Genomic DNA, 144,179 nt, shown 5'->3' with positions numbered 1-144,179 from the left:
TGGATGGACGGACAGATCACCCCTTTCAGATACAGCAGACAGAGCACCCCCTTTTCAGATACAGCAGGCAGAGCACCCCTGGACTGATATAGCAGACTTGGCACCACTGGACTGATACAGCAGACAGAGAACCCCACCTGAACTAATACAGCAGACTTAGCACCCTTATCAGATACAGCAGACAGAGCACCCCATTTTCAGATACTGCAGGTAGAGCTCCCCTGGACTGATACAGCAGGCAGGGCACCCCTGGACTGATACAGCAGACAGGGCAACCCTGGACTGATACAGCAGACAGGGCACCCCACCTGGACTGATACAGCAGACAGAGCACCCCTTTCAGATACAGCAGACAGAGCATCCCTTTTTGATACAGCAGACATAGCACTACTGGACTGATACAGCAGACAGAGCACCCCTTTCAGATACAGCAGACAGAGCACCCGCCCCATGCCAGACAACACAGTACTGAGACGGAGTGAATATTGTGCCGATGCACAGGGACGTATATAGGGGGTCATTTCGAGTTGATCACTAGCTGCTGTTCGCAGCACAGCGATCAGGCTAAAAATCAGCATTTCTGCACAAGCGTATGCTCTGCAATGCGCACGCGTGATGTACGGGTACAAAGTTCTTTGTGGTTTTCACAGGTTCTAGCGACATTTATATTCGCACTGGCGGTCGCAAGAAGATTGACAGGAAGGGGGTGTTTCTGGGTAGCAACTGACCGTTTTCAGGGAGTGTTTGGAAAAATGCAGGCGTGTCTCAAAAAATGCAGGCGTGGCTGGGCATTCACTGGGCGGGTGTCTGACATCAAATCCGGACACAAATAGGCTGAAGTGATCGCAAGCGCTGAGTAAGTCTAGAGCTACTCAGAAACTGCACAAACTGTTTTTGCAGAGCTCGGCTGAACATGCGTTTGCACTACTGCTAAGCTAAAATACACTCCCCAGTGGGTGGCGGCATAGCGTTTGCACGGCTGCTAAAACTAGCCAGCAAGCGATCAACTCAGAATGATCCCCATAGAGTCCAAAACCTGCAACAATCCGACAGCGGGAAGATGGAGATCAGCCTCGCTTTGGGATCTGAGTAAGGCAGGAAGTCCTGAGCCAAACTCGGATCTCATTGTTCGGGTGGGATCAGTTCTTTGAGAACCAAGCCCGCTCATCACTAGTGTTTATCTAAAGAAAGATTACTAACAACAATTCTTACCCTAACAGCTCACTGGCAGCAACATGTTATGGATGAGTGCACACCAGAATAGATAAGAAGCTGTGTGTGATCATGTGCTGCAGTCTCTCTCTCCAGTCAGGGTTTCCTACAAGGGAGGAAAATGAGAGTCATCATCAGTGACTCCTGAGCATCTACATTAAATCCCTTGCAAATAAACTCTTTAGTGTCACCCCTAGCAGAATCTGAATTATCCGGGAGATTTGACCTACAAAGCAGGGCAGCAGGAGATTTATGGCTGAAATGGGAGCCTCCCAGAGGATGCCGGAGGGTAGGCAACTATGAGCACCAGAGTATGTACAAGAGTATGCAGATTCATCCTTATAATATAATGTTGATCCATAGGGTTTTACTTTAATGCCTATGTTACTAGATTTGTAACTTCCCACTAAGGGATGGCTAAGACATTAGACTGGGGAGCAAGCACATAGCATTGGACCATAAACAGTGGCGCATCATTAAAAAAATGCTCTTTTTAGTATACAACACAGGCTGATTTGTGAAAGGTTGAAAAGTCGATTTACTAAACAAAATGGTTGCTTGGTTTTGCTACATCCGATATATTAATAGGGCTACAGACATCAATAAAGTTTGGACAGCCTATTTATCCATCGCTGAGATGGTACTCCCTGTTTTGTTAACCATATTAGAAGATATTGTTCTTGTAATAAATAAGTTCCACTAGTACTGTTTACATTATTTTTATTGCTTTAGTAAAAAAATATTAAATAAGGTTGGTATGTAAGTTTGACAGTTTTCATGTCAACATCCATCAGGTAAAGATGGAGTTTTGACTAGGTAATCATGTTGACATGCCGACATTTTAACATGTTGAAATGTCGGCATGCAGCATGTCAACATGCTTTCCTTGTCAATACTCCTCATGTGTACATGGATACCATGTCAATGTGATAGAGAACCGAGTAAAACCGAACCCGCTCATCATTAATAGAATGTCGACCTCATGTTCCTGGTGGCTCAGCGATCACTAACCTGGTTCTGATGGCGCAGTATGGCTTCCGTTTTTTGATGGTTATGTGACCGCCGCTTTCAGTGCAGACCTTGGATGGAGTGGCAGTTTCGGGTAGTATTTTGGGCATATCCCTAACCCCTAACCCTCCCTTTAGTGGCAAACCCTAACCTTCCACCCTTGCAGCCTAACCATAACCCTCCCGGCTGCGCCCTAATCTAACATTTCAGATGTCGACATTGTGAACATTTCGACAGTCTGAGGATTTTGACATAGTGGAATGATTCAGACATCTTTTATTGCCATCTCTGGGAGAAGTTAATATATGCAGGAGGGAAGGAGCATGGCAAGGATGGATCATGTCACACGGTATAAGCCACATCAATCACGGTATTGGTCATACAGAGCTCTTGTAGAAGGATACCAGAGTTCTGCCAAATCATTGCTCATTCAGTTACTGGCTCAGTTGTACAGGCCATGCATAGGCGGCTCTAGCAGCTGCATTATGTACAACCTGACCAGCTATATAATGTATATGGTCAACAGAGTATTGGTCCAGGGCCATACCTGTATGCCCAGCCTGCCTTAAGTTCACACAGAGAACACTCTCTACACTTTGCTAGTTCTAAATGGTCTTCTGAAATGTGTGCAAAAATTTCCAGTTATGCTGGAATGCAACATGCTCCCTCCGGAGCTGTACTGTGCCGGTTGTCAGAGAAAGACAGAGGTGATTGGTGAATGCCCTTAAGCTTATACAAAAATATCTCACGCGAGGATCTTAATTACAGATGCCAAAAATAATTGTATAATATCTTAGCAGTTTACACAATTCATTTGTAATTATTTTTGGCAATTGGAATTAAGAATTCTTCGATACTGAAATATTTATTACGTTAAAACTTTAATAACTGTTTATTGAAAGAATACAGTATAAGATGCTTGGACCAAAGTTCCAGCACTTGTCATTAAAAGATGACAACATTAAAATGTAGAAATATTAGACTGTGTAAAGTCTGAGCATGGGACCATCTACAGTAGGGGTGGGCAACATGCGGCCCGCGAACCGATCCTGCCTGGCCCGCTGTCCCCCACCAGTGCGCAATGACAAGCGGCCCGACTGGCTGAGCCGCTTCTCATTGCGCTACAGCAGCTCCGAGAGATGCGGCGCCACTGAGGAAATCCCGGTCACGTCACAGGGGCTGCTGACCGGGATTTCCTTTTCGACGTCTCAGGCGCTGGGCGGTGCGGGGGGCGGATCCACATCAAGAAGAGTGTGGATCTGTAGGTGGCCAACGGATCTCTCATGCGGGCAGCGTGCAGCGGGAGCTGAGCTCTCCAGCAGGCAGCGGATCATCTGGGCAGCGGGAGCTGATCTGTCCTTAAAAAAACCCCTCAAAGGTTGGTAAATTCATAGCTGGCGCTGCCTGTTGAAGGGGGCTGGGGTCCCGAGTAGGGGGAGGAAACAGCAACCTGTGTCCAGGGAGGGAGGGAGGGAGGGAGGGAGGGAGTCTGTTGTTTAAAAGCTGCTATATGGGTCCAGGGGAGGGGGGTGGGCGGCATAGAGACTGCCATATGAGTTCAGGGGAGGGGGGGATAGAGAATGCCCGATCCCACCCACTCTGCCGCCAGAGCCCAGACACCACCCCCTCAGGTAACACTGAGCGTCCTAACAACAGGCGCGCAGTTTACAGTGCAGCCTGACCAGTGACCACCCCCTACCCCTGATGGAGAGTGAGCCGCGGGCAATACTGCCCGATCCCCCTGCTGCCGCCGGAGTTAATGGTGAGCCGCGGGCTGTAATGCCCGAACCCCCTTCCCATCTCCATGTCGCTGCTGCAATTTAAAGCCGTCCTCCTGATCTTGAGCATGTGACCCACAGACTGTAACGCCCGATCCCCCCGTAGCCGCAGGAGTTTACTGTGAGGTTGAGCCGTTATGCCCGAGCCCACTCCCCCTCTCACTGCCAGCGCAGCATCTTAAAATCCAACCCACCCCAAAAGCTTATAGTGATCTGTGGGCTGTAATGCCCCACACCCGCCCCCACTCCTCCCTGCCACAACTTAAAGTCCACCCCCACCAAAGCTGACAGAGAGTCATGTCTGTAACGCCCTATTACCACCCTCCTCTCAAAGTTGTGTGTAAAAGGGGGCTCTGTCTGCCGTAATATGTAAAAGGAGGGACTCTGCCTGCCGTAATGTGTAAAAGGGGGCTCTGTCTACCATAATGTGTAAAAGGGGGCTCTACCTGCCGTAATGTGTGAAAGGGACCTCTACCTACTGTGCAGAGTAATTTGAATAATAGAGGCTGTTGTGCAGCCTAATATGAATCTGTATTGTTTTGTGGCCACGCCCCTTCCCCATGAAGCCACACCCCTATATTTTTGGCACATGCCTATGGCGGCCCTCGAATACTCATTGGAAAGTGTTAAGTGGCCCTTCAGCTGAAATAATTACCCACCCCTGATCTACAGTATATCAGTGATCAGAAACAAGATATACTTCCAAGCTTAAAAGTTACTACACATTGGGGGTCATTCCGAGTTGTTCGCTCGCTAGCAGTTTTTAGCAGCCGTACAAACGCATTGTCGCCGCCGACCGGGGAGTGTATTTTCACTTTGCAGAAGTGCGAACGCCTGTGCAGCAGAGCGCCTGCAAAAACATTTTGTGCAAAACAAGACCAGACCTGAACTTACTCTTCGTGTGCGGTGATTCTAACGTTGGAGGATTGGCTTTTGACGTCACACACCCATCCAGCATTCGCCCAGCCACGCCTGCGTTTTCCCTGGCACGCCTGCATTTTTCTAATCACTCCCTGAAAACGGTCAGTTGACACCCAGTAACGCCCCTTTCCAGTCAATATTCTTGCGGCCGCCAGTGTGAATGAAAACGTCGCTAGAACCTGTGCAAAACCACAAAAGCCTATGTACCTGTACGTCGTGCGTGCGCATTGCGGTGCATACGCATGCACAGAAATGCCATTTTTTAGCCTGATCGCTGTGCTGCGAACAACGGCAGGTAGCGATCAACTCGGAATGACCCCCATTATCCTTAATTTAAAAAATTATAAAATATCACCAGAATTACCTTGTTTTCTTCACATCATTCATCTCAAACTACCACCACATCAGTACTCAAAACTCCTGACATGCCACCAGATCTCCTGATATAACTCGACATGCCACTCAAACCTCCACATGCCTTCACATGCCATGCAGAACTCCCCTACAAGCATTTATATTCCATTTACACTTGCCCATGTTCACCAACATGTAATTTATATTTGCCCAAATTCAACTCAGACCTTCCCACACATACCTGTCTGATCAGGATAATATTTAACGCCCAAGAGGACCTGAGTGCAGGTCCCCCACAGCCCTGTATTTTATCTTGTGCCAGCAATCAGGTCCCTCCACTGCAGTGCCATATTTGGAAGATGGCACATGCGCACCAGAAAGTAAAGGCTTTGGCACAGTGGCAGAGTCTTTGTTTTCACTGCGAAGTGCAATCTTCCCAAATATGTCACTGGGAAAATTGCACAGTTAGCTGTTGCTGGCGACAATCATCATCATTACCATCAAGAACTGAATCTGCTCCTGCCCTTGGGTACCTGCAATAAAAACCTCTTTAATGCATCTGTGTATGGGTCTGAATGTAAATGTTGTTACTCTATTTGCCCTGCATTAAAACACCCCTTGCCTTATCAGTCCCACCTCTCCAGTCTCATATCTGCATAATCACATATGCAGATGGGCAGGCACCACCCAGCTAACTAAACCTCCGAGGTAGGAGAGCACCTCTGGTTCTGTATTCAACAACAGGTTCTGTATTCAACAAGAGTCATCCTTCATTTACATGAAGTTGGTGTAAGCGGCTGTGAATTTCACCATCCACAGCCACTGCTAGTCCTGCACTTTGCCCCTGCTTCTTGGTCCAGGCAGGCTGACAGCGGCACTGATAGTCATGAGTGACATGTCATGGGCTGTAATAAGGCTAGAAGGCACCTGTACCCTGCTCCTCCCGTTTAGAATTTTACCAGACCCATGTTATTATCCATAATGATTGACTGCAGGGGCATCTGAGCAGGCGCTAGGCATATGCACTATAGGCAAGTGCTTAGGGGCTTCAGGAAAAGCCTTGGGGCATCTGTGCAGGCTGGACATCTAAGCTCCGCTGCACTGGCTCCAGATTTCAGAAGACCCAGCTGACAGTGGATCTCCTCTGATTGATTGTACAGGCTTTCTGGCACTGCTGTGCCATTGCCTATCATATTATATGACAGACAGCAGAGCAGCAGAAAGCCTGTACAGCCCAGAGCCAGTCATACAGCTTCTGCAGCTTCCATCAATGTGAGAGTGCACAGCTAAGGAAAGAAGCTGAGAGAAGACAGCAAAGGTAAATAAAGTATGAGAGCTTGTTAAAAGAGATAGGTTGGGCCATAGGCATATTTATAATGGGTGCAGTGTGTACAATGCACATGAGCACCAGGGTCTACGGGGGCTCACACCACACACTCTGCCTCAGTGTTTAATTACCTATCTGGAGTCCCATGTCGGCAATGCTGCTGCAACAGAAATCACGTGCAGTGGGCATTTCCCCGGTGAGTTGCGCATGCACATAATGCATGCGCAAATCCACCATGTTCTCACCATGTTCCCATGATTTGTCGCTGGGAACATGGTGGTCGCCATGGGTCTTGAGATCTGCACATGCATAATAGAGATTAGGCGCAGGGAAGATGGCAGGTGCCATGTTTCCAGAGACCAGTACATGTGCAGAGTCTATTGTATCGCAGAGAGGACGGGGCCTGCATGGAGTGTGCAAACTCCTCACTTACACTGTCCCTGGATGGGGACTGGATTCCTGGAGACAGACAAGGGGGAGAGATTTGATGGCTGGAGACATAGACATTTCTATATGGGTGCAAGGTGTGCGGAGCACATGGGCCCCTAGGTCCAGGAAACCGCACACCCTGCACCCATATATTTAGCCCTTCAGAGTCCTGCCATGGACATCTCTGAGTGATTTGCGCATGCACACTGGAGATGTCCCCGGGAACAAGATGTGGGCACCATCTACTCGGAGACCTGCGCATGAGCAGTAGACTCTGGCATAATGTCAGAGTCTACACGCTGCTAGAGATGAGGGGGCCCGAAACGAAGGCTGCACGTGGGCCCTCTCCTCTCTTAAAAAGCTCCTGGCTGGAGACACTGACACCTCTGCCTCCCCACTCATCCACTGTCACAAGGCTACGTTCATTCTGTGAGGCCACTGATATGTTCTTGATATGACAGTTGCCAATGAACTACAGTACTGGCCAAGATAGTAAAATTCTAAGGCTAGTCTTCACAGAATTGATTGTGCACTCTAACTGTAAACAGGGTCGGACTGCTCATCTGGCACTTCTGGCAAATGCCTGAAGGACCAATGTCCTGATGGGCAGATGTCCTGTCTTACTATGTAGTGACCGGTGCTGGCTGAGCACTCTGCTTGGCTGCCTGGCTCATTTAGACAGGGGTTGGCTGAGCAGCTCCACCTCCTTACTCTTAGCTACCCAGCATACAGAGACATGGGGAAATGCTGCAAGGCAAGGTCCCCATGACTTGCAGCATGCCCTTGTAAGCCATGACCATGCCCCCTTTTCATGCATGAGCACAGTACAATGCCAGAGCTATTAGACAGCCTCAGTCCATCCCTGACTGTAAACCTTAAAATACATTAAGTACAAATAATGCATGCTCTTAAGTGTGGTTTGCTGTTCAATCAGTGACCACCAAGATGGGCTCTACACCTCCCCCTCCAGCACACAGGAAAATAAACACATACTGTATACTGTAGTCACCTGTAACCATTTGCCTTGCTGCCTGCCCCAAGCAATCACAGATTTGTATTGGGTCCAAAGGGAACTGGGCCAAAAGGGGAATCCCTCTTACCATCAGTGAACACCTGTTACTGACTCCACCCACTGTGCAGTGGGTGGGTATTTTGCTGCCACTACTAGTTCCTACCACTGGACCGGGAACCACTTGCTGCTGTGTATGAATAGACATGCTGCTGACACACCTCCTAATTGGAGTTGGCTGATTCCCAATTGTCACTCACCATGGACTAGGCCCTGCATTGTAGCTGTCAGAGGGCAGAGCTTGGAGATGCTGAACTCAAGCCAGAACAGAAGGAGAACACATTACACCAGGTAGAGCCCCTTTTATACACATTGTGCGAGGCAGAGCCCCTTACACACGTTGTGCCAGGCAGAGCCCCTTATACACATTGCACCTGGTAGAGCCCCTTATACACATTACGCCAGGTAGCCCATTAGACACACTGTGCCAGGTTACACTTTATACACACTGCACAAGGTAGCCCTTATACACAGTGCGCCAGGTAGCCAATTATACACACTGCATCATGTAGCCCCTTATACACATTGCCCCAGGTAGCCCCTTATACACACTGCATGAGGTAGCCCCTTATACACACTGCACCAGGTAGCCGTCGCGCACCATCCAGTTGCTATCCAGCAGGTCCCCTGGCTCCATGCTATTATCATACTTCCGCTTAGTGTGAAGTTGAGTGTGAGAAGTACGGGGGTGAGGGCAGCAGGAAGCGGCCAGAAGGGGGGTGGCCAATGCGGTGTGGGCTGTAGATGGGTGCTTATGGCGCTGGCGGGGTGGCTGTGGATGCACCTTCGGACCGCAGTGCCCTGGGTGCCCCCCCATGCTAGCCTGCACCTAAAACCACCACTGTTTATATGTATACATACATTATATGCATATAGGGCCTGATTAGAATGTTGATGTTTACGCAGTGAATGTGCAGCGATTGAATTGCAATCAAACAAGGCTACATTCGCAGTGAGGATTTATAAATTGGGCCAGTTGAGGAAGGTAATAGAGTCACGGATAAAATGCGGGCATGTTGTGATTTTTTCATGGTATATACAGTATCTGCAGACATCTGCGATTCTACATGCATAAACATGACGGCAGCATTGCAGCTCCAGCGCCCATTCTATGATACCATAGACTAACTAGGGGAGTCAATGTTCTTTGCTTCTGTGTAATTGTAGCGAAGGTGTATGCAGATGCTTAGATGTTGACATGGGTTTGACAGGCATCTCTGTTAATTTCTAGGCTCTACTACACTTGCGTTGTTTTGCATGTCTGTAGGCAGAAAAATCACAGCTGCGTTGGCAAATCTGAATAGGCCCCTATGTATGAGTCACTAAGTGCCATATACACACACACATATATATATATACACATATATACACATATATACACACAATGCAAAATTACCCAACACTTCCTATATTAGCAATGGTTTCGGGTGCCCTCCGCAGTAAGTAGTAGTACAGGTAGGTAAAAGAAGCAGCGGCACTCCGGATTAAATTAAGAAAATAACTTTTGTATTGGTGCAAAAGATGATCAAATGCGGCCAACGTTTCGGGGCCCATAGCCCCTTTGTCAAGGCGTGAACAGTGTGAAACAGAACCCACTTACCTTAAAAAGCCAGTGAAGACCCACGTGTGAGGAGGAACTGAGCCGGAAGGTGACCGCCGAATCACTTCCGGAGTCTCCAGGAAGTGACGTTGCGCAGGGTCCGTGTCACGGTTGCCTTGTGTATAGTGCACTAGACTATCCCTGTGCAGCAAGGGAACATACACAATAATGGTGTGTGGCAGCTAAATGTACTGTGTGCATGCCGTGGGGAAAAACAGAGTAGTAGAAACAGCATGTAATAAAGGAGTACTGATCACTCCCATCATAGCTGTCTAGTGTTTTAAGTGCACAATGCTAATCAATGTGTTGCTGCAGATCCTAGAGGAACCTATAAAATAGCAAATGAAAGATGTGGAAAAATTGCTTAATGAGGGGCTGTGGAAAGAACACTGTAACGTGTCAGAATTTGCAGAGGAATAGTTGCAGAGTTTCAGAGGCTATCTCTTACGTATATAAAGTACACGTAATTAATCCAGTTCACAATAGGTCCCTAAGCCTAAGAATTTCTAAAGCCACATTGGATGACTACTAAAGTGTAGGCTGGGATTGGTAAAGCATCTCTGAATAATATAAAGTATGGCCCCTCATGAAGTAATCATAACTGGGGCTGGACCTATTATAAGCAAATGTTTTGTGAATCAAAGTCATGTGTGTGAGACTAAATCTGTAGGGTATGTAGAGAATAATGTAATCATAAAGAGAGCTGGGTGTCTTGATGGAGGGGCAAAAATGAATGAACGCTTGGCTAAATGTAGAAACTTGTGGTATGACTGTGTACTGTACCTAATCAGAGAGCACACCACCCAAAAAGTGAGCTAAACAGTAATATACTATTAGGTAAAGATCTACGGGTAAAGTGATAGCCAAGGGGAGAAGAAAAGCACAAAGGTTGTTTCCTAGACACCAGTAGGGTGAGGCCTGTATGTTGTCGGTGCACACTGTAGACAATGTAGGAGAAAGATCAATGTCCATCTTATGAAGGATCAGAAGCTATTCCACTGTATTTTTTCATTGAGTCCATTCGGGTGAAAGGTCTCCAATTTAAATATCCAATGTGCTTCCAGCTTTAGTAATCTGCTGCCTCTGTCCTAACCTCTTAGACTAGGTGAGACATGGTCAATCACCATGTGCTTCAATGAGTCAACGGTATGTCCCATAATCGCAAAGTGGTGTGCCACTGGTTGATCTGATCTGCCTTTCTTGATGGCTGCATTAATGGCAGATCTATGCAATGTCATTTTTTGTCTCAGGGTGGCAATGGTTTTTCCTACGTAGTCAAGGTTGCATGGACAAGGGATGAAGTATACCACGTGAGTGGTCATACAGGACATGACGTGATGCAGTTTGTACAAGAAATCCATTCTCGGGTGCTTAAAGGATGCGCCGCTGACCATATTCTTACAGGTGGTGCACCCCAGGCACTTGTAGCAGCCTGGGGGCTTGGTAAGGAAATGAGTAGATATGGAGTGTGAAAAACCAGTGATGTCAGAGTGTACTATGGTGTCTTTGATGCTCCTTGCCCAGGTGAAGCAATTCATAGGCTTCTTGTTTTTAAAGCATACCAATTTAGTGTCCGTGGCCACTATGGGCCAAAAGGCTGTAGTGGCCTGTTGTATTACTGGACTGGAAGTACTGAATTTGGTTTTCCAGGGAATTCTTTCTTCTCTTTTCCTGACTGTTGGTTGTAGTAAAGATCCTCTGTCCATCAAGGATACCTCCTGTTTCTGTTGCAGAAGCTCAGACATGTTGTATCCCCTTTGGTAGAATTTAGTTACCACCTTATCCAGCTGTTCACTCAACGTCTCTTTTGTGCTGTGTATCCAGGTGGTTCTTATCATCTGTGATCGAGGTAGTCCCCTAATAAGGGGTTGAGTTTGGCTGGTTGCCAAAAGTAATGTGTTTTGTCCATAGGTTTGTTATACACTATTGTGCTTATGGTGTTATTGTTCAATGATACTTGTACATCCAGAAAGTTGATAGTATATGGGTTGCTTTGATAAGTGAACTTGATGCAGGATGTTGTCTAGTTGATGTCTTCCATCATAGAGGTGAACAACTCTTTGCCCCCTGTCCACAACATAAAGACATCAATATATCTGCAATAAGCAAGCATATGTTGCGACAGACCATGGTTTGTAAAGAAGATGTCATGCTCCTCCCGAAACAGGTAAGTGTTGGCATACGAGGGTGCCACATTACTACCCATGGCACATCCAGTTTGTTGGAGATAGAATTTTCCATCGAATAAGAAATAGTTTATTTTTAAAGCTAATTAGGGGAGCTGCAAGAATAGATTTGGGTCCAGGTCCTACATGTCGTTCAAACTAAGGAATTCTCTCATGGCTGATAGGCCTTCCCCATGCAGGAAATTTGTGTACAAGCTGCAGACATCCATAACGCACAACAAAGAGCCCGTGGGAATAAAGGAGATGTTGTTCAGAAGTGATAGAAAGTCTGTGGTATCCTTGATGAATGAAGGTTGTTTTGTAACAAGTGGTTGGAGAATGCAGTCCAGAAATTGGGTTACTGGTTGGTATAACAAGGCTCTGGCCAAAATTATGGGCCTCCCAGGTGGCCTGCACTTATCTTTTTTGTATTTTGGGGACTGTGAAGAAGACTGGAACCACTGGATGATCTTGTATTAGTGCCTTGTGCATTTTTTGTGTGATGTGTTTTTTGTTCAGTGCTTCATCCAGAATTCCCTTTTATAGGTTAAAGTAGGATCTGTGGCCAATTCTGAATATGTTTGAACATCAGCCAGCTGTCTCAATATTTCAGTGTGGTAATCTCCCAAATTCTGGATGACCAGAGCATACTGTCTAAATTTTTGATAAATTCATGGTTCAGCAGTCTACATCAAAAATTGATCCCCAATCTTCAAATTCCTCTTTAAAATCATTTACCCGTCTACTGGACGATTCTGTTTAACGCTACAATGCAACACTCACTGTTCAGTGAAACAATATGTCCAAAGTGGAAAGAACAGCATTAAGAAATCTGCTAAATTACATAGACGTAATCTTCCATCCAGCAGACAACAGTGGTGGACTGGTCATCCAGAATTTGGGAGATTACCACACTGAAATATTGAGACAGCTGGCATTGCATAGATCTGCCATTAATGCAGCCATCAAGAAAGGCAGATCAGATCAACCAGTGACACACCACTTTGCGATTATGGGACATACCGTCGACGCATTGAAGCACATGGTGATTGACCATGTCCCACCTAGTCTAAGAGGTGGGGACAGAGGCAGCAGATTACTAAAGCTGGAAGCACATTGGATATTTAAATTGGAGACCTTTCACCCGAATGGACTTAGTGAAAAAATACAGTGGAACAGCTTCTGATCCTTCATAAGATGGACATTGATCTTTCTCCTACATTCTTTCTACAGTGTGCACCGACAACATACAGGCCTCACCCTACTGGTGTCTAGTAACCAACCTTTGTGCTTTCCTTCTCCCCTTGGCTATCACTTTACCCGTAGATCTTTACCTAATAGTACATTACTGTTTAGCTCACTTTTTGGGTTGTGTGCTCTCTGATTAGGTACAGTACAAAGTCATACCACAAGTCTCTACATTTAGCCAAGCATTCATTCATTTTTGCCCCTCCATCAAGACACCCAGCTCTCTTTATGATTACATTATTCTCTACATACCCTACAGATTTAGTCTCACACACATGACTTTGATCCACAAAACATTTGCTTATAATAGGTCCAGCCCCAGTTATGATTACTTCATGAGGGGCCATACTTTATATTATTCAGAGATGCTTTACCAATCCCAGCCTACACTTTAGTAGTCATCCAATGTGGCTTTAGAATTACTTAGGCTTAGGGACCTGTTGTGAACTGGATTAATTATGAGTGCTTCATACATGTATGAGATAGCCTCTGAAACTCTGCAACTATTCCTCTGCAAATTTTGACACGTTACAGTGTTCTTTCCACAGCCCCCTCATTAAGCACTTTTTCCACATCTTTCATTTGCTATTTTATTAGTGATGTGCACCGGAAATTTTTCGGGTTTTGTGTTTTGGTTTTGGATTTGGTTCCACGGCCGTGTTTTGGATTCGGACGCATTTTGGCAAAACCTCCCTGAAATTTTTTTGTCGGATTCGAGTGTGTTTTGGATTCGGGTGTTTTTTTACAAAAACCCCTCAAAAACAGCTTAAATCATAGAATATGGGGGTCATTTTGATCCCATAGTATTATTAACCTCAATAACCATAATTTACACTCATTTTCAGTCTATTCTGAACACCTCACAATATTATTTTTAGTCCTAAAATTTGCACCGAGGTCGCTGGATGACTAAGCTAAGCGACCCAAGTGGCCGACACAAACACCTGGCCCATCTAGGAGTGGCACTGCAGTGTCAGGCAGGATGGCACTTCAAAAAAATAGTCCCCAAATAGCACATGATGCAAAGAAAAAAAGAGGCGCAATGAGGTAGCTGTGTGACTAAGCTAAGCGACCCAAGTGGCCGACACAAACATCTGGCCCATCTAGGAGTGGCACTGCAGTGTCAGACAGGATGGCAGATTTAAAAAATAGTCCCCAAACAGCACATGATGCAAAGAAAAAAAGAGGCGCAATGAGGTAGCTGTGTGACTAAGCTAAGCGACCCAAGTGGCCGACACAAACACCTGGCCCATCTAGGAGTGGCACTGCAGTTTTCTAGCGAGAGGATGAGTGCTTCCATCCTCATGTGAATCTGAACCACTAGCCATGAACATAGGCCAGGGCCTCAGCCGTTCCTTGCCACTCAGTGTCGTAAATGGCATATTGGCAAGTTTACGCTTCTCCTCAGATGCTTTTAATTTTGATTTTTGGGTCATTTTACTGAACTTTTGTTTTTTTGATTTTACATGCTCTCTACTATGACATTGGGCATCGGCCTTGGCAGACGACGTTGATGGCATTTCATCGTATCGGCCATGACTAGTGGCAGCAGCTTCAGCACGAGGTGGAAGTGGATCTTGATCTTTCCCTATTTCACCCTCCACATTTTTGTTCTCCATTTTTTAATGTGTGGAATTATATGCCAGTATCAATAGCAATGGCCTACTACTATATGTACTGCGCACAACTGAAATGCACCACAGGTATGGATGGATAGTATACTTGACGACACAGAGGTAGGTAGAGCAGTGGCCTACTGTACCGTACTGCTATATACTAGATACTGGTGGTCAGCAAACTGTGCAAAACTGAAATGCACCACAGGTATGGATGGATAGTATACTTGACGACACAGAGGTAGGTAGAGCAGTGGCCTTCTGTACCGTACTGCTATATATTATATACTGGTGGTCAGCAAACTGTGCAAAACTGAAATGCACCACAGGCATGGATGGATAGTATACTTGACGACACAGAGGTAGGTAGAGCAGTGGCCTACTGTACCGTACTGCTATATATTATATACTGGTGGTCAGGAAACTGTGCAAAACTGAAATGCACCACAGGTATGGATGGATAGTATACTTGACGACACAGAGGTAGGTAGAGCAGTGGCCTTCTGTACCTTACTGCTATATATTATATACTGGTGGTCAGCAAAATTATGCACTGTACTCCTACTATATACTACAATGCAGCACAGATATGGAGCGTTTTTCAGGCAGAGAACGTATAATACTGGTGGTCACTGGTCAGCAAAACTCTGCACTGTACTCCTCCTATATAATACTGGTGGTCCCCAGTCCCCACAATAAAGCAGTGTGAGCACAGATATATGCAGCACACTGAGCACAGATATGGAGCGTTTTTCAGGCAGAGAACGTATAATACTGGTGGTCACTGGTCTGCAAAACTCTGCACTGTACTCCTCCTATATAATACTGCTGGTCCCCAGTCCCCACAATAAAGCAGTTTGCACAGATATTTGCAGCCACCTGAATAAAACTGAGAGGACGCCAGTCACGTCCTCTCACTATCATTTCCAATGCACGAGTGAAAAATGGCGGCGACGCGCGGCTCCTTATATAGAATACGAATCTCGCGAGAATCCGACCGCGGGATGATGACGTTCGGGGGTTAACCGAGCAAGGCGGGAAGGTTCGAATCTGCCTCGGACCTGTGTAAAAAGGGTGAAGTTCGGGGGGGTTCGGATACCGAGGATCCGAACCCGCTCATCACTATATTTTATAGGTTCCTCTAGCATCTGCAGCAACACATTGATTAGCATTGTGCACTTAAAACACTAGACAGCTACTGTAGGATGGGAATGATCAGTACTCCTTTATTACATGCTGTTTTTTTCTTTCATATCAGGGTCATGTGGACAAGGGGTGTTTGAATTAGGTTAATAATCTTTCTTCAGTTAAACACATTCGTATAATTAGAAAAAGAGAATCTGGTGTCTGTAATGAACATATTGTTACTAATGTTGTATAGAAATATCTCGTAACAACAAACATTTTTGGATAGACGTGCCCATATGTGGCACTGCACACGCCCTTTGGGCAGAGTATGACACGCCCCCTCAACAGTGCTTTGTGAGGCACAACCTACTTTAATCTCCCTGATTCTAGTTTTCAAAAGTAGCAAGTACTGTATGTGCCACTTGCACTTAATATTTATCATTGTTTTTAAATGTACAGTCATTCATTGTCGTTTCTATAATGGGTGCAATGTGTGCGGTACACACGGGCCCAGGGATCCTGGGGGGACCCACACCGTACACATTAGATAAGATAAGAATAATTTATTGTCACTGTACATGGACATGTATAGCGAAATTACATACAGTTCTCATGTCATATACACCAGATAAAATACATCACATAAGTTTAGCAAAGTTGAGAATTCAAACCAACAATCACAGAAGGAAAGAAACTATTCCTTATCCTGGTGGTACGACATCTTAAAAACCTATAACGTCTCCCCGATGGTAAAAGGGAAAAAACATATTACAGGGGTGACCCCTATCTTCAATCATCTTGATTGCCTTCGACAGACTCCTCGTGGTGAGTACATCCGCCAACCTAGGCAAGGGTTGGCCAATGATCCTCTCCGCAGATTTAATCACTCTTTTCAAGGCAACAAGATCCAAACACTTGGCATTACCATACCACACCGTGATCGTGTAGGTCAGCAAGCTCTCAATCACGCAGCGATAAAAGTTAACAAGAGTAGATTGCTGCAGACCTGCTGCTCGGAGCTTCCGTAAGAAAAAAAGACGCTGCTGAGCCTTCCCAACCACTGACGTGATATGCAAGGACCATGATAAATCCTCCGTGAATTTGATCCCCAAAAATTTCACATCGGTGACCCTTTCCACCTCCTCACCATTCAAAATCAACAGGCAGATGCTAGTTTTTTTTAGATTTCCGAAAATCTATCACAACCTCCTTAGTTTTCTTACCATTTAATAACAGGTTGTTTTTTACCCTCCACTCAGCGAGCCTTCTCACTTCCTCTCTGTAACCACTCTCATCTCCACCGGTTATCAAACCTACCAGAGTGGTATCATCCGCAAACTTAATCACAGATATTACACCCATATTTTAATACCTCTCCGGAGTCCAGTGTCAGGCACTGCATCTGCGGACTAAAATCGCAGCCACAATGGCCGCTGCGCATGTGCAGTAGTGATTTTGGTCTCCAGAATATGGCGGGTGCCATGTTTCCAGAGACCTGCGCATGCACAGTAGACTCCAGCACAATGCCGGAGACAACTGCGCCATACAGAGAAAGGGACCTACCCGGAGTCTGCACAGGGACCCCCTCCTCTATTAAAACACCCCTGTGTACAGTACATCTTCTGAGAGTGAGAATAGAGCACGCATACCTTTCATTATAAAAACTATTCATGATAATTTGAATTATTGGTAGAATACATGTACAGTACTTGTTTTGCAAGTGGGATGCTGCAGTGCTTCAGTTCATGTAGTTATGTTGAGATGAGTGGGAGCTGTGACACAGCAAGGTCACTAAAAATGTAAGTAAACTGAATTGAGTAATTAATTTGTTATCTATGGAGTGTTGTTTACCTTATGTTTAATAACCAATGACTGTGAAATCATATTCTGTGGAACAGCTACTTAAGAAACTATGTACTACACTATGCAAAGCAAGAAAATAAAGTACTCCAGTCACCTACAGTAAAGGTGGGTACACACTAATAGATATATCTGTAGATCAATTGATCTGCAGATATATCTATGGACGGATCGGGCAGTGTGTTGTGCATACACACTGCCCGATCCGTCGGGGACTGACGTCATGAACTGGGCGGGCGTGTACACACGCCCGCCCAGTTCAGCTGTCAATCACCGCCGGCCGCCGCAGCATGTGTACGGGCGGTCGGCCGACCGCCCCGTACACACACAGCGACGGGCCAATATATCGGTAGATATATTGGCCGTCGGCTGTGCTGCGCGGCCGACGCGATACGTCTGTGAACGACGGAGTTCACAGACGTATCGGCCGTACACACTGGCCGACGGACCCGCGATATATCGGCCATTCAAGAGAACGGCCGATATATCGACCAGTGTGTACGGGCCTTAAGGGCCTTATTCAGGTTTTTTAGCAGACCAACAAAAAGTTAGCAATTGGGCAAAACCATGTTGCACTGCAGGTGGGGCTGATGTAACGTGCACAAAGAGTTAGATTTGGGTGGGGTGTGTTCAAATGGAAATCTAAATTGCAGTGTAAAAATAAAGCAGCCAAAATGTACCATTTACTAGAGATGAGCGGGTTCGGTTTCTCTGAATCCGAACCCGCCAGAACTTCATGTTTTTTTTCACGGGTCCGAGCGACTCGGATCTTCCCGCCTTGCTCGGTTAACCCGAGCGCGCCCGAACGTCATCATGACGCTGTCGGATTCTCGCGAGGCTCGGATTCTATCGCGAGACTCGGATTCTATATAAGGAGCCGCGCGTCGCCGCCATTTTCACACGTGCATTGAGATTGATAGGGAGAGGACGTGGCTGGCGTCCTCTCCGTTTAGAATTAGAATAGATTAGAGAGACACTTGATTTACTAATTTTGGGGAGCATTAGGAGTACTCAGTAGTGTACAGTGCAGAGTTTTGCTGATAGTGACCAGTGACCACCACTTTTATTTATAATCCGTTCTCTGCCTGAAAAAAGCGATACACAGCACACAGTGACTCAGTCACATACCATATCTGTGTGCACTGCTCAGGCTCAGGCCAGTGTGCTGCATCATCTATATATATTATATATCTGTCTGACTGCTCAGCTCACACAGCTTATAATTGTGGGGGAGACTGGGGAGCACTACTGCAGTGCCAGTTATAGGTTATAGCAGGAGCCAGGAGTACATAATATTATATTAAAATTAAACAGTGCACACTTTTGCTGCAGGAGTGCCACTGCCAGTGTGACTAGTGACCAGTGACCTGACCACCAGTATATAATATTAGTAGTATACTATCTCTTTATCAACCAGTCTATATTAGCAGCAGACACAGTACAGTGCGGTAGTTCACGGCTGTGGCTACCTCTGTGTCGGCACTCGGCAGCCCGTCCATAATTGTATATACCAGTGACCTAACCGTGGTTTTTTTTTCTTTCTTTATACATACATACTAGTTACGAGTATACTATCTCTTTATCAACCAGTCTATATATTAGCAGCAGACACAGTACAGTGCGGTAGTTCACGGCTGTGGCTACCTCTGTGTCGGCACTCGGCAGCCCGTCCATAATTGTATATACCACCTAACCGTGGTTTTTTTTTCTTTCTTTATACATACATACTAGTTACGAGTATACTATCTCTTTATCAACCAGTCTATATATTAGCAGCAGACACAGTACAGTGCGGTAGTTCACGGCTGTGGCTACCTCTGTGTCGGCACTCGGCAGCCCGTCCATAATTGTATATACCACCTAACCGTGTTTTTTTTTTTCTTTCTTTATACATACATACTAGTTACGAGTATACTATCTCTTTATCAACCAGTCTATATATTAGCAGCAGACACAGTACAGTGCGGTAGTTCACGGCTGTGGCTACCTCTGTGTCGGCACTCGGCAGCCCGTCCATAATTGTATACTAGTATCCAATCCATCCATCTCCATTGTTTACCTGAGGTGCCTTTTAGTTGTGCCTATTAAAATATGGAGAACAAAAATGTTGAGGTTCCAAAATTAGGGAAAGATCAAGATCCACTTCCACCTCGTGCTGAAGCTGCTGCCACTAGTCATGGCCGAGACGATGAAATGCCAGCAACGTCGTCTGCCAAGGCCGATGCCCAATGTCATAGTACAGAGCATGTCAAATCCAAAACACCAAATATCAGTAAAAAGCCTCTTTTTTTCTTTGCGTCATGTGCTGTTTGGGGAGGGTTTTTTGGAAGGGCCATCCTGCGTGACACTGCAGTGCCACTCCTAGATGGGCCCGGTGTTTGTGTCGGCCACTAGGGTCGCTAATCTTACTCACACAGCTACCTCATTGCGCCTCTTTTTTTCTTTGCGTCATGTGCTGTTTGGGGAGGGTTTTTTGGAAGGGCCATCCTGCGTGACACTGCAGTGCCACTCCTAGATGGGCCCGGTGTTTGTGTCGGCCACTAGGGTCGCTAATCTTACTCACACAGCTACCTCATTGCGCCTCTTTTTTTCTTTGCGTCATGTGCTGTTTGGGGAGGGTTTTTTGGAAGGGACATCCTGCGTGACACTGCAGTGCCACTCCTAGATGGGCCCGGTGTTTGTGTCGGCCACTAGGGTCGCTTATCTTACTCACACAGCGACCTCGGTGCAAATTTTAGGACTAAAAATAATATTGTGAGGTGTGAGGTATTCAGAATAGACTGAAAATGAGTGTAAATTATGGTTTTTGAGGTTAATAATACTTTGGGATCAAAATGACCCCCAAATTCTATGATTTAAGCTGTTTTTTAGTGTTTTTGGAAAAAAACACCCGAATCCAAAACACACCCGAATCCGACAAAAAAAATTCGGTGAGGTTTTGCCAAAACGCGTTCGAACCCAAAACACGGCCGCGGAACCGAACCCAAAACCAAAACACAAAACCCGAAAAATTTCAGGCGCTCATCTCTACCATTTACAGAAACAATATATCCCACCCAAATCTAAATCTCTGTACATTTGCCCCACCTGCAGTGCAACATGGTTTGCTAACTTTTTTGGTTTGCCGACAAACCTGAATAAGCCATTTCTTTTTAATCAGAAGGTAACGTATACATTCACTAGCAACCCCTATGAGTTTCATGCCTGATATATATGAACCATGATTTATAGTTATATGGTTTGGTTGCCTGTGACTTCATACACTGTTTATTGAGAAGAAACCAGAAGTAGGTGCCAGGGTAAGAAGACAGGATGGACTACTTGACCTTTTTCTGCTAAAAGCATCTCTCACAGGGCTACCAAGCCTGGGAGCTGTTTAATATTATTATTAAGGGCCAAATATTAGATATTTTCCTCCAATAATGCTAATAATTAAAGGCTGCATCACAGAGTTTGATTGTTGGGAAAAAAACGAAAAAAATCAAAGTTCTGTAGTTAACATTGTCTGCTGATCATACTGTTTTACAGAACTAGCCAGTCAGCATCTTCATCTTAAAAAGGGAAAATATTCTATAGTTATGGTATGTCACTTTATGTTAAAATAAATATTTAGTATATTAAATTAAACTTAAATGTTATCCATAGACTTCAGTAAAGCAGTGCCCTTAAATTCAAGGTACCATTGTCAATTCAGCACCTGGGGGTATATTTTCTAAACTGCGGTTTATAATAGTGGAGATGTTGCCCATAGCAACCAATCAGATTTTACTTATCATTTCTCTAACACTTTCTGTAAGATAATAGCGAGACTCTGATTGGTAGCTACTGTATGGCAACATTTCCACTTCTATAAACCTGCACTTTAGTAAATATACCCCTTGGTATCCCATACAAAATATGCAATTCTCTTGGAGTTGCTAGAATACTTGCTTTCTGGGTTTTTTTTTTTACCACGTAGTTATCTCTCTCATATGAGTGTACCTCTTTTTTTTTTTTTTTTTTTACAATAATAGGCTCTATAAAGCACCTGCATTTTTAAAATGTCAGATTTAAGTTTAATGCCCTATTAATATATGCAAATAAGCTGAGGAATAATGGATGGCTGGGAGCTATAGGTCAATAACAATGAGTGATGTACACAAGAGAATTCCTTAGCCTTTTAGCTTATCTCTATGCAATCTGTTGGAGAATCTTCTGGCAGTGAAATTGTTACAAATTCAGAATACTGTCAATGTGTTATGGATTTTAGCACCCTGATGCTGAGTAATTCCAACTGAGATTGCCAACAATATGTAATCTGTTCCTCTGTATGTTGTTCTATTCAGCAGCCTATCCCTGCTTTGTTTGTAATGAATAGCCCTCTCCGATTTTGTTTCTTGTTAAATCAGTAAACAATTCAACCGATTTGGCAAAAAGGGATGAAGAGCTACATCTAAGCCGACTGCACCAAGGAGATAATGAAAAAAGAAGCCATTCCTCACTGGTGGGAACACAGTCTTTGTGTCTCTCCTAGCACTGGATAGGGGATAAAGAAATCAATTTATTCTTCAAAACTACAGCAGATTTCTTTCTTTCTTTCTTTTAATTATAATGGTGGTTTTTTTTGCAGCCTAATTTTACATTCTAACTTGGAAATATACTGAAAGCAAAGAAATTGATCTGCAAGAGAAACAGTCACTTAGAATTAGCATATTCAAGCTAATAGCAAAACAAAACTACTCCCACACCATGTGAATAACGGATCATTGATGTACTGTACTTTAGATCTCCCAACCCATTCCTATTAGCATTCAGACATCCGCTAAATCCCTTATCAGGGTTAGAGAAGTACAGTATACAAATGTGTTATATGCCTAGTATGTACTAGGGATGAGCGGGTTCGGTTCCTCGGAATCCGAACCCGCCCGAACTTCATGTTTTTTTAACACGGGGCCGAGCGACTCGGATCTTCCCGCCTTGCTCGGTTAACCCGAGCGCGCCCGAACGTCATCATCCTGCTGTCGGATTCTCGCGAGGCTCGGATTCTATCGCGAGACTCGGATTCTATATAAGGAGCCGCGCGTCGCCGCCATTTTCACACGTGCATTGAGATTCATAGGGAGAGGACGTGGCTGGCGTCCTCTCCGTTTATAGAGAAGAGAGTGAGACAGTAGAGAGAGACACAGTAGTAATTTTGGGGAGCATTAGGAGGAGTACTAGTTACTTGCTGAAGTGATAGATAGTGTGACTGTATATTATCTGACTTGTGGGGGAGACACTGACAGTGGGGAGCAGTTAGAGTCTGAGAGCAGGACTCAGGAGTACATATAACGTACAGTGCACACTTTTGCTGCCAGAGTGCCACACTGCCATTGTGACCACACTGACCACCAGTATAATATATATTGTGATTGTCTGCTTAGGAGTACTACTTGCAAGTTGCTGATAGCGTGACCAGTGACCTGACCACCAGTCACCACCAGTTTAATATATATATAATATATATAATTGTATATAATATATATATAATATTGTATACCACCTACCCGTGGTTTTTTTTTTTCTTTCTTCTTTATACATACTACTATAGTAGCTTACTGTAGCAGTCTGCGGTGCTGCTGAGCTGACAGTGTCCAGCAGGTCCGTCATCAGTCATTACATAATAAATATATATACCTGTCCGGCTGCAGTACTAGTGATATTATATATATATATATTGATTTCATCTCATTATCATCCAGTCTATATTAGCAGCAGACACAGTACGGTAGTCCACGGCTGTAGCTACCTCTGTGTCGGCAGTCGCTCGTCCATCCATAATTGTATACCACCTACCCGTGGTTTTTTTTTTTCTTTCTTCTTTATACATACTACTATAGTAGCTTACTGTAGCAGTCTGCGGTGCTGCTGAGCTGACAGTGTCCAGCAGGTCCGTCATCAGTCATTACATAATAAATATATCTACCTGTCCGGCTGCAGTACTAGTGTGATATAATATATATTGATTTCATCTCATTATCATCCAGTCTATATTAGCAGCAGACACAGTACGGTAGTCCACGGCTGTAGCTACCTCTGTGTCGGCAGTCGCTCGTCCATCCATAATTGTATACCACCTACCCGTGTTTTTTTTTTTCTTTCTTCTTTATACATACTACTATAGTAGCTTACTGTAGCAGTCTGCGGTGCTGCTGAGCTGACAGTGTCAAGCAGGTCCGTCATCAGTCATTACATAATAAATATATATACCTGTCTGGCTGCAGTACTAGTGATATTATATATATATATATATATATTGATTTCATCTCCTTATCATCCAGTCTATATTAGCAGCAGACACAGTACGGTAGTCCACGGCTGTAGCTACCTCTGTGTCGGCAGTCGCTCGTCCATCCATAAGTATACTAGTATCCATCCATCTCCATTGTTTACCTGAGGTGCCTTTTAGTTGTGCCTATTAAAATATGGAGAACAAAAATGTTGAGGTTCCAAAATTAGGGAAAGATCAAGATCCACTTCCACCTCGTGCTGAAGCTGCTGCCACTAGTCATGGCCGAGACGATGAAATGCCAGCAACGTCGTCTGCCAAGGCCGATGCCCAATGTCATAGTACAGAGCATGTAAAATCCAAAACACCAAATATCAGTAAAAAAAGGACTCCAAAATCTAAAATAAAATTGTCGGAGGAGAAGCGTAAACTTGCCAATATGCCATTTACCACACGGAGTGGCAAGGAACGGCTGAGGCCCTGGCCTATGTTCATGGCTAGTGGTTCAGCTTCACATGAGGATGGAAGCACTCAGCCTCTCGCTAGAAAACTGAAAAGACTCAAGCTGGCAAAAGTACCGCAAAGAACTGTGCGTTCTTCGAAATCCCAAATCCACAAGGAGAGTCCAATTGTGTCGGTTGCGATGCCTGACCTTCTCAACACTGGACGTGAAGAGCATGCACCTTCCACCATTTGCACGCCCCCTGCAAGTGCTGGAAGGAGCACCCGCAGTCCAGTTCCTGATAGTCAGATTGAAGATGTCAGTGTTGAAGTACACCAGGATGAGGAGGATATGGGTGTTGCTGGCGCTGGGGAGGAAATTGACAAGGAGGATTCTGATGGTGAGGTGGTTTGTTTAAGTCAGGCACCCGGGGAGACACCTGTTGTCCGTGGGAGGAATAGGGCCGTTGACATGCCTGGTGAAAATGCCAAAAAAATCAGCTCTTCGGTGTGGAAGTATTTCACCAGAAATGCGGACAACATTTGTCAAGCCGTGTGTTGCCTTTGTCAAGCTGTAATAAGTAGGGGTAAGGACGTTAACCACCTCGGAACATCCTCCCTTATACATCACCTGCAGCGCATTCATAATAAGTCAGTGACAAGTTCAAAAACTTTGGGCGACAGCGGAAGCAGTCCACTGACCAGTAAATCCCTTCCTCTTGTAACCAAGCTCAGCAAACCACCCCACCAACTCCCTCAGTGTCAATTTCCTCCTTCCCCAGGAATGCCAATAGTCCTGCATGCCATGTCACTGGCAATTCTGACGAGTCCTCTCCTGCCTGGGATTCCTCCGATGCATCCTTGCGTGTAACGCCTACTGCTGCTGGCGCTGCTGTTGTTGCTGCTGGGAGTCGATGGTCATCCCAGAGGGGAAGTCGTAAGCCCACTTTTACTACTTCCACCAAGCAATTGACTGTCCAACAGTCCTTTGCGAGGAAGATGAAATATCACAGCAGTCATCCTGTTGCAAAGCGGATAACTGAGGCCTTGACAACTATGTTGGTGTTAGACGTGCGTCCGGTATCCGCCGTTAGTTCACAGGGAACTAGACAATTTCTTGAGGCAGTGTGCCCCCGTTACCAAATACCATCTAGGTTCCACTTCTCTAGGCAGGCGATACCGAGAATGTACACGGATGTCAGAAAAAGACTCCCAGTGTCCTAAAAAATGCAGTTGTACCCAATGTCCACTTAACCACGGACATGTGGACAAGTGGAGCAGGGCAGGGTCAGGACTATATGACTGTGACAGCCCACTGGGTAGATGTATGGACTCCCGCCGCAAGAACAGCAGCGGCGGCACCAGTAGCAGCATCTCGCAAACGCCAACTCTTTCCTAGGCAGGCTACGCTTTGTATCACCGGTTTCCAGAATACGCACACAGCTGAAAACCTCTTACGGCAACTGAGGAAGATCATCGCGGAATGGCTTACCCCAATTGGACTCTCCTGTGGATTTGTGGCATCGGACAACGCCAGCAATATTGTGTGTGCATTAAATATGGGCAAATTCCAGCACGTCCCATGTTTTGCACATACCTTGAATTTGGTGGTGCAGAATTTTTAAAAAAACGACAGGGGCGTGCAAGAGATGCTGTCGGTGGCCAGAAGAATTGCGGGACACTTTCGGCGTACAGGCACCACGTACAGAAGACTGGAGCACCACCAAAAACGCCTGAACCTGCCCTGCCATCATCTGAAGCAAGAAGTGGTAACGAGGTGGAATTCAACCCTCTATATGCTTCAGAGGTTGGAGGAGCAGCAAAAGGCCATTCAAGCCTATACAATTGAGCACGATATAGGAGGGGGAATGTACCTGTCTCAAGCGCAGTGAAGAATGATTTCAACGTTGTGCAAGGTTCTGCAACCTTTTGAACTTGCCACACGTGAAGTCAGTTCAGACACTGCCAGCCTGAGTCAGGTCATTCCCCTCATCAGGCTTTTGCAGAAGAAGCTGGAGGCATTGAAGGAGGAGCTAAAAGGGAGCGATTCCGCTAGGCATGTGGGACTTGTGGATGGAGCCCTTAATTCGCTTAACAAGGATTCACGGGTGGTCAATCTTTTGAAATCAGAGCACTACATTTTGGCCACCGTGCTCGATCCTAGATTTAAAACCTACCTTGGATCTCTCTTTCCGGCAGACACAAGTCTGCTGGGGTTCAAAGACCTGCTGGTGAGAAAATTGTCAAGTCAAGCGGAACGCGACCTGTCAACATCTCCTCCTTCACATTCTCCCGCAACTGGGGGTGCGAGGAAAAGGCTCAGAATTCCGAGCCCACCCGCTGGCGGTGATGCAGGGCAGTCTGGAGCGACTGCTGATGCTGACATCTGGTCCGGACTGAAGGACCTGACAACGATTACGGACATGTCGTCTACTGTCACTGCATATGATTCTCTCACCATTGAAAGAATGGTGGAGGATTATATGAGTGACCGCATCCAAGTAGGCACGTCAGACAGTCCGTACTTATACTGGCAGGAAAAAGAGGCAATTTGGAGGCCCTTGCACAAACTGGCTTTATTCTACCTAAGTTGCCCTCCCACAAGTGTGTACTCCGAAAGAGTGTTTAGTGCCGCCGCTCACCTTGTCAGCAATCTGCGTACGAGGTTACTTCCAGAAAATGTGGAGAAGATGATGTTCATTAAAATGAATTATAATCAATTCCTCCGTGGAGACATTGACCAGCAGCAATTGCCTCCACAAAGTACACAGGGAGCTGAGATGGTGGATTCCAGTGGGGACGAATTGATAATCTGTGAGGAGCGGGATGTACACGGTGATATATCGGAGGATGATGATGAGGTGGACATCTTGCCTCTGTAGAGCCAGTTTGTGCAAGGAGAGATTAATTGCTTCTTTTTCGGTGGGGGTCCAAACCAACCCGTCATTTCAGTCACAGTCGTGTGGCAGACCCTGTCACTGAAATGATGGGTTGGTTAAAGTGTGCATGTCCTGTTTATACAACATAAGGGTGGGTGGGAGGGCCCAAGGACAATTCCATCTTGCACCTCTTTTTTCTTTCATTTTTATTTGCGTCATGTGCTGTTTGGGGAGTGTTTTTTGGAAGGGCCATCCTGCGTGACACTGCAGTGCCACTCCTAGATGGGCCAGGTGTTTGTGTCGGCCACTAGGGTCGCTTATCTTACTCACACAGCTACCTCATTGCGCCTCTTTATTTCTTCTTTGCGTCATGTGCTGTTTGGGGAGTGTTTTTTGGAAGGGCCATCCTGCGTGACACTGCAGTGCCACTCCTAGATGGGCCAGGTGTTTGTGTCGGCCACTAGGGTCGCTTATCTTACTCACACAGCTACCTCATTGCGCCTCTTTTTTTCTTCTTTGCGTCATGTGCTGTTTGGGGAGTGTTTTTTGGAAGGGCCATCCTGCGTGACACTGCAGTGCCACTCCTAGATGGGCCAGGTGTTTGTGTCGGCCACTAGGGTCGCTTATCTTACTCACACAGCTACCTCATTGCGCCTCTTTTTTTCTTCTTTGCGTCATGTGCTGTTTGGGGAGTGTTTTTTGGAAGGGCCATCCTGCGTGACACTGCAGTGCCACTCCTAGATGGGCCAGGTGTTTGTGTCGGCCACTAGGGTCGCTTAGCTTACTCACACAGCTACCTCATTGCGCCTCTTTTTTTCTTCTTTGCGTCATGTGCTGTTTGGGGAGTGTTTTTTGGAAGGGCCATCCTGCGTGACACTGCAGTGCCACTCCTAGATGGGCCAGGTGTTTGTGTCGGCCACTAGGGTCGCTTATCTTACTCACACAGCTACCTCATTGCGCCTCTTTTTTTCTTCTTTGCGTCATGTGCTGTTTGGGGAGTGTTTTTTGGAAGGGCCATCCTGCGTGACACTGCAGTGCCACTCCTAGATGGGCCAGGTGTTTGTGTCGGCCACTAGGGTCGCTTAGCTTACTTACACAGCTACCTCATTGCGCCTCTTTTTTTCTTCTTTGCGTCATGTGCTGTTTGGGGAGTGTTTTTTGGAAGGGCCATCCTGCGTGACACTGCAGTGCCACTCCTAGATGGGCCAGGTGTTTGTGTCGGCCACTAGGGTCGCTTATCTTACTCACACAGCTACCTCATTGCGCCTCTTTTTTTCTTCTTTGCGTCATGTGCTGTTTGGGGAGTGTTTTTTGGAAGGGCCATCCTGCGTGACACTGCAGTGCCACTCCTAGATGGGCCAGGTGTTTGTGTCGGCCACTAGGGTCGCTTAGCTTACTCACACAGCTACCTCATTGCGCCTCTTTTTTTCTTCTTTGCGTCATGTGCTGTTTGGGGAGTGTTTTTTGGAAGGGCCATCCTGCGTGACACTGCAGTGCCACTCCTAGATGGGCCAGGTGTTTGTGTCGGCCACTAGGGTCGCTTAGCTTACTCACACAGCTACCTCATTGCGCCTCTTTTTTTCTTCTTTGCGTCATGTGCTGTTTGGGGAGTGTTTTTTGGAAGGGCCATCCTGCGTGACACTGCAGTGCCACTCCTAGATGGGCCAGGTGTTTGTGTCGGCCACTAGGGTCGCTTAGCTTACTCACACAGCTACCTCATTGCGCCTCTTTTTTTCTTCTTTGCGTCATGTGCTGTTTGGGGAGTGTTTTTTGGAAGGGCCATCCTGCGTGACACTGCAGTGCCACTCCTAGATGGGCCAGGTGTTTGTGTCGGCCACTAGGGTCGCTTAGCTTAGTCATCCAGCGACCTTGGTGCAAATTTTAGGACTAAAAATAATATTGTGAGGTGTGAGGTATTCAGAATAGACTGAAAATGAGTGGAAATTATGGTTTTTGAGGTTAATAATACTTTGGGATCAAAATGACCCCCAAATTCTATGATTTAAGCTGTTTTTTAGGGTTTTTTGAAAAAAACACCCGAATCCAAAACACACCCGAATCCGACAAAAAAAATTCGGTGAGGTTTTGCCAAAACGCGGTCGAACCCAAAACACGGCCGCGGAACCGAACCCAAAACCAAAACACAAAACCCGAAAAATTTCAAGTGCACATCCCTAGTATGTACGTGCATAAAATATTCTGTCCAAATACACAACCATCTGCAGCACATTAACACTTACGTTGCCAACATACAATATAATGCTTTACTTTCTGCATGGTCTCTCTGATTGCACTAATACTCAAAGGGCCTAATTCAGCATAGGTTGTAGATGTGCCAAAAATCACACACCTACAACCCATTACTCTAACATGCGGGGTCATGCCGCCCTTCCCCACACAAATATTCAAGCAAGACAGCGATGCTCTTGCATGTTTAGGGTTGCCCGCGGCCTACGCAGCCTAGCTGTGAAGGAAGACGGCTACCCGCCATGTTTAGGCTCACAGCGGCTGTGTATGACATCACACAGGTGGCGCGGACTGCCACAGAAATGGTCCGGACAATGCGAGCGCCATTAAAAAGCCGCCACTACTCCCCCTCCCACCCCATGAACACCTCTGTCAGTCAGGCAGAGGCATTTGAACATGTGTGATACCGTTGCATCTCACTGTGCGCGCATGCGCAGTGCGGCTTCTGCACATGCGCACACTCCAGAAAGATTCAGAATGCGAACAAAATCGTAGCTGCGTTGCATGCTGAATCAGGCCCAATATCTGATCCTTTTTAATTTGGCCAGGTAAACTGGTAAATAATGTGGGGATACTAGTGTAATGTTTAGCTCTTTTTGCCCTGAAAGCTGACTGGTTAGATTGTAAGTCAGCCTTTTGCATGGCCAATGGCCAATGGCCCTCCTGGTATCTCATTATGACTTTAATAATTCACCCAGGAAAATAGTGGATGAAAGATGCAACCTTTTGTTATATGTAAATACAGACAACATACGTTAATAGCAAAAATATGACAAGAACAGATGATTCACCACACTGTAATTACACACTCCTAGGGGTAAATTTAATGAAGTGTGGGTTTTTAGAAGTGGAGATTTTGCCCATAGGCCCAATTAGATTATAGTTATTATCTGTATAAAAGTACAGTGGAAACTGGTTTCTATGTGCCACATGTCCACTTCTAAACACCTACACTTTAGCAAATATACCCCCTAACCCAGTGGTTCTCTAACTGTGCGCCTAGGCACCCTGGGCGCACTTACAGGGGTGCTCTGAGTTGGTGGTCCAGGACCAGTTTAAACTATTTGTGGTCAATGTAGTAGACAAAACCAGTGCTTGTGGCTTCCAATCATACAGTATGTGGACAAACAGAAGTGAATCCTGTCCCTCCCCACATAACTGTACCCGACAAATAACAAGGATGACAAATAAGCACAATATACTTAATTAAAAAATTTTTTTTTTGAATTTAGCAATAAGAAACTTTTGGCCGAGGGGTGCTGCAAAAAAAATTCTGATATTCTTGCGCCCCGTGATACAAAAATGTTTGGGAACCACTGCTCTTACAGTGTCTTTGTTCATGTCACTTTGCTATATTGTCCTACATGCTCTTCTCACGTCTATCCACACGGCAGGGAGGCATGGACTCATTTCAATGTACACCTGTATTTAACAGATCCACACAGAAATAAAAGTCCTTAGATTTTGATATACAGTACTAGTTAAAGGATGAGTTACATTATTGTATGGTTAGGATAACAAAGGCAACCCTTAGTGTTAGGCTCTGTCTTTCAGAACTATCTTGTTTTTGAGATTAGCGTCTGAAAACAGAGAGCAGCTGAAGATTTTTGTAAAAATGGCCAGAACATGTCAGAAGCTATGGGCAAGCTTGAGACACATGTTGTCCCCAAGTATCACTCTACATTTCACTTGCATAACTACCTTTTCTTTAGTACGTACAGAAACACTAATTAATCTATTATCTGAAATCAATGGCAGAATTATAGTGGATGTGCAGGGAAATACTTAACTATTGGGTTCCAAGAGTTGAGCTAGCAGTCAATGCCATGTCACCCCCCCACCCCCTCTTCCTCTATAAGAAACCTCCACAAGGTTGAGACCTCAAAAAATGAAAAGCACACAGCGCTATCGTAAACAGAGACCACCTGGTCATTACCAGCCTGCTGCAGGGTCCAGCTCCTCTGCCACATCCACCTTACTGCACTGTGCATTGCTGGAGCACAGGCTGCAGGCAGGGACGAGAAGTACACGAACACTGAGAGACCTGTTCCCGCCAAGGCTGTCCGGTGGCTCTCTCCGATGTTGGGGTGATGTCTCCAGATGTCTTTTGAGCAGCAGTTCCTAGATATGGTTGCTCTTTCTGTAACAACTGCAACAAGCAATGAATAGTAATGTGCTTTGAGATCTGTGATGCCTTGAACGTAAAAGTGAAGCTGTGGGAACAAACTTTGCACCCCCAGGACGAATCCACAATAAATGGCTGTTTTAGTCATCCAGAGAATGATCTTGAAGTAAGAAATAGCAACCTGTGTGGATGATATGCACTATACTCATAGTTATGTGAGTGGAACCAATAAATGGATTTAGAAGGCTAAATATCATCTTGTGTTGCACTATTTTCTTCTGTTCTTATTTTATAGATTATGTGGATCTCTCTCAAAAAAGAAAGGATATATTTTTATTGATTATGTGTGAATATTGCACTTTTTAACAAAGAGGTGATCTCTGTTTATGGTAGCGCCGTGTGCTTTTCAGTTTGTTTGGTCTAAATATATGTATATTGAATCTTGGCGAAGGATTCTTCTGAAAAACACAGGCAGCTATTGTAATTTGATAAGCGCGGTTTGGAGTATTTCTTTTCAGGTTGAGTCCTCAGCTGTTCTCTTAAAAACTTTTTTGAAAAATCCTACATTTGGAGGCATCTCCCCAGCAACACATACACTTTGATGTGGCTGTGCATGATTGGATGATGCCCCCACTCAGTATTGGACTGAGGCATAAAGGCCCACAGGGAAATGCAATGGTAGAGGCCTACTGAAGGACAATGGCAAACCACTGAAAGAACATGACCAGCTGGCTGAGGGGTGTGGCCAGAAACCAGAGGTGCAGTAGGAAAGAATAATAGCTGCCCGGACAACTCATCTGAGGGATTCTTTATCATTTTAGCCAGTGTGAGCTCTCCAACCCATTCCTTTCCACTTCACAGGCAAGGCTGTGTGTACTACTGCTTACAGTAGGTGCCAGGAGCTCAGCATTCACAAGCAGAGTAGTGTAAATTGGAACATACCTCACGCTTGTCTTTGCAACAACTTCTGACTGTGCAGGACAATTAATCAATTTGGGACTGCACCATCATAATCAGTACACTTGATAAATTGCACTGTTCTCTTATATCTGTTTTTGCAGATTTCATTACTTGCTGCAGCTTGTCAGGATATATGAATGTTGTGTGTCTGTTTGGAAAAAGGAATAGATACACAAAATAAGGAAAGGCAAACAAGGAGTGAATCCTATAGAGAGTACTTAAAGTGGTCATGGAGACTTGGTGGAACTCATTTCTCCCACTACCTTTTCCTCCTCCCATTAGGTTGAGACAAGGCCGGTGATTGGGTGTTCGGCGCTCCCCTGCAAACTATAAATGTGTGCCCTACCTCCCATACTTTCTAAAGGAACAGTGCGCGCCATAGGTGTTCAGCTCAAAAAAGGTTTCACAAGTAAGGTGTATGGCCACACAATAGTTCTCACAATTTAAAGTTTCACCACACAGTAGCACAATCTTATTCTCATTACACCCCATGTAGTGCCTTAGATTCATATTACATCACATAGTAGTGCTGCTTATTCATGTTATGACACACAGTAGTGCCCCTTAGCCACATTACATCACACAGTATTGCCCCTTAGTCATGTTACACTACATAGTAGTACCTCTATACACAATGCCCACAGTAGTAGTGCCGCTTTTATACTTAATGGCAGCAGTAGTAGTGTGCCTTACACAAAATGCCTACAGTAGTAGTGCAGCTTTTACACATATTGCCCCTTACATATAATGCCCACAGTAGTAGTGCACTTTTACACATAATGCCCACAGTAGTAGTGTCTTTTTTACACATATTACCCACAGTAGTAGTGCCCATTACACATAATGCCCACCATAGTTCCACTTAGACACATAATACCCACAGTACTGCCCATTATACACATAATGCCACAGTAGTAGTGCCCCTTACACATAATGCCCATAGTAGTAGTGCCCCTTACACATAATGCCAACAGTAGTCATATACAGTGGGGAAGGCAGGCACTAGCATATGGAGATCACACACACTGAGGGGACAGTGGGAGCAAGGTGATCACATACAGTGTAAGCAGGGAAATGATGTAAAGTGGAAGCCCGGTAATCATACACAGTGGTTGAGAATGAGGTGAAATAGGATCTTTTCCTCACTTAAAACTAGAGATGTGTGGGGGGCCCATTTTTTGTGTTTTGTGTTTTTGGTTTTTGTTCTGGTTCCATCCTCATGTTTTGGATCTCGATTGGTTTTGCCAAAATCACCCTTTCGGGTTTTGGTTTTGGATCTGGATGATTTTTGGGGGAAAAAACATAAAAACAGCTAAAATCACAGAATTTGGGGGTAATTTTGATCCTACAGTATTATTAACCTCAATAACATTCATTTCCACTCATTTCCAGTTTATTCTGAACACCTTACACCTCACAATATTGTTTTTAGGCTTAAAAGTTGCACAGAGGTAGCTGGATGACTAAGCTAATCGACACAAGTGTGCGGCACAAACACCTGGCCCATCTAGGAGTGGCACTACAGTTGGAGACAGGATGGCAATTAAAAAACTAGGCTCCTAAACAACATATCATGCAAAGAAGAAAAAGAGGAGCAATGAGGTAGCTGTATGACTAAGTGTGCGGCACAAACAACATGGGACGTGACGGAATTTGGCCAGATGTAATACATGCACAATATTGGTGGCACAGGAGAGCATACCCCTAAACCAAACACAAACAGGGCAAAGCCTGTAAAATTAATTTGGATAATAATAGCCCTTTTATTTGGAGCTATCATAATAATATGCAGCACAGGCGAGCGTACCCCTACACCACACAGGGCAAACTCTGTAAATATTATTTGGATAATAATATAAGAAATGTATATAACCCTTTTATTTGGAGTAAATAATATACAGCACAGGACATCACCACTGGACTTATGGTAGCACAAGACACCACCACTGGACTGATGCAGCACAAGACAGCACCACTGGACTGGACTTATATGGCAGTACCCCTGGACTTATACGGCAGTACCCCTGAAGTTGTACGGCAGTGTCAGACAGGATGGCACTTTAAAAAACTTGTCCTCAAAGAGCACATGATGCAAAGAAGAAAAAGAGGTGCAAGATGGAATTGTCCTTGGGCCCTCCCACCCACCCTTATGTTGTATGAACAGAACATGCACACTTTAACAAAAAATCATTTCAGCGACAGGGTCTGCCACACGACTGTGGCTGAAATGACTGGTTTGTTTGGGCCCCCACCAAAAAAGAAGCAATCAATCTCTCCTTGCACAAACTGGCTCTACAGAGGCAAGATGTCGACCTCATCCTCCGATTCCTCACCCCTTTCACTGTTTATATCCTCCTCCTCACAGAGTATTAATTTTTCCCAATCACAGGTCTCTGTGTACTTTCTGGAGGCAATTGCTGGTAAACGTCTTCCAGGAGGAATTTATAATTCATTTTGATGAACATCATCTTCTCCACATTTTGTGGAAGTAACCTGCTACACCGATCGCTGACAAGGTTACCGGCTGTACTAAACACTCTTTCAGAGTACACACTGGAGGGGGACAACTTAGGTAAAATAAAGCCAGTTTGTGCAAGGGCCTCCAAATTGCCTCTTTTTCCTGCCAGTATACATACAGACTGTCTGACATGCCTAATTGGATTCTGTCACTCATATAATCCTCCACCATTCTTTCAGTGGTGACAGAATCATATGCAGTGACAGTAGACATGTCAGTAATCATTGGCAGGCCCTTCAGTCCGGACCAGATGTCAGCACTCGATCCTGACTGCCCTGCATCACCGCCAGTGGGTGGGCTAGGAATTGTTATCCTTTTCCTCGCAGCCCCAGTTGCGGGAGAAATGAAGGAGGAGCTGTTGATAGGTCACGTTCCGCTTGAGTTGACAATTTTCTCACCAGCAGGTCTTTGAACCTCTGCAGACTTGTGTCTGCCGCTTCTGCAAAAGCTTGATGAGGGGAATGACCTGATTTAGGCTGGCAGTGTCTGAACTGACTTCACGTGTGGCAAGTTCAAAGGGTTGGAGAACCTTGCACAAGACGGAAATCATTCTCCACTGCGCTTGAGTCAGGTGCATTCCCCCTCCTTTGCCTATATCGTAGGTGGATGTATAGGCTTAAATGGCCTTTTGCTGCTCCTCCATCCTCTGAAGCATATAGAATGTTGAATTCCACCACGTTACCACATCTTGCTTCAGGTGATGGCAGGGCAGGTTCAGGAGAGTTTGCTGGCGCTCCAGTCTTTGGCACGCGGTAGCTGAATGTCGAAAGTGGCCCGCAATTTTTCGGGCCACCGACAGCATTTCATGCAGGCCCCTGTCATTTTTCATAAAATTCTGCACCACCAAATTAATTGTATGTGCAAAACATGGGACGTGCTGGAATTTGCCCAGATGTAATGCATGCACAATATTTGTGGCGTTGTCTGAGATCACAAATCCCCAGGGGAGTCCAATTGGGGTAAGCCATTGTGTGATGATGTCCCTCAGTTTACGTAAAAGGATGTCAGCGGTGTGCCTCTTATGGAAAGAGGTGATACATAGCGTAGCATGCCTAGAAACGAGTTGGCGTTTGCGAGATGCTGCTACTGGTGCCACGGCTGTTGTTACTGCGGGAGGCCATACATCTACCCAGTGAGCTGTCACTGTCATATAGTCCTTAGTCTGCCCTGATTCACTTGTTTACATGTCCGTGGTTAAGTGGACAGTGGGTACAACTTCATTTTTTAGGACACTGAGGACACTTTTTATGACATCTCTGTACATTCTCTGTATCGCCTCCTTGTAAAATGGAACCTAGATGGTATTTGGTACCGGGGAAGACACTACTTCAAACAATTATCTAAGTCCCACTGAACTAATGGCGGATACCGGACGCACGTCTAACACCAACATAGCTGTCAAGGCCTCAGTTATCCGATTTCCAAAAGGATGACTTCTGTCATATTTCATCTTCCTCACAAAGGACTGTTGGACAGTCAATTGCTTAGTTGAAGTAGTACAAGTGGTCTTCCAACTTCCCCTTTGGGATGACGATTGACTCCCAGGAGCAACAACAGCAGCGGCAGCAACAGCAGGCGTACCACTCAAGGATTCTCTGGAGGAATCCTGGTTAGGAGAGGACTCCTCAGTCTTGCCAGTGACATGGCCTGTAGGACTACTGACTATCCTGACTGAGGAGGAAGTTGATGTTGAGGGAGTTGGTGGTGTGGCTTGCAGGAGCTTGGGTGCAAGAAGAAGAAGAAGGGATTTAGGTGTCAGTGGACTGCTTATGCTCTTACCCAAAGTTTCACAACTTGATACTGACTTCTGATGAATGCGCTCCAGGTGACGTTTAAGGGAGGATGTTCCTAGGTGGTTAATGTCCTTATCCCTACTTATTACAGATTGACAGAGGCAACACATGGCTTGACACCTGTTGTCCGGATTTGTGGAGAAACAATTCCACACCGAAGAGATGGCTTTTTTGGAATTTTGCCCAGGCATCACAATGGGCTTATTCATCCCACGGACAACAGGTGTCTCCCCCGGTGCCTGATTTAAACAAAATACATCACCATCAGAATCCTCATCGTCAACTTCCTCCTCAGCACCAGCAACACCCATATCCTCATCCTGGTGTACTTCAGCAGTGACATCTTCAATTTGAATATAAGAAACTGGACTGTGGGTGCTACTTCCAGCACTTGCAGAGGGCGTGCAAATAGTGGAAGGAGCCACCTTTTCCCATCCAGTGTTGGGAAGGTCAGGCATCGCAACCGCCGACACACTTGGACTCTCTTTGGGGATTTGTGATAACATCTTAGAACGCAAAGTTCTTTGCTGTGCATTTTCCAGATAAACTCTTATACTTTTTCTAGTGGGAGTATGAGGGCTTCCATCGTCATGTGAAGCTGAACCACTAGTCATGAACATAGGCCAGGGCCTTAGCCGTTCCTTTCCACTTCGTGTTGTAAATGGCATATTGGCAAGTTTACATTTCACCTCAGACCATTGAAATTTCTTTTTTTGGGTCTTTTTACTGAACTTTGGCTTTTTGGATTTTACATGCCCTCTACTATCACATTGGGCATCGGCCTTGGCAGACGACGTTAATGGGATTTAATCGTCTATGTCATGACTAGTGGCAGCAGCTTCAGCTCTAGGAGGAAGTGGTTCTTGATCTTTCCCAATTTTATCCTCCAAATTTTTGTTCTCCATTATTTTTCTCTAGTTATATAACAATATGTGGTACAGAAGAGTATAACTCTACACGACACAGGGCAAACCCTGTGAAAAGTATTTGGATTAAATATTAATAACCCCTTTATCTGGAGTAAATAATATACAGCACAGGACAGCACCACTGAATTTATATGGCAGCACCACTGGACTGGACTTATACGGCAATACCACTGGACATATACGGCAGTATTACTGGACTGGATTTATATGACAGTATGCTGGAATTATACGGCAGGATCATTGGATTTATACAGCAGTATCACTGGACTGGATTTATATACCAGTACCGCTGGAATTATATGGCAGGATCACTAGAATTATACGGCAGTACCACTGGATTTATATGGCAGTACCACTGGACATATATGGCAGTATCACTGGACTGGATTTATATGCCAGTGCCACTGGAATTATATGGCAGGATCATTGGATTTATACGGCAGGATCACTGGAATTATACGACATTATCACTGGAATTATATGGCAGGATCACTGGATTTATACGCCAGTACCACTGGAATTATACGGCAGGATCACTGGATTTATACGCCAGTACCACTGGAATTATATGGCAGGATCACTGGAATTATACGCCAGTACCACTGGAATTATACGGAAGGATCACTGGAATTATACGCCAGTACCACTGGACTTATATGGCAGTACCACTAGACATATACGGCAGTATCACTGGACTGGATTTATATGCCAGTACCACTGGAATTATATGGCAGGATCACTAGAATTATACGGCAGTACCACTGGATTTATATGGCAGTACCACTGGACATATACGGCAGTATCACTGGACTGGATTTATACGTCAGTACCACTGGAATTATACGGCAGGATCACAGGAATTATATGGCAGGATCACTGGATTTATACGGCAGGATCACTGGAATTATAAGGCAGGATCACTGGAATTATACGGCAGTACCACTGGACTTATACGGCAGTACCATTGGACATATACGGCAGGATCACTGGTATTATACGGCAGGTTCACGTTATTTATTTGGCAGGATCACTGGAATTATACAGCAGGATCACTGGAATGATACGGCAGTACCACTGGATTTATATGGCAGTACCACTGGACATATACGGCAGTATCACTGGACTGGACTTATACGCCAGTACCACTGGAATTATACGGCAGGATCACTGGAATTATATGGCAGGATCACTGGATTTATACGGCAGGATCACTGGAATTATACGGCAGGATCACTAAAATTATACGGCAGGATCACTGGATTTATATGCCAGTACCACTGGAATTATACAGCAGGATCACTGTAATTATACGGCAGTACCACTGGATTTACACGCCAGTACCACTGGAATTATATGGCAGGATCAATGGAATTATACGGCAGGATCACTGGATTTATACGGCAGTACCGCTGGACATATACGGCAGTGTCATTGAACATATATGGCAGTATCACTGGACATTCACGGCAGTACCACTGGACATATACAGCAGCACAGGGACACCACCACTGGACTCATGCAGGACATCACAACACCACTGCAATGGACTGGACTTATACAGCAGCACTGGACATATGGCAGCAGAGAACACCAGCACTGTGACTAGACTGATGCAGTACAATACACCACCACTGAACTGATGCGGCGCAACACAGCACCACTGGACTGGACTTATACAGCAGTACTGGACATATGGCAGCAGAGGACACAACCACTGTGACTGGAATGATGCAGCACAAGACACTAACACTGAACTGATGCAGGACACTGAGGACGGAGACACGTCCTCTCTCTACTGTCACTGACCTAGGTTGGGGGTGTTGTGAACTCGGGGGTTCTCCCGATGGTAGGGGAGAGGAACCACAGTTGGGTTGGAACAGGGATGGCTTGATATAGGTCTTCCTCATACAGGACTCTGACAGTAAAGCTTAGTGAAAATATTAAAGGACTTTATTGCAGGAAGAGGGCAACACAATGTCACATAACAGAGAAGGAGCGTATGGAGAAATGTACAGAAAGTACTTGTGAGTGATGGTAAAAGATACTGGTGACTGAAGAACTTGAGAGCGGTGGTTAAAAGACACTGATGATTTGAAGAACTTGAGAGCGGTGGTTAAGACTCTGATAATTTGAAGAACTTGAGAGCGGTGGTTAAAGACACTGATGATTTAAAGAACTTGAGAGCGGTGGTTAAAGACACTGATGATTTGAAGAACTTGAGAGCGGTGGTTAAAGACACTAATGATTTGAAGAACTTGAGAGCGGTGGTTAAAGACACTGATGATTTAAAGAACTTGAGAGCGGTGGTTAAAGACACTGATGATTTGAAGAACTTGGGAGCGGTGGTTAAAGACTGATGATTTGAAGAACTTGAGAGCGGTGGTTAAAGACCCTGATGATTTGAAGAACTTGAGAGCGATGGCTAAAGACACTGAGGATTTGTTCAACTTGGGAGCGAGGGTCAAAGACACTGAGGACTTGTATAACTTGAGAGCGAGGGTTAAAGACAATGAGGACTTGTATAACTTGAGAGCGAGGGTTAAAGACACTGAGGACTTGTATAATTTGAGAGCGACGTTTAACCTGCAGTTTACGCTGACTCCAAGAAGCACTGGTGACTGGAGCGCAGTGGAACCCAGCAGCGGATGGGAACGCTGGAAGCTGTGCAACAACTGACACCTGGAAATGCCGGAGACACTGGGGTATGCTGCAGAGAGATCCGCCGAGAACAGAAGCACTGGCATCCACTTCAGAGGAAAAGACGATACTCAGGCGCCGAGGCTCTGCCCGGCGTCTGCCTTTGAATCTCCCGCTTCCGCTGGATTGACGGAACAGTCCGATGACGTCACCCGCTCCCCGCCCATGTGATGCCGGGTGTCATGGCGGCGCCCCTGCCCCAGGGAACCGCCGGGAGCTGCGCCAGCCAGACGCCGGAGCCCGTGGACCACCGAAGGCGGAGGCCGCAACACAGACCAGCAGGCACGCAGGGGTAAGCGCGGCGAACGCCGCCCGTGGCGTGTGACATCTACACTCTCCAATGTCAGAGTAAAAATGGCGGCGACACACAGTGATTTATATGGAATCCAAACCCTGCGAGAATCCGACAGCAGGATGATGACGTTTTGCCTTGTTCTGGTTTCAGAGTCAGGCGGGAAAGCCCAAGCCAGACTCGGATACAGGCTCGGGTGGTGACGTTCGGGCGGGTTCGGTTCTCTGAGATCTGAACCCGCTCATTTATACTTAAAACTAAACACAGACATGTATGTCAGTACCTAAGTGGTCACAATAAACCGAAGAGGAATTGAGAATGTTATAAACAGAATACTCTCCTAAAAGTAATTCATTAGCAGTAACTTACAGTAGCACAACTACTGCATAGTATTTAATACCAGTGACCAGTCCAGTTCTGATAAATGTCTAGCCTCGGCATCCATGTGGGTTCTATCCGGGTGGCTCCACTTCACTCTGCAGGAAAGAGTCAGGGACAGATGTAGGATGATTCCCTATTCCTGTTGACACCAGAGGAGGTGGACTCGAAGAGGAAGCCAAGTCAATTAATGCCCATACTGCTGGCCACTTACCACATCTATTGATTTGGGTGGCACACAGCAGGGCAGCCCGCCTGAGCCTCTGCATCCTTCATAATCAGGCAGCAGCTGCTTGTACTTAGCTGGGCAAGGTGGGCAGTGGCGGAGACATAGTAGAGATAGAGAAGGAAGCCAAGCCTCTTTCATAATCAGGCCTGTACATAAATGCTGTGGCTGGGCAAAGTGGGAACGCAGTTCTGCTCTGTTCTGGTCGATTTTAACACATGCCTATAGGTGTCCCTCCAGCAAACCAGCACCAACTGTGAATAAATAGCACCCATGTTTAATAAACAGGTCTCACTACCTGCAACCAGTCATGATATTAAAGTTAGAGATGAGCGGGTTCGGTTTCTCTGAAACCGAACCCGCACGAACTTCATGTTTTTTTCACGGGTCCGAGCAGACTCGGATCCTCCCGCCTTGCTCGGTTAACCCGAGCGCGCCCGAACGTCATCATGACGCTGTCGGATTCTCGCGAGACTCGGATTCTATATAAGGAGCCGCGCGTCGCCGCCATTTTCACACGTGCATTGAGATTGATAGGGAGAGGACGTGGCTGGCGTCCTCTCCATTAGAAATTAGATTAGAAGAGAGAGAGAGATTGTGCAGAGTCAGACAGAGTTTACCACAGTGACCAGTGCAGTTGTTGTTAGTTAACTTTTATTTATTTTAATATATCCGTTCTCTGCTATATCCGTTCTCTGCCTGAAAAAAAACGATACACAGCAGCAGCCAGTCACACAGTGTGACTCAGTCTGTGTGCACTCAGCTCAGCCCAGTGTGCTGCACATCAATGTATAAAAGGCAAAGCTTATAATAATTGTGGGGGAGACTGGGGAGCACTGCAGGTTGTTATAGCAGGAGCCCCCAGGAGTACATAATATTATATTAATTTAAAATTAAACAGTGCACACTTTTGCTGCAGGAGTGCCACTGCCAGTGTGACTAGTGGTGACCAGTGCCTGACCACCAGTATAGTAGTATATTGTTGTATGTATTGTATACTATCTCTTTATCAACCAGTCTATATTAGCAGCAGACACAGTACAGTGCGGTAGTTCACGGCTGTGGCTACCTCTGTGTCGGCAGTCGGAACTCGGCAGGCAGTCCGTCCATCCATAATTGTATTACAATATATACCACCTAACCGTGGTATTTTTTTTTCTTTCTTTATACCGTCGTCATAGTGTCATACTAGTTGTTACGAGTATACTACTATCTCTTTATCAACCAGTGTACAGTGCGGTAGTTCACGGCTGTGGCTACCTCTGTGTCGGCAGTCGGCAGGCAGTCCGTCCATCCATAATTGTATTATTATTATAATATATACCACCTAACCGTGGTTTTTTTTTCATTCTTTATACCGTCATAGTGTCATACTAGTTGTTACGAGTATACTACTATCTCTTTATCAACCAGTGTACAGTGCGGTAGTTCACGGCTGTGGCTACCTCTGTGTCGGCAGTCGGCAGGCAGTCCGTCCATCCATAATTGTATTATTATTATAATATATACCACCTAACCGTGGTTTTTTTTTCATTCTTTATACCGTCGTCATAGTGTCATACTAGTTGTTACGAGTATACTACTATCTCTTTATCAACCAGTGTACAGTGCGGTAGTTCACGGCTGTGGCTACCTCTGTGTCGGCAGTCGGCAGGTATCCAATACTAGTATCCAATCCATCCATCTCCATTGTTTACCTGAGGTGCCTTTTAGTTCTGCCTATAAAATATGGAGAACAAAAAAGTTGAGGTTCCAAAATTAGGGAAAGATCAAGATCCACTTCCACCTCGTGCTGAAGCTGCTGCCACTAGTCATGGCCGAGACGATGAAATGCCAGCAACGTCGTCTGCCAAGGCCGATGCCCAATGTCATAGTACAGAGCATGTCAAATCCAAAACACCAAATATCAGAAAAAAAAGGACTCCAAAACCTAAAATAAAATTGTCGGAGGAGAAGCGTAAACTTGCCAATATGCCATTTACCACACGGAGTGGCAAGGAACGGCTGAGGCCCTGGCCTATGTTCATGGCTAGTGGTTCAGCTTCACATGAGGATGGAAGCACTCAGCCTCTCGCTAGAAAACTGAAAAGACTCAAGCTGGCAAAAGCACCGCAAAGAACTGTGCGTTCTTCGAAATCCCAAATCCACAAGGAGAGTCCAATTGTGTCGGTTGCGATGCCTGACCTTCCCAACACTGGAGGTGAAGAGCATGCGCCTTCCACCATTTGCACGCCCCCTGCAAGTGCTGGAAGGAGCACCCGCAGTCCAGTTCCTGATAGTCAGATTGAAGATGTCAGTGTTGAAGTACACCAGGATGAGGAGGATATGGGTGTTGCTGGCGCTGGGGAGGAAATTGACCAGGAGGATTCTGATGGTGAGGTGGTTTGTTTAAGTCAGGCACCCGGGGAGACACCTGTTGTCCGTGGGAGGAATATGGCCGTTGACATGCCAGGTGAAAATACCAAAAAAATCAGCTCTTCGGTGTGGAGGTATTTCACCAGAAATGCGGACAACAGGTGTCAAGCCGTGTGTTCCCTTTGTCAAGCTGTAATAAGTAGGGGTAAGGACGTTAACCACCTCGGAACATCCTCCCTTATACGTCACCTGCAGCGCATTCATAATAAGTCAGTGACAAGTTCAAAAACTTTGGGTGACAGCGGAAGCAGTCCACTGACCAGTAAATCCCTTCCTCTTGTAACCAAGCTCACGCAAACCACCCCACCAACTCCCTCAGTGTCAATTTCCTCCTTCCCCAGGAATGCCAATAGTCCTGCAGGCCATGTCACTGGCAAGTCTGACGAGTCCTCTCCTGCCTGGGATTCCTCCGATGCATCCTTGCGTGTAACGCCTACTGCTGCTGGCGCTGCTGTTGTTGCCACTGGGAGTCGATGGTCATCCCAGAGGGGAAGTCGTAAGCCCACTTGTACTACTTCCAGTAAGCAATTGACTGTTCAACAGTCCTTTGCGAGGAAGATGAAATATCACAGCAGTCATCCTACTGCAAAGCGGATAACTGAGGCCTTGGCATCCTGGGTGGTGAGAAACGTGGTTCCGGTATCCATCATTACTGCAGTGCCAACTAGAGACTTGTTGGAGGTACTGTGTCCCCGGTACCAAATACCATCTAGGTTCCATTTCTCTAGGCAGGCGATACCGAAAATGTACACAGACCTCAGAAAAAGAGTCACCAGTGTCCTAAAAAATGCAGCTGTACCCAATGTCCACTTAACCACGGACATGTGGACAAGTGGAGCAGGGCAGGGTCAGGACTATATGACTGTGACAGCCCACTGGGTAGATGTATGGACTCCCGCCGCAAGAACAGCAGCGGCGGCACCAGTAGCAGCATCTCGCAAACGCCAACTCTTTCCTAGGCAGGCTACGCTTTGTATCACCGCTTTCCAGAATACGCACACAGCTGAAAACCTCTTACGGCAACTGAGGAAGATCATCGCGGAATGGCTTACCCCAATTGGACTCTCCTGTGGATTTGTGGCATCGGACAACGCCAGCAATATTGTGTGTGCATTAAATCTGGGCCAATTCCAGCACGTCCCATGTTTTGCACATACCTTGAATTTGGTGGTGCAGAATTTTTTAAAAAACGACAGGGGCGTGCAAGAGATGCTGTCGGTGGCCAGAAGAATTGCGGGACACTTTCGGCGTACAGGCACCACGTACAGAAAACTGGAGCACCACCAAAAACTACTGAACCTGCCCTGCCATCATCTGAAGCAAGAAGTGGTAACGAGGTGGAATTCAACCCTCTATATGCTTCAGAGGTTGGAGGAGCAGCAAAAGGCCATTCAAGCCTATACAATTGAGCACGATATAGTAGGTGGAATGCACCTGTCTCAAGTGCAGTGGAGAATGATTTCAACGTTGTGCAAGGTTCTGATGCCCTTTGAACTTGCCACACGTGAAGTCAGTTCAGACACTGCCAGCCTGAGTCAGGTCATTCCCCTCATCAGGCTTTTGCAGAAGAAGCTGGAGGCATTGAAGAAGGAGCTAACACGGAGCGATTCCGCTAGGCATGTGGGACTTGTGGATGCAGCCCTTAATTCGCTTAACAAGGATTCACGGGTGGTCAATCTGTTGAAATCAGAGCACTACATTTTGGCCACCGTGCTCGATCCTAGATTTAAAGCCTACCTTGGATCTCTCTTTCCGGCAGACACAGGTCTGCTGGGGTTGAAAGACCTGCTGGTGACAAAATTGTCAAGTCAAGCGGAACGCGACCTGTCAACATCTCCTCCTTCACATTCTCCCGCAACTGGGGGTGCGAGGAAAAGGCTCAGAATTCCGAGCCCACCCGCTGGCGGTGATGCAGGGCAGTCTGGAGCGACTGCTGATGCTGACATCTGGTCCGGACTGAAGGACCTGACAACGATTACGGACATGTCGTCTACTGTCACTGCATATGATTCTCTCAACATTGATAGAATGGTGGAGGATTATATGAGTGACCGCATCCAAGTAGGCACGTCACACAGTCCGTACTTATACTGGCAGGAAAAAGAGGCAATTTGGAGGCCCTTGCACAAACTGGCTTTATTCTACCTAAGTTGCCCTCCCACAAGTGTGTACTCCGAAAGAGTGTTTAGTGCCGCCGCTCACCTTGTCAGCAATCGGCGTACGAGGTTACATCCAGAAAATGTGGAGAAGATGATGTTCATTAAAATTAATTATAATCAATTCCTCCGCGGAGACATTGACCAGCAGCAATTGCCTCCACAAAGTACACAGGGAGCTGAGATGGTGGATTCCAGTGGGGACGAATTGATAATCTGTGAGGAGGGGGATGTACACGGTGATATATCGGAGGGTGAAGATGAGGTGGACATCTTGCCTCTGTAGAGCCAGTTTGTGCAAGGAGAGATTAATTGCTTCTTTTTTGGGGGGGGTCCAAACCAACCCGTCATATCAGTCACAGTCGTGTGGCAGACCCTGTCACTGAAATGATGGGTTGGTTAAAGTGTGCATGTCCTGTTTTGTTTATACAACATAAGGGTGGGTGGGAGGGCCCAAGGATAATTCCATCTTGCACCTCTTTTTTCTTTTCTTTTTCTTTGCATCATGTGCTGATTGGGGAGGGTTTTTTGGAAGGGACATCCTGCGTGACACTGCAGTGCCACTCCTAGATGGGCCCGGTGTTTGTGTCGGCCACTAGGGTCGCTAATCTTACTCACACAGCTACCTCATTGCGCCTCTTTTTTTCTTTGCGTCATGTGCTGTTTGGGGAGGGTTTTTTGGAAGGGACATCCTGCGTGACACTGCAGTGCCACTCCTAGATGTGCCCGGTGTTTGTGTCGGCCACTAGGGTCGCTAATCTTACTCACACAGTCAGCTACCTCATTGCGCCTCTTTTTTTCTTTGCGTCATGTGCTGTTTGGGGAGGGTTTTTTGGAAGGGCCATCCTGCGTGACACTGCAGTGCCACTCCTAGATGGGCCCGGTGTTTGTGTCGGCCACTAGGGTCGCTTATCTTTCTCACACAGTCAGCTACCTCATTGCGCCTCTTTTTTTCTTTGCGTCATGTGCTGTTTGGGGAGGGTTTTTTGGAAGGGACATCCTGCGTGACACTGCAGTGCCACTCCTAGATGGGCCCGGTGTTTGTGTCGGCCACTAGGGTCGCTAATCTTACTCACACAGCTACCTCATTGCGCCTCTTTTTTTCTTTGCGTCATGTGCTGTTTGGGGAGGGTTTTTTGGAAGGGACATCCTGCGTGACACTGCAGTGCCACTCCTAGATGGGCCCGGTGTTTGTGTCGGCCACTAGGGTCGCTTATCTTACTCACACAGCGACCTCGGTGCAAATTTTAGGACTAAAAATAATATTGTGAGGTGTGATGTGTTCAGAATAGGCTGAAAATGAGTGTAAATTATGTTTTTTGAGGTTAATAATACTTTGGGATCAAAATTACCCCCAAATTCTATGATTTAAGCTGTTTTTTAGGGTTTTTTGAAAAAAACACCCGAATCCAAAACACACCCGAATCCGACAAAAATAATTCGGTGAGGTTTTGCCAAAACGCGTTCGAACCCAAAACACGGCCGCGGAACCGAACCCAAAACCAAAACACAAAACCCGAAAAATTTCAGGCGCTCATCTCTAATTAAAGTAAAAACATTTATACATTTGCAGACCCCTTAACAGGACCCCTGCTTGTTTCCAAATGAGTCAGGATGTTGACATTCAGAATGTTAGCAATCAAAATATCGAGACTGTAATCTTTACATACACTCTGAATGTCAACATGACATCATGACAATGTCAACATGACATTCACAATGTCGACACTGACATAATGTCACGTTCAAAATGCTGCCATAAAGTACACAGAGAAACCAATTGACAGCCATACAATAACATTGCATCCCAATGGCCACTAGACAGTACACAGGGTATACCAGTGATTGACACACAGTACACAGAGCATCCAATTGACTGCAGTAGTGTACACAGAGAATCCAATTCACAGAGTATCCTAGTGTCTACCATACAGTACAAAAAGTATACTAATGATTAGAGATGTGCAGCGGGCATTTTTCGGGTTTTGTGTTTTGGTTTTGGATTCGGTTCCGGGGTCGTGTTTTGGATTCGGACGCGTTTTGGCAAAACCTCCCTTAAGAATTTTTGTCAGAATCGGGTGTGTTTTGGATTTCAAAAAGCCCTCAAAAACAGCTTAAATCATAGAATTTGGGAGGGGGGGGGGGGTAATTTTGATCCTATAGTATTATTAACCTCAGTAACCATAATCTCCACTAATTTCCAGTCTATTCTGAACACCTTACACTTCATAATATTATTTTTAGTCCTAAATTTGCACCAAGGTCGCTGGATGACTAAGCTAAGCGACCCAAGTGGGCAGCACAAACACCTGGCCCATCTAGGAGTGGCACTGCAGTGTCAGACAGGATGGCACTTAAAAAAGAAAATCCCCAAACAGCACATGACGCAAAGATAAAAAAAATTGTCTTTGGGCCCTCCTACCCACCCTTATGTTGTATAAACAGAACATGCACACTTTAACAAACCCATCATTTCAGTGACAGGGTCTGCCACACGACTGTGGCTGAAATGATTGGTTGGTTTGGGCCCCCACCAAAAAAGAAGCAATCAATCTCTCCTTGCACAAACTGGCTCTACAGAGGCAAAATTTTCACCTCCTCCTCATCGTCTGATTCCTAACCCCTTTCACTGTGTACATCCCCCTCCTCACAGAGTATTAATTCGTCCCCACTGGAATCCACCATCACAGGTCCCTGTGTACTTTCTGGAGGCAATTGCTGGTAAATGTCTCCACGGAGGAATTGATTATAATTCATTTTGATGAACATCATCTTCTCCACATTTTCTGGAAGTAACCTCCTACGCCGATCGCTGACAAGGTGACCGGGCTGCACTAAACACTCTTTTGGAGTACACACTGGAGGGGGGGCAACTTAGGTAAAATAAAGCCAGTTTGTGCAAGGGCCTCCAAATTGCCTCTTTTTCCTGCCAGTATACGTACGGACTGTCTGACATGCCTACAGTCAATGGTGACAGAATCATATGCAGTGACAGTAGACGACATGTCAGTAATCGTTGGCAGGTCCTTCAGTCCGGACCAGATGTCAGCACTCGCTCCTGACTGCCCTGCATCACCGCCAGCGGGTGGTTTTGGAAATTTTATCCTTTTCCTGGCAGCTCCAGTGGCGGTAGAAAATGAAGGAGTTGTTGGCGGGTCACGTTCCGCTTGACTTGACAATTGTCTCACCAGCAGGTCTTGGAACATCTGCAGACTTGTGTCTGCCGGACAGAGAAATACAACGTAGGCTTTAAACCTAGGATCGAGCAAGGTGGCCAAAATGTAGTGCTCTGATTTCAACAGATTGACCACCCATGAATCCTGGTTAAGCGAATGAAGGGCTCCATCCACAAGTCCTACATGCCTAGCGGAATAGCTCCGTTTTAGCTCCTCCTTCAATCTCTCGAGCTGCTTCTGCAAAAGCCTGATGAGGGTAATGACCTGACTTAGGCTGGCAGCGTCTGAACTGACTTCACGTGTGGCAAGTTCAAAATGTTGGAGAACCTTGCACAACATAGAAATCATTCTCCACTGCGCTTGAATCAGGTGCATTCACCCTCCTTTGCCTATATCGTAGGCAGATGTATAGGCTTGAATGGATTTTAGCTGCTCCTCCATCCTCTGAAGCATAAAGAGGGTTGAATTCCACCTCTTTACCACCTCTTGCTTCAACTGATGGCAGGGCATGTTCATGAGTGTTTGCTGGCGCTCCAGTCTTCGGCACGCGGTGGCTAAATGCCAAAAGTGTAGTTTTTCAGAAAATTATGCACCACCACATTAATTGTATGTGCAAAACATGAGACGCGCTGGAATTTGCCCACATGTAATGTACGCACAATATTGGTGGCGTTGTCCAATGTCACAAATGCCCAGGAGAGTCCAATTGGGGTAAGCCAATCTGCGATGATGCTCCTCAGTTTCCGTAAGAGGTTGTCAGCTGTGTGCCTCTTATGGAAAGCAGTGATACAAAGCGTAGCCTGCCTAGGAACGAGTTGGCATTTGTGAGATGCTGCTACTGGTGCCGCCACTGTTGTTGCTGGGGGCAATACATCTACTCAGTGGCCTGTCACAGTCATATAGTCCTTAGTCTGCCCTGCTCCACTTGTCCACATGTCCGTGGTTAAATGGACAGTGGGTACAACTGAATTTTTTAGGACACTGGTGACTCTTTTTCTGACGTTTGTGTACATTCTCGGTATCGCCTGCCTAGAGAAGTGGAACCTAGATGGAATTTGGTACCGGGGACACACTACCTCAAGCAATTCTCTAAGTCCCTGTGAACTAATGGCGGATACCGGACGCACGTCTAACACCAACATAGTTGTCAAGGCCTGAGTTATCCGCTTTGCAATAGGATGACTGCTGTGATATTTCATCTTCCTCGCAAAGGACTGTTGGACAGTCAATTGCTTACTGGAAGTAGTACAAGTTGTCTTCCGACTTCCTTTCTGGGATGACAATCGACTCCCAGCAGCAACAACAGCAGCACCAGCAGCAGTAGGTGTTACACTCAAGGATCCATCGGAGGAATCCCAGTTAGGAGAGGACTCGTCAGACTTGCCAGTGACATGGCCTGCAGGACTATTGGCGTTCCTGTCTAAGGAGGAAATTGACATTGAGGGAGTTGGTGGGGTGGTTTGCAGGGGTTTGGGTACAAGAGGAAGAAGGGATTTAGTTGTCAGTGGACTGCTTCCGCTGTCATCCAAAGTTTTTGAACTTGTCAATGACTTCTGATGAATGTGCTCCATGGGACGTATAAGGGAGGATGTTCCTAGGTGGTTAACGTCCTTACCCCTACTTATTACAGCTTGACAAAGGCAACACACGGCTTGACACCAGTTGTCCGCATTTCTGTTGAAATAATTCCACACCGAAGAGGTGATTTTTTTTGTATTTTGACTAGGCATGTCAATGGCCTTATTCATCCCACGGACAACAGGTGTCTCCCCGGGTGCCTGACTTAAACAAGCCACCTCTCCATCAGAATCCTCCTTGTCAATTTCCTCCTCAGCGCCAGCAACACCCATATCATCATCCTGGTGTACTTCAACAGTGACATCTTCAGTTTGACTATCAGGAACTGGACTGTGGGTGCTCCTTCCAGCACTTGCAGGGGGCGTGCACATGGTGGAAGAAGCCACCTCTTCCCGTCCAGTGTTGGAAAGGTCAGTCATCGCAACCGACACAATTGGACTCTCCTTGGGGATTTGTGATTTAGAAGAACGCACAGTTCTTTGCTGTGCTTTTGCCAGCTTAAGTCTTTTCATTTTTCTAATGGGAGGATGAGTGCTTCCATCCTCATGTGAAGCTGAACCACTAGCCATGAACATAGGCCAAGGCCTCAGCCGTTCCTTGCCACTCCGTGTCGTAAATGGCATATTGGCAAGTTTACACTTCTCCTCAGACGCTTTTAATTTAGATTTTTGGGTCATTTTACTGAACTTTTGTTTTTTGGCTTTTACATGCTCTCTACTATGACATTGGGCATCGGCCTTGGCAGATGACGTTGATGGCATTTCATCATCTCTGCCATGACTAGTGGCAGCAGCTTCAGCACTAGGTGGAAGTGGATCTTGATCTTTCCCTATTTTACCCTCCAAATTTTTGTTCTCCATTTTTTAATGTGTGGATTTATATGCCAGTAATATATCTTGAATTAGACGGCAGTAATGTCTGGAATTAGATACCTCTAGATAGATACCAGATACCACTGTGACTGGAATGACGATGATCTATGCACAGTGACAGGACACTACCACAGCACCCTACAGCAGCAAGATGCAGCACAAGACACTGGACTTTTAGTAATGTAAACAAGACATACTGTACAGGTATGCTCACATGCATGTGTAACTGGGAGCTGTGAAAAACAAAAATATGTAATCGGCCACAAAATATGTAAATAAAAATGCAATAAAAAAATGGAAAAAAATAAACCCACGAGATTTTCATAAAATAAGTCTCCAGACTCCGTGGAGGGGAAAATATCCAATTTTAAGCCTGTGGTATACACCAGTTTATTTGCATCCCAGCATTAAATACGAGATTACAGTATTTTAATCTCTGAACATGGAGAAGCAGGTACAAATTTCTAGGCTTTGGCCCCTAGTTTTTTAGTTTTCCATTAATGTGGTAATTATATATTTGCTTGGTTGAAGTCATTTCTGTTCCACACCAATATAGGAGTGTGAATGCCAAATTGTTTCCTTACAAATATTTAAAATGCACGCTCTAATATATATTGTAAACGCCTGCACCTCTTATTACCATGTGCCATGAATGTGCGCTATACATAGCAAAATACTGCATCCCATAAGAGAAAACAATACACCCACACATTATCTGAGTTCCAAAGCTCATTGATGTATATATTTGTTATTAAAAGGATATGGATTCAATATATTACAATGTACAGTATACACATAATTACATGATTACAATTTATACAGTAAGCAGTTAATACATACTGTTACAGTTACAGTAACAGGCCAGCGATACAATACCATTCCCTCAATGCATCTTATATATATCTCTCTCTCTCTCTCTGTAAAATCATGCAGGAACTAGTCTAGAAGCAACTCCATCATCCTCTGGTACAAAACAGCCACTGAGAACTGTGTGTCTCTGCAATGTGTTATCTAGTATTTTGGGGAGGGAACTTTCTCATTCATGATGAGTCACTGGTTTGTTCGTATGCTAAACAGGTGCCTTGAAAACATCCAAAGGGCTGGCCTGAGCTTCCTGTCCACTACCTTTTTGGAATATCTATTGTTCTAATAAAAGTGATTTTAGCTTACATGCATTTAATCATAACCATTTGTTGCAATGTCCTACAACTTAATAACAGGTATCAAATGAATCTACACATTAATCTGGTTGCTTAAATACCAAATATGACAGGTTTATCTTGCTTCATTCAAATAATACACATACATGACATTACTTCATTATATAATTTTAAATCATCATGATGTCTGGCGCTTGATATTATTAAAATTATGTACTGTATAAAATAAGTGTCAAATCCATCTCTGTGGCATGTCCGTGTAAATGCGTGTGTTACCATATATTGCTGTGCTCGCTGCGCGTATTTGCAAGTATACCGACTCATAATGTGTGTAGTTTGTATGTTCTTTTTATGTAATATTTTTGACTTCGACAGAAGTGGAGGTGAAAGCCTGTGTGTTCCTGATTGTGGTGCCTCTCTAACTTTTAATCACCTTTCTGACACTGTCCTCTTCTTCTTGCCTCTTCTCATAATGTGAAAAGTCATCAAATATGGAGGTGGTATGTTTGTAGCTAGCTATGATTCTGAGAACTTGGAAGCTTTTTCCAGGGGGACCACCTGTTGCTGAAATTATGGGTTTATTAAACTGTGCATGTCCTGTTTAAATAACATAAGGGTGGGTGGGAGGGAGGGCCCAAGACAATTCCATCTTGCACATCTTTTTTTTCCTTGCATTATGTGCTCTTTGGGGCCTAGTTTTTAAAACTGCCATCCTGTCTGACACTGCAGTGCCACTCCTAGATGGGCCAGGTGTTTGTGCCGCCCACTTGTGTCGCTTAGCTTAGTCATCCAGCTACCTTAATGCAACCTTTTGACCTAAAAACAAAATTGTGAGATGTGAGGTGTTCAGAAAAGACTGGAAATGAGTGGAAATGAATGTTATGGAGGTTATTCATTCCGTAGGATCAAAATCATCCAGATCCAAAACCAAAACCCGAAAGGGTGGTTTTGGCAAAACTAATACAGATCCAAAACATGAGCGGAGATCCAGATGCAAAACACAAAACCCGAAAGAGTCCACCGCACATCTGTAATATATATATATATATATTAGTGATGTGCACCGGAAATTTTTCGGGTTTTGTGTTTTGGTTTTGGATTCGGTTCCGCAGCCATGTTTTGGATTCGGACGCGTTTTGGCAAAACCTCCCTGAAATTTTTTTGTCGGATTCGGGTGTGTTTTGCATTTGGGTGTTTTTTTTACAAAAAACCCTCAAAAACAGCTTAAATCATAGAATTTGGGGATCATTTTAATCCCATAGTATTATTAACCTCAATAACCATAATTTACACTAATTTTCAGTCTATTCTGAACACCTCACAATATTATTTTTAGTCCTAAAATTTGCACAGAGGTCGCTGGATGGCTAAGCTAAGCGACACAAGTGGCCGACACAAACACCTGGCCCATCTAGGAGTGGCACTGCAGTGTCAGACAGGATGGCACTTCAAAAAAATTGTCCCCAAACAGCACATGATTTAAAGAAAAAAAAAAGGCGCACCAAGGTCGCTGTGTGACTAAGCTAAGTGACACAAGTGGCCGACACAAACACCTGGCCCATCTAGGAGTGGCACTGCAGTGACAGACAGGATGGCACTTCAAAAAAATAGTCCCCAAACAGCACATGATGCAAAGAAAAAAAGAGGCGCAATGAGGTAGCTGTGTGACTAAGCTAAGCGACCCAAGTGGCCGACACAAACACCTGGCCCATCTAGGAGTGGCACTGCAGTGTCAGACAGCATGGCACTTCAAAAAAATAGTCCCCAAACAGCACATGATGCAAAGAAAAAAAGAGGCGCACCAAGGTCGCTGTGTGACTAAGCTAAGCGACACAAGTGGCCGACACAAACACCTGGCCCATCTAGGAGTGGCACTGCAGTCTCAGACAGGATGGCACTTCAAAAAAATAGTCCCCAAACAGCACATGATGCAAAGAAAAAAAGAGGTGCAATGAGGTAGCTGTGTGACTAAGCTAAGCGACACAAGTGGCCGACACAAACACCTGGCCCATCTAGGAGTGGCACTGCAGTGACAGACAGGATGGCACTTCAAAAAAATAGTCCCCAAACAGCACATGATGCAAAGAAAAAAAGAGGCGCAATGAGGTAGCTGTGTGACTAAGCTAAGCGACCCAAGTGGCCGACACAAACACCTGGCCCATCTAGGAGTGGCACTGCAGTGTCAGACAGGATGGCACTTCAAAAAAATAGCCCCCAAACAGCACATGATGCAAAGAAAAAAAGAGGCGCACCAAGGTCGCTGTGTGACTAAGCTAAGCGACACAAGCGGCCAACACAAACACCTGGCCCATCTAGGAGTGGCACTGCAGTGTCAGACAGGATGGCACTTCAAAAAAATAGTCCCCAAACAGCACATGATGCAAAGAGAAAAAGAGGCGCACCAAGGTCGCTGTGTGACTAAGCTAAGCGACACAAGTGGCCGACACAAACACCTGGCCCATCTAGGAGTGGCACTGCAGTGTCAGACAGGATGGCACTTCAAAAAAATTGTCCCCAAACAGCACATGATGCAAAGAAAAATGAGGCGCACCAAGGTCGCTGTGTGACTAAGCTAAGCGACACAAGTGGCTGACACACTTGGCCCATCTAGGAGTGGCACTGCAGTTTTCTAGCGAAAGGATGAGTGCTTCCATCCTCATGTGAATCTGAACCACTAGCCATGAACATAGGCTAGGGCCTCAGCCGTTCCTTGCCACTCCATGTCGTAAATGGCATATTGGCAAGTTTACGCTTCTCATCAGACGCTTTCAATTTTGATTTTTGGGTCATTTTACTGAACTTTTGGTTTTTGGATTTTACATGCTCTCTACTATGACATTGGGCATCGGCCTTGGCAGACGATGTTGATGGCATTTCATCGTCTCGGCCATGACTAGTGGCAGCAGCTTCAGCACGAGGTGGAAGTGGATCTTGATCTTTCCCTATTTTAACCTCCACATTTTTGTTCTCCATTTTTTAATGTGTGGAATTATATGCCAGTATCAATAGCAATGGCCTACTACTATATATACTGCGCACAACTGAAATGCACCACAGGTATGGATGGATAGTATACTTGACGACACAGAGGTAGGTAGAGCAGTGGCCTTCCGTACCGTACTGCTATATATACTGGTGGTCACTGTCAGCAAACTGCAAAACAAAAATGCACCACAGGTATAGAATCTAGATGGATAGTATACTTGACGACACAGAGGTAGGTACAGCAGTGGCCTTCCGTACCGTACTGCTATATATACTGGTGGTCACTGTCAGCAAACTGCAAAACTAAAATGCACCACAGGTAAAGAATCTAGATGGATAGTATACTTGACGACACAGAGGTAGGTAGAGCAGTGGCCTTCCGTACCGTACTGCTATATATACTGGTGGTCACTGTCAGCAAACTGCAAAACTAAAATGCACCACAGGTATAGAATCTAGATGGATAGTATACTTGACGACACAGAGGTAGGTAGAGCAGAGGCATTCCGTCCCGTACTGCTATATATACTGGTGGTCACTGTCAGCAAACTGCAAAATTAAAATGCACCACAGGTATAGAATCTAGATGGATAGTATACTCGACGACACTGAGGTAGGTAGAGCAGAGGCATTCCGTCCCGTACTGCTATATATACTGGTGGTCACTGTCAGCAAACTGCAAAACTAAAATGCACCACAGGTATAGAATCTAGATGGATAGTATACTTGACGACACAGAGGTAGGTAGAGCAGTGGCCTTCCATACCGTACTGCTATATATACTGGTGGTCACTGTCAACAAAACTCTGCACTGTACTCCTCCTATATAATACTGCTGGTCCCCAGTCCCCACAATAAAGCAGTGTGAGCACAGATATATGCAGCACACTGAGCACAGATATGGAGCGTTTTTCAGGCAGATAACGTATAATACTGGTAGTCACTGGTCAGCAAAACTCTGCACTGTACTCCTCCTATATAATACTGCTGGTCCCCAGTCCCCACAATAAAGCAGTGTGAGCACAGATGTTTTTTTAGGTAGAGAACGGATAAAACTGGTGGTCACTGATCAGCAAAACTCTGCACTGTACTCCTCCTATATAATACAGCTGCTCCCCAGTCCCCACAATTAAGCAATAAGCACAAATATTTGCATCAACATTAATAAACGGAGAGGACGCCAGCCACGTCCTCTCCCTAACATTTCCAATGCACGAGTGAAAATGTCGGCGACGCGCGGCTGCTTACATAGAATCCGAATCTCGCGAGAATCAGACAGCGGGATGATGACATTCGGGCGTGCTCGGGTCAACCGAGCCATACGGGAGAATCCGAGTATGCCTCGGACCCGTGTAAAATGGGTGAAGTTCGGGGGGGGGGGTCGGTTTCCGAGGAACCCAACCCGCTCATCACTAATATATATATATATATATAAAAAGAAACAGCAATTTTTTGAGGAAATAATTTACATAAAAATAATAACTGTGGGGGGGCGTGGCCTGGATGTGGAGAGGAGAGGACATCCTGTACCCGGGCTCCTGCTTTTATTCAGCTTTGATACCTCCCCGGCCCCTGTTTTAGACCTTGGACCCTCACTACTGGACCCTTGAGGTCTCCCTGATTGAGGCAGAGTGGGTTGCGGAACCGGCGGGTGCCCCCTGTGCCCGTGCAGGTTGCGGCCTATCTGCCTGGAAGAAGCCAGGGACTGGAGCTGAGCCTTCTCCGGACCAGAAGTGACGCGGCGGGGCCTCGATCGTGATCGGGACGGAGGTACGGACACTATATTATCTCCCCCTCTTGCGGTCCCCCCACCAGCCCTGCTCCACGCGCATTGCCGGGCTCCCCTGCCGCTGATCTCGGCCACCGCTAAGCCGCTTGACGGGGCGGGAGAACGTACCTGCGACCGCGCCGCCCGTTCCGCCCCTGGTGACTGCCGCTGACCGCATTAAGTGCCGACCCCCACCCGCGGATAACGGGAACCCCAGGGCTCCGGCTATATACACCGCTGACACCACCAATGACTCTGGAGAGCGTTCACTCCTGCAGATTCAGGAGCCAGTAATAAGATCCAGGCAGCGCCATCTTGCTTCCTGGCACATAGCCAGCACAGAGGCATATATAGGCATATATACCTGGCTTCTCCGCTTCATCATACCTGCAAGGCTCTCCATCTATATAAGGCCTCTCTCTGTTCCCTCACAGGTGCATGTTATACTGCCTTGCAGTGAGCCCATCCGGCAATACTGTTAGGGAACCTCGGGAGCTCCCCTTAACTTGCCGTATCTCCTTGGCTGCCTTCCCCGACGCAGCACCCGACAGTATGGTGCCGCGTGGGTGGTTTGTTTTTGCCCGAGTCGCACTAATGTAGCCAGTGGTGTGATGTCTGGAACCCTCTCCCACTCCTGATGCAGTGACCCCACCTCGGGCACATATATCAAGCCGACATAGGTGCACTTAACCTTCTACTTCTAATTTCTCTTGTCAACGCCCACCGCGGTGGGGGATACCCTCTGGGATAATGCTGCCTAAATGCCAAAAAGACCCGACCCTGGTCCGCCCGGTCGCTTTTTTCAAACAATCTCCGACCTCCCAGAGCCAGAAGAATCCTGTTAAGTCAGATCCCCTATCCAAGCAATTCAAGGGTAGTGATGATACATCCGTGACTCCCCGTGTGAATCAAACAAAACTCTCTCATCTGGATGATGATGCACCCCTCACACTCGGCTCTATGCGGCAACTTTTGGCATCTTTTAAAGACAATATTACGATGGAAGTTAAGACGGCGCTCCAAAGCTGTCAGCAGACGGTCGACGCTATAGGCCAACGTACGGACCACCTCGAGAATAAGTGTGAAGAAGTGGTGAAGTCTCATAATGAGGTGATCAACCAACTTGAGGAGCTACAAGCCGAGGTCGCGGACCTCAGACGGAAGACCTGTGACCTTGAGGACAGGTCACGCCGTAACAATATAAAACTTCGCGGCATCCCAGAAACGGTCTCCAACCGAGAGCTCACACAATTCGTGACTGACCTCTTCATGGCTTTTCTCCCTACCAACTCTATTGATGATTTTCTCATCGACCGCATCCACCGTCTACCGAAAGCTAGAAACGCCCCGAAAGACGCTCCGAGAGACACTTTGATGAGGATGCATTACTTCCATGTCAAGGAACAAGTCCTACGGGCTGCTATGAGCCCGGATTTGCCGACCAAGACACTGGGGGATATACAAGTTTACGGAGATCTCTCAGCGGCTTCCCTAGCTATGAGACGCTCGTTCCACCCGGTGACTACGGCACTAAAGAGAGCTGATATCCTTTACAGATGGGGATTCCCAACAAAATTACTGGTGAGACGTAATGGTGTCATGCACGCGATAATCACACCGGAGGCTGGTATGAAACTGTTGGATTCCTGGAGGAGGGAGGACTTACCTGAAAAGGCGCCTGCAACCCTTGAATTGGCCCAGGAGTGGTCGATAGCCGGCAAATGACTCTAGAGACTAATTTCCTCACCCAGGTTGTATGTTGTAGTCGGTTCTGATCTCCTTGTTTCTCTTTACGTTAATGTAAGTCTTTACTGTACCTCCCCGGGCAATACATCAGATGGTCACGGAGCATGATTCATATCTATGTATATGTGTGGTATCAGTTTAGCTTGGGATGCTTGCATTGTAATAATTCTGGTATATCCTGGTTGTCCAAAGTTCGCCCTGCATCCCTTCGGCGGGATATCTTTGCTCCCTTTACCGTTATATATGTGGGTTCAGATGTTGCCCGGGTGGAGACGTATAACCTATGTCTGCTTGATGACTTTGCATTTCTTTTTCTATATTGAATGCTCTGGACGTGGGGGAGGGATACCTCCCCACACCTCGCCCGACCCCATGTGTTGCCTAGTTAGGCAACCCTGTTTGGCATCCCTGTGGTGCCCGTTCTGTTTTCCTCTCTTACTGCTTCTTCCACCTCCCCTGTCTTTCCTTCCTTTCCAAGTTGTAGTACACAGATTCCCTCGTGAGTATCGTTACATAGAATATGTATGTAGATTGATTTTCGCATTGTTCATTGTTATGCCTAATGGTTAATGTTCTCTCCTTAAACGTGAAAGGGCTGAATTCTCCAAATAAACGGCGACTAGCATTGCGCCATTTTGTAAAATGTAAGGCGCACATAGTGGCCTTGCAGGAGACCCATTTCATGTCTCCCTCACCCCCCTCCTTAAAAGATAATAAATTCCCCACAGGTTATATGTCCAACGGCCCGAAGAAAAAGGCTGGGGTAGCTATATTATTTTCTAGTGCATGTGACTTCTCTCTATATCATCAAATTGCAGATAAAGAGGGTAGATACCTTATCCTGACAGGTAAACTGGAGGACAGGCCGGTCACTATCGCCACGCTGTATGCTCCCAACACCAAACAAATACGTTTCTTCAGGAAATTCTTTAAACTACTCCAGACGCATTTATCGGGTGCTTTGCTGTTACTGGGAGATTTTAACATGGTCCCTGACCCAGCGGTAGATAAATCCTTACCCCGGCCCTCCCCCAGTGCAAGCTCAAAGCGAGATAGCTCCTACACCTTCAGGAATATATTACATGAGTATGACCTCTACGATGTCTGGAGAGCAAAAAACCCGACCTGTAGGGACTATTCGTTCTTCTCCCCGGTACATGGCACTTTTTCTAGGATTGATTTAGCAATATCGGATAAGTGGAGTCTCCAACAGATCTCAAAGGCTTCTATCCTGCCAGTATCATGGTCCGACCACTCTGCCCTCTCTGTCCATTGGAACCCCCGCCACGTGCGGTCCTCCCCTGCCCTGTGGCGTCTAGGCGACTACCTCCTCTCCACTGCGGAGGCTCACCGGTCTATTACACAGGCCCTCTCCCTGTACATCGAAACCAATGTTCCAGCGGACACATCCAAATTTACGCATTGGTGTGCCCTTATGGCGGTAGTTAGGGGAGCGGCTATTCAAGCGGCTGCCTATATTCGCAGGACCTCCAGGGGAAAACAAGTAGAACTCGAAGCCCGCCTTAAAGATTTAGACGCCCTACTCAAGCTGAACCCCTCTAATAAGAAAATATATCAAAATCTGATTCGGGTTAGGGACAAGATGAATAAACTGGCTCTAACAGAAGTCCATAAAAACCTTTTCCGATTGCGTCAAAAATTTTATTCGCAGGGGGACAAGGCAGGTAGAATGCTTGCACGCAAATTGAGAGGGAAAAATGCTAAAGAGAGAATAAAATCTATTATCAATTTTAAATAATACCAAGATAACCGACCCAGCAGATATTGCTAATTCCTTCGCCTCTTGCTACTCCTCTCTATATAATCTGAAAGATGACGTATCTGTCCCGCAACCCACACCAGCTGATATAGCGGCCTTTTTGAAAGATATTCATCTCCCCTCCATAGCCTCAGATACTCTACAGACTTTAAATCAACCTTGCTCCCTTAGAGAAATTACTCAAGCTATAGACTCACTTCCATTGGACAAAGCTCCAGGCCCTGATGGATTTATAAATAAATTATATAAATGCTTCAAAGACACTCTTACCCCTGTCCTAGACGGAGTCTATAATTATGCTTCCTCCGTCGGGAATTTCCCAGTGGAAATGTTGGAGGATCGTGTAGTCGCCTTCCCTAAGCCAGGGAAGAATCCCGCCATGATGCCTAATTATCGCCCCATAGCTCTTTTAAATACAGACTTGAAAATGTATGCAAAATTAGTGGCCAACAGGCTCAACCCCTTGCTCCCCTCACTCATCCATTGTGATCAGGTGGGCTTTGTTCCTGGCAGGCAATCCCCCGATAACACTAGACGGGTAATAAATGTTCTGGACGCCTTTTCTTCATCCGATTCTCCTTTATTGTTGCTCTCACTAGACGTGGAGAAGGCGTTTGATCGCCTTCACTGGGGGTACCTACGGGCGGTTCTTTGTAAGTTTGGCCTGACGGGTAGGGTTCTCTCCTCCATCTTGGCTCTATATTCCCACCCCTCAGCAAGAGTGTGTGTGAATGAACTCCTCTCCTCTTCTTTTAAGATCACGAATGGTACACGACAAGGGTGACCCTTGTCCCCGCTAGTATTTGCTCTGGCGATAGAGCCTCTGGCTGAGAAAATACGATCTTCATCATTGATTGAAGGAGTGGAATATCTGGGACATTCTTATAAGATATGCCTATTCGCGGACGATGTCCTTTTAACACTCACTACTCCTACTACCTCCCTGCGAGCTTTACACACACTCTTGTCTGAATATTCAGCTGTATCCTATTATAAACTCAATGGTACCAAGACGGAGGCACTCCCTATTAACTTTCCAACCCCCCTTTTATCCGCGTTGAAAGCTTCCTATTCATACTCCTGGCAGGATAGAAGCCTCAAATATCTGGGGATCCATATCACTCAGAAATTGGACGACCTGATTTCCGCTAATTACCCCCCTCTACTGCGCAAATTCACAGCTCTGGTCTCGGACTGGATGATGCATCATGTCTCATGGTTAGGGCGAATAGCTGCACTAAAGATGGCGATCCTCCCCAGACTCCTGTATCTATTTAGAGCCATCCCTTTCCTTCTACCCAACTACCTATTGTCCAAATTGAATGCAATTTTTAACTCTTATGTTTGGAAAGGTAAGAAACCGAGATTAGCTAGGAAAACAATGACCCGACCCAAACGAGAAGGGGGCCTAGCGTACCCATATTTTCACTCCTATCAACTGGCCTGCCGACTAGCGCAGATAGGGGCATGGTACTTACATCCTCTGTACAAACCGTGGGTCCGACTTGAACAAGGGCTGGTTGCCCCGCTACCCCTGACCGATGTTTTGTTACTCCCGAAGTCGGAGGGCAAACTATTAACCAATAGATCTCTCTCTGTCCAATCTGCACGGAAGGCATGGCTGGAGGTAATGCAAAATGGAAGCGTCATATCTCTCCCCACCCCAGCTCTATCTCTGACGGGCTTAGCCTCCTTAATCCCAGACTTGAGATTTGATTCTTGGATATTGAAAGGAATCCTGTCTATACAGGATATAATGGGGAATAATACCCTTCTCTCTTTTGCCCAGATTCAGGAAAAATTCCTGCTGTCACACGGAGACTTCTATAAATATTTGCAACTCAGACATTGGCTCCATGGGGCATCAATGCCCCCCCATACCCTATCCCCCTTACCCAAACTTGTTCAGAAGCTCCTGGATACCGGGGAGGGCAGGGGAGGTATTACAAAGTGGTATAATTACATCATCGATCCCCAACCCCCACAGAAAGCCCCCTTCCAAGTGAAATGGGAGGCGGACCTTAGGTGCCCAGTCTCAGAGGAGGAATGGGAGATGGTTTTCAGGTCCTGTCATACAGTATCTAAATGTATATCACATATAGAATTATCATATAAACTTCTCCACCGATTATATTTCACTCCATCCCGTTTACATGCGATGCACCCATCCACGTCCAATGGAGGTCATTCCGAGTTGTTCGCTCGGTAAAAATCTTCGCATCGCAGCGATTTTCCGCTTAATGCGCATGCGCAATGTCCGCACTGCGACTGCGCCAAGTAAATTTGCTATGCTGTTAGGTTTTTTACTCACGGCTTTTTCATCGTTCTGGCGATCGTAATGTGATTGACAGGAAATGGGTGTTACTGGGCGTAAACAGGCCGTTTTATGGGCGTGTGGGAAAAAACGCTACCGTTTCCGGAAAAAACGCAGGAGTGGCCGGAGAAACGGGGGAGTGTCTGGGCGAACGCTGGGTGTGTTTGTGACGTCAAACCAGGAACGACAAGCACTGAAATGATCGCAGATGCCGAGTAAGTCTGAAGCTACTCAGAAACTGCTACGAGGTGTGTAATCGCAATATTGCGAATACATCGTTCGCAATTTTAAGATGCTAAGATTCACTCCCAGTAGGCGGCGGCTTAGCATGAGCAAATCTGCTAAAATTCACTTGCGTGCGAACAACTCGGAATGAGGGCCAATATGTGCTGGCGTAAATGTGGTAAGGTCGGTACCTTAATGCATATCTTCTGGGACTGCCCGGTACTTACCCCGCTCTGGACCTCTGTCTTCCGCCTCTTAGAATTAGTGCTGGGCCTTTCGACAACCCCCCACCCGCATTTGGCTCTCTTTCATATATATTATGGTGGCCTATCGCCAGGCGATCGTTACATCTTAGGCCATATTCTTATCTCAACCAAAATACTAATTGCTCGCCAATGGCGGTCTACGGGGGTTCCCCATATATCAGCAATAGAGATGGCTGTACAGTCGCACTGCGAATTTGAGACAGCGGGAGTGGCCTATACCACTAACCCATCCTGCCCACTGCTCCGCTGGTATTCGTGGTCTACCTATTGGCATAACCGCTTGCCAGGCCCCACACATCCTTACAACACTTAGGAATATATGTTATTATTTTAATACGTATCTACTGCTAATTGGATTTAGCCTCACGTTGTTTTCCTGTACAATGTTCTTCTTAATATCCTCTATGTAATTTTGTTCTTATTGTTGAACAATCTGTGTATCCCCCTCAACCCTCCCCCACCCCTTCTCTCTTTTCTGTACCCCTCTCCCTATTGCCTTGTTTACCCGCAAAATAATAAAAATTAATATTGAAAAAAAAATAATAACTGTCACCAAAAAATGAAATAAGTTCAGTTCATTATTATTTATTAATAAAAAGACAAAATGTTAATAATATATTGCAATACGCTTTCATAAGTCACAATGATAAAAATATGTATTAAAAACAATCAAGACATGAAGCTTACACTTTTGTCCTGATAGTAATTAATGGGTGTGCATCATTAGTGTACTGTTGCTATAATGACCTCCAAAGGAAAAGAAGTATTTCATGGTATGTAAGGTCCAATGCAATAGATGGTACCAACTCACAATGTACAGGGTCCTTTTAGTATGCAGAAATGCAATCACGCTTGCATAATGAGTCCCTTGGAGTGGTATGCCAAAGCCAGACGATAGATGGTTTCCACCAGATCAATTGTGGCCTTCTTATGAAGCTTAGAGATGGTTCAGATAATCAAAAGTGGGTGATACATCCGGAAAATGTTCTGGGAGAGTTGGGGTGCAGTCACCTGACTCATTTTGCTGGGTCACCTAAGCTTTTTCAAAGGGTATGTCATCAGTGGGCATGTCCAGGTTTAAATGGATATATGTGTGGGTATTTATCAGGATTTTATAGCAGAGTGTCCACTGCAATACCATCCTGATAAATACCAACACATATGTTTATTTAAACCTGGACAATTGTATACATCTTTAAGAGCCGTTTTACAGATTGAGACAAGCCCACTTATAACATCACCCGAAGACACTGTTATAAACTTGACCACATCCAAGATGGAGATTTTTAATCTCCCTGAAGAAGCCCAGGAGGTCAATATACGTTGGAGGACACTCAGCAACACATCATTGTAGGATTGCATGTGTGTGCCAGGGGTATCTGGGAAAAAACACTCCCTCACAACACCATCTATGACTCCTCTCTGGCTGGCAGAGTTGAATGACCGGCAGAGACAAGAGGATACAGCATGATCTCACGAGATCTCTGACCCCGTAAATCGTGCAGCTACCATCGGTCCCCGCTGCTACCATCCAGTGTGCAGGCTTGCAAACTGGCAAGAATCGGTCTACAGCGGGAACAGGAATTAACGAGGGACACACGCAGACCAGCAGCTGCAGCAGCCACTGAAAGGTTACATTTTGTGGACCTGGGGGCTACGGGATGACAACCTCCCAGAACACCAGCCGCCCAACTACTATACCGTACTGACTACACTTTTTACCAAGCATTCAGAACCCTTTTCTTTCAGAGACCTGATTATGGTCTTTTCTGAGACATTTGTTCTTTGCCTCTACAAACTAACGCATAGCCTGAATAAGTGTAACTTACTTGCAGCCTGCAGCACCATCCCCATCACTATTCAGGACAGCTGTGACTAATATTTAATACAATATAGCCTCATAGCTCCCAACATGACCCTTTCCAGGAGGGACAAAATGCTCTCCTTCTGGACTTTTCTCTTAATTTATGATTGCCAGCACCTGTTTAAACAGGTTAATGGATAGGGAAGGTGTTCCAGCCCAGGTGATGGCAATCATAAATTAAGAGGTAAGTCAAGGAGCAGAGCATTCTGTCCCTCCTGGAGAGGGTCATGTTGGGAGGTATGTAGCCTGCATGCATTATTTGTATACTGACTTTGTTGTTATTTAACCCATGTAAAGCATCACATACCTGTTGTTATACACATACATATGTGGAGCACTGTGACTCTGTTATAATAAAAAAATTAGTAATTTCTATTCAAATTAGCATATCCTTCATTTCAAGCACTAACCCACATTCGATTGTATAGTTGATTCACTGGTATTTTATATAACAGATTGTTGTATTTGTAATTGTTGTAAATACTGTATTTCTAAAATATCAAATTCGTTTAAATTATTTTAATCATGTAACGTTATCCCCTGGCATTGAAATGTATGTTTTACTAGTATTTCTAGTGTGTATAAAAGCATGTAAAATGGTGTTTCTTTTTCATCCACTAGGGGTCACTGGAGTACTCTTGGGATATGGACAGGGCGCTAGCAGGGATAGGCACATTTAAATATTTAAATTAGTAACCCTACTCCCCCTCCATGCTCTCAAAATGCCTCAGTGTTTTTGTGCCTCCACAGGGAAGGCACGTTTTGGAGGTCAACTGCAGACTTTCTTTACAAAACTTTTTAATTTATAACCACAGCCCTTCCCAGCATACTAAGAAGCTTGGGTCCAGGACTGTGTGTGCAATTACAGGCAGCAAAGGCTTATCGGCGCTTGGAGAGAAGCCCTGACATAGACCATCATCAGCATAAGCTGATTCCAGCCTTGGCTGAGGGAGCAGGACAGAGCTTGATGAGAAGCCCCGTCAGTGACTCCAGTCTCCAGCAGCAGGTAATGAGTGGGCAGTCAGCCCATGCTGCTGTCGCTCTGTATGCCCATATTCTATTAGGGACAATAGCACTATGTACTGTGTGGATGTACTGCTGCCCTGCACCTCCCACTTCCTCAGCCCCATCGCTATGTGAGCGGATGGTCAGCTCACACTGCCGCCGCTCTGTTTGGGGGGTATTCCACTGTGCTGCTCGCTTCCCAGCTCCCAGCCACTGTCAACTTACACAGCAACCACTGTGCACCCGTCACCACTCCATAGCTCCTGCCGTGTTCAGACACTGCCACCATGTAGGGGACAATATCCACAATCTTCATCTGAGCAGCTAGCAGGAGTTCCTGCAGCACATCACCGCGGCTCTCTGCAAAGGTGGTGGCGGGAGATATATTGGCGGCACCAGCCTGCAATTCCCCTCAACAGGGGAGGCCATGGCAGTGTTTAACATACGTGTATATATAGTTTATATGCATAGTTCATCAAACCAGGCTATTAAGCCTAGGCTATCAAATATATGTTGAAAAAAAAATGCACATTGTAGACACCATTTTAACACTACTTCCTGCTTCTTCCTGCAGGAATTTTGTGTCGGTCCTACAACAAACGGCCACTGGAGGGGGCAGAGGCCTCTGTCAAAAGATGAGGTTTTATTTTCTAAGAGACAAAGGGCATCTCTGTGTTTTCCTTATTCAGATTCTCTTAGTAAGCAGTTGACAGAAGCATGGGAAAATCCAGATAAACATTTTTCTGTGCCAAAGCAATTTCTGTCTGACTACCCTTTCCCACAGTCTATGACAACTAAATGGGAAAATTCACCACCAATGGATTCTTCAGTGTAAAAACTTTCAAGGAAGTTAACCATTCCAGTCCCAGCTGCAACGACGCTTAAAGACCCGTCAGAGCGTAAGCTAGAAGTTATGCTAAAGTAAATGTATACAGCAGCAGGGGTGTTGCTTAGACCTGCATAAGTTGGAGATTTGGTTAACAAGTCTGTAGTTGAATGGGCGAAACAGCTCAGGTTAGGCCTACAACAGGATCCTTCCTCAGACCAGCTTATACATATTACCAATCACATTTGTGAATCGGCTGAGTATTTGGGGACGACATCTATGGATGTCGCACAAGTTAGTTCTCGATTTTCAACTTCTAAAATTGCGGCCTGCCGGGAGCTTTGGTTGCGGTCTTGGCAGGCCAAGGCTGAATCGAAACAAGGAATAGAGGCGTTGCCTTATACTGGCAATATGTTATTTGGCCCTGAATTGGACAAATGGATTTCTCAGGCTACAGGGGGAAAATCTGTGTTCCTACCACTGCCCACACTAGTTCCTAAAAGGAAGTAAGCTGGACCAGCTTTCAAATCTTTCAGATCTCAGTCCTTTCGAGGCCATGCTTGAGGAACAACCGTACAGAGTAGACGTGGTAGAGGACGTGGTATATGAAAAACCACTAACTGTTGTCACGACACAAAGCCAGTTGACAAACCAGTGGCATGACGGGCTTCCAGCCCATCTCGTATCTTCAGTTGTGGGAGCACGCCTTCAAACATTTCACTTGTTGTGGTTTCAGGCATTAACAGATGGGTGGATCTGCAATTTAGTGTGCAAGGGTTACAAAATAGAGTTCGATTGTCTACCACCAATGCGTTTTTTTTGAAGACAGGCCTTCCTGTGTCAGGAGACAAGAAGGCGGTTCTGCAGACCGCTATTCAGTTTCTCATAGATTCAGCAGTTTTGATTCAGGTTCCAGTTCACCAACAGGGTCAAGGTTATCATTCCAATCTTTTTGTAGTACCAAAGCCAGACTGCTCAGTCAGACCGGTATTGAACCTAAAGGGGATCAATCAGTACGTCACTTACTACAGATTCAAGATGGAATCGCTGCGATCAGTGATTGCAGGGTTAGAACCAAAGGAAGTCATGATTTCGCTGGATTTCAAGGATGCGTACTTACACATCTCAATTTTCCCTCCACATCAGGCATACTTAAGGTTTGCAGTACAGCAAAACCATTATCAATTTCAGGCACTACCGTCTGGTCTCTCATCAGCACCTCGGGTATTCACAAAAGTGATGTCTGTTATGATTGCTCATCTCAGATCTCTGGGAGTGCTAATAGTTCTGTACTTAGATGACCTACTCATCAAGAAGTCGTCTCAACAAATACTCCTTCAAAATGCCTTACTAACTAACGTACAATGTCCTAGTTCAGCATGGTTGGATTGTCAACTTCAAAAAATCAAGCCTTGTCCCGTCTCAACAAATTCAATTCCTAGGAATGATTCTGGATACGGTAGATTAACGAATTTTCCTCCCAGAGGTGAAAGCACAAAGTATTCATCATCTGGTACAGTTAGTGCTCAAACCACGGACAGTCTAGATGCACTTGTGCATTCGACTGTTAGGAAAGATGGTGGCGTCTTTCGAAGCATTCCAGTTCGGAAGATTTCACTCACGTCCTTTTCAGCTAGATCACTGTGGTCAGGATCTCATCTACAGATTCATTAAATGCTGCGTTTGTCTCCAAGGGCCAGAGTTTCGCTGTTCTGGTGGCTCCAACTAAAAAAAATAAAAATATAAAAATAAAAAAATCTCACTGCGGGAAAAAGGTTCGGAGTCTGGAATTGGATAATTCTGACAACAGATGCAAGTCTCAGAGGTTGGGAAGCAGTGGTCCTGCATTGTCAGTTTCAGGGTCTATGGTCAGACCGAGAAATACTACTGTCAATAAATGTCCTGGAACTCAGAGCAATTTTCAACGCTCTATGACCAGCAATTTACATGCTCCAGTCTCAGACTGTTCAGGTTCAGTCAAAAAACGTGATGGCAGTCGCATACATCAACAAAGAAGGAGGGACTCGAAGTCGCATGGCCATGCGAGAAGTTGCTGGAATCCTGAATTGGGCCGGGCATCACCAAGTGATATTATCAGCAGTGTTAATTCCAGGAGTGGATAACTGGGAAGCAGAATATCTCAGTCATCAGGATTTTCATCCGGGAGAATGGGCTTTACATCCAGAAGTGTTCCAGATGTTAGTCCAGTGGTTGGGTTACCCACAGGTGGATTTAATGGCATCTCGCCAAAATCATCAGACACCAAAGTATGTACCCAGAACAAGAGATCCAAGGGCAGTGGCCATGGATGCTCTCACGATAGTGTGGCCATACAGCCTCATGTATCTATTTCCACTGCTTCCTCGGTTGCTAAAGCGGATCAAAAGAGAGTCCACAACCGTCATACTAGTGGCTCCTCATTGGCCTCAGAGAGCTTGGTTCTCGGATCTCCGTGGTCTACTCGCAGATGATCCGTAGCCACTTCTGCTACGTCCAGACCTTCTGAAACAGGGTCTGTTTCTTTACCGCAATAAATAGTGGAAAACTGCTCTAATCAAGCTGGTAACAATCCCCAGGTGCTGTGGGAGGGGGTTACTCTAGACAAGAAATACAAAAGGGATTTTTCCCACGCACTCTGCTGGCTGTTAGTAAGAAGAACTGTATACACTATGTAATAATAGAAAATTTAGAGCTCTTCGTTACATATGTTTTGCAAAAGATATGATAAGCCTCCAGGCCACTTCACGGCTGCTCTATTGCTGGAGGTCCCTAACTAAGCATAAGTCCAGGGCTTGGACCCCACAAAGTCGGCTCAGGCCCGACCACCCTAGGGCAGCACACCATTGAAATACTAAAGTGTTAATATGTGTTAAGAAAGAAGCAGAAGCTATGGGTTAGAAAGTGCTACAAAAATAAGGGTGTTAATAAAATACTCAAAAGAGTAATATTAGTGAAAAAATAAGAGTGTTACATAAGTGCTAAATAAATAATATGGCGTGCTACCCCAAGGTGGCCCTGCCCCACCAGACCTGGGGGGTACCACTCCCCAAACCCATGCACAGCATAATAATAATACTAATACTAATAATAATAATAATAATAATAATAATAATAACATCCACTATGGGTCATACAATTGCTTAATGTATGGCCACATGATAATGGCACATACAAAACATATCCAGATTGAGAGCTAGTTTACCTGGAGGCACCCCTGTATCCTCCAAATGGCACCACAGGACCCAGCATGCCCTCCTAATGCTGGCTCCATCTGTGCCTCACTGAACTGCAATAAATAGTGGAAAACTGCTCTAATCAAGCTGGTAACAACCCCCAGGTGCTGCGGGAGGGGGTTACTCTAGACAAGAAATACAAAAGGGATTTTTCCCACGCACTCTGCTGGCTGTTAGTAGGAAAAACTGTATACACTATGTAATAATAGAAAATTTAGAGCTCTTCGTTACATATGTTTTGCAAAAGATATGATAAGCCTCCAGGCCACTTCACGCCTGCTCTATTGCTGGAGGTCCCTAACTAAGCATAAGTCCAGGGCTTGGACCCCACAAAGTCGGCTCAGGCCCGACCACCCTAGGGCAGCACACAATTGAAATACTAAAGTGTTAATATGTGTTAAGAAAGAAGCAGAAGCTATGGGTTGGAAAGTGCTACAAAAATAAGGGTGTTAATAAAATACTCAAAAGAGTAATATTAGTGAAAAAATAAGAGTGTTACATAAGTGCTAAATAAATAATATGGCGTGCTACCCCTGTTTCTTTACCCCAATTTAGTGCGGCTGCGTTTGACAGGGTGGCTGTTGAAACTGCTCTCTTAAGACGAGAGGGAATTCCAGAGTCAGTTATACCAACCATGTTACGTGCTAGGAAGCCAGTTACAACAGCTCATTATCCCAGGATTTGGCAAACTTATATTGGTTGTTGTGAAGCTCGGAAGTTTACGACATCTTTCAAGTTATCCCGTCTTTTACTATTTTTACAGACAGGGTTAGATGGAGGACTACGTTTAGCGACACTGAAAATGCAGGTTTCTGCTTTGTCAATTTTCTTTCAGCGCCGTTTGGCTCTTTTGCCAACAGTGCAAACTTTCCTGCAAGGTGTCCTTAGAATTCAGCCTCCGTTTATACCACCTACAGCTCCATGGGACTTGAAGCTAATTTTAGACTTTTTGCAGTCCTCAATTTTTGAACCCTTACAACAAGTGGATGTTAAGTTTCTAACTTGGAAATTAGTTTTTCTCTTAGCCTTAGCTTCGGCAAGACGTGTTTCTGAATCAGGTGTGTTGTCATGCAAACCACCGTAGCGGGTGTTTCATGATAACAGAGCCGAACTTCGGATGAAATCCTGCTTTTCTACCATAGGTAGTATCCTTTTTTCATATAAATCAACCAATCGTAGTTCCTGTTTTTCAGAAGGTTCAGGAACTCCAACTGCTTTGGATGTGGTTTGTGCGCTTCGCATTTATGTAGCCTGAACATCAACAGTACATAAAACAGATACTTTGTTTGTTCTGTATGATGCAGTCAAGGTAGGTTGGCCAGTTCACAAACAGACCTTGGCTAGATGGATTAAGCTGACCATTCGTCAGGCTTATTTTCATGCTTGTCTACAACCACCTGCATCTTTTCAGCACATTCAACGCGTTCCGTAGGAATGTCATAGGCAGCTGGTTGTGGGGCTTCCACGACGCAACTTTGCCGTGCAGCTACATGGTCATCAGTGCACACTTGCGCTTTTATAAATTTGATACTTTTGCGGCATCAGCATCTAGCTTTGGTCGTCTAGTGTTACAGGTGCCAACCAGCTCTCCCGCCCAAGGGGGAAACTTTGGTATGTCCCCAAGAGTACGCCAGTGACCCCTAGTGGATGAAAAAGGAAATAGGATTACCAGATAAATCCTTTTCCTTGAATCCATAGGGGGCACTGGATGCCCGTCCAGAGCAGTTTCACCTGTCTTGCGGTAAGTTCAGTATATCTTATGGAACACATTATCATCTACTTGCTTGAAGGTCAGGGTAATTGTTCTCTGTTGTCGTTTCAACTTTCTAGTTGTTCGTTATCTTATAATGTTATATGTAATTCTCATTTGTTTATCCTCTCTTTTGCTCCTGTTCAACTCAGCAAAAAATACTGAGGCATCTTGGGAGCATGGAGGGGGAGGAGGGTTACTAATTTAAATATTTAAATGTGCCTATCCCTGCTAACGCCCAGTCCATATCCCAAGAGTACTCCAGTGCCCCATATGGATTCAAAGAAAAGGATTTATGTGGTAATCCTATTTCCTTTTTAATCCACTAGGGGTCACTGGAGTACTCTTGGGGACATACCAAAGTTTCCCCCTTGGGCAGGAGACCTGGTTGGCACCTGTAACACTAGACGGCCAAAGCTAGATGCTGATGCCGCAAAAACCTATTTTTTAATCCACCTGACTGCAATCATAAATTAAGAGGGAAATTCAGGAGTTGAGCATTGTGTACCTAGTGAGATTGGACATGTAGGAATGTATGAGTCAATGGGCAGTAAATAACTTTAGAGCTCTAGGTATGAAGCCTTGGAGAGATATAAATTGGAGATAAAGTAACAACTAACCAGCTCCTGTAATTTTTCAAATACAACCTGTAACATGGCAGTTAGGAGCTGATTGGCTGGTACTTTATTTCTATCCACTTTATCTCTCTCCAAAGCTTTGTACAAAGGGACTCATTCAGAGTTGTACACAGCCGCTGCGTTTGCATGCAGCGGCCGCATGCAGCGGCCGCATCCATAGAGTCAGCGCACACGCGCCAGCTATAAAGCATGTATAGGTGATTGCCAAGCAACGGGCACCCAGGGGTGGCAATGTAGCATTGGTGGGTGGAGATTGGGAAATGCAGACATGTCATGGCAATTTTCATGGCTGGCCTATGACATTGCTGCATTTCTTGCATATGGAAACATGGCGGTGGTGCCCCTGCCTGTGCGCAGAGGTTACTTCTATTTGATGCATTAGCAATTAAATTGTGAACGCATCCTAAGGTAGTGCCACACATGCTGCCCTGTGCTGGGTGGCCCCTCATGTGAGTATATGGACACAGATTTTGCTGCAACAACGTCCATCTGCGTTCATCTCTGAATAACCCCCATAGATTCCATTAGTGGGATCCGATTACACTAGTATACATAACACTAGGGAAAATTCTACTGTTATCACATACTAAGGGGTCTATTTACTAAGCCTTAGATCATAGGTCTGCAAACTCGGTCCTCAGGACCCCACACAGTGCATGTTTTGCAGGTAAACCAGCAGGTGCACAGGTGTATTAATTACTCACAGACACATTTTAAAAGGTCCGCAGGTGGAGTTAATTATTTCACTTGCGATTCTGTGAGGAGAAAGGCAAAACATGCACTGTGTGGGATAATGAGGACCGAGTTTGCAAACCTATGCCTAGATGGAGAAAAAGTGCATGGAGATAAAGTAAAGTAAAGGCAATCAGCTCTTAATTGCCATCTCACAGGCTGGGTTTGAGAAATGACAGTTAGGAGCCGATTGGCTGGTATTTTATCTCCGTCCACTTTATCTACATCCAAGGCTTAGTAAAGAGACCCCTTAAACTTCAAAATCTGCTTTTTGACTTTTTGAATTTGAAGTTGCCAAATGTCATCAAAGAGAAATGAAAGACGCCTTATGTAATGTTTGTGTCCTTATTTGTACTACTTGCCATGTAGCAGAGAATACAATTAAAAAAAATTAATTTTGAAAGCTGAACTGTAGGTAAAATTTCTAAACAGAAGATAATGTAAATTTAGGCAATATTCAATATAAATACAGTATAGCTCAAATGATGGTTACTAAATATGACTTAAATGATGATTACTATGGTACTATTTACTAGAGATGTGCACCGGACATTTTTCGGGTTTTGTGTTTTGGTTTTGGATTCAGTTCCGCGGCCGTGTTTTGGATTCGGACGCGTTTGGCAAAACCTCCCTGAAATTTTTTTGTCGGATTCAGGTGTGTTTTGGATTCGGGTGTTTTTAAAAAAAAAACCCATCAAAAACAGCTTAAATCATAGAATTTGGGGGTCATTTTGAACCCATAGTATTATTAACCTCAATAACCCTAATTTCCACTCATTTCCAGTCTATTCTGAACACCTCACACCTCACAATATTATTTTTAGTCCTAAAATTTGCACCGAGGTCGCAGGGTGACTAAGCTAAGCGACCCAAGTGGCCGGCACAAACACCTGGCCCATCTAAGAGTGGCATTGCAGTGTCAGACAGGATGGCACTTAAAAAAAATTGGCCCCAAACATCACTTGATGCAAAGATAAATTAAAGAAAAAAGAGGTGCAAGATGGAATTGTCCTTGGGCCCTCCCACCCACCCTTTTGTTGTATAAACAGGACATGCACACTTTAACAAACCCATCATTTCAGTGACAGGGTCTGCCACACGACTGTGGCTGAAATGACTGGTTGGTTTGGGCCCCCACCAAAAAAGAAGCAATCAATCTCTCCTTGCACAAACTGGCTCTACAGAGGCAAGATGTCCACCTCTTCCTCATCATCTGATTCCTCACCCCTTTCACTGTGTACATCCCCCTCCTCACAGAGTATTAATTCGTCCCCACTGGAATCCACCATCACAGGTCCCTGTGTACTTTCTGGAGGCAATTGCTGGTGAATGTCTCCACGGAGGAATTGATTATAATTCATTTTGATTAACATCATCTTCTCCACATTTTCTGGAAGTAACCTCGTATGCCAATTGCTGACAAGGTGACCGGCTGCACTAAACACTCTTTCGGAGTACACACTGGAGGGGGGGCAACTTAAGTAAAATAAAGCCAGCTTGTGCAAGGGCCTCCAAATTGCCTCTTTTTCCTGCCAGTATACGTATGGACTGTCTGACGTGCCTACTTGGATGCGGTCACTCATATAATCCTCCACCATTCTTTCAATGGTGACAGAATCATATGCAGTGACAGTAGACAACATGTCAGTAATCGTTGGCAGGTCCTTCAGTCCGGACCAGATGTCAGCACTTGCTCCAGACTGCCCTGCATCACCGCCAGCGGGTGGGCTCGGAATTCTTAGCCTTTTCCTTGCAGCCCCAGTTGCGGGAGAATGTGAAGGAGGAGCTGTTGACAGGTCACGCTCTGCTTGACTTGACAAGTGTCTCACCAGCAGGTCTTTGAACATCTGCAGACTTGTGTCTGCCGGAAAGAGAGATACAACGTAGGCTTTAAACCTAGGGTCGAGCACGGTGGCCAAAATGTAGTGCTCTGATTTAAACAGAATGACCACCCGTGAATCCTGGTTAAGCGAATGAAGGGCTCCATCCACAAGTCCCACATGCCTAGCGGAATCGCTCCGTTTTAGCTCCTCCTTCAATCTCTCCAGCTTCTTCTGCAAAAGCCTGATGAGGGGAATGACCTGACTCATGCTGGTAGTTTCTGAACTGACTTCACGTGTGGAAAGTTCAAAGGGTTGCAGAACCTTGCACAACGTTGAATCATTCTCCACTGCGCTTGAGTCAGGTGCATTCCCCCTCCTTTGCCTATATTGTAGGTAGATGTATAGGCTTGAATTGCCTTTTGCTGCTCCTCCATCCTCTAAAGCATATAGACGGTTGAATTCCACCTCGTTACCACCTCTTGGTTCAGCTGATGGCGAGGGAAGGTTCAGGAGTGTTTGCTGGTGCTCCAATCTTCGGCACGCGGTGGCTGAATGCAGAAAGTGGCCCGCAATTCTTTGGCCCACTGACAGCATCTCTTGCACGCCCCTGTCGTTTTTAAAAAAATTCTGCACCACCAAATTCAATGTATGTGCAAAACATGGGACGTGCTGGAATTTGCCCACATGTAATGCACGCACAATATTGGTGGCGTTGTCCGATGTCACAAATCCCCAGGAGAGTTCAATTGGGGTAAGCCATTCTGCGATGATGTTCCTCAGTTTCCGTAAGAGGTTGTCAGCTGTGTGCCTCTTATGAAAAGCGGTTATACATAGTGTAGCCTGCCTAGGAACGATTTGGCGCTTGCAAGATGCTGCTACTTGTGCCGCCGCTGCTGTTCTTGCTGCGGGAAGCAATACATCTATCCAGTGGGCTGTCACAGTCATATAGTCCTGAGTCTGCCCTGCCCCACTTGTCCACATGTCTGTGGTTAAGTGGACATTGGGTACAACTGCATTTTTTAGGACACTGGTGACTCTTTTTCTGACGTCTGTGTACATTCTCGGTATCGCCTGCCTAGAGAAATGGAACCTAGATGGTATTTGGTACCGGGGACACAGTACCTCAAGCAATTCTCTAATTCCCTGTGAATTAACGGTGGATACCGGACACACGTTTAACACCAACGCAGCTGCAAGACCTGAGTTATCCGCTTTGCAGCAGGATGACTGCTGTGATATTTCATCTTCCTCGCAAAGGACTGTTGGACAGTCAATTGCTTACTGAAAGTAGTACAAGTGGTCTTCCGACTTCCCCTCTGGGATTCCGATCGACTCCCAGCAGCAACAACAACAGCAGCACCAGCAGCAGTAGGCGTTACACTCAAGGATGCATCGGAGGAATCCCAGGCAGGAGAGGACTCGTCAGACTTGCCAGTGACATGGCCTGCAGGACTATTGGTTTTCCTGTCTAATGAGGAAATTGACACTGAGGAAGTTGGTGGTGTGGTTTGCAGGAGCTTGGTTACAAGAGGAAGGGATTTAGTTGTCAGTGGACTGCTTCCGCTATCACCCAAAGTTTTTGAACTTGTCAATGACTTCTGATGAATGCGCTCCAGGTGACATATAAGGGAGGATGTTCCTAGGTGGTTAACGTCCTTACCCCTACTTATTACAGCCTGACAAAGGCAACACACGGCTTGACACCTGTTGTCCGCATTCCTGTTTAAATAATTCCACACCGAAGAGGTGATTTTTTTTGTAATTTGACTAGGCATGTCAATGGCCATATTCGTCCCACGGACAACAGGTGTCTCCCCGGGTGCCTGACTTAAATAAACCACCTCACTATCAGAATCCTCCTTGTCAATTTCCTCCTCAGCGCCAGCAACACCCATATCCTCATCCTGGTGTACTTTAACAGTGACATCTTCAATTTGACTATCAGGAACTGTACTGCGGGTGCTAATTCCAGCACTTGCAGGGGATGTGCAAATGGTGGAAGACACCACCTCTTCCCGTCCAGTGTTGGGAAGGTCAGGCATCGCAACCGACACAATTGGACTCTCCTTGGGGATTTGTGATTTAGAAGAACACACAGTTCTTTGCTGTGCTTTTGCCAGCTTAAGTCTTTTAATTTTTCTAGCGGGAGGATGAGTGCTTCCATCCTCATGTGAAGCTGAACCACTAGCAATGAACATAGGCCAGGGCCTCAGCCGTTCCTTGCCACACCGTGTCGTAAATGGCATATTGGCAAGTTTATGCTTCTCTTCAGATGCTTTTCATTTAGATTTTTGGGTCATTTTACTGAACTTTTGTTTTTTGGATTTTACCTGCTCTCTACTATAACATTGGGCATTGGCCTTGGCAGACGACGTTGATGGCATATCATCATCTCGGCCATGACTAGTGGCAGCAGCTTCAGCACAAGGTGGAAGTGGATCTTGATCTTTCCCTATTTTACCCTCCACATTTTTGTTCTCCATATTTGAATGTGTGGAATTATATGCCAGTAATATATCAATAGCAATGGCCTACTGTACTGTACTATATATGTATACTGTTGGTCACCAAAATGCTGCACTGTAGTACTATATATACTACTCACAAAAATGCTGCACAGATATGTAATGGATATGTGCAGTGACACAGAACTGCAAGATACAGCAATGGCCTACTGTACACAACTATATACTGTTGGGTCACCAAAATTCTGCACTGTAATGCTATATATACTGCTCACAAAAATGCCGCACAGATATGGAATGGACACGTGCAGTGACACAGAGCTGCAAGATACAGCAATGGCCTACTGTACACAACTATATACTGTTGGGTCACCAAAATGCTGCACTGTAATACTATATATACACTGCTCACAAAAATGCTGCACAGATATGTAATGGATATGTGCAGTGACACAGAACTGCAAGATACAGCAATGGCCTACTGTACACAACTATATACTGTTGGGTCACCAAAATTCTGTACTGTAATGCTATATATACAGCTCACAAAAATGCCGCACAGATATGGAATGGACACGTGCAGTGACACAGAGCTGCAAGATACAGCAATGGCCTACTGTACACAACTATATACTGTTGGGTCACCAAAATGCTGCACTGTAATACTATATATACTGCTCACAAAAATGCTGTACAGATATGGAATAGATACGTGGAGTGACACAGAGCTGCAAGATACAGTAATGGCCTACTGTACTGTACTACTATAATTATTATATACTGGTGGTCCCCAGTCCCCACAGTGCAGCACACTGATCAGATATTTAAAGCACACTGAGCACAGATATGGAGCGTTTTCAGGCAGAGAACGTAGATATTTTCAGCACACTGAGCACAGATTATTTGCAGCACACTGAGCACAGATATTTGCAGCACACTGAGCACAGATTACGGAGCTTTTCAGGGAGAGAACGCAGCCACGTCCTCTCCGTTCAATCTCCAAAGCACGAGTGAAAATGGCGCCGACGTGCGGCTCCTTATATAGAATACGAATCTCCCGAGAATCCGACAGCGGGATGATGACGTCTGGGCGCGTTCTGGTTAACCGAGCAAGGCGGGAAGATCCGAGGCTGCCTCGGACCCGTGTAAAATAGGTGAAGTTCGGGGGGGTTCGGATCCCGAGGAACCGAACCCGCTCATCTATACTATTTACCTATGCAACAATGAGTAATAAGCAATAATAAGTAAAACATTTCAGCATGTACTGTACATTTGCATGTTTAATAAAGTTTCAGCATTTTATTGTATCAGTGACAACACTCTCTGTTGCTAGTGAATTTCAGTCTTTAATGCTGGCACTGTACAGAAACTTTTCGTCTGCACTCTTACTAAAAGTGTATTACAAATAAAAGGGCAGAAGAATGGGCATTACTTAGAAACTTCTTTGATTTGATTTGCATAGTTTGAACAGATTATAAATATTAAAAATACAATATGCTAGTGCTGAACTACAGTAATAACAATTTTATTACATAGATTCCATACTGTAGATACAGTATATACAATTCATGAATGTAGAGGTTGTTTACACTCTTTGGAATTTTTCACATTTTTTACAATGCGTTCTCTCCAGTCTTAGGGGCAGATGTATCAAATTTTAGGGAGAGTGGAGTGAGATAAAGTACTAACCAATCAGCTTTTAACTGTCATTTTACCGTGTTGAAAAAATGGCAGACGCTGATTGGTTGGAACTTTATCTCTCTACTTTGTTTCTCTACAAACTTTCATACATCTCCCCCTAAATTCACAAACTGAAAACATTCTCAGTTGTATATTGCAGCTCAGCATAATTTCATGGCAGATTTGCCAGTGTAATAAACATGATCTTTGTTGATGTGGAATTAAATCAACCACTGTTTTAGCTGAAATTGTATGGCTGTGATGAGATTTCTTAATTTACCACACTGTAATGCACTCTGGTTTCTTACTTGCCAGAGGGACAATCACATCACACAATGTAATTTATCAAAAATAATAGGTCAAGAATGGAGTAGCAAATATGAGCTGTCCGCATAAAAATCTGAACCTGTAATGTTTATACTACAACAAACAACTTCAAGGCACAAACTGTTCCACCGAAATGTAGCAATTACACTTTCTGGACAGTTGCCAGGACATTTGCAATGTACTCTACTGTATGTAACAATTGGGACTGCTGAATTGGATGTTATGTTTAGCTCTTCCCAGCACTGTGATGCCACCAAGTGATTGTCATTCCACTGATGTCTACAGTGCCTCTTTGTGAGTGATATTTTCTGAGACAGCAGACCCCAAAGACCTGAACTGATATAAAGTATTGGCCTAGTTCTGCCCTCTGTCACTGGGAATATATAAACTCTACTAGTTACCAGTCACCTGAGGGGATTATTTGGAAGCAATTAGTAGGTCTGATTTAAAATGGCACTAATTATATATCCCAAAGCAGAACTAAATATATCTCTCCATTCATCATCTAGATAAATGAGCTATGGGTCGGGGTGATGTCAGGGGGATCTTCTATATTCAAAATTGTCAGCCCTTCCCTAAAAAGAGACTCATTAATCATGTAACCTCATTTATTTAAGTATAACACAGTATAAGAGGTCTCTGGGGGGCAGGATGCCAAACTGCGCTGTGAAAACACTACATACAATATAATTTGTTATTTGGTTAACTACGTTGTTAAGGTACCATCTATTAACTAACACTAAGTTGCAATGTTTCCTTATTGCACATTTAATTCATCATGGTCCAGACCTAATAGGTGTAGGACCAGAATAACCACATCATGGCAAAATAGCGGTTTTCGCTCATTATGAAAATGTTCTGTAATTGGACAACAGATTACAGATCTAATGGGAGTGAGTCATGGGTAGTTTCTATAAACTATTAACTCAGCATATGAACTGTTTCAAACTGCAAATGACTCTTTTTATATAAAAATCAAAAGGAAAGTGTAGTAGAAAAAATAAATGGTAAGTTTATGTTACATACAGTGGGCAGGAAATCATGAAAATAATGCCCATAAAGTCCATCTTTGTTTAGTAAGATACAGTACCTGGTTTGATCTCCCCCTGGCTTAATAGAACTTTTCTTCTGCTTTTGGCCAACAATGTTGCCTTGAGCTTAATAATTGTATTTTCTAAGCTTTGTTCTCATAGCACTTCAAAGTGAATGTTGGATTCAATGGTGCAGCTCTGTTCCCACACAGCATATATGAGGAAGTACTTTTTTGATCTTCCAAAAAGAATAAAGATTACCAGAATATGCTTTTGTGATCACACTCATAGGCGTGCGCAGGGGGGGTGCCTGGTGCGCACAGGCACCCCCTAATGTCTGTCACCCCCTCACACACACCTGCTGCAGTATTGGCGATCGCCGAGTGTGCTCATTTCTGTCCTCCTGCCCATTGCGCCCGCCACCCCCTCCGCTTAGTCTGGCTGTCATTCATTGTATGGTGTAGCATCACTGACGTAATCCTACTCCCAGTTCCTCTAACCTGTGGGATGTGTCGTGATGATGTCATGCCGCGTGCATGGCCGCTCATGCTCCCACCCACACTCTCTCTCTCCTCATCATGTGCCAACGCCACAGAATACAGCGTTCCTCTTGGAGGAGGACAAGTTCAAATTCAATATCAATATATATTTTGAGATATTAGGCTATAATGTATGGTAATAAAATATACAAATTTAACATATATTAAACAGATTTTATATCTATCTATCTATATATCTATCTATATATCTATCTATCTATATATATATATCTATATATATATACGTATCTGTGCATCAATCCTCTATATTATTCAGTTTGCATTGAGTGCCAATATGTGGTGGTAGACACGCCTGATAGGTGGTGCTAGACACGCCCATTAGGTGGTGTTAGACATGCCCAATAAGTGGTGCTAAACACGCCCTTCTAATCGTGCACCCCCTAATAAAATGTCCTGCGCACGCCTATGATCACACTGCTGCAACAGAATCCTTTATATTACTAGACCTTTTCTCTGTGTCCTGTACTCTGTAATTTAACTTGTTACATGATTGCACTAGTCACAATTACTGCAGTTGGTTAATCTGCCCTTTTGGTGTTTTTTTTTTCCTTTTGGTTTCTTCATGCTATGTTATAAAAATGCATAAGCAAATGCAAGTGATTACTGCTCTTACCCCTTCCCCTTCTATTATTTATTCTCAGTTATTTATAAAGCACACACATATTCCACAGCACTTTACAAAGAATATTTATCCATTCACATCAGTCCCTGCCCCAGTGGAGCTTACAATCTATGGGGGTCATTCCGAGTTGTTTGCTCGCTAGCAGTTTTTAGCAGCCATGCAAATGCTATGCCGCCTCCCACTGGGAGTGTATTTTAGCTTTGCAGAAGTGCGAACGAAGGGATCGCAGAGCGGCGACAACTTTTTTTTGTGCAGTTTTAGAGTAGCTCAAAACCTACTCCTCGTTTGCGATCACTTCAGAATGTTCAGTTCCTGTTTTGATGTCACAAACACGCCCTGCATTCGCCCAGCCACGCCTGCATTTTTCCTGGCACGCCTGCGCTTTTTAGAACACTCCCTGAAAACGGTCAGTTTACACCCAGAAATGCCCACTTCATGTCAATCACTCTGCAGCCAGCAGTGCGACTGAAAAGCTTCGCTAGACCCTGTGTGAAACTACATTGTTCGTTGTAATATTACGACGCGCGTGCGCATTGCACCGCATACGCATGCGCAGAAGTGCCATTTTTCCCCTCATTGCTGCATAGCGAAAGAATGCAGCTAGCGATCAACTCGGAATGACCACCTATATTCCCTACGGTATATACATGCACACACAGTCAGTCAAGGGATAATTTTGTCAGGAGCCAATTAACCTACCAGTATATTTTTGGATTGTGGGAGGAAACTGGAGTACCCAGAGGAAACCCACGCAAGTACGGAGAGAATATACAAACTCCACACAGGGCCACAGTGGGAATCGAACCCATGACCTCAGTGCGGTGACGCAGTAATGCTAACCATTACACCCTCCGTGCTGCCCTAATTAACCATTTGCTCCCAAAAGCCCTATAGATTGTAAGCTTGTGAGCGCTATGTCTGTCTGTTATTACCCAGTTTTGGTCTATTAAGCCATAAATACTGAATGGCATAACTGATACCAGATAGAACTATTTTACAGTGTAATGGATGTTGCACCCAACATTGCCTGTTTTTCTTTTCTCTCTTCCCTACTACTCTGTCCCTCTTTTCCCTAGTTCCCCCCCACCCCTCTTTCCCCTGTTCTGACTCTCTACTCTTTTCCCCCATTATCTGTCTCACCTTTTTCCTACATTCTCACTGTCTGGGCAGGATGTAATGGAGTCCGAGATCGTCCTACATGCAGGATGTCTACCGAACTGGGACATTTTTTAAAGGGGCAGTCATTTACAAGGCATAACCATCTATGCCTTGTAAATGATTGCCCCTTTAAAAATTCTCAGAGTTCGGCCGGCATCCCGCACTTCATGCAAACTCGAACTCCATTACATCCCACCCTCTCTGTTTCTTTTTTACTCACTTTCACTCTTTCTCTTTTTCTCTCTACCCCTTTCCTCTGTTCTTTATCCACCTTTCTCTCTCACATTCTCAAGTGCAGAGATCAGATGGAGGAGGAGTAATTTATAATCAGTTTCTGTCTCCCATGTTCTGTTGGGGTGGTATTCAGTATTCTGTATACAGGCGCCGGTATCCTGACACCCGGCATACCAACAACTATTCTCCCTCTTGGGGGTCCATGACCCCCCTGGAGGGAGAATAAATACCGTGGCACATGTAGTGCACCACCGAGCCCACAAGGGGCTCATTTGCACTCGCCTAGCTGCTGGCATGCTGGCGGTCGGGATCCCAACGCCTGTATGCTGGGCGCCGAGATCCTGACCGCCGGTATAACATACTACACCCATTCTGCTGTGCCACAGAGAGGGTTGATCTTATGGTAAATGGGTGTGGGTAATACTCCACACTGTACAGTCTATCTATCTATCTATCTATCTATCTATCTATCTATCTATCTATCTATCTATCTATCTATCTCAGTGACTTGCGGTGAGGTGAGGCAGAGCCTTTCCTGTCATGATCCTGTATAAGCAAGAGTTTTGATTAAATAAAGTATATGAAAAATACAAAGAATTTATTATAAGTATAAATATCTTCTTTGAATTATTCTAATCATTTTTATAGTCAAAACTCTGGAGTAAAAAGTCTATGAAAGGTAAAGCAGTGCCTCACCTGCCAACCTTTTCCACACATCTCTGATCAAAACTCACCAAATTTCCAGCAGTATATGCGGCTGCACCTGTGTGTAATGCCTACATGAACTCCTAGGGTACATTTACTAAGATGGGAGTTCTATTTAAGATGGGATGTTGCCCATAGCAACCAATCTAATTGTAGTTCTAATTCATCTAGCACCTTCTAGAAGATAATACCTGGAATCTGATTGGTTGCTATAGGCAACATCCCATCTTAAAAAGAACTCCCATCTTAGTAAATTTACCCCGTAGGCTCATATAGTGTGTGTAATTCTGGCTCTGGTACTAGCTAATGACTCCACAGCCATATACCTTATTGCATGTCCCTGCGTAGATCTGCCTTTCTCTGTCATATATATATATATATATATATATGTAGATACAAAAGCAGTGGGCGCGGCACTCCTGGTGACTTGTAGCAATAAGAACTCTTGGATAGGCAAAGGATAAAGTACAACGTTTCAATGCCGGTTTATTTAAGGGATTTTCCTCAGGTATACATACAGTAAAACGTCTTACCTTATAAAGGCAATAAATCACCCTGTGGTTAGCGCCATCTGGCCGGCGGGACAGCACCCGCTCCGTCCAGCGCAGCGGATGTGACGTCGCACTACGTCACTTCCGGTCAACGTGCTCCCCGTCACCATGACAATAACAGAAACAATAACATACACGGAGCCACTGTATCTATAGCAACATAGTGTGCTGAATGCCCAAATCCAAACGCAGCCAACAGATGGTACATTACAAATCCATTCCTAGCAGGATCTAATTGTTCATTCTAGGCTCGATAATGAAGGCACATAATATTCAACATAAATAAACAACATTGCGGTTGCATGCAAATAGTTAACCAAAATATAGGTTGACAGCAATAGATCTCCTAAGTTACTAGGCATCAGCCAGTGTATGCTATAGGATCAACGCGTACCTCACTACAAATACATTATAACAAAAGACAGTGATACAGGCAGCCATCAAAAGTACCTATTATTAACACCAGTAGTAGCTCACGGTAATAAAGATTTAACCCCTAATTCGCTGCACGATAATAAATGAAACGTGTGAAGGTAGCGCGGCCAATTTATATGCTATTATAGCATAAAGACTAGGGGGTAAATTTACTAAGATTCGTAATTTCCAGAATCATGTCCAAGTTCAATCACGAATGACATCGACAGTGTAAAATTGCAACTTTTTGAATTGATTACGACTAATTTACTAAGCTGTCGTATTCGTATTTTTCGTTTCTTCCGATGTCGATGTCATTCGTGCTTTTCTGCTGTAGATTGCGGCCGCGTTTGCTGTTTCGCGGCCGCGTTTATGGTTTTTTTTACGACTGCGTCACATGTCTGTTACGGCAGTGATTTAGAAATTGCTGCCGCGTTTTTAGTCCTAAGTTTCGTTTTCGTCACGCGGCCGTGATTGGTTGTATTCGTGAAGGAGGAGTGTCTGTGCATATTACTATAAAACCGCCCCAAACACACCGCACCTCGTGGGTTTAGCTAGTGGAGAGGAGAGAGGAAGGTGTATTTGGAGTTGGTGAGTTTGGTGGAGTTTTTGGTGGATTTGGAGAGGAGTTTGGTGATTGTTGAGTGCTGTACTGTGTGTGTAAGTAGTCTTGTCATATTTGTAGTATTGTTTTTTCACAGTTTGTCTACTTTTTTGTCCTTGTTTTTTTTTTACAGTCTTTTGTCATTGTTTGTGAGTGAGTGAGTGAGCGTGTGTGTTGGCTGTGTGGTGTGTAGTAGTAGGAGTAGTGGAGGAGTGTGTTTTGTGTTTTGATTTTTCAGTGTTTTTTGTTGTTTGTCATGTCAGACTCAGAGGTCAGTGTGGTGGCGGAGGTTTGTGAGGTGGAGGCTGGTAGTGAGGTGGAGGCTGGTAGTGAGGTGGAGGCTGTTAGTGAGGTGGAGGGGGGTAGTGAGAGGGAGGAGGTTAGTGAGGAGGAGGAGGGGGTGCCTGTTGCTGTATTTTCCAGTGATAGTGATGGTGTTGTGGCTCCGCAGCCACGCACCACTACCAAGACTGGCAGGAATATAAAGTTCAGCTATGCTGAAAACATGGCTTTGGTGCGTGAGCTGATGAAGCACCATCGCCAATTGTTTGGTCAGGATGCTGGCAAGGTGTCCTCCCGCAGGAAGTCTGTCCTGTGGGGGCAAGTAATACTTGCCGTGAATAGTGAGGGTGTGGTGAGGCGGACTGAGGACACGTGCCGCAAGAGGTTTTATGATATAAAGCAGCGTGTCAAGGCCAAGATGGCCAAAGAGGCCAAATCTGCAAGAAAAACCGGAGGTGGCCCCCCTTTCCGGGCCACCTATCGGGACTGGGAGGAGCCTGTGCGGGCATTGATTCCTGCCGAAGTGGTGTCTGCTACTCATGTCCGGGATTCGGACCGACCCACGCAGGATGGTAAGTTTGATGTGTTATATTTTTATTTAAATGTCCTCTAAATATTGTAAATGTCATTTTTAAAGGGTAAAGGATGCATAAATTGTGTTTCACATATTGCAGGCCTATGCACCCTTAAGGTGTGTTTGTGTTTAGAATGTGTTTTTTTCACCTTGCATTGGCTGTTTGGTAAATTTAATATTGCGCAAAAACATGTGCAATGGCTTTTTAATTTAAAAAAAAAAAAGATTTTTTTTTTGACGATATTGCTTGGACATCTGTGTTGTCTGCTTATTTTAAAAAGATTTTTGTATTTATTTACTTCTGAAAAACGGTGCAATTATTCCAATATTAAATTTTTCAAACATTTGCAAGTAGTCAATCTCTGCAATATCTGAGGCATAATTCTAAAATGTAACAGATTTATTGTGTGCAACATCATGTACATTTGGATATACACCACAAAATAATGAAGCTTTAAGCTCTTAATCAGAAATTATTTGTTTATCCAATACCTAATAGATGGTTACAGTACAATAAGGCTTTGCAGGGGTTTTTTTTACACAAAGCATGGTAATAATGTTTGGTACACTTTTTAACAGTCCCACAGACCAGCCGGCCAGACAGGCCTCAGACAAGTCAGGATGAGGCTGGGATTGCAGGTAAGACTTCAGTGTAGTCACATATTCTGCAAACACATAGAAGTACAAAATATTAATGTTTATATTTTCACATAGGTTCTGCTTCTGGAAGCCGACCTCCTGTAAGGCGCCCATCACAGGGCTTGGGCCACTTACCCAGGAGGCCAAGTAAGACACGGCGTCTTGGCTCGGAATCTGCGGCTCCATCATCCCCACCCAGGCGACGACTTTCGGCAGTGTCACCCCAGCCACCACTGGCACTATTGGCGAGTTCGCAGAGTGATGAGCCCCGATCCCCTCAGTTATCTGGTGAGTAAAAACAGAAATTAAACACATAGGCAATAATATACACAGTACAGTTAATATGTTGTTAGTTGGTTTTGAGATTACATGTTTTCCAGAACAAGCAATGTGATGTTACGTCTTCAATTGCTAAAGGTGAAAATTTTTTTTTATATAAGGTCTTAGTGGATGTTCTCGCCAACATCATTTTTATTAAATATCAGAATTTTTTTTAAATTTGGCCCACACACGTGCACATTTAAATAAAATAACAATAAAATTCCAAAAAAAAAACAGCATCCACAACATTATAGTGTTCACACATCTCCCCTGTCCAGTATGTAGATGGCTTACTTGCTCCGCTCCTCTGGACTATCCAGGTAAGTAGTCTATATCGTGGTCAGGGGAGGGAATCTAACAGTGTAATGCTGTGGAGGGGAGTTAGTTAGGTGAGGATTATGCAAATCTGTCTATGTGGCCGCCTGTGTTGGTATATATGTTTTTGAGCATAAAAAACATTATAAGTTTATAAAATCAACGCCAAAAAGTTAAAAAATGGAGTATTATGAATGTAGTAATGTGTAGAGATGAGCGGGTTCGGTTTCTCTGAAACCGAACCCGCACGAACTTCATGTTTTTTTCACGGGTCCGAGCAGACTCGGATCCTCCCGCCTTGCTCGGTTAACCCGAGCGCGCCCGAACGTCATCATGACGCTGTCGGATTCTCGCGAGACTCGGATTCTATATAAGGAGCCGCGCGTCGCCGCCATTTTCACACGTGCATTGAGATTGATAGGGAGAGGACGTGGCTGGCGTCCTCTCCATTAGAAATTAGATTAGAAGAGAGAGAGAGATTGTGCAGAGTCAGACAGAGTTTACCACAGTGACCAGTGCAGTTGTTGTTAGTTAACTTTTATTTATTTTAATATAATATATCCATTCTCTGCTATATCCGTTCTCTGCCTGAAAAAAAACGATACACAGCAGCAGCCAGTCACACAGTGTGACTCAGTCTGTGTGCACTCAGCTCAGCCCAGTGTGCTGCACATCAATGTATAAAAGGCAAAGCTTATAATAATTGTGGGGGAGACTGGGGAGCACTGCAGGTTGTTATAGCAGGAGCCCCCAGGAGTACATAATATTATATTAATTTAAAATTAAACAGTGCACACTTTTGCTGCAGGAGTGCCACTGCCAGTGTGACTAGTGGTGACCAGTGCCTGACCACCAGTATAGTAGTATATTGTTGTATGTATTGTATACTATCTCTTTATCAACCAGTCTATATTAGCAGCAGACACAGTACAGTGCGGTAGTTCACGGCTGTGGCTACCTCTGTGTCGGCAGTCGGAACTCGGCAGGCAGTCCGTCCATCCATAATTGTATTACAATATATACCACCTAACCGTGGTATTTTTTTTTCTTTCTTTATACCGTCGTCATAGTGTCATACTAGTTGTTACGAGTATACTACTATCTCTTTATCAACCAGTGTACAGTGCGGTAGTTCACGGCTGTGGCTACCTCTGTGTCGGCAGTCGGCAGGCAGTCCGTCCATCCATAATTGTATTATTATTATAATATATACCACCTAACCGTGGTTTTTTTTTCATTCTTTATACCGTCATAGTGTCATACTAGTTGTTACGAGTATACTACTATCTCTTTATCAACCAGTGTACAGTGCGGTAGTTCACGGCTGTGGCTACCTCTGTGTCGGCAGTCGGCAGGCAGTCCGTCCATCCATAATTGTATTATTATTATAATATATACCACCTAACCGTGGTTTTTTTTTCATTCTTTATACCGTCGTCATAGTGTCATACTAGTTGTTACGAGTATACTACTATCTCTTTATCAACCAGTGTACAGTGCGGTAGTTCACGGCTGTGGCTACCTCTGTGTCGGCAGTCGGCAGGCAGTCCGTCCATCCATAATTGTATTATTATTATAATATATACCACCTAACCGTGGTTTTTTTTTATTCTTTATACCGTCGTCATAGTGTCATACTAGTTGTTACGAGTATACTACTATCTCTTTATCAACCAGTGTACAGTGCGGTAGTTCACGGCTGTGGCTACCTCTGTGTCGGCAGTCGGCAGGCAGTCCGTCCATCCATAATTGTATTATTATTATAATATATACCACCTAACCGTGGTTTTTTTTTCATTCTTTATACCGTCGTCATAGTGTCATACTAGTTGTTACGAGTATACTACTATCTCTTTATCAACCAGTGTACAGTGCGGTAGTTCACGGCTGTGGCTACCTCTGTGTCGGCAGTCGGCAGGCAGTCCGTCCATCCATAATTGTATTATTATTATAATATATACCACCTAACCGTGGTTTTTTTTTCATTCTTTATACCGTCGTCATAGTGTCATACTAGTTGTTACGAGTATACTACTATCTCTTTATCAACCAGTGTACAGTGCGGTAGTTCACGGCTGTGGCTACCTCTGTGTCGGCAGTCGGCAGGCAGTCCGTCCATCCATAATTGTATTATTATTATAATATATACCACCTAACCGTGGTTTTTTTTTCATTCTTTATACCGTCGTCATAGTGTCATACTAGTTGTTACGAGTATACTACTATCTCTTTATCAACCAGTGTACAGTGCGGTAGTTCACGGCTGTGGCTACCTCTGTGTCGGCAGTCGGCAGGCAGTCCGTCCATCCATAATTGTATTATTATTATAATATATACCACCTAACCGTGGTTTTTTTTTCATTCTTTATACCGTCGTCATAGTGTCATACTAGTTGTTACGAGTATACTACTATCTCTTTATCAACCAGTGTACAGTGCGGTAGTTCACGGCTGTGGCTACCTCTGTGTCGGCAGTCGGCAGGCAGTCCGTCCATCCATAATTGTATTATTATTATAATATATACCACCTAACCGTGGTTTTTTTTTCATTCTTTATACCGTCGTCATAGTGTCATACTAGTTGTTACGAGTATACTACTATCTCTTTATCAACCAGTGTACAGTGCGGTAGTTCACGGCTGTGGCTACCTCTGTGTCGGCAGTCGGCAGGCAGTCCGTCCATCCATAATTGTATTATTATTATAATATATACCACCTAACCGTGGTTTTTTTATACCACCTAACCGTGGCAGTCCGTCCATAATTGTATACTAGTATCCAATCCATCCATCTCCATTGTTTACCTGAGGTGCCTTTTAGTTCTGCCTATAAAATATGGAGAACAAAAAAGTTGAGGTTCCAAAATTAGGGAAAGATCAAGATCCACTTCCACCTCGTGCTGAAGCTGCTGCCACTAGTCATGGCCGAGACGATGAAATGCCAGCAACGTCGTCTGCCAAGGCCGATGCCCAATGTCATAGTACAGAGCATGTCAAATCCAAAACACCAAATATCAGAAAAAAAAGGACTCCAAAACCTAAAATAAAATTGTCGGAGGAGAAGCGTAAACTTGCCAATATGCCATTTACCACACGGAGTGGCAAGGAACGGCTGAGGCCCTGGCCTATGTTCATGGCTAGTGGTTCAGCTTCACATGAGGATGGAAGCACTCAGCCTCTCGCTAGAAAACTGAAAAGACTCAAGCTGGCAAAAGCACCGCAAAGAACTGTGCGTTCTTTGAAATCCCAAATCCACAAGGAGAGTCCAATTGTGTCGTTTGCGATGCCTGACCTTCCCAACACTGGACGTGAAGAGCATGCGCCTTCCACTATTTGCATGCCCCCTGCAAGTGCTGGAAGGAGCACCCGCAGTCCAGTTCCTGATAGTCAGATTGAAGATGTCAGTGTTGAAGTACACCAGGATGAGGAGGATATGGGTGTTGCTGGCGCTGGGGAGGAAATTGACCAGGAGGATTCTGATGGTGAGGTGGTTTGTTTAAGTCAGGCACCCGGGGAGACACCTGTTGTCCGTGGGAGGAATATGGCCGTTGACATGCCAGGTGAAAATACCAAAAAAATCAGCTCTTCGGTGTGGAGGTATTTCACCAGAAATGCGGACAACAGGTGTCAAGCCGTGTGTTCCCTTTGTCAAGCTGTAATAAGTAGGGGTAAGGACGTTAACCACCTCGGAACATCCTCCCTTATACGTCACCTGCAGCGCATTCATAATAAGTCAGTGACAAGTTCAAAAACTTTGGGTGACAGCGGAAGCAGTCCACTGACCAGTAAATCCCTTCCTCTTGTAACCAAGCTCACGCAAACCACCCCACCTACTCCCTCAGTGTCAATTTCCTCCTTCCCCAGGAATGCCAATAGTCCTGCAGGCCATGTCACTGGCAAGTCTGACGAGTCCTCTCCTGCCTGGGATTCCTCCGATGCATCCTTGCGTGTAACGCCTACTGCTGCTGGCGCTGCTGTTGTTGCCGCTGGGAGTCGATGGTCATCCCAGAGGGGAAGTCGTAAGCCCACTTGTACTACTTCCAGTAAGCAATTGACTGTTCAACAGTCCTTTGCGAGGAAGATGAAATATCACAGCAGTCATCCTACTGCAAAGCGGATAACTGAGGCCTTGGCATCCTGGGTGGTGAGAAACGTGGTTCCGGTATCCATCATTACTGCAGAGCCAACTAGAGACTTGTTGGAGGTACTGTGTCCCCGGTACCAAATACCATCTAGGTTCCATTTCTCTAGGCAGGCGATACCGAAAATGTACACAGACCTCAGAAAAAGAGTCACCAGTGTCCTAAAAAATGCAGCTGTACCCAATGTCCACTTAACCACGGACATGTGGACAAGTGGAGCAGGGCAGGGTCAGGACTATATGACTGTGACAGCCCACTGGGTAGATGTATGGACTCCCGCCGCAAGAACAGCAGCGGCGGCACCAGTAGCAGCATCTCGCAAACGCCAACTCTTTCCTAGGCAGGCTACGCTTTGTATCACCGCTTTCCAGAATACGCACACAGCTGAAAACCTCTTACGGCAACTGAGGAAGATCATCGCGGAATGGCTTACCCCAATTGGACTCTCCTGTGGATTTGTGGCATCGGACAACGCCAGCAATATTGTGTGTGCATTAAATCTGGGCCAATTCCAGCACGTCCCATGTTTTGCACATACCTTGAATTTGGTGGTGCAGAATTTTTTAAAAAACGACAGGGGCGTGCAAGAGATGCTGTCGGTGGCCAGAAGAATTGCGGGACACTTTCGGCGTACAGGCACCACGTACAGAAAACTGGAGCACCACCAAAAACTACTGAACCTGCCCTGCCATCATCTGAAGCAAGAAGTGGTAACGAGGTGGAATTCAACCCTCTATATGCTTCAGAGGTTGGAGGAGCAGCAAAAGGCCATTCAAGCCTATACAATTGAGCACGATATAGTAGGTGGAATGCACCTGTCTCAAGTGCAGTGGAGAATGATTTCAACGTTGTGCAAGGTTCTGATGCCCTTTGAACTTGCCACACGTGAAGTCAGTTCAGACACTGCCAGCCTGAGTCAGGTCATTCCCCTCATCAGGCTTTTGCAGAAGAAGCTGGAGGCATTGAAGAAGGAGCTAACACGGAGCGATTCCGCTAGGCATGTGGGACTTGTGGATGCAGCCCTTAATTCGCTTAACAAGGATTCACGGGTGGTCAATCTGTTGAAATCAGAGCACTACATTTTGGCCACCGTGCTCGATCCTAGATTTAAAGCCTACCTTGGATCTCTCTTTCCGGCAGACACAGGTCTGCTGGGGTTGAAAGACCTGCTGGTGACAAAATTGTCAAGTCAAGCGGAACGCGACCTGTCAACATCTCCTCCTTCACATTCTCCCGCAACTGGGGGTGCGAGGAAAAGGCTCAGAATTCCGAGCCCACCCGCTGGCGGTGATGCAGGGCAGTCTGGAGCGACTGCTGATGCTGACATCTGGTCCGGACTGAAGGACCTGACAACGATTACGGACATGTCGTCTACTGTCACTGCATATGATTCTCTCAACATTGATAGAATGGTGGAGGATTATATGAGTGACCGCATCCAAGTAGGCACGTCACACAGTCCGTACTTATACTGGCAGGAAAAAGAGGCAATTTGGAGGCCCTTGCACAAACTGGCTTTATTCTACCTAAGTTGCCCTCCCACAAGTGTGTACTCCGAAAGAGTGTTTAGTGCCGCCGCTCACCTTGTCAGCAATCGGCGTACGAGGTTACATCCAGAAAATGTGGAGAAGATGATGTTCATTAAAATGAATTATAATCAATTCCTCCGCGGAGACATTGACCAGCAGCAATTGCCTCCACAAAGTACACAGGGAGCTGAGATGGTGGATTCCAGTGGGGACGAATTGATAATCTGTGAGGAGGGGGATGTACACGGTGATATATCGGAGGGTGAAGATGAGGTGGACATCTTGCCTCTGTAGAGCCAGTTTGTGCAAGGAGAGATTAATTGCTTCTTTTTTGGGGGGGGTCCAAACCAACCCGTCATATCAGTCACAGTCGTGTGGCAGACCCTGTCACTGAAATGATGGGTTGGTTAAAGTGTGCATGTCCTGTTTTGTTTATACAACATAAGGGTGGGTGGGAGGGCCCAAGGATAATTCCATCTTGCACCTCTTTTTTCTTTTCTTTTTCTTTGCATCATGTGCTGATTGGGGAGGGTTTTTTGGAAGGGACATCCTGCGTGACACTGCAGTGCCACTCCTAGATGGGCCCGGTGTTTGTGTCGGCCACTAGGGTCGCTAATCTTACTCACACAGCTACCTCATTGCGCCTCTTTTTTTCTTTGCGTCATGTGCTGTTTGGGGAGGGTTTTTTGGAAGGGACATCCTGCGTGACACTGCAGTGCCACTCCTAGATGTGCCCGGTGTTTGTGTCGGCCACTAGGGTCGCTAATCTTACTCACACAGTCAGCTACCTCATTGCGCCTCTTTTTTTCTTTGCGTCATGTGCTGTTTGGGGAGGGTTTTTTGGAAGGGCCATCCTGCGTGACACTGCAGTGCCACTCCTAGATGGGCCCGGTGTTTGTGTCGGCCACTAGGGTCGCTAATCTTACTCACACAGCTACCTCATTGCGCCTCTTTTTTTCTTTGCGTCATGTGCTGTTTGGGGAGGGTTTTTTGGAAGGGACATCCTGCGTGACACTGCAGTGCCACTCCTAGATGGGCCCGGTGTTTGTGTCGGCCACTAGGGTCGCTTATCTTTCTCACACAGTCAGCTACCTCATTGCGCCTCTTTTTTTCTTTGCGTCATGTGCTGTTTGGGGAGGGTTTTTTGGAAGGGACATCCTGCGTGACACTGCAGTGCCACTCCTAGATGGGCCCGGTGTTTGTGTCGGCCACTAGGGTCGCTTATCTTTCTCACACAGTCAGCTACCTCATTGCGCCTCTTTTTTTCTTTGCGTCATGTGCTGTTTGGGGAGGGTTTTTTGGAAGGGACATCCTGCGTGACACTGCAGTGCCACTCCTAGATGGGCCCGGTGTTTGTGTCGGCCACTAGGGTCGCTAATCTTACTCACACAGCTACCTCATTGCGCCTCTTTTTTTCTTTGCGTCATGTGCTGTTTGGGGAGGGTTTTTTGGAAGGGACATCCTGCGTGACACTGCAGTGCCACTCCTAGATGGGCCCGGTGTTTGTGTCGGCCACTAGGGTCGCTTATCTTACTCACACAGCGACCTCGGTGCAAATTTTAGGACTAAAAATAATATTGTGAGGTGTGATGTGTTCAGAATAGGCTGAAAATGAGTGTAAATTATGTTTTTTGAGGTTAATAATACTTTGGGATCAAAATTACCCCCAAATTCTATGATTTAAGCTGTTTTTTAGGGTTTTTTGAAAAAAACACCCGAATCCAAAACACACCCGAATCCGACAAAAAAAATTCGGTGAGGTTTTGCCAAAACGCGGTCGAACCCAAAACACGGCCGCGGAACCGAACACAAAACCCGAAAAATTTCCGGCGCTCATCTCTAGTAATGTGTAGAAGTAGCCTTGCAAAAAATTTACAAATAAACATTGCATGTTGGCCACCCCATACAGAGCCCAGCTTGATGGCCGACGTGGACCAGCAGGGACAAGACCAACAGGCAACCATCACACTGCAACTTACACCTGTTGACCCAAGCCAGCCAATACAGCTGCAGGATATCCCCCAAGCCTCCATCAGTCCACAACTGGCACAAGCTCCGCCCCCAAGCCAAATACCAGATGATTTTTGGGCCAGTTGGACAAGCCAACAGGCCCAAAGCAATGCCAGCCTGACCGCACATACACAACACCTTGCCAGTCTGCCCCATCATCTACCGCGTATTAGGCGCAACTCGGGCAGACTGATTGTACAAGTAGGGCGAATGGCAACCTCAATGGAGCAAATAAGGGCTGACAACAGCCAAATGCTTGCTCATTTATCGCGCATCATAGATGAGCAACAGCGCCATCAGCAGGCACTCGTTCAGCTCATTCAGCACAACCAAGTGGTGAATGAGTCGTTATCCAGGATTGTAGCCAGCCACACTGCAACCAACACTCAGCTGATTGCAAGCCTTAATAATTTGAGCAGCAATATTTCATTGATGGGAGCTCACCAAGTAACCTCCAGCTCGGGGACCACGACCCCTATCCAAACGCCAGTAACCTCCCCTGTTCGGCGTTCCTCCAGAGCACGTGCCAGTGAGCCAGCACAAAGCTCAGCACCCAGCACACACAAGCGGAAAAAATAACCCCAATGTGATTGGCAAAATAAAAATTTGTATTTGACAAACACACAACTTCCTGTGTCCGTCTCAAACATTGTCGAAGCTGCTCTGTATGTATGTATGTTTTTCATGGGTAATGACTGAAAATGTATTTTTAGCATAAACTAAGTACAATGGACACACCACTATAAACTACAAACAGTAAGTAACAAAACACACAATAGAAAGTAGTGCAAAGTGTTTAGTCAAGGATAATTACAGCCTACTAAAACTGACCTGAAAAATAGCGCAGGATCACTTCTTGCCGTACCTGCCTCCCTACATATGTACTCACACTGTCACCAGATGGGTCTAACTCCTCTGCTTGCCGACTGCTTTCTCCCTCATCATGTGCCAGATGTTGGGTTAAACACAGATTATGGAGAAAACAGCAGCAGAACACAATTCTAGTCACCTTTGAGGGACTATACAACAAAAGGCCAGCAGATTTATCCAGACACCGAAACCGTGACTTCAGCACACCAAAACATCTTTCTATCACATTCCGCGTAGCCTTATGTGCATGATTGTAACTGTGTTCAGCAGGAGAATCAGGTTGGGACAATGGAGTAAGGAGCCAAGAGTAGCAGCCGTAACCCCCATCACCTGAAAAACAGATATAGTCCACATTAGTACATATGTTAGATTATTCTTTCACCTAATCGTAACTCGAGTTTGTGGATAAAAGACATACACACAAAACATTTTAAACATACCCAACAGCCAGCCATCAGGCATTTGTCCGTCCTCAAATTTATCGAAGAGCGATGACTGACTGAGGATGAAGGAGTCATGGCAGCCACCAGGGTAACCTGCAACAACACTCATAATTTTTAAGTTTGCATCACAGACCACCTGGACATTAGTTGATTGGGACAGATGTCTATTAGTATATATATATTGGCGGCCCTTAGGTGATCTCAGCTGAACGTGTGTGCAATCTATGGCCCCCAGCACATTGGGCATGCCAGCAAGCTCATAGAAAGCTACCCTGACAGCACTCCACTCCGACTCCTCGGTAGGGAAGCAGATTGAGGCATTAATGTGTGGCTCCAACACATCCAAAACCTGAGTGGACATTAAAGAAGCTAAGGTGAGTGTCATGTTAGGTATTCTCTACAATACTGTGTTGTTTGAACTTACAGAAGCAACACTTAGACATAACCGCCTATGTATTTTTAGACTCACCTGCATCAAATATCTGGAAAAGGTGGGCTGTGAGATACCAATGACGTCGCCTGCCACAGCCTGGAAGCTCCCAGTAGCCATAAAGTGTAACACAGCCAGGAGTTTGTGTAGGCCTGAGACAGAGCGAGAGCGTGCTGTCTCAGGGTCTATGCCCAGTTTGACAAGGTCATACAGGTGGAAAATGTTGTTTCTATTTAGGCGGAACATCTGTATGACCCTATCATCGGACAATGCATTTAAGTTTAAACGCCCTCTAAAAAAACGAGGCTGGCGCAGCCTCCGCGGTACCTGGACAACCTGTTGACCATGTTCACTTACCTGGGCCTGATTCCTGGAAGCCTCATGGAGCAGTCTAAGGTATCCCACAGCAAACAAAAAATCATTGCCACACACCACAGCCGCCATTTCAGAGTGAGAGAAGTTCAAAATGTGCCTGGAACACTTTTATAGGGCCAAACATTCAGGTGTGAGTAATGGATAATTGAGTACACATGTAAACACGCTTTTCAAATGCTGACGCGTTTTTTTTTAGGAAAAAATTACGATTTGTAATTTTTCGCGGCCGCGAATGCATTTTCACGGCAGCAATTACAATTACGAATGGTTAGTAAATGACCGAGATTCATATCTAAACAGGCGTAATTTGACCGATGGTGTATTCATTCGTAATTTTTTACTTGGACTTGCAAAAAATTACGAATGCCCTCATCTCTGCCGTGATTAGTGTTTAGTAAATTACCGAGATGACACTTTGAAGAAAAAACGGCATCTCGGTCAAAATCGGGAGCTTAGTAAATTTCCCCCTAGGTGTCAAGTAGGAATTGGCAAATATACTAGAGAAAACTAATCAGCTTATGAGATTCATTAAGACCCCGTGGGTGTACAGTATTGAGTCGGTAAATCCACCCTGCTTCCAACCTCAATAGTTTACCCCCACGGTCACCACCCCTAACTGCAGCTGGTACGTGTTCTATCATGCAGTATTTTAAAGTGGTTAAAGGATGGCGCTGCGTGGCAAAATGCCTGGCAACAGGCTGTTCGCTAGATCCCTTGGCAATCGCCAATTTGATGGCAGACCTGTGGGCTGCCATACGCTCCTTGAACATCCGTTCAGTCTTACCGACATATGACAGCCCACAGGGGCACATCAACTGGTAAATCACATACCTAGAAGAACAAGTAAGAGTGTGGTAGATAAACAACGTTTTGCCTGAATGAGGGTGTTGAAATGTGTCCCCAGGGATCATATATTGACATGTAGTATAGGTACACCGTATACATCCCTTCTTACTGAACATGACTTGACTGGGTGCATGTGTCGAGACATCTGTTTTAACTAGAATGTCCCGTAAATTTCTGCTTCGTTTATAACATGACATCAGTTTAGTGTGCTGCAAGCTTAATTCAGGGTGCTCCTGCACAATCGGCCATAATTTTTTAGAAATCTGATTAATTCCCGAACTGGCCGTATGGTATTGTACTACCCATGGAATCATTGGATTAGATTCCTTTGTTAGCCTCCGTGGACCAACTAACGCCTCTCGATCCATACTCAACGCCTTGAGTTTAGCAGCCTTAAGGAGTGACATGGGATAACCACGATTGAAAAATTGTTCAATCATGTTATCCATTTGTGTTTCAGCGACCGCCGGGTCCGAGGTGATACGACGGACCCGGAGGAGCTGAGAAAATGGCAAGCCCCTCTTAAGGGGTTCTGGATGAAAACTTCTGTAATGGAGTACATTATTTTTATCAGTAGGCTTGGAATACAACAACATTACTAACCGCCCCTGTTGCAGGGAAATTTGGACATCTAAGTAATGTATAACTTGGTCACTGATGTTATATGTGAGTTTGATGGGATGCTGTAACATGTTATGATTATTAATAACTTCCTCAAGCTGCGATTTAGATCCCTGCCAGATCAAGAATAGATCGTCGATGTAGCGGCAGTAAAACAGTATATTATTGGCGACCACAGGGTCTGCAAAAAATATCTGATGTTCTATCTCAAACATAAAAATGTTCGAATATGCCGGGGCCACAGAGGACCCCATAGCACACCCCTTACGCTGCAGATAAATCTTCCCATCATATAAAAAGAAATTCTTATGGAGCGTCATTTCTAATAGCTGCAAGCATAAATTCAGGTCAGCACCCTGAAATTCAACATGGTCACTCAAATAGCGCTCTACCGCTGCCAAACCCATGTCATGAGGGATGACTGTGTATAAATTTTGAACATCAATACTGCATAACAAAACATTGGACTCAAACATAGACAACCATTGCAGTTTGTATAACAAAGTGGTAGTATCCAGAAGAAATCTGAGGTGAGTTTGAATGCATGGTTTGAATAATGAGTCCAGGTATAAAGCCACTGGTTGGAATAAGGAAGATCTAGCAGAAATAATAGGATGGCCTGGTGGCCGCACAAGGGATTTATGAATTTTGGGCGTTGTGTATAATACTGGCAACAGTGGGTTGGTCGGAATCAGAGCTTTGCGTATGGTGTCAGAAATTCGCCCTTCCTGAACAGCAGTCTCAAGAGATGTAATTAAATGTTCCTTAAATTCATTGGTGGAGTCTTTGTACAATCGGCAGTAGGTTTCTGTATCCAAAAGTTGCCGTTGGATTTCGCTCTTGTAATCCTGTAAATTCTGAATAACTAGCACTCCCCCTTTATCCGCCGGACGGAAAATAAGGTTACTCTGAGCTGCTAAGTGCTGTAAAGCATCATTTTCACTTTTAGTTAGATTATACCGCACAGGTAAACTTTTACCCATATACTCTGTGGTTTGTTGATCCAACAGACGTGTAAATGTCTTTATTGAAGCATTTTGGGATTCTGGCTCAAATCGTGATTTAGGCAAAATTTTCTGTAGTTTAGCTGGGATTTTTGATGGTTCTACCGGAGCTGCCTGTTTGTTAAAATGTTCTTTCAACTTAAGTTGCCGGTGCAGGCGGTATTTTTCAATCTGCAAATTAAATGGATCAAATTTACAAGTTGGAACGAACGACAGACCCCGAGACAGCACATGTAGTTCAATTGCGGACAATTCATAATCAGATAAATTGATGACTAGCGTCTCCGATTTTTCGGGGGGTCGCCCTACTCTGTTTCTGCCTCTGCCACTGCTTGCCACGTCTGGTGTAGGGCCGACGCCTTCTCTGTGGTCTAATGGTAGGGGGCGTATTGCAACCCCTAAAGGGCGGTTCCCCTGATGGTTAGTGGAGTCAGATTCACTGGTAGATGGAGTATGTTCATTGGATGATTCTAAATCCCTTTGCTGATATCGTCTGCGCCGGAATAAAGGTCGTCTATGGTCATGTTGTGTAGAAGAATCTGTCCATTTGTATACATTGTGGTTGTCATAGTCGCCATCCACTTTAGAGCGTTTTTGTGCCTTAAATTTGATAAGGTCCCGCTTGTGGATTTGAATTTGGCTGTCCAGCTTCTCATACCAGTTAACACTGGTGTCTGCTTGTAATATGGGTTTATGTATGTTCTCGAATTTCGCAATCTTGGCTTTGATTGCATTAATTTCTTTAGTTGATTGCTCGATTATTAAAAGCATCAAGTCCATCGAGCATTTATTAAGGATGCCCACCCATTTTTTACAGAAGCCCAGATCGTTGCGGCCTATAGTGGGTGAGTTCCTAACCCTTAGGCCGCAAGGTATTTTTTTAGCTCTGTAATAATCTGAGAGCGAGATGCAGTGGTAATAGTAATCAATTTCTTTACGGTGTAAGCGCAGCAGTTCCCGATAAGAACTGTCAGGAGCATTAGCCTCCTCCTGTGCATCCATAACCTCATTGTATAGTATCACATCAGCCTCAGCTTCTGAATAGCCATGGATGTCACCTATGGCATAATTAGAGAATTGGGGGCAACCCCCTACATCAACACTGGATTCAGCCATAATGCTCGAATGAGACCACAGAAAAACCCAATATCAACCATATTGCACACTCCAATTAGTCCATATCACCGGCTCCAATGTATCATGAGACAAACAAACAAAAGAACTGTGCAAAATTGGTTTTAAAGTGCAAGTGCTTATGCTGATATACAGCAATGTTAAAATGTGACAGAGGAAACAGAGTAGATTTAATTGGCTATATTGAGCAAAGGGAGCCTTGATAAAAGTAGATAAGAGATGCCACTCCAACTACTTACAAACATACAGTCCCAGTGATCCGGCTCTCCTTTATAATGATTCTTGCACCGGGTGCCTCCGCAATGGAAGAAATACAAAAGCAGTGGGCGCGGCACTCCTGGCGACTTGTAGCAATAAGAACTCTTGGATAGGCAAAGGATAAAGTACAACGTTTCAATGCCGGTTTATTTAAGGCATTTTCCTCAGGTATACATACAGTAAAACGTCTTACCTTATAAAGGCAATAAATCACCCTGTGGATAGCGCCATCTGGCCGGCGGGACAGTGCCCGCCCCGTCCAGCACAGCGGAAGTGACGTCGCACTACGTCACTTCCGGTCAACGTGCTCCCCGTAACCATGACAATAACAGAAACAATAACATACACGGAGCCACTGTATCTATAGCAACATGGGGGGTCATTCCGAGTTGTTCGCTCGCAAGCTGCTTTTAGCAGCTTTGCACACGCTAAGCCGCCGCCTACTGGGAGTGAATCTTAGCTTATCAAAATTGCGAACGAAAGATTAGCAGAATTGCGAATAGACACTTCTTAGCAGTTTCTGAGTAGCTCCAGACTTACTCTGCATCTGCGATCAGTTCAGTCAGTGTCGTTCCTGGTTTGACGTCACAAACACACCCAGCGTTCGCCCAGACACTCCTCCGTTTCTCCAGCCACTCCCGCGTTTTTCCCAGAAACGGTAGCGTTTTTTCACACACACCCATAAAACGGACAGTTTCTGCCCAGAAACACCCACTTCCTGTCAATCACACTACGATCACCAGAACGAAGAAAAAACCTCATAATGCCGTGAGGAAAATACCTAACTGCATAGCAAATTTACTTGGCGCAGTCGCACTGCGGACATTGCGCATGCGCATTAGCGACTAATCGCTCCGTTGCGAGAAAAAAATAACGAGCGAACAACTCGGAATGACCCCCATAGTGCGCTGAATGCCCAAATCCAAACGCAGCCAACAGATGGTACATTAGAAATCCATTTCTAGCAGGATCTAATTGTTCATTCTAGGATCGATAATGAAGGCACATAATATTCAACATAAATAAACAACATTGCGGTTGCATGCAAATAGTTAACCAAAATATAGGTTGACAGCAATAGATCTCCTAAGTTACTAGGCATCAGCCAGTGTATGCTATAGGATCAACGCGTACCTCACTACAAATACATTATAACAAAAGACAGTGATACGGGCAGCCATCAAAAGTACCTATTATTAACACCAGTAGTAGCTCACGGTAATAAAGATTTAACCCCTAATTCGCTGCACGATAATAAATGAAACGCGTGAAGGTAGCGCGGCCAATTTATATGCTATTATAGCATAAAGACTAGATGTCAAGTAGGAATTGGCAAATACACTAGATAGATAGATATATATATATATATATATATACTGGCTGAATACCCATGCTTTGCTATGGGATGAGGATGGTGAATTAGAATTATAGTTGTTCGTTAATTCACGTTGGTTGGAGATCTAGTATATTGGCATATCTTACTTCCCTGACCCACTTTGTGTAGTGGGCGGAACCCTTTTTGGCCCCCAAGGGACTCTACTCTTCCCACTATACAACTCTCAGTCTGTGGCTACTTGCTGCCTCCATTTCCCTCCTCACATCATTTCAGTGCCCCTGTGAAATGATCAATTTATTTACAGTTTCTTATATAGCGTAGCACATTATGCATCTCCTGATATACTCTGTGCTGCTAGGGTCCCTGCTACTTCCACTATATAACTCTCAGTGTGTGGGTTTGTGCTCCCTCCATTCCCATGCTGACATCATGTCACTTCCCTGTCACATGCAGCCCTGTCCTGCCTGACATATCATGCATCGCCTAATGTACTCTCTGCTGCTGGGGACCCTGCTCCTCCCACTATATGACTCTCAGCGCATGGCTTCCTGCTACCTCCATACCCCTCCTCACATCATGCCCTGTCACATGAAGCCCTGTCGTCACTGACATATCATGCATGTCCTGATATAGTCTGTGCTGCTGGCCCACCCCTAGGAGTGTTAGGGGTGTGTTACCCCCACAGTGTTTGTTCCCAGATTGTAAGTTATATGTATACCAAGTTTGGTGTAAATTGCTCCAGGCATTCCAGAGTTATGCTGTCTCCTGAAATACTCTATGCTGCTGGTCCACCGCTAGGGGTGTGTTACCCCCCCAGTGTTTGTTCCCAGATAGTAAGTCATATGTGTACCATGTTTGGTGTAAATTGCTGCAGGCATTCCGGAGTTATGTCTCTTTGCTTTTGAGCACTGGCTTTACTAGATGTTGAAGTACTCATCATCATCATCATGACTGGCAGAAGCCAAAGCACTATTACTTGGTTACTTCTCCTGCTCTTCTATCAACTGATCATGATCTGTATCAAATCATTGTGCTTATAATATTAATGTGGTGGCACAGCACCTACTGTGCATTATTGTAACACAGTGCTACTGTCTGGATCTGAACATACACAAGTTTTAGAAAAAAAAAAGTTTTTTCTATTGTTTAACAAATGACAACTTCACACTGTGACTCACACAGCGCTTTTATATTTAATGCAGTGGCACATCACCTACTGAGTGTTACTGTAACTGTTTTTTTTACTTTTTTATATATTTTTTCTACACATTACTGTGACTCACTGCGTCAGTGTGCCACCATAGTAATGGTGGCACGCTGACACCTTTGGAAATTTGCACACGCCAAAAAATGTTATGGGCAGTTACAGCACAAGTGTGCAGTGTTCACCAGTAAAGGGTTTATCGGCCCTGTATTAGGAGCTCTGGGCTGCACTGTGTACAGTTACAGCACAAGGAAAGAGTTAATGCTGCCCTGTATTAGGGGCTCTGGGCTGCATTGTGGGCAGTTACAACACCAGTGTGCAGTACACCATGAAAGAGTTAACGCTGCCCCTGTATTAAGTGCTCTGGGCTGCACTGTGGGCAGGTTACAGCACTAGTGTGACTGTGCACCAATAAAGGGTTAATGTAATGGTTAATGGCATTCATTAAATGCTGCCTTGTATTATTTAGGAAGAGCTCTGGGCTGTGTGCAATTCATCAGTAAAGGATTAATAATATTGATGCCCTGACAGTCTAGTGTGCTCTCCGTCCAGAATTGCTGTGTGAAATGGTGACAAATCACTGCGGGAGGGACAAAACACACAAGATCCAACACCGGGAAGATGATCTTTTGCCTCATTTTGGAATACTAATCTGATGGGAGACCTGAGCCATGGCTCGGATTCCCTCGGAAACTGGGAGTTCAGAAGAAGTGTTCGGTTTTCTAAAAACCAGACCCACACATCTCTAGTTCGTGTTTGCTTATTTTTTTTTAAAAATGGAAGACATTTCAAAAGGTCAACTCATTGGTTTGATGGATTGAGACAAAATGAAATATTTGAACATTTAATGCAATGGGAATATACATCTTGGGTCACTATAGGACAATGGGGGTCATTCCGAGTTGATCGCTAGCTGCCGTTGTTCACAGCGCAGCGATCAGGCTAAAAATCGGCATTTCTGCACATACGTATGCCCCGCAATGCGCACACGAGACGTACGGGTACAAAGCCCTTTGTGGTTGTGCACAGGTTCTAGCGAAGTTTTCTTTCGCACTGGCGGCTGCTAGAAGATTGACAGGAAGGGGGCGTATCTGGGTGTCAACTGACCATTTTCAGGGAGTGTTTGCAAAAATGCAGGCGTGTCTGAAAAAAACGCAGGCATGGCTGGGCGTTCGCTGGGCGGGCGTATGACGTCAAATCCGGACATGAATAGGCTGAAGTGATCGCAAGTGCTGAGTAGGTTCAGAGCTACTCAGAAACGGCACAAACTGTTTTTGCAGAACTCGGCTGCACATGCGTTCGCACTTCTGCTTAGCTAAAATACACTCCTCAGTGGGCGGCGGCATAGCGTTTGCACGGCTACTAAAACTAGCCAGCGAGCAATCAACTCGGAATGAGGGCCAATGTGAGATGGTTCTGAGGCTAATAATAATAATAATAATAATAATAACAACAATAATAATAATAATAATAATAACTTTTATTCTCCTTCGAAAGGTTTCCAACACAAAGGCATTATACCAAGAGCAAGAAGCACAAAAAATACACAGTAGTCTTTTCTGCAATCAATCCAGTGACGTGTGGTAAGGTGAGGCAGAGCCTTTCCTGTTATACTAACGTACACTCCAGACTTTTGACTATATAAGGTATTTGAAAAATACAAAGAATATATTAGAAATATCTTCTTTGTATTATTCTAATCATTTTTATAGTCAAAACTCTGGTGTAAAAAGTCTATGACAGGTGAGGCAGTGCCTCCCCTACCTGTCTTTTCCGCACTTCTCTGATCAAAACCCCGCCAAATTTCCAGAAGTATATACTGCTGCACCTGTGTATTATGCCCACATGCACAACTGGGCTCATATATTGTGTGTAAATCTGGCTCTGGTACTAGCCAGTGTCTCCTGAGCCATTTACTTCACTACACGTCCCTCAATAGCCAAGACTCAGGACTAGACTGGATACTAATTCCTGAGAGCAACTTTATCCCTTATTGCTAAGTGCATACTTTGTGAAACATCCAATGTATGTAGTTTAGCCAGCACAAATAGGCACAAACAAAACAATCAGGCAGAATTTTCATTTCTAATAATTAACAAATTTCTACCTTTCTGCAGCAACTTCTACCCCCACGTTCTACATTCCCTTGATTTTGCAGTTCTACACCTTTACCAAAACCTAGCATCAATCTTTGCTCAAATGGCTCCATCTACTCTTCATACTCTATTTTGATCGTGATGTGTTCAGTGGAACACTAAAGCACTTAACAAAAGGTTCTCCAATTATAATGTCATTGGTGTAATCCTTTTTCTCAACCAACTACCTGCTCAATTACGTCCCTGAACTCTCTGGCACCTTCTCTTCATTTGATCCCATGAATGAAGAAGTAGCTACACTCATATCTTTCTACTCTACTGCTATTCCTCCTGATATTCAGATTCAGTAAATCCCTGCCCCTTGTACTCATTTGAGTCTTATCTAAAACCTATAATCTCTCTCAACTGGTATATTTCTTACTGCAAATGGGCATGTATCAGCCTACCCATTCCCTCATCTTTCTTCCTTTTGTCGGAGATAAGCCTCCTTCTATCAAGTCCCTTCAATTGTCTGTTCAATACCGTTTTTTTACCAATGCATTGGGAATCCCAGGGAGCAGACAACACACACGGTTATGTCGGCAAGATGAGACTTCAGCTCGTTTATTCAACAAGGCATTATATAGCAGAAAGTTACTTGCATGAAAACTTGATACACGTCACAGAGTAAAACACAATGGGTGAGATTCAAATGACATATCACGCCCAATTTACTTTCTAAAATGATCTCCGTTATTGCACATATTGCACCCATAGTGATCAGGTTTAGCTGTGTAAAGGGTTGGGTGCTTCCTTACTCCAGGGGTAGCAAGCTGAAATAATGATACCACGCCCCTGAGGGCAGAAACAGAATGGGTGTGGAAAGGGGTGAAAAGAATTGAATCCCGCCCAATGCGTCTTTTCTCAGAAATCTTCTCTAGCTGACCCCCTCCTTCATGTCCTTCAGAAGAAGTCTAAACCCATGAGAAACTGTCTGATAACATATTTCCAAGAGTATAGCTATGACCTTGATTCTTAAAGAATGTACTAACTATGAAATGTCAGCATTTTTATGACTTCTTAACAAAGCATCTTCCTTATTAACTACAACATGGCTTCTACTTATACAAAATGACTGATAGCTACTTAAGCTTAATACATCTCTTTCAGTCCCTCCTTTTCATAATAATCTGACATTACAGTTGAGCTATAAGGCATTACACAATCTCTACCTAAAGAGTCTAGGCAGTCTAGATATAAGTTTTGTTCATACATATCTAAAAGTGTCATACTCTATTTTATAGTATGTATTTGCTCCAAAGAAATCTAAGAAACCCATATGCTCATATGGAATGGGGACAAATGTCCATTCCCCTCCTTTTCCAGATGTGGGCCAATGTGAGCCCAGCATTTCTTAACTAACTGGTATCTTTGAAATCCTGGAGATTTCATGATCTTTACTTTAACTTGAATGGACACAAGATTTAGTGGCTTTGATACCACACTTCTTGCATACTAAATACTGGTATGTAACTTTGGATTGGCGGACATGCCAGTCCCTGCCCTCTCCTATGAGGGGTATACTATAATATGTACTGAAGTTCCCAATATAATGACCCATAGTGGCCTGTCTAGTTTAGGCCAAGTTAGCCTCTGCATGTTTGTGTATTTCATTGTTCAAACTTAACTTGGGAAAGTTTGCAGTGGGACCCAAGTTTCTCTCTCCTTAAGTTTCACAGAAGTGGGCGTGGTCAGCAACACTTGATATGGACCATCAAATCTGGGCCCAAGTGACTTTCTCATGTGTCTTTCCAGATACACCCAATCTCCTGGTTAAAGCTTGTGGCGATTCAGATCTGCTCCTGAATCTGGGAGAGAAGCAAAAACTAGAGAATACAGAGGTGTCAGTTTCTTCAGTAAGACTTTTTTTTAACATATGTAGTCAAATTACCATATTTACGCTGTAACTCTTGTCAAACAATGGGGGTAATTCCAAGTTGATCGCAGCAGGATTTTTGATAGCAATTGGGCAAAACCATGTGCACTGCAGGGGAGGCATATATAGCATGTGCAGAAAGAGTTAGATTTCGGTGGGTTATTTTATTTCTGTGCAGGGTAAATACTGGCTGCTTTACAACAAAAATCCTGCTGCGATCAACTTGGAATTACCCCCCATATTTCATAAGGTGAATAACCCGTGGTTTTACTGAATATGGTTCTACTATTAAACAGTAATAAAAATACACACTTTAGCATCCCTTTCTGGTTTCTGTGACACACTCACTAACCTGTGGGTGTTGTATTTCCCAAATCATACATTATGTACTACATTGTTTCTTTAATGAAATAAATGCCGCTATCTGCTACTATAACTTCTGGTACTCCATATCTGCAAATAACTTCTGAAACTAATTTTTTTAACTGTTGATTTTGCTGTAGCTTTTGCCAATGGCCAATAACTGAAAATGTCTGTGGCTACCAATACATCTTTGGCAGCTAAATATAGTCAATTTGCAGTCTTCGAAATGGAAAATAACTTTTGGGGATTGCTCCAAGGGTTGTCTTGACCTTCTGTCCTGGATTGGACATTTCCACATATCCAGCAGGCTTGTACAAACTAGGTTGCATTTGGATAAAATTCTGGAGCTATCCATCTTTCATTAACTAAATTTCCCATTTGATCCTTTCCCAGGTGTGTGAGTCCATGGCTGTCTTGACACACAAGTAAATATAAGCTTCTGGGTAAGCATAACTTCTCTTCTGATTTCCATAAGCCAGTTTCTTCTTCTTGTCTGGCTCCTCTTCTCTGCCATGCTGCTTTTTCTTCAGGACCTGCTTGTTCCTGAAATTTCTTCAAATCCTTTACAGTAGATCAGGCATTTGAGTCTTTACTTCTTTTGTTTCTTCTGTCTGTGTAGTGTCGATTGCTACCTTCACTGGTTGCTTTCTTGTTTTTCCCAGGCTACTTTCTCATTCTCTCCTACTTGGTTCTGAAGTTCAATCAGTGTACCATAATCAGATATTTGGTCTGGCACTGGAATGGTTGCTGTATAGGCTTGCCTTTTCTGTTGGGGGCATCTTGCAGCCCTCTTGGCTTCAGCATCTTGCCAGATTGTTGCCTCTTGTTTCAGGAGTGTCATTTCTTGCGTGTGCCTGGATCTTCATTACTGCAACCTTTTCTGTGGCCCTTGCAGAGCTCTGAACCGGTGTCTGATCAGTGAAGCATGTTGTATATCTTCGCCACTTGCCGTCTTGAAGCCTCTGCTTTTCCATATCTGGCCCACAATCCTGTGCTGGGATGGTAAGGATCCTGAATCCACAACTTCATGTTCAGTGGTTACTGCATATCCTGTATAAGGAATCCCATCCTCATAGTACCTTGATCCATCCACATATAGCTCATGCTGAGCATAAGGTAGTTCTTGTTCCAGTAAAGCCACACAATCATGTGAAAAATAAATATTTTGATTAGTAGAACTATCATCTTGCTCTGGACCATCCCTCTGGTCCTGTGTCCATGATGATCTGTCTGTATCCTCCTCTTCTGGACCACCTTCCTGGTCCTCATCATCTTCTTCTTGCTTTCCATCAATAGGGACGATAATCTGTTTCTCCCTCCTTTTGAATCTTGAGATTCAACACCTTTATTTATTAATGTTGGAAAAAGGGTTGCTGGGTTGAGGGTAGTACATCTTCTGATGGTTACGTTGTTGCACTTAGCAGTGCTACTTCATACTTGGTCAGCCGTGCTGCTGACAGGTGTTTGGTTCTTGCTTGTTGAAGCTTGTATTAAGCTCATGATTCAGCACTATGCCTATGCTCTTGTACTATTCTAGGACTGCTGCTGCTGCCACTGCTCTGATGCTGGTAGGCAGAGCCGGCCCTAACCAATATTATGCCCTAGGCAAGATTTTGGCTGGTGCCCCCTAGCACCACCGCTGGTCCTTGTACCCCCTATATTTTAAATAGGAACAGTTCGCACATTTGACGCACAGCCCAAAAAGGGGCATCTTCTTGCTGGGAAGGGGCATGGCTGCACAATAGTAACCCCAATTCCAATTACGCCACACAGTGCTGCAACTTTATTCATATTTTATCTTGCGATAGTGTCCATAATTCATATTACATCCCACAGTAGTATCACTTTACCTTATAAACGTTATTCCTCACAGTAGAGCCCCTTATTCACATTACATCACACTGAATTACTCCTTATTCACATTACACCACACCTTATTGCTTTTTATTCACATTAGATGACACAGTAGTGCCCTTTCTATATGCAATGCCACATAGTAGAGCACCTTATACACATAATGCCACACATTAGTAATGCATTTATACACAATTCCACACAGTAATGCCCCTTACACATATGAGACACATTAATGTCCTTATAAACATAATGCGCCTTACACATTATGACAACCTTTATTAATGCCCTTTTACACATAATGTACCTTACACATATGGCGCACATTATTAATGCCTTTATACACATAATGACACGCATAGTGCTCCCTACACATTTGCTGCACATTATCAGTGCCCCTATACACATAATGACACACATACAGTAGTACCCTGTTACACATATGCCGCACATTATTAATGCCCTTATACACATAATGACACACATAGTGGCCCTTTACACATATGTTGCACATTATTAATGCAGTTTTACATGACACACATAATGCTCCTTACACATATTCCGAATACTACTGCACAACCAACCCACTCACATGCACACAGCACTCACACTGCCACTACCACTGTGACCTCTGCCTCTGCTTGGATACAGATGTGTCCTCACAAATCTTGCATCAATGCTAACGTTGGGCACCTTTTTTTTTATGAAAGTGCATCTTATTTGCATTGCTATGTGGCTAGGATGCACACGCAGCTTCTGCTGATTAAACTGATATGCAGCATGCCCAGGGGTGGATTGGGAACAAAAAGCGGCCCTGGAAAAATTTGTACTAGTAGCCCCACATGGGCAGCACCAGAGGTGTAAGGTCTAGCCATGGGCCATGGCAGCAGCACCCTCCCCCCAAAACTTTCCAGATAGTGGGAATGTCCACCATCAAGGGAGAAGTTAAAAATAAATAAAATTAAATATTATGAGCACATTATATGATACACCTTTAGAAGTTAGGAAACTATATCATTCTTTAGAAATATATATTTTCTTGCTTATTACACCAACCGTATCCCAATCACTATTTACTCACAATCTTATATGTCAGCCAAGCAGGCAGACAGAGCATACACTAGATCATCTGCAATCACAGGCTAAGTGGCAAAGTAATTTTCATATATGCAAATTATATAGCATCTTATTCATTATGTCTATAAAAAGGACTACATGTCCTCAAACAAAACAGGCCCCCACGGGTGCATCGGCCCACCGGGAATCTTCCCTGTGAACCCTATGGCAATCCGCCTCTGAGCATGCCTATATACCGTGCAAGACTGTGGCTGTATTTGCATATGAAATGCTACATACAGAATATAGGCATGCCGCATATCATTGTAATCAGCAGAAGCTGCTGATGCCCCTAGGCATATCAAATGCCCTAGGCAATTGCCTAGTTTGCCTATGCCTATGGCCGGCTCTGCCGGTAGGTGTTTCTTGAGTAATTTTGTCAAGTTTACTTGAGTGGTGGGCCACTGGTCTTTGCCTTAGTCCATACTTTTGCGTAAGGACTCCCATGCATGGCCTTTTTTATATAGTTAGGTAGTCCTAGGGCCGAAGATGAGGCAACTGCTGGTTTTAATTTTTGAATTGCTTTATTTATTTTTTGCTGTGTAGGATGTGGACTTTTTTTTCTTTTAGTGTTGTCATACAATGCTTGCATGTAGACTGATGCTAGAGGTATCCATTCTCTGCAGTATCCTACTAGGCCCAGGAATGATCTCTGACTTGCTTTACACTGGTTGGCATCTTAGCCTGCATAATGAATTTCTTTCTCTGTTCTGTTAGATGTCGGGTACCTTGAGTATCCTAGGAAGATTACCTTTTGCTTTGCTAGCTGCAATTTCTCGAGGCTCTGCAGTCTTATTCTTCCAGAAACTTCAATAAGGACACTGTCTCTTCTTGGTACTTCTTTCAGTGGTGGTGGCAATCAGTAGGTCATTCACATACTATATTAGCTGTGTGTTTTCTGGATAAATCATGTCAAAGTCAGAAAAATATCTCTATGCACACTACCATATTTGCACCTCACACAGGTCCGTGCTGCGCATGCGTACGCTCTCCCGTACGTGCGCATACTCACAGTCGCGGGCACCCGCGGGCGCACGGTATGCGTATTTACGGTAGAGTTTATGTGATCGTAGCGTGCGACTCAATCGTTACATATTTTCACCATATAATGTATTTTGTAGATCATGGTCCCTTTGATAGATTCTGAAAGTTTGGTTAATATAGAATGTTCATGAACAGAGAAATCCCTCTTTGTTTGATACGAAGGGTCAGACAGGAGTAATACAGTGGTGTTTAGTATCCATCGGAAGAATATTTAATTAGCAATATTCCGGTGTTGGTTTGAAGCAGATCAATCGCTCGTGCGAATAGTTATGGACATAAGAAGTTTATGAACATTTACTTTATTTGCACTTTATTACCCATGCGGCGGGAAACCCAGTTTCCCTCCCACCTGAGCTGTTGGAAATAGTCACAGCCCACCTGTATGAATCAACCTGTGACCTTTTGCTATAATGCGAGGAGGAATTCCTGTGTCCAATGAACAATGAGATTGTAGGGACCATTGAATTGCATTGTGTGTGGGGCATAAATAGAAAGGCCGATCACATCCAGCTCTCACTCTTCAACGGTTATCATTGCTGAAAATCGGGAGCTGGATGTCCAGAGGCGCATGCGATCGTTTCCTTTGTGCGTAAGTTTTTCTCCATAATCATACTGTTTCTCTCTTGTTATTATGGGCCATATCTTTCTCTCTCTCTCTCTTCTCTTTCTCTTATTTTCTCTTAAACGTAATTGTATTATATTTCCTGTGTAGTTACCTGGTTAGTTAGTCTATGTTATATTGTAGTGTATGATTTGTATTTGTATTAATTCTTTTGCAAGTATATCATTCAAAATATATATATGTTAGGCGTTGGACCCTAAGCACGGTATCTGTGTATTTCTTATAGTGCTAAGTATTCTCAGAGCGTCGGTGACGCTCAAACAGCTTTTAAGTTAGTAAGGTTATACTGTGTTGCATTTACACCATATCACTACACAAAGGGTTTACTGCATAATACACTGTTTATGGTTTAGATATAAAGGTTTAACATTGTGAGCGTCTGCGCCGCTGGTGATCTCCTCGTGGTCTCGAGCGGTCGCATCGCTATAGCGAATCATTACGGTAGTCGGCAGCCAATAGCGTGCCTGCCAGTGATCTCTTGGCCGTGAGCGAACGTAACGCTTGAGCGTCTCGACCACGGCTAAGCGATTGTTACGCAACGTGCGTACCCTTACGGTACTTCATACGTAGTTAGCGTACAGAGTTCTTAGACCTCATAAAGGGTATTATATAAGATAAATATTCTGCCTTAACAATTGCGGGCTCGTCCTGTCCTTCACATATCTGCACTAGGTAATTTCAGCAGACATTATCCAGCAGCAAAGGGCGGGAGATCATATTCCTCGTAGTGCTGTTTGGATAAGCGTCTGCTTCTCTTAGTAAAGGGTGCTGAAGGAATCCGGGAACCGGAGGTAAGAACAACACGCTAGTCTCTTTTAAAACTGTTTATTTTTCTGTCTTGCGTACACACGCACGCATATCTGCATTTCTTTTCATTCGTGTATTTTCGTATATCACTCTCCTGTTTGCTATTGTATAGTTGATAAACGTGCTAAGAGAGATTTGCCGCTATTTCAAAGTGTAAAAGTAAAGATAACATAGTTAAAATATAGACAAACACACAGTTTTTGCCTAGGAGATAAGGCGAAGTCAGTGTGGTGTGCGGTAGATGATCAAGGATCATCTACATTGATAAACATATAAATTGTGTTACGGTGGATCTTTATTTTGCGTACACGTGTCTCTAACAAGGACTGAGATTTGTGCACGCAAACCAAAGGCCGACGCACGCAGCGTATATTACGCAACGGAGCGTACGGGTACGCCCACGTAACTCAAATCACAAGTTTTTTTTCTCTCCTCCCAACGCGATAAGTAGCGCCACGCGGTAAATAACGCCAGGCGATAAATCGCACAAATTTATTTTAAATTCGAAATTTAAATTAATAGATCCTTCTCCTAATTTGTAACACATCTGGTCTAAAGAGAAATTTCTGCGCAGAAATAGAAATAGAAACAAAAGTGTACATGTGGTGAGTGAGTGTGTTGTATACAATTTTACAGGTTGAACCACAAGAAAAGTCGAGTTCTCGTGAGGTACATGCGTGTAAGTGACGTACATGGTGGCTAGGGAGGCATCCCTGGTTAAAACATACAATTTGAGCATTAGAGTGTAGCAGACCAGGAGGTCATACTGTAACAGACCAGGAGGTCATAGCAGACCAACAGGTTCAGGTACAGCAGACAAGGAAGTCCGCTATACAGTCCACAGGCACAACACCAAGAAAGGGTTGGTGCAACACCCATATAGGCCATACAAGCTCTTGCTGAAGGAATTCGCAGCCGCAATTTTCGATTCCACTGGTCGCTCCGTACATAAGATTAGTTGCTTATGTGCTGAACGATTGTACCGCACGTAATTGTGTACATTAGTAAACCTGACCGGTACTATTTGTGTACGAAGGTCATAAACGCTATTTGTACATTCTAACGTGATTTGTGTAATTTTTTTTATTTTAAGGGAAGTTCGCTACTCACTCAGGAACTATCCAACAACCAATAGTTACTGGAAAGAGTAAGTGTTCTTCGGATCACCCTCACAGGTTCCAGTAAATAGAGGTTCAGGTCGCAGGGGCCCTAGGTCGAGTACGCCAGCACCATATCGGTGTGATCAGGTCGTATTGGTCGGCGTGGGCGAGTGAGTGGGGTACTCGGCAAACCGCCACCGTCAGCCTATTTTGAGCATTTTGGTTTGCGTAAGGGTTGGCTGAATAAAGCAACACCTTTGAACTATGGGGGCCACTTGTTCAGGTAGGGGGCGATCAACCTCGGTTCGGGTTGATTCAGTAAACCGACCAATTGGGTCGGCAAGGTACGTGATGTGTGAAAAATACGGTTCACACACAGAGGTTTTATGTGATGAATGGGAGAGAATGACGGTACATGACGGGGAGAAATTCCCAAGAGTAGGTAGCTTCAGCACAGAAGTGTTAACGAATTTAAGGAGAAGGATATGTCTCATTAAATCAACAAAGAGACGAATCAAGCATTATGATTATTTGCAGTTGTGGCAACAGGAGGGTGACATACAGAGAGGATTGGCTCAGGCGGCGGGATCTGGCTCAATCAGAAAACTGATAGCCACGGCCCCACCGCCACCATATATATCAGGAGAGAAATTGGTTGCGGAGAATGACGCACTAAGGTGTAACACACAAACACTTAGCAACTGTGTAAATGTTAAAGATAATGTTAACCAATTAACCAATGCAAGTATTAACCCGTGCAAGTTGTACCCTGTTTTGAACTTTCCTCAGGAGTGTGATCAAGAAGACGAATCGGCAACAATTTCAGCGCTCTCTCTAGCAGCCACCATAGCAGAGACCACAGTAGGCACAGCTCCACCCACGAGATTAGTAACAAGGGCCCCTAGCGGAGGGATAGGTGAGGTCGTATCTACAGGTAAGTACGGCACCATACACTATGCTGAAACCATTTCACCACAGGCTGTAGAACCCACACAGAGTGATGTTGTTAGAGTTAATCCTGTTAGGGTAATAGCTGTTCCAAATGGGAAAACTGACACATCAGGAGTCACCCCTGTGAGGAACATTGCCATGTACAGCCCATTTTCCCGAATGGAATTAAGGACCATAGTGTCTGAATTCCCTGACCCTAGAAAAGACTTAGTTGCCAGCCAAAAATACATCAGAGACCTAGGTAACACTGTAGAGCCCAACAACAAAGACTGGCAGATATTGCTGAGAGCATGTTTACCCTCCAATGTTGACGCAGCTCAATTTTTAGCTGACTGTGGATTAGATCAGGATGTACCTCTTACAGATGTGTACAACAAAGATAATGTAAAAAGAATAAGTTTACAGTTAAAGGAGTATTTCCCAGCCGTAGTTAAATGGAGCAAAATATTCTCCATTAAACAGAAGGAATCAGAAACAGCTGCAGAGTATTTTCACAGAGCATTATCAGAAATGGCAAAATACACAGGCATAGAGGACATTAAAACAAACATAAACCATCGAGAAGTAGCAGTATCGGTACTGATGGATGGTTTAAAAGAATCATTAAAGACTAGGGTACAGACCACACAACCATGTTGGCGAGGTCTGTCTGTGGCTACTTTGAGAGAGGCTGCTATTGATCACGATAGGAACATCACCAGACACAGGGAACAACAAAGTGATAAGTTAATGGCAGTAAGTATACAGGCCCTGACCACAAAACAGCCTGTGTTAACATCACCAAACCCTGTGGGTAAGTCAAATATGGTAACATGTTATTTTTGTCACAAACAGGGACACTTTGCACGAGACTGTAGATCGAGAAATGTACAAAAATCATACCAACCCCCTAGACAACGACACGACACACGACATTGGGAGCAGGGTCCGCAGAAACGGAGTTATGAGCCACATACAGGGGAAACAAAAAGATATCCCCCGAACAGAGACTGGCAAGCCTCTGGTAGCTCCCAATTAACTCCATCACAAGTAGTTGCTGCCAGCGGGATTCAGGGAGGTCACCATACCCAATAGGGGTGTGGCCATACCTGTAATCTGCAGCCAGTAAAATTGATTGCAAGCCTTGGAAGTGAACCAGAAATTGCAATCAATGTAGCTGGTAAATCATAAAATTTTCTTGTAGACAGAGGGGCGGCCAAATCAGTGATAAATTCGACAGTGGGCATGAGAACCACTGGTAAGACAATTCCAGCCATAGGGGTAACGGGAGTAGTCCAGCACTACCCTGTTAGCAAACCAGCCGAGATTACAGTAGGGCCGTTACATACCAAGCATTCCTTTTTGCTGGCTGCATCGGCACCGACCAATCTCCTGGGAAGAGACTTACTGTGTAAAATGGGGTGCGTCATTTATTGTACTCCTGAAGGTGTATTCTTGGACATACCTGAGAATCACACTCAGGAAGTGCGAGACATGTTAGACTCCCCGTCAAAATTAATGTCACATACCACTATGACAAATAGGACTCCCTCCCAAGTAGAAGAAATGACATCTCAGATACCACTTTGGACTAAAGATGGACAGGACACTGGATTAATGGCAAACGTAGCTCCGGTAGTTGTACAAGTAAAAGATGGTAGGATAGCTCCAAAAATCCCACAGTACCCTCTGAAGCCAGAGGTGGAGTTAGGAGTTTATCCCGTAATAGAGCGCTTGCTACAACAGGACATTCTGGTAAGAACGTCCAGCACTGCCAATAGTCCCATCTTCCCTGTTAAAAAGAGTGGGGGGAGGGGTTACCGGCTAGTGCAGGATCTAAGGGGGATTAACAAAATAGTTGAGAGTCAGTTCCCCGTAGTGCCGAATCCAGCTGTCATCCTAATGCAAATCCCTCCCACTGCGAAATTTTTCACTGTTATTGACCTCTGCTCCGCTTTCTTTTCGGTACCTCTGCACCCTGACAGTCAATATTTGTTTGCATTCACATACAGAGGAGTCCAATACACATGGACTCGATTACCACAAGGATTCATAGATAGTCCAAGTATATTTTCTCAGGCTTTGCATGATTGTTTACAGTCTTTCCAACCAGTGAGTAGATCAGTATTAATACAGTACGTGGATCTGATTCATTGGAAGCATCTCTGAAGGATACGAAACAGCTCCTGTTTCATCTTTCAGACACAGGACACAAGGTTTCCAAAGACAAGTTGCAATTATGACAAACTAAGATAAAATATTTGGGACACTGTCTAACACAAGGACTGAGACACCTGACCGCTGATAGAATTCAAGCAATTAGAGACATGACTCTGCCACAAACCCAGCAACAGATCAGAACATTTTTAGGAATGTGTGGGTATTGCCGTAATTGGATCCCAGGGTTTTCCATCCTAGCGTTACCCTTGCAGGAAATGGTCTCCTCAAACAAACCCGATCGGATTTCGCATACAGACGAGTCGGAGACAGCATTTGAGAGACTTAAACAGTGCCTAACGCAGGCACCAGCATTGGGTATGCCTGACTATGGGAAACCCTTTGAACTATACGGAACAGAAAGTGCTGGTTGCGCGGCAGGTGTACTAACCCAAAAGCGCGGTGATGCCAGCAGGCCGGTAGCATACTACAGCGCTCAGCGAGATACGGTAGCGCGATCCCTCCCCACATGCTTGCGAAGCGTTGCTGCGATAGCATTGCTAGTAACGAAAAGCGAAGACGTCGTGCTAGGTCACAACCTCACAATTCATACACCACATGCAGTGTCAGCCTTGTTGAATTCTGCCCAAACCAGACACGTCTCATCAGCGCGGTTTACAAGATGGGAATTGGCACTAATGGCCCCCGTAAACATCACCATAAGGAGATGCAGTGCATTAAATCCGGCAACATATCTCCCAGGTGTGCCTGGACAGGCACAAAGGGTGGAAGATGAGAGTGGTGGGGAAGGAGGATTTAACACAAAGGAAGACACTCATGATTGTATGGAATATTTGACCCAAAATTTTACCGCAAGGTCTGACATCAGTGACAACCCACTGGAAGATGCAGAACTTACATTCTACACAGACGGTAGTTGTCATAGACAGTCAGACTCGGGAGACTTGTGTACTGGATACGCAGTCGTAGATGACCAAGGCACCATAGAAGCGGAACCGCTAGGCCCACCTCACTCAGCCCAGGTTGCTGAACTGGTCGCCCTAACCAGAGCATGTGAATTGGCTAAGGGCAAATCAGCCAATATCTACACCGATTCTAGATACGCATTCGGGGTAGTCCATGATTTCGGAGCCCTATGGCGCCTCAGAAATTTCATGACGGCAGCTGGTACACCGGTAGCGCATGCAGCCCACATAAAAAGGCTTCTAACAGCGATACAGGAACCCGACAGAGTGGCTGTTATCAAATGTAAAGCACACACATATAGCCAAGACCCAGTATCACTTGGTAACAGCCGAGCAGACGAAGCGGCTAAGTTAGCAGCTGGTACCCCCAGACAGACAGACACCACACAACTGATGGTATTTAATACCATCAACACACAGAAGTTGTGTGAGATGCAAAATTTGTGTTCCACACAGGAAAAGGCAGTCTGGAAGGCAAAGGGATATGGCCAGGAGTCCTCAGGACTCTGGACGGATGGACAAGGTAAACCAGTGGCCCCCAGAGCATACCTTCCATGTTTAGCTGAGGCAGCTCACGGGCTGACTCATCTGGGCAGGGAAGGGATGTGCAAGTTGGTAAGAGCATATTGGTGTGCCCCAGGATTCTCCTCTCATGCGAGTAAAAGAGCCATGTCATGCCTTACCTGTTTGAGAAAGAATATTGGAAAGGCAATACCTACAGAACCATCCCATATCCCACCTGCCGGCGGCCCTTTCCAGGTAATACAGATTGACTTCATTCAATTACCCCCTTGTCGAAATTTGAAATATGTACTTGTTTGTATAGATGTTTTCTCAAATTGGGTCGAAGCATTTCCGGCGGCCACAAATACCGCTATGTTTACTGCTAAGAAAATTGTGCAGGAATTTGTATGTAGATATGGTATCCCTAGAATAATCGAGAGTGATAGGGGTACCCATTTTACAGGTGATGTCTTTCAAGGAATGTGTAAATTGATGGGAATTGATAGCAAGCTGCACACTCCATACCGTCCACAGGCGAGTGCGAAAGTGGAAAGAGTGAACAGCACTATTAAAAATAAACTGAGTAAAGTGATGGCAGAGACAGGATTGACATGGCCAGAAGCTTTACCCATTGTACTGTACAGCATCAGAACCACTCCCAGGTCCCCTCTTAATCTGTCTCCCTTTGAAATCTTGTTTGGTCGACAACCGCATGTTATGATTAACCCTCAGGATGATTTGAAGTGTAACAATGAAGTGACTGTAAAATACCTGATTAACATGAGTAAACAGTTGAGGAATCAAAATGATAATCTGAAGTTAGTGATTCCTGATTTACCAGATAGTAATTGTCATGACATTGAACCTGGGGATTATGTAATGATACAGAATTTTCTACGCTCAGGTTGCCTTATTGACAGATGGGAAGGACCATACCAGGTCTTATTGACTAGCACTACAGCATTGAAGGTTGCTGAGAGAGAGACTTGGGTTCATTCGTCCCACTGTAAGAAGGTCGCTGATCCAGAGAAGTCCTGTGATAAGGAACAGACGGTAGAGGTTGTATCACTAGAGTGTCTGTTCCAGGAGGACTAAGGCGGCACCTGAGCATCGAGAACCACAAGACCAAAAGCAGTTGTCGACCCCCTGTTCCCTTTTATTGTTTTTCTCCACTTCCCATCCCCTCTCCCTCAAATTATTTTTCCCCCTTCTCATTCTTCTTCGTCTCCTCCTAAGATGGACTTGCCTCAAGAGACTGTGATCCGGATTTTCCTGTTGACCATGATGTTGACCAGAGCAGTCTGTTCCGGCGAGAGTACCATGGAGTTCGAGAGAGGTTCTGGAATGGGTTCTGATGACAGAGATGGAGGCGTAGTTTTCCAAGAACAACTTAACCAACAAGTAAAGGCGAGTATCAGAAAACGATCCGATAGCATTGACCATAGAAGGAATTGTGAAGGATTGTTAGCTGAAGAAAACTGTATCTGTCGGCTTTGTAACAATGTCATTGAGGATGGGTGCATAAAGAAATGCCAATCCAGTTTTAATATCCATATGGACCGGCATCCCTTGAGTGACTATCACTCTTTAGTGGGTAGTGTGTTAAATAAAACAGATTGTTGGGTATGCTCTCAAGTACCTCAAGGTCATAGCAAATCAGGGCTAGTACCATTTCCTTTAACGATAGGGGAGGTACTTGAGCTAAGTGGTGGGAGACCGGTGGACAGGAGGTTTAATATCTCCAGCCCTCCTAGTTTGAAGCTCCACCAATACCATGTGGATAGGTCCCTATTATGTTTTAACATCTCCAATCCCCGAAAGCTGGGAAATTGGGAAGTGTCATGGAGTAATCAAACCATGACCTTTTCACACAGAGCAGATAGAATGCCTACAGATACAGAGCTTATACGCCACATAGCCAGTAGAGGAAAATCTTTCCGGTATAGGTATACTTTAGGAAACAGGATTACGAGAGTTGGAGAGGTATCACCAGGATACTGTGCACATATCGTACAACCTGATACGTGTACTAAACAGATGGAAGAATTAGGGTTAGGAGATTTCACATGGAAGGTGTGTAATATGGTTATGTCCTACTCCGTCCCATATGTTCTCCCCGATGATGCATATTTCATATGCGGGAGAAAGGCGTATAAGTGGCTTGCCCCAAACTCTGAAGGATTGTGTTATATTGGAAAGGTATTGCCTGAAGTAATGACTGTATCACATGACAAAATGAAAGACATACACCGTGTTGCCCAAACTCCTTATACTCATACTCATTACGAGCACATCGTTAAACGGCACCTGATAGAAAGAACAGAGCATCCGGCCTCTGACATGATCAGTGAATCCACCGGGATTCAATTCTTAGTCGCGTTAGATATCACTCACACCGCTAGAGGAGTGTTGAATTATAAATACATCTCTGCGCTCGCCAATTTGTTAGACAATATCACTGAAATGTATGATGACACGTTTAGGTATACTGGAAGGGAACTTCAGGCTTACAAAACAGAACTGGTACAGCATAGAATGGTTCTTAATTACCTCACAGCAGTGACAGGCGGATATTGTGTCACATTGGCAACACAATACGGCGTGAAATGTTGCACATATATTACGAATAGCACCGAGGACCCGGTCGAGGTCATAGACCAAAAGATGGACGATATTCTCCAACTGAAGTGGGAATTTCGCAGGAGACACAATCTCACTCTTGCTGCTGTAGGTAATGAGCTGACTGGTTGGGTGTCATGGTTGAACCCGCGAAATTGGTTCTCCGGTTTAGGAGAATGGGCTCAAGGAGTTATAATGGATGTTGGGAAGTTTCTCCTATGTATCTTAGGTGTTGTCATATCAATTGGTTTGATATCTAGATGCGGTCAGGCTTTAATGAGGTGCAATCATCGTACTAGGGTAATGAGTTTAAGGAGTGAGGAAACTGTAATTCCAATGGACTTGATTTATGACCCAAATGTAGAAACAATGATGTGATGAAAATGCGATTTCTACGGTCCGTTTCTTTCACCTGTTTTTCCGTTTCCTCCAAGGTAAAAAGACCCACTTGGACGAGGAATTTGATGAGCCGATATACAGACAACAGAGAGATTAAAGAAGAAGTTTTGACAACCTGATACACAGATTTTTGATGAACTATGCCATGGATCCCCAGTTTCCCTAGAAATTTTAAAATTACGCTAGCCCAACACTTTTGTAAATCTATGGACATTGACAGCTTTGCTCGCACCTTATGAGCAAAAGCACAAAGAAGACTGCATTCAACAGACACCAAACAAGACCTCAATCGACGAATGTACATTTACCTGACATAGAATACCACCGCATTTACCGTAATTATGTCTTTTCTTCATTTCTACAACCCTCAGGTAATGACACACATAGTCGATAGGGAATACAGGCACAGATATCAGCAACCACATATCTCCCCCATTCATGTATCATCAACTAAAATGTGCTCCCCCATTTTGTTACAACCAAAGCCGAAAAGAGCTCGGTAAAGTTTGACAGCCCATCCACAGACCCGTACCACGGGATAAGAAGGAATTCAAATGTATACTTCGCAATACCTCGAAGCTTGATTTAAAACACGTACGGCACGATGATACATGACCCCCAAGCACGGATTCATACACACATGCTTCTGCTATCTCACTAGGTCATACCCTTTTCCTACCTTCTCCTCTCCTCCCTTACCCAACCATGTAAATGTATTAACCCCTAACATATATTTTTCTCTTTTTGAAATGTTTTCAGGAAGTGGCAGTTATTGTTGACTGCCAAAGGGTGGACTGTCAAAGTCAGAAAAATATCTCTATGCACACTACCATATTTGCACCTCACACAGGTCCGTGCTGCGCATGCGTACGCTCTCCCGTACGTGCGCATACTCACAGTCGCGGGCACCCGCGGGCGCACGGTATGCGTATTTACGGTAGAGTTTATGTGATCGTAGCGTGCGACTCAATCGTTACATATTTTCACCATATAATGTATTTTGTAGATCATGGTCCCTTTGATAGATTCTGAAAGTTTGGTTAATATAGAATGTTCATGAACAGAGAAATCCCTCTTTGTTTGATACGAAGGGTCAGACAGGAGTAATACAGTGGTGTTTAGTATCCATCGGAAGAATATTTAATTAGCAATATTCCAGTGTTGGTTTGAAGCAGATCAATCGCTCGTGCGAATAGTTATGGACATAAGAAGTTTATGAACATTTACTTTATTTGCACTTTATTACCCATGCGGCGGGAAACCCAGTTTCCCTCCCACCTGAGCTGTTGGAAATAGTCACAGCCCACCTGTATGAATCAACCTGTGACCTTTTGTTATAATGCGAGGAGGAATTCCTGTGTCCAATGAACAATGAGATTGTAGGGACCATTGAATTGCATTGTGTGTGGGGCATAAATAGAAAGGCCGATCACATCCAGCTCTCACTCTTCAACGGTTATCATTGCTGAAAATCGGGAGCTGGATGTCCAGAGGCGCATGCGATCGTTTCCTTTGTGCGTAAGTTTTTCTCCGTAATCATACTGTTTCTCTCTTGTTATTATGGGCCATATCTTTCTCTCTCTCTCTTCTCTTTCTCTTATTTTCTCTTAAACGTAATTGTATTATATTTCCTGTGTAGTTACCTGGTTAGTTAGTCTATGTTATATTGTAGTGTATGATTTGTATTTGTATTAATTCTTTTGCAAGTATATCATTCAAAATATATATATGTTAGGCGTTGGACCCTAAGCACGGTATCTGTGTATTTCTTATAGTGCTAAGTATTCTCAGAGCGTCGGTGACGCTCAAACAGCTTTTAAGTTAGTAAGGTTATACTGTGTTGCATTTACACCATATCACTACACAAAGGGTTTACTGCATAATACACTGTTTATGGTTTAGATATAAAGGTTTAACATTGTGAGCGTCTGCGCCGCTGGTGATCTCCTCGTGGTCTCGAGCGGTCGCATCGCTGTAGCGAATCATTACGGTAGTCGGCAGCCAATAGCGTGCCTGCCAGTGATCTCTTGGCCGTGAGCGAACGTAACGCTTGAGCGTCTCGACCACGGCTAAGCGATTGTTACGCAACGTGCGTACCCTTACGGTACTTCATACGTAGTTAGCGTACAGAGTTCTTAGACCTCATAAAGGGTATTATATAAGATAAATATTCTGCCTTAACAATCACTTGGTGGTGTAGCCCCTCCTTGGGGTACTCTGGTCTAGTAGTATTGCTTACTTTCTTCCACAACTGGTACTGTGGGAACAAGCCAATACTGAACTTCTGTTCCATCTTGCATCTAAATGGTTCTGTACCTTCTTTGATAAGTTACTGGAAAATTCAACTTCTGCTGGGGTGTACTGTATTCTCGCTTGGATAAGCTTCAGTACATTGTGTCCCAGCAAAGTCACTGGACATGTACTCGAGGTCAAGAACTGGACTGGTATTGGTGACTGTAGTTCTTGCATCTCCTGTCCCTTCAAGTGTTTCTGATATCATCAGTTCCTGTGGCACCTCCCTCTGCTGTCTTCTGCTGGCTCCAGTATGATTAGACACAAACATTCTTCTCCAGTGGGCAAGGTGACTGGACCATACCTTCTGTTGTTTCTTCTGGAGACATTATGTTCACTGAGAGATACCTGAAGAAGCCTGTACTTCATATTGGCAGAAAAAGCATCATTCATTTGCCTTCTGGGACTTCCTCTGTCTTGTTCCTTATTATTTGCTTTAATTTTGGAGCTGCTGGTGCTTCAAATCTTCTGATCAGGGCATCACCTCTGTAATCTTGCCATGTAATACTGACCACTGTCTGATGTTTTTCTTTGTCTTTCTTAAAACAGACTCTCTTTTAGTCTTCAACCTTTCATGTGACCCTCAAATTGCTTCTCAACTTTTCTTTTTCCAATCACCTCTCTTTATGATCGATCTATTATCCTACATACTTTTTCCTTTCTTCACTTGCCCTACATACTTTTCCTTACTTCACTTGCATCAGGCTAGGATGTCTGCTCCCAAAAGGTTGACTGGTCAGGTGGGTGAGGTGAGGAATGCCACTGGGACCGGTGTGGCTTCATCATTGATGAGTAAGGGCATCATCTTGCTTTCTTGTAGGGGTAGGGCTTGATTCAGTTGTGCTTCGATCGCCTGATCTGTAAGTAAATGTGGAGGAATCTGGTTGTGCATAAAAACAGTTCTTGAAGCCCCTGTGTCTCCTGTGGGTAAAGTCACTGTAATGGTACCTTTTGTCGAAATGTTATTGGTGGCTGGGTACACTGTTGCTGCTGCAGACACAGGGGTTGCACACCCTCATACTCTGTCATCTCGTGTGTGCTGCTTCACATATGGCTGGTCAGAAGCCTGCTGCCGTGCTTTTTAAAACCTGTTCTAAATCTACTTAACAGGGTCTATCTATCTATCTATCTATCTATCTATCTATCTATCTATCTATCTATCTATCTATCTATCTATCAAACACTTGTATTTGCATAAAGAATGCAGCAGAATTCTTTTTCCTTATATCTGGTAACTTATTTACAATTCTTATCATATTAGACTGACACCATGGTATGTGATGTTCTTGAACAATATGTCTGGGGTTGTAATGTCTGACTCCTTTACCCCTGCATCAAAACTGCATTACCAAAACTTTTAGTATTTTAAATAATAGCAACGTACTGTAATAATGAGCACTATGCTACTGTCTTCAGCTACCTAACAGCTGAGAATTCTTTTTTTTTTTAAACCAAGGCTAAAATACACACTGCATATATGCAAAATGACTTATGGAAATACATATAAATCTACATAATTATGCATGACCACCCATTAGTATAATTTGCAGTAGCATGTTCTATGTAGTTAAACTTACTGCTTCTTAATTATCTTTAAAACCTTATAAGGCATTCAGGAATAAGATGAGTTATTTTACCTCATGCAACTTTACTTACTATCATATTATCCATATTTTGCAGTCAAAAACATTTTACATCCATATGTATTTACCTATTACAGTATGCTCTTCCACGTAGAAGCATTATCTATACATACTGTTCCTTTTATCCTTTCTGAGCCACATTAAATTTTATTTTTAGCTTATAGCAGTGAAACTACAGTTCTCATTACATGTACATATTGCTGCTTCCCTGTACATATACAGTGATGTGCATGTAATATAAAAATTATAACAAAGGATTAAATATTGTTCTTTGGTCAAATTTTTACAGTGTCAGAAAAAACCCTTGTTTCATTAATCCAGTGTTTGTTGTTTGCTTCAAATTTCCTTCATTGGTCAGCACTTCCATTCCTATGGGAAGTTTGCCTCTTAAACAAATTGCCTATTTCCCCTCCCTAGCACTGACGATTTCCAGGGGCTCACTGTGCGGTCCCTTTGCGTGATTGATCAGTTCACCTTGCTAAATCCATAAGGGCTGCACCTTTACTTGTACTGCGCAGTATCGAAAAACAAAAGTCAGTGTACCTCAGTTTAAAAGACCTCCTCTTTCAAACATTACTCTTAAGTGTTTCTTTATAGGGAGATCCTATACCAACAATCAAAGGGTCAAATGAAGCAAACACTCTGGATCTTAATCTCTGACACAACAAACCAAAACTTTGTTATTACTGACTTGACTCTACCTAGTCCACAAAGACCTCTTTAACCACTAAGTCATGTTTTTTTTATATATGAATCATATTACCTTTGTCAATAATAGCTTTAACGTCTTCTAACAATGATAATTTCTTTGAATCAGCCAGGAATACATTTTAAGTGACAAAATTATTTAGTATACTTTTCTATGAAAAACTGATACCACTATTACCAAACCATTGAGTCCATATTACCCTGATATACTGAAACTCTTAACTTGACCTCAGAAGGTTACCTTATTTGTCTACAAAAATATACTGCATTAAAAAAGGCTGAGTATGTGAGTGTTCAATGTCTTAACCTAATTCTATGCCATCTGGTTAAACGTTCATAATCAGTAGAACTTCCTTCACTAACTATAACTCTGGGACCAAGGGGTAAGGATGACAAAGACTTAGAACAAACCACTTCATAGGTTCCTGGTATAAAATTAACAGGTAACTTATCTAAACAATACAGAAATTTATCACCAATAAATTGTTCTATTATTTCTTTATCGATATGGCAACCCACAATTGCAGCAAAACCTGTTTCAATGGTACCAACAAAGCTAAAATCACTCTTTTGCAATGTACCTTTAAATTCACAATAATCAGACTCTATAACAGGATTGTACCACAGAAATATTGAGCATTTGCAATTCTGACATGTCATTAAAAAATAAAACCACATTTTTTCCATGCAAAAGTGAAAGTGAAACTTATAACTTTATCAGCGCACACAGAAAAATAATGAATGTTTGCAAACAGACAAGTGAGTTCAAATGATTGCGTATTGCTACATGAGCAGATGAACAGACCAAAGGACTGTATACAAGTACTGACAGAGTAATCAAGTTGAAAATCAATCCTCAGATTACTCACCCGGGTTTGTCAGCAGTTGCACATGTCCAGCAGTCGTGTCATCATGATGTCGGCAGGTCAGTGATCCCGGGCGAGCCCCCATAGAAACATAGAAACATAGAATTTGTCGGCAGATAAGAACCACTTGGCCCATCTAGTCTGCCCCCTTTTTTTTTTACATTATTTTTATCTCTAACTTTATTTGATCCTTATCGCTTTGTAAGGATATCCTTTTGTCTATCCCATGCATGTTTAAATTGCTCTACTGTCTTAGCCTCTACCACCTCTGATGGGAGGCTATTCCACTTGTCCACTACCCTTTCTGTGAAGTAATTTTTCTGCAAATTTCCCCTGAACCTCCCCACCTCCAGTCTCAGTGCATGTCCTCGTGTCCTATTGCTTGTCTTCATTTGGAGAATGTTTCCCTCCTGGACTTTGTTAAAACCCTTGATATATTTGAAAGTTTCTATCATGTCCCCCCTTTCCCTTCTCTGCTCCAAACTATACATATTGAGATTTCTTAGTCTTTCTGGGTATGTTTTGTGATGTAGGCCATGCACCATTTTAGTTGCCCTTCTTTGTACAGTCTCTATTAATATCCTTTTGAAAATATGGCCTCCAGAATTGAACACAGTATTCTAGATGAGGCCGTACCAATGAACTATACAGTGGCATTATTACTTCTTTCTTTCTGCTGCTGATTCCTCTCCCAATGCAGCCAAGCATCTGACTAGCCTTCCTCATTGCTTTGTTACATTGCTTACCTGCCTTTAAGTCATCTGAAATAGTGACTCCTAGATCCCTTTCCTCCTCAGTAGTTTCCAGTATAGTGCCATTAATACTATATTTAGCCTTTGGATTTTTGAGACCCAAGTGCATGATTTTGCATTTTTTGGCATTAAACTGTAATTGCCACACTCTTGACCATTCCAATAGTCTACCTAGATCCTCAATCATTTGTTTTACCCCACCTGGTGTGTCTACCCTGTTGCATACCTTTGTGTCATCTGCAAAAAGGCATACTTTCCCTTTAATGCCATTTGCAATTTCACCAATAAAGATATTAAAAAGCACTGGTCCAAGTACAGATCCCTGGGGTACTCCACTGGTAACATTTTCCTCCTGTGAATGCACTCCATTTACCACAAAACTCTGTTTTCTATCCTTCAACCAAGATCTTATCCATTCAATAATCCTAATATCCAATCCCAAACTTTCAAGTTTATTTAGCAGTCTGCGATGTGGAACAGTGTCAAAAGCCTTACTAAAGTCTAGATAAGCTATATCCATGGCTCCACCTTTATCCATCACTTTAGTCACACAGTCAAAAAAGTCAATAAGATTTGTTTGACATGATCTCCCCCCAGTGAATCCATGCTGTTTGGGATCCTGTAAATTGCCGGATTTGAGATAATCTACAACTGTTTCTTTTAAGAGTGTTTCCATCAATTTCCCTACTACTGATGTAAGACTCACTGGTCTGTAGTTGTTTGCCTCTTCCTTGCTTCCACTTTTGTGCAGTTGGACTACGTTTGCTCTTTTTCAGTCCTCTGGAATTACTCCTGTAGCTAATGACTGGTTAAATAATTCTGTCAATGGTGCTACCAGCACCTCTTTAAGTTCTTTTAGTATCCTTGGATGTATCCCATCTGGCCCCATAGATGTGTCCACTTTCAGCTTTGAGAGTTCTGTTAGGACCTTCTCCTCTGTAAATGTACTTGTGTCATTTTCCTGAATATCCCTGCAAATTAACTGTGGCCCCTTCCCCTCTTCCAGTAAATACTGAGCAAAAATAATTATTAAGATGATATGCTATTAAATTGTCTCCCTCAACAAGACTCCCAGTGTCTGTCTTTAGTTTTATTATTCCGCCTTTTGTTTTTCTCCTTTCGCTTATATACCTAAAAAAAGTTTTGCCTCCTTTACCCACTGAACTGGGCCATTTTTATCCTCAGCTTGTGCCTTTGCACATTTGATTTCCTTCTTAGTCTCCTTCTGTCTAACAAGATATATCTCTTTGTCTTCATTATTTTGTGTCTGCTTATATTTCCTAAAAGCCATCTTTTTTCCTTTCACAATATTTGCTACTTCTTTTGTAAACCACACTGGCATCCTTTTCCTTGTGTTTTTCCTATCACTTTTGATACAAAGGTCTGTTGCCTTTAATATTGCACATTTTAATGTATCCCACCTCTCATGCATGGCTTCCAAGTTCGTCCACTCTTCCATAGAATCGCTTACACATTTTCCCATCCCTACAAAATCAGCCTTCCTAAAATCCAACACCTTTGTTTTTGTATGGGATGAGTCAGTCTCTGTCTTTATGCTGAACCATACTGCTTGATGATCACTGGATCCCAGGTTTTCACCCACTTTTACGTCTGATATTCTGTCTCCATTTGTAAGTATTAAGTCTAATATTGCATCTTTCCATGTGGGCTCCCTCACCAATTGGTGGAGAGATGCTCCCTGAAGAGAATTTAAAATGTCCCTACTTCTAGTGGAACTAGCAACAGACACCTCCCAGTTTACATGAGGAAGATTAAAGTCTCCCATGATTATTACCTCTCCTTTAATGCCATTTTAGTTATGTCCTGCAATAGGTTCTTGTCGAGTTCCTCTTCCTGACCTGGTGGCCTGTATATCACGCCAATACGCATAATCGACTTTTTCCCTGTTTCTATGGTCACCCAAAGGGCCTCAGTTTTTTCTTCAATACTTTGTATTAATGTAGTATTTATGCTTTTTTTCCATACATTGCTATCCCTCCTCCGATTTTTCCAATTCTGTCCTTCCTAAATAAAGTATATCCCGGTATAGCTATGTCCCAGTCATGATTTTCATTGTACCATGACTCTGTAATTGCCACAATTTCTAGATCATCCCTTGTCATTATTGCAATTAGTTCTGGGATTTATTTCTTACGCTCCTAGCATTTGCCCACATAGCTTTTAGAGTTTTGTTTGTGCTTTTTCTGTTCCTAGCTATGTTCTTCTCTCTGCCTATTTTTATTTGGTTTTGATCTGAATTATCTTCTGTTGCTGTGGATATGCTTCCTTTTCCCTTTGCCTGCAGAAACAATACCTCTGTTTTGGGGGAGCAGATTTCTTTATTCCTGTTTGGTTCACTGCCCCCCTCTGTTAGTTTAAATAGTTCTTGATGAAGCATCTCCATGTAACTGTCGGAGATAAGCCTCCTTCTATCAAGTCCCTTCAATTGTCTGTTCGATACCATTTGTTTACAAATGCATTGGGAATCCCAGGGAGCAGACAACACACATGGTTATGTCGGCAAGATGAGACTTCAGCTCGTTTATTCAACAAGGCATTATATGGCAGAAAGTTACTTGCATGAAAACTTGATAGACGTCACAGAGTAAAACACAATGCGTCTTTTCTCTCTAGCTGCCCCCTCCTTCATGTCCTTCAGAAGAAGTCTAAACCTATGAGAAACTGTCTGATAACATATTTCCAAGAGTATAGCTATGACCCAGCTTCTTACAGAATGTACTAATTATGAAATGTCAGCATTTTTATGAAATGTAAGCATCTTCCTTATTAACTACAACATGGCTGCTACTTATACAAAATGGCTGATAGCTGCTTAAGCTTAATACATCTCTTTTACTTTCTACAGGTAAAGAGGCGAAATGTGCATAAACATCTCAGTCTGCATACACACTGAGACATACACATTTTTACTGCACATGCACAGAACGGGAACGGGAACGTGCATGTTGCACTTCTGTGTTGGACTTTTATCCAACTCTACATGAGTACCTGGTATGTGGTCAGCCTACTGCTCGTAGGAGTCACGGCTGTCACAATACTGATGCCGGGATCCCGATGGGGTTACCATACTGCTGCTGGTATACCGGCGAGGTAGATGATATCCTCTCTATGGGTGTCCACGACACCCATAGATGGAGAATAGAACCTGTGGCGAGCATAGCTTGCCTCCGAGCCCGCAGTGTGGTGAGCACAGTGAGCCCACAAGGGTCTTCATTGCGCTCGTTCCCGTGCCGGCATTCCACCACTTGGGATGCCGAGGTCGGTATACTGACATTCGGCATCCCGTGCGGTGGTATAACATACCGATACCGAGTACCTAAATATGTTTCTGAGAAACTGTTTGACCATATGTCTGATGCCTTACTCAGCAGTAAGAACAGAAGCGAAAAAGAGAAAATTAGAGTGGACTGAGATTGCTTACCAGTGGATAGACGAAAAAGTGATAGTACTGTAAGTGCCAGATAAGAGTAAAGAAACTTACTCTAATAAAGGAAATATTTGTATAAATGACATTTTACCATGGCTTTTTCTGTCTTATAGAAGATTCAAATTCTTCCATTTAAGCATTATGTCTAGAAAAATTATCACATTTATTATCTTTCCCCAATCTGATCTGTATTGAAAAGTGAAAAGGCTGTAGCGCCAAATACTACTGTATAACCAGTAGTATATCTCTTATAATGTGATGAACTCTTGCATATAGAATCTAGCCCAGTCAGAGATTGGGGCTCATCTGCCATTTTTAGCCACCTGCATCTCTGTGGTTGTGCTGGCAAATTATTACTAGACATGAGTGGGTTCGGTTCTCAGAGATTTGGGTTTTCCCGCCTGACTCAGAAACCAGAACGAGGCAAAATGTCATCATCCCGCTGTTGGATTCTTGTGGGGTTTGGATTCCATATAAGGAGCCACGCGTTACCGCCATTTTCACTCCGGCATTGGCATCTCTCAGTGTCCTCAGTGTCCGTGTCTTGTGCTGCATCTGTCCAGTCACAGTGGTTGTGTCCTCTGCTGCCATATGTCCAGTGCTGCTGTATAGGGTGCTGTGTTGTGCTGCATCAGTTCAGTGGTGCTGTGTTGTGCTGCATCAGTTCAGTGGTGGTGTATTGTGTTGCATCAGTCCAGTCACAGTGATTGTGTCCTCTGCTGCCATATGTCCAGTGCTGCTGTATATTAAGTCCCTTACAGTGTTGCTGTGTTGTCCTGCATCAGACCAGTGCTAGTGTCCTGTGCATCAGTCAGTCCAGTGAACAGTCACAGTGGTGTCCTCTGCTGCCATATGTCCAGTGCTGCTATATAATAACAAGTCCCTTACAGTGTTGCTGTGTTGTCCTGCATCAGACCAGTGGTAGTGTTGTGCATCTGTCAGTCCAGTGACCACTCACAGTGGTGTCCTCTGCTGCCATATGTCCAGTGCTGCTGTATAAGTCCAGTCCATTGCAGTGGTGCTGTGTTGTCCTGCATCAGTCCAGTGGTGGTGTCGCTGTGCTGCCGTATATGTTCAGTGTGTACTCCGAAAAAGTGTTTAGTGCAGCCGGTAACCTTGTCAGTGATCGGTGTAGGAGGTTACTTCCACAAAATGTGGAGAAGATGATGTTCATCAAAATTAATTATAAATTCCTCCGGGAAGACCTTGACCAGCAATTGCCTCCAGAAAGTACACAGGGACCTGTGATGGTGGATTCCAGTGGGGATGAATTAATACTCTGTGAGGAGGAGGATGTACACATTGAATGGGGTGAGGAATCGGAGGATGAGGATGAGGTCAACATCTTGCCTCTGTAGAGCCAGTTTGTGCAAGGAGAGATTGATTGCTTCTTTTTTGGTGGGGGCCCAAACAAACCAGTCATTTCATCCACAGTTGTGTGGCAGACCCTGTTGCTGCAATGATTGGTTCTTTAAAGTGTGCATGTCCTGTTTATACAACATAAGGGTGGGTGGGAGGGCCCAAGGACAATTCCATCTTGCACCTCTTTTTCTTCTTTGCATCATGTGCTGTTTGGGGCCTAGTTTTTTAAAGTGCTATCCTGTCTGACACTGCCATACAACTCCAGGGGTACTGCCATATAAGTCCAGGGGTACTGCCGTATATGTCCAGTCCAGTGGTGCTGTATTGTGCTGCATCAGTCCAGTGGTGATGACTTGTGCTGCCATAAGTCCAGTGGTGATGTCCTGTGCTGTATATTATTTACTCCAAATAAAAGGGTTATATACATTACTTATATTATTATCCAAATATTTTTTACAGGGTTTGCCTTGTGGGGTGTAGGGGTACGCTCACCTGTGCTGCATATTATTATAATAGCTTCAAATAGAAGGGTTATTATTATCCAAATTAATTTTACAGGCTTTGCCGTGTGTGTGTTTGGTTTAGGGGTATGCTATCCTGTGCCACCAATATTGTGCATGTATTACATCTGGGCAAATTCCAGCACATCCCATGTTGTTTGTGCCGCACACTTGTGTCGCTTAGCTTAGTCATACAGCTACCTCATTGCACCTCTTTTTCTTCTTTGCATGACGTGCTGTTTGGGGACTATTTTTTAAATCTGCCATCCTATCTGCCACTGCAGTGCCACTCCTAGATGGGCCAGGTGTTTGTGCCGCACACTTGTGTTGCTTAGCTTAGTCATACAGCGACCTCTGTGCAACTTTTAGGCCTAAAAACAATATTGTGAGGTGTGAGGTGTTCAGAATAGAAATGAGTGGAAATGAATGTTATTGAGGTTAATAATACCGTAAGAGCAAAATTACCCCCAAACTCTGTGATTTTAGCTGTTTTTATGTTATTTTAAAAAATCATCCAGATCCAAAACCAAAACACAAAAGGGTGGTTTGGCAAAAACCATCCCAAAACCAAAACACGAGCGGGGAATTAGAACCAAAACCAAAACACAAAACACGAAAAGTGCCCGCCGCACATCTCTAGTTATTACCCAGGGGGTCATTCCGAGTTGATCGCTCGCTAGCAGTTTTTAGCAGTCGTGCAAACGCTAAGCCGCCGCCCTCTGGGAGTGTATTTTAGCTTAGCAGAAGTGCGAACGAAAGGATCGCAGAGCGGCTACAAAAAAAAAATTGTGCAGTTTTAGAGTAGCTCCAGACCTACTCAGCGCTTGCGATCTCTGCAGACCATTCAGTTTCGGATTTGATGTCACAAACATGCCCTGCGTTTGGCCAACCATGCCTGCATTTTTCTTGCCACGCCTGCGTTTTTTTTCCGAGCACTCCCTGAAAACGGTCAGTTGACACCCAGAAACGCCCACTTCATGTCAATCACTCTGCGGCGGCCATTGCGACTGAAAAGCTTCGCTAGACCTTGTGTAAAAATACATCGGCTGTTGTGAAAGTACGTCGCGCGTGCGCACTGCGCCTCATACGCATGCGCTGAAGTGCCTTTTTTTACTTAATCGCTGCGCAGCGAACATTTTCAGCTAGCGATCAACTCAGAATGACCCCCCAAGTCCATTCAATGGCAATCGCTCTGGAATCCAGGTTAATGTGCAGTTTACTGACCAGAGGAGCGGCAAACAGGACTACACATCTAAGGAATGTATAGAAATGCAGCTAAGGAATCTTCAGTATAAGAGCATCTGAGTAACATTGGAATTTAATGATAGTCTCCTCCTTGCAACACTGGATCACTGCTATTGATTTACATTTCACCTATATGCTGCTTTAACATGGATTTGTTAGTTAAGATATATACATATTTATATTCTACTATGCACACTGAATATTGTCTAAATATTATTCCACTAGGTGATTCATTGCGCCCTACTGGCACTCTTCACACCGTCGCAAGGGACTACGCCCCCCTTAACCCTTGCACGCCCTTGTGACGTGCAATATTTTATTATATGGAGTATTACTTCCAATAATAAATTTGTGAGTGGTTACATATTGCATGGACAAAGGGCGTGCAATGGTTAAGGGACCATAGCCCCTTGCAACGGCATGAACAGTGCACGTAGAGCCCGATGAATCACTTAGTAGGTGCTGTGGTTGGGGGAGTGGTGGGTGTGGGGGCTACGCAGATGGGGGAGTGGGTGCCGTGGGTGGAGGAGGAGTGGTGGTGCGGGTGCCGCTGGTGTGGGAAGGGCGGGTACGGTGGTGACGGAGGTAAGGGAGGGGCGGGTGCGGTAGTGCTGGGGGTGGGGGGCTGGAGGCTCCGCGGGTGGGGGAGGATCGGTTGCAGTGGTGCCGTGGGTGGGGGAGGGGTGCGTGCAGTAGTGAATGGGTGGGGGAGGGGCAGATGTGGGGGTGCTGCGGGTGGGGGAGGGGGTCTGGAGCCATCGCAGGTGGTGGAGGGGGTGCCACGGATGGGGGCCAGAGGTACTGCGAGTGGGGGAGAGGCGGGTAATGCTTCTCCTCCTGGAAGCAGCTAATCTGCTGTCCTCCCTTTGGCAGTGGCTCTCCTGGAGACTCGCACAGCAGCCAGTCAGTCACTATTGTTAGCACCAGTGTCCCAATGCGCCGCATTACAGGGAAGAAGATGCACTCAATAAACTACAGCTTCCAGCAGCCCTTAGCGCCGGAATGCTTCGGCGCTAAGGGCTGCTGGGAGCTGTAGTTTATTTATTGTGTCTACTTCCCTGTAATGCGGTGCGTTGGGATACTGGTGCTAACAATAGTGACTGGCTGGCAGAACTGACTGGCTGAATCAATGTAAAAGGTGAGAGTGCTGTGCAGCGTCAGTGACACTGCACACCCACTGACTGCGCAGCACTGTCACCTTTTACATTGATTCAGCATCCAGACATTACCCTCTACCCACTCTATCCGTTACATTAGCCATCTCGGGGATTCCAGGCCGGCAGCCTAGGTGCTGTGTTGCGGAGTCAGGGCCTCTGGGGATCTGGACGTGGCTGTGGTGGGGAGGCACTTCTGTGACATCATGCGCAGAGGAGGCTCCGGGGCTCAGAGAGTAAGCACCGCAGGGAGGGCTATGAAAGCCTTCCGCTGTGCCACTTTCATACACATCTATGCCGGTGGCCGCATCAGCTTTTGTTCCACCTGCGCCGTGGCTAGGGAGTGGGGATTTTTTTCCCTATCTACAGCGCAGAGACTTGCTGCAGATGCAGATGCAGTGGCATACCCTCCAGCTGTACCTTTTTGGCAGGTCCAGTACCATTTTTATGGTCTGTACCGATTTTTGGCTCTCCAAACTTCCATTGAAAGTATAGGAAAAGGGGCGTGGCCATGCCACTTTACCCGTGGCTACGCCCCCTTTTGAATTTGTATATATTTTTATGTGTAAATTGTTGGAGGGTATGTTGCTGCAGATGCAGTGGGCCTGTTTTGGGGTGTGGACCTGGAGCTGCAGCTCCATCAGCCCCATTGATAATCCTGCTCTGGGAACACACAGCAGCCAAAGGGTAGAGCCTCCCATTGGATGTAACCTGTGTGGGAGGGTGTTTCTCGCCCAATCAGCTGTGTGCTGGGTGTGATAGACCTGCTGCTAACCCAATGAGAGCTCCTAGCCACGCCCAGCGTTATACACACAGCGTTATACACACTGGGCTATTGTATAGGAGATTTTATATTATCATGTATTTGTGTCCAACATTTTACTCCTTTTTTTATGATGATAGTCATTACTTAAAAACTCATTACTTTTATAAGTGTCTTGATTGTTTGACTCTTTCATGTCAAGTATTTTATTATAAAGATCACAGTATCATCCTTAGTTTTATTATTAACAGATATAACAAGACAGTGAACTTCAAAACTACATTGTGACTTTCTTAAAAGTTTGTTTTTCAAATGAGTAAGTAACAATGAAATGTTTTCAATAATGTAAAAGTGAAAAATTCTTACATGTATTAGATGACTAATTTACATAATTTATACAGTACCTTTTAAATGATATAATTTCTGGTGAAGTCACTCATAATATAATTTGTCTTTAGTTTAAATTCCCAATACAAGTAATGCCTATTAAGCATGTGGTTAAAAGTATGGCTGTGTCATGCATGGAGAGGGGTTTCTGATAACCAGGGATAGAGCTATATGAGACGGGACGTCTCAATCGATAATATAATTCTGTGTGTACACATCACGGGACGCCCCAGTAGCTGATCTTGCCACGGGCAAGCAGGACTTTTGCCCGGGGCGCCGCCTTCCAGAGGGCGCCGGCGCCATCCGGAGGGCGCCGCACCATGGCAAGATCCGCTACTGCAGTGCTGTGCCTCCCGCTGCGTCCCGCTGTGAAGGGTGTCAGGGTACTAGACGCATAGTGTCTAGTTTCCCTTCGTGGAGAGGACCTTTACTGTACGGTGCGCGATTACGTCATCGCGCACCGCACAGCAAAGGTCCTCTCCACGAAGGGAACTAGACGCTTCGCGTCTAGTTTCTCTTCGTGGAGAGGACCTTTGCTGGGCGGTGCACGATGACGTAATCGTGCACCGCTCAGCATTTCAGCAGCGCTACTACTGTACAGGGGGCATAACTGACCACGCCCCCTGTATGAAGCCACGCCCCTATGTCCTGCCCGGGGCGCAGAAAGGGCTCGAACCGGCCCTGCGGGACGCATGTGCCTTGTGACTCCTTGGTGACTTAGACACATGTAGTTGAAAAGCAATGAAATTTGCTTGAATATCAGCAATGTGTCTGACTCAGAATCAGGCCCTATGTGTTTGTGTGCTATTGATGGGGTAGTTCAGGCTGCACTGGTGACAAAATAAGTCACGCATCAGACATAATTAAATATCAACTGTATTGTTATAAAAATATTATTTTTATAATAGTGGTTTAGTGTTGTAAAATAATGTTCCTTTATAAAATTATTTTAGAACACTAAACCAATAGTATGAAAAAAATAATGCATTTATATAATAGTATAATTGACATACAGATGGAGCCGTGCTCATCTGAGGTGGCTCCATCGCAAACGAGCACTCCCGGCGTAACTAGGTGATCCGTCCGCTTAGTCACGCCGGGAGTGCACAGATACACTCTCTTATTCATAGAATAGGAGAGCGTCTCCGCCTGAGTGCGCGCGCGCGCGCGCGCCAGCCCGGACTGAGACACTTTCCCATTCTAGTGAATAAGGCACGTCTCCATCACGGGCACGTGCGCCCAGTTGGAGACGGAGACGCTGAGTCCTAGACACACCTAGGCGAGCGCACCTAGGCACAGACGGAGCCAAGACTAGCATGGCTCCATCTGTATAATTTTAGTTTTACTTTGATGTCACTGCAGCCCCTAGAAGCACATTATGGCCAGCGATGTACACAGCATGTGCTTCCTGCTGGAAGCTCATACTGCTAACGGCACCCTGGACTGGCAGTCCCACACATGGAGAGGAGTTTCCTCCCCCTGAGACTGCTGTGTGAGAAAGGCAGGCAGAGCTTCCTATAGGAAGCCACTGCACAGTCTGTTCCTGCTCATGCAGGGCAGTTCTACACAGGGAACAGGACTGTGACTACAATTGCGCACCTGACAGGTGTGTGTGTTTAATTTACAGGGGTGATGTGCAGTTGCGCATTTTTACTGCAGGGGCTGCATCCCTAAGGTTAAAATCCACCACTATTCACAGGTATTGATGAAGTTTATTTGTACCAGATCCAGAAACTAGCTTGATCACCATAACTATTTTTGAAAAGTGAAACTACAAAAATAACTTTGCCAAAGGCAAATATAATGTGTACTATAAGAAAGGGACAATAATATCTACTGCCCACCCGATGCCAGCAACTCTATGTTTTAGATATTGATCAGTGTTATGCGATGACTGCTACTGACTCTAATCAGACTATGGAAATGTAACATAGGTGACTGGAACATTTAGGGTACGAAAACATACAAAAACTTCAAGTGCTTTTAAACCTGCTGAGAGAACTGTTCTATGTTCAAATAACATATAGGGGGTCATTCTGAGTTGTTCGCTCGCAAGCTGCTTTTAGCAGCTTTGCACACGCTAAGCCGCCGCCTACTGGGAGTGAATTTTAGCTAATCAAAATTGCGAACGAAAGATTAGCAAAATAGCGAATAGACACTTCTTAGCAGTTTCTGAGTAGCTCCACACTTACTCGGCATCTGCGATCAGTTCAGTGTTTGTCGTTCCTGGTTTGACGTCACAAACACACCCAGCGTTCGCCCAGACACTCCTCCGTTTCTCCAGCCACTCCCGCGTTTTTCCCAGAAACGGTAGCGTTTTTTCGCACACACCCATAAAACGGCCTGTTTCCGCCCAGAAACACCCACTTCCTGTCAATCACATTACGATCACCAGAACGAAGAAAAAACCTCGTAATGCCGTGAGTAAAATACCTAACTGCATAGCAAATTTACTTGGCGCAGTCGCACTGCGGACATTGCGCATGCGCATTAGCGACTAATCTCTCCGTTGCGAGAAAAAAATACCGAGCGAACAACTCGGAATGACCCCCATAGTTGCTCAAATGGATACAAAGTAACAGACACTTATTACTTCAATAAGCAGGCTGAATGCTGTTTTTATAAAGGAGTTATTAACTGCTTCTAACTGCATGCTGCTGTCATTGTTACGTCTTTAAGACGATTCTTTGTTTCTAAATGTACCTTGTCTCACTTCCAGCTTGCAGCAATATATAGTGTGTGTGAGGGGTGTGGTATGGAAGGTAGATAGTAACTAGGTCGACAGTGTCTAGGTCGACCACTATTGATAGACAGTAACTAGGTCGACAGGGTCTCTAGGTCGACAGGGTCTAGGTCGACAGGTCAAAAGGTCAACATGAGTTTTAAATATTTTTTTGGTGTCGTTTTCTCCGTACAGTGACCGGGAACCCCAATTAGTGCACCGTGCCCCCTCGATGGCTCGTCATGCTTCGGACAAGGTGCCTCGCTGCGCTCGGCACAGATTACCGTTCCCAATTGTAGTCCACGTGGATTGTTAAGTATGAAAAGGTTCAAACAAAGAAAAAAAATGTGAAAAACTCATGTCGACCTTTTGACCTGTCGACCTAGAACATGTCGACCTAGAAACCCTATCGACCTAGTTACTGTCGACCAATAGTAGTCGACCTAGATAGTGTCGACCTAGTTACTGTCAACCTAGAGACCGGATCCCTGTGATACACATCTTTTAATGTTTTTTTATGATGTCGGTTACCTATGATTAGGTTAAAATTGTGTTGAAATTTTATGGTGTAAGTAAATAATACCCTTTTATATGGACAGCACTCTATTAATTGTTTTTATTTTTGTCCTGAGGGACAGCACCTCATACAACAGAGTAGCAGTTCCTAATAAGGGGATAATTTATGAGCAAGTGCAGTATTGATCTTTTACGTCAACTAGCACTTTCCTAAATAGTTATAGCTATAAACAATCCTGATTGTCCAGAATGTGACAGTTGCATCAAAGTGCACACAGATGTATGTGGTCTTATGGAACATGAATTTAGTGGATTCAGGAATTCCATGACACTAATAAGCAATGTGTACTTTCTAAGAGCAAAAAGTGAAGTGGAAGAAAAAAACTTGTGGAATGCAAAAATTTAGTAGAAACTCAACAGTTTACAAACTAAGGCCCAGATTTATCAATTCTTGGAGAATGATAAATTGCACGGTGATAAAGTACCAACTAACCAGCTAAGCCGCCGCCTACTGGGAGTGAATCTTAGCTTATCAAAATTGCGAACGAAAGATTAGCAGAATTGCGAATAGACACTTCTTAGCAGTTTCTGAGTAGCTCCAGACTTACTCGGCATCTGCGATCAGTTCAGTCAGTTTCGTTCCTGGTTTGACGTCACAAACACACCCAGCGTTCGCCCAGACGCTCCTCCGTTTCTCCAGCCACTCCCGCGTTTTTCCCAGAAACGGTAGCGTTTTTTCACACACACCCATAAAACGGCCAGTTTCCGCCCAGAAACACCCACTTCCTGTCAATCACATTACGATCACCAGAACGAAGAAAAAACCTCGTAATGCCGTGAGTAAAAAACCTAACTGCATAGCAAATTTACTTGGCGCAGTCGCACTGCGGACATTGCGCATGCGCATTAGCGACTAATCGCTCCGTTGCAAGAAAAAAATAACGAGCAAACAACTCGGAATGATTCCCTATATTATATCATGAGTGAGAAAAATATTGCTGATATACTCACTAAGCGACTTACATCACAAACGCAGACTGCATTTCGTGAAATGTGATGATTAATTACATTTTTTATTATTACTTGATGCTTTTGTTATGATAATTCAGGTAGATTTTGAGGACGTTTAAGATAATTACGTTTTATAACAAGCGATATCTCTATATGAGGGGGATGTTGATATGTAGTTAAATGGTTAATTGCTGTGTGCTGTTTCTTTATTGTGTCTTAACTGTGTGTTATTGTGCATGACTGTGAGTCACGACTTATTGTGCACCAGATTTGCGTCTCTCATCCACACTTATTACTCGCACCCATTCACAATTGCAGGACTTTCTTTTAGCTGCACCCACTCTGTGGAATTTCCTCCCATGTACAATTAGACTTTCCTCTCATCTCCAAACCTTCAAGCGTTAACTGAAAATCACCTGTTAGACAAGCTTATCAAATTTTGTAGCCACCCACCAGGTGCATAACTAGAACTTTGTGGGCCCCATAACAACATTTTTAAGGGGCCCCCCAACTCAGGTCTCCACCAGAGTGGGTATGACTAGTGCCGCACAAGCTGAAGTGCCATCACCGAAGTCCGGCCACATAAAAGTGCGGGTAGAGGCATCATCAGGCGTCAGTGGCTGCAAGAAGTGGGTAGCAGCGGTTCCCTCACAGGGACAGGGCAGCCCAGGATACACACAGTGGATGGGCATTTACAGGGTGCTGGGGTGGAATGTGCACATTTCAATGCTGGGCAGTTACAGGGTGCAGAGGTGGGAGGTGCATATTTCAATGGTGGGCAGTTACAGGGTGCAGGGAGGGAAGGTGCAGGGTGCAGGGGGACAGATGTAGGAGTCAGGGGATGGGTTGAAAATAAAAAAAGTACGGGACAAATGGTTAGTAGTGGGTTAAAAAATACTTTAGAGGGGGTGTAGCACCAGGCAGATATCTCAGGGATTGGTGTTGTCTGCAGCAACAGAAGGCTAGTAACACCCCAATAGCAGCAGCAGCAGCCAAAAGCTATAACAAAGGATTGGCATTCCAACGTAGGGCCCAGAAGCCAAGTGTGACCATGCACAGCAGCAGGCCAAAGAGGAGATCAATGCCATACAGAGACTGGAGGCATCGGCTGCAATGCCTCAAATGAGCCAGGATCCGCAGCCAGGGCCGGATTAACAATGGGGCAGATGGAGCTGCAGCTCCAAGCCCCCCAATGAAAATAGGTCTACAGAGTTCCCTGCAGTGCAGGCAGCCAGTGCTGACAGGAAAAAAATATTTCCTCTCATCACGCAAGCAGCTCACTCACCTCCGGCTGCACATTCACTCCACCACGGCACTAAACCTGCCTTTCCTTTCCTTTCCTGACCTGTATCCATATGAGGCTCCACCCCCAGGTCTGCTCTAAACTCTGCCCCCAGGTACACCCGAAGCTCCACCCCTATTCAACCTGAGTCCGCTCCCTGCCAATCCAAAATACATTGTTTATGCTTCCCATTCCTGCTGCAGCTTCCCAACAGAAAAATGCCTCATGAAAGAGGGGAAGGGTTTGGGGAGGGACTGCTGTCTTTTTGATGACTCTCAACCCACACCAGGCCCTAAGGTCTCCCCTCCTCCTCTGTAAGTGGTGTCTATGTCAGTAAGTTTTGTGTGTTGTGTATGTATGTGTCAGTAAGTGTTGCGTGTGTGTGTCAGTAAGTAATGTCTGTCAGTAAGTTTAGTGTGTTGTGTATGTGCATATGTATGTGTCAGTAAGTGGTGTCTGTGTCAGTAAATGTTGTGTGCCTGTGTCAGTAAGTAGTGTCTGTCAGTAAGTTGTGTCTGTGTCAGTTTTATGTTGTGTGTGTGTTTGTGTGTGTGTTTGTCAATAAGTAGTGTTT

The sequence above is a fragment of the Pseudophryne corroboree genome, chromosome 1, assembly GCF_028390025.1.
Source record: "Pseudophryne corroboree isolate aPseCor3 chromosome 1, aPseCor3.hap2, whole genome shotgun sequence".
Classification (NCBI taxonomy): domain Eukaryota; kingdom Metazoa; phylum Chordata; class Amphibia; order Anura; family Myobatrachidae; genus Pseudophryne; species Pseudophryne corroboree.
Note: the sequence above shows the minus strand (reverse complement) of the source record.